Genomic DNA, 144,179 nt, shown 5'->3' on the forward strand with positions numbered 1-144,179 from the left:
AAAGTATGAGAAAATGTGTGATACAACAAGATGACCATGACACCACCACTAAACCAGCTGAACCAGTATAATCTGATTTGGTCATGGAGGCTTAACTGTCACTGCTGAAATAGGCAAAAACATAGTAGACATGCAACCATGAATAATAACCCAAGGTTTGTACAGAACACATTTAATTGATTTTCGTTAACAGAGAACAGCACATATTTTACATGTTACCTTCAAGGGAAACGTTCTAATATAATTTTAGAAGAATTTCCTCCTCTGCCACTCCTTGGTGGAACACTACCTCTGCCACTCCTTGCATTGTTTGATGTTTATTCATGATAATAAACCTAGTTATCAGCAACCAATTCAAAAGCTCCATAAACGAACAAAACTACACATAACTCTGGTAAAACATGGCCACTGTCCAAAATGGCTTCATTAGCACACACATTAGCACACTTCTAATAGAAAACATCAGACACAAAATGCAATGTAATTATGTTTAATAATAAAATGCAAAGTTTGTACACTGGAAAATTTGATACAATTCCTGTTCTTTTAGCTCTTGTACTCCAGCACATTGGATTTGAAATAAATAAATTAAAATGACTTTAAAATCCAGACTGTCACCTTTAATTTGAGGGTATTTACATCCATATTGGGTGATCCTGTTGGAATTACAGTCCCTCATTTTAGAGAACCAAACATTTTGGACAGTTGGCTTGGTCAGCTGTTTCTGATTAGCCAGGTGTATTCAATCACTTCCTTAGTACAGGTGTAAGAGCTTTCAGAATGTCATCCTGATTCTAGGCTTTTGATTGCCAATGGAGTCTATTATTGCCGTTTGTCAACATGAACATGAAGTCAAGGAAGCCATTATGAGAAATTAAAAAAATAGTCAGAGATATACACTCAATGAGCACTTTATTAGGTATTTATTAGACTAATTTTTTAGACTTCGACTGCTGTAGCCTATCCACTTTACATTTAGGCAGATGTGCATGCAAGTTAAATTGCTATCTTCATTTTGGTCGCAGCAAAAAGTCAAGCTGAATAGCTTTATTACTCCATAAGTTTCGATTTCCTGAGAGATACGCCCTAAAATCACGGAGCTGCGGTAGGTTTTGTTTTCTTTAGTGTGGATTTAGAGGTGGGATTCAAGCATAATTATTCTTTAGGCAGAGAAAGATAGAATGCTCAAGGTTCAAGGTTGTTTATTTGTTACATACACAGAGATCCAATGTGCTCGATTCACTGTGCGAGAAACAGCAAATAAAATAAGAAATATATCAATAAATTAAAAAAAAATAAAACAAATAAAATGTCTAGTGCAATACCAGTCTATATACATGCAAACAAATATACATACAAATCTAAATCCGGCCGGTAGCATAGTGGTTATGATATATGACTAGTACATGACACGATGTCATAAAATTTATTTTTACCGTGAGAAGTCCTGACCTGTTTACATTTAGGCAGATGTGCATGCAAGTTAAATTGCTATCTTCGTTTTGGTTGCAGCACATTTGACACGCAAGATCCTTGTATAAATTTTACGGTGAAGAGTACCTGACCGCAAGTGTGGTTTAAAAATGTGTTTACTCGGCTAAAGTGACTAAAGTCACCTCTTGAGATCAAACTTTAGATAAAACACTTTGAGGCTCATTAGCTAGCACACAAGCTATCGTCTACGAAATTTGTGGTAATCGTCTATTCCGAAACGGTTCTGAAAAAGCACGTCTTCATGGAGGAGGCCTATGGCTACAGTGCTCAGCTGCACATCACTCCATAAAAACCTCTTCAGTGACTAATGGATGAATGATGCATATAGAACCGGTTTGTCTTCTTGCTCAAGTGTATGAAAAGATGTTTGTTGAGGCTTGTTCACTTCATGATGACTCCAACTGAATCTGCCATCCTATTTACTCTGAGTTACCTGTGTTTTTTTGGCATGCATGATCAGGATCAGTGGTGTCTGGTGAGCTAAACATTTGTGGGGCACAAACCTTTCCTTTAAACGAATCGTTCATCTCAACCCGTTTTCATTCATTTTCACTGATTAACAAGCGTGTCAACGAACACACATCTTCACATTCTGTTACAGAGATTAGGCTAAATGATTAATACAATTTAGAAAATCTGTTTAAATCACGAAGCAGAGGCGGAGAGTACATTTCCCCTGATTCTTCCTTGAGTATCAATACGATTAATTCACAAAATACCAAGTACCATCACATATAGCCAGCTCTCCTTTAGTAGCTCAGACCTTATACATTTATTTATTTCATTATGAAATTGTGCATTTTATCGATATTATTTGCAGATACATGTAGACTTGTTTCTCCTCACACAGACTGGGGGAACAGACTAGAAAAGATCTACAATGTGTAGATCATGAACAATGTGAAGCGCAGGTTTTGTTTTTGGTGGTTAGATAGGGTAGATAAGAGTGGTGTATCTTTTTTGATAAGTGTAGGTTACATTGATTAAGATGTATTTTTAACAGATAACTTGAATTTATGATTTAATCCGCCTAACAGGATACAAAGAAGCTATGTGCTACTTAGTCCTACCATCGGCACGCTTGTTAATCCAGTGAAATGCATGAAAACCGGTTGGTTCAAATGGACCCACCTATTCTCAGCTCAGCAGATGCCACCGGGCAGTGGCAAGAGAACCTCACAATGAGATTGAGAGAGATGGGAGTTTTAAACGTGTGTTGAGTAAAGCCACATACAGAATGAGGCGAGTGGAAACAGAAGAATGATCAATGCCTTCCTGCAAACTAGTCACAAATTTTGGTAACATACTGCCTATCAAACTCCTCACTAATCAACAACATATGTCAAGAGGTACCTAGTGGATGCTGTTCATTAAATTCAATAATTTTCTGTGCAAACTGTATTTTTTAATCTGGGGATAATTTGTGAGTCACAGCAGAGTTCCGTAGAGGGGACTCCTCGCACATTTTGTTCAGGGTCATGTGACTGTCTGCAACAAAATGATGTTCTCGGACTAATTCTCTTGGCTTTCATTGCAACTTCCAATTCATATCTCAGGCTGTCTCAGGAGTACTGAAGACATTTCTGTGGGTATTTTATTCTCATTTTAAAGCATGCTCTGCAACAAAGGTCACTGGGAGTGATCCTTTTACAACTCGCAAAGGACCGGCTGCGCTACAGTGCTCCCAGCACTTCCTGGGTGGTGGTATATATTGGAGCTGTTGGAAGGTATTTGGTCCTTACTTCATCTGGGAGGGTCATTCAGAACTTAAAACATCCTAATGAGTGTCCCTTCGGACAAACTCACCAATAATTTTTTTTTTTTCTGCAAGCCAAAAATTCATCCAGCTTACTTTAGCTCCCCCGGAAAACTGCTAATCAACTTTTTCATCCTCAAAGACACCAGTGGAATCGTCACACTGATCACACCCACGATCTCTAAGGAAGGCATCCTTTCTTCTTCAGTGGTTTCAAGCAGACACACTGCATTACCGTGGGTGGGTAAATGCCTGGAATTCACAGTGTGAGGCTGAACATGTTGTACTGTGGCATTCACAGGGCTGTTTATCGTCTCGGGCCTAATAGCCTGTCCCATGTGCGGTGGTTTTCTTCCGATTCCAAAAACGCAAATTGTGCCTTAATGGTGGTACAATTTTACAAGCACAACAAATACCCCCATTCCCCAAATTATAATTAGAAGACGTTTGAAAACACATTGAATTAAATAAACAGTATGCTTATTTATTTGGATCTCAGCAGTTTGCATGTAATGTTTTGGGGAGCGTAAAAAATTAACAAAACTACAAGCCAATATTGGAGAAAAAAATATATAACTTAACACCACTAAAAACATTGGACACATTCTAATAGCATTTGAAAAGCAAATCCAAAAATTGAAATCCATTACAAAATCATTTGCAAAAAAAAAACTTGAAAGTGAAAATCTCTTCCTCTTTAATACAAAATATATATTGGATGCTATACCGTGATTTGTTAATGCCTGTTTTTTCTTTGTATTTCATTGAATAAAATCATTTTGTGGAAAACTGCTACTCATAGCAGACACCAAAAAGGAGTAAAATTCTTCCTGAAGTATCATGTTCAAGTATTACCCTTCTGGATGGCAGTGGGAATTCTGGGTGTGAAAAATGACACAATACATTTACACCTTCATCTTCACGGTGACCTGTAGACTGGGAATGAGACACACACATTGCACACCCTGGCCCCAGAGATACTGTACATTACAGTTTTGACATAAAACAAGGCAATTAATATACAGATTTAAGAAAAAAATGTTGGAAAGGACAAAAGCAGCCAAGTGATAATACAAGTTTGGCAAAATGCTTTAAAACCTCATCAGACAGGAGTTTTATGGGGGCAGAATCAAGCAAATGTATAAATCAGCATTTACTCTTGTGTTTCCATACTCTTATTTAAGCAGAGTACCCCTGCACATATATTTCACAGTGAGGTTATCCGTCTGCTACAAGCACAGCTCATAGCTACGATGATCATTATATACTTTTTAAATGTTGTAAATCCCTTTAAAAATAGTTTTAACCTACTATTTACCTACGGAGGCAAAGATCTGACGCTTCATGATTCTGTGCACTATGTACTTGCCTCAAAGCACAGTAGATATGTCCGTTTAAACACTATTAGCACTGAAAGCCAGCCATCAGTTTTCACAAATAAACTGATAAACTTTTACAAGGTGATCTCCTGAAGCCATATCATATGTACCACATAAAACCACACGGGAGGGCGATTTTTAAATCTGCCCAAAATCTAAAAAACGAAACAAAAAATCAAACAATAAACAAAAGAGTTACCCAATAATAAATTGGTCACCTTTGGAATTTAAACCTCACAACACTCCCTGTACCATAAAATGCCTCAGATTCCAGGCAGGTTAAAGGTATTGGCCACGCGGACGGTAAGCACTACCACTGGAGTCCCACAGGTGAACGCAGGGGTAGTGTTGAGAGGATAAGGAACTTTGGCCACAGCGCATCATCCTTTATCAGAATCAATGCGACACACCCATAACACTCGCTAAGAAACACTGAGAATCGCACACAACAGCTGTAGTCCCCAGCTTCACACAAGTTTGCTGAAGCAAAGTGTATGACGCCCCGCCCCATCAACAGTTTTGGGGGGCGGGGCGGTGGGGTTTACAGGGAGTTTGCCAAAAATATAGACGAAATGAAAGGTACGCCTGGACCCATGTGATACTCGTTGAAAGCACAGGGCTCGCGAGCTCTTCTAGGCAGTGCCGTTTCCCGGCTCCACAGTGACGCAGCGAAGGCACTTGGGAAGGGGAGGCGCCCCCCGGAGGCGAGGTCCGAGCGCTGCAGGCTCTTCACCCACCGGCGCGGGGGAAGGCGGCCAGCCCTGGAATGCGTTCACCTCTTAAGGCAAGAAAATGCGAAAAGCCGCGGCCACGGACCGACCCCATCACCCGCCTGTCTCTCACACGGAGTCCGTTCTCCGGGCCTCCTGGACGGGCCAGCGCTGGGCTGGGCTGGGGGGAGGCAGGGCTGGGCTGGGGGGAGGCAGGGCTGGGTTGGGGGGAGGCAGAGTTTGTACAGAGAGAGGTGGGGCTTGTGCAAGGGGAGGCAGGGTTTCTGTTAGAGCAGTCTGGGCTGGTCTGTGGGGAGGCGGGGCTTGTGCAAGGAGAGGCGGGTTTTGAACTGGAGGAGGCGGGTTTTGTAAGGGGAGAGGCTTGGTTTCTGTTGGGGCAGGCTGGGTTTGTGTGGGGGGAGGCACGGTTTCTGTTGGGGCAGGCTGGATTTCTGTTGGGACAGGTTGGGTTTGTGTGGTGGCAGGCATGGTTTGTGTGGGGGGATGCTGGGATTGTGTTGGGACAGGCTGGGTTTGTGTGGGGGCAGGCACGGTTTCTGTGGATGAAGGCTGGGATTGTGTTGGGACAGGCTGGGTTTGTGTGGGGGCAGGAACGGTTTCTGTAGATGAAGGCTGGGATTGTGTTGGGACAGGTTGGGTTAGTGTGGGGGCAGGTTGGGTTTGTGTGGGGGCAGGCTGGGTTAGTGTGAGGGCAGGCTGGGTTAGTGTGGGGGCAGGCTGGGTGAGTGTGGGGGCTGGCATGGCTTCTGTCGGGGTCCCTCTGCAGTGGTAGTAAGGCAGGAAGAGGCGCTCGTGTGCGCAGGTATGCATGGCCCTGTAGGTGTGCTGCAGCAGGTGGGGGAAGCGGGAGGTGAAGTAGGACACAAACTCATCGGGGATGGAGCCCAGCGTCTCCTGCACGTCTGCGGGCAGCTCCCGGTAGTGGTGCTTCTGTTGGGAGAAACAAGATGGAGGATGGGGAAGGTGTATCAGTGCACCGCTCAACACCGTCTTCTCAAAGAGCAGAACCAAGCACATGCATGGAGGTCGCGTGTAAACCCCAATGGGGAAGAAGTATGCAACTCACAGCCCATTCCACATCTCTTATAACACAGTCCACTACACACTACAGCCACACTACAGTCACACTACAGTCTCACTACACACTACAGCCACACTACACACTACAGTCTCACTACACACTACAGTCACACTACACACTACAGTCACACTACACACTACAGCCACACTACAGTCTCACTACACACTACACTCGCAGTGCAGTCACACTACACACTACAGTCTCACTACACACTACAGCCACACTACACACTACAGTCACACTACACACTACAGCCACACTACACACTACAGCCACACTACAGTCTCACTACACACTACAGTCACACTACAGTCTCACAACACACTACACTCGCAGTGCAGTCACACTACACACTACAGTCGCACTACAGTCATACGACACAGTACAGTCACACTACACACTACAGTCTCACTACACACTACAGTCACACTAGTCTCACTACAGTCTCACTACACACTACAGTCGCACTACAGTCACACTACACACTACAGTCACACTACAGTCTCACTACACACTACAGTCACACTACACACTACAGTCACACTACAGTCTCACTACACACTACACTCGCAGTACAGTCACACTACACACTAGTCGCACTACAGTCATACTACAGTCGCACTACAGTCACACTACACACTACAGTCACACTACACACTACAGCCACACTACTGTCACACTACACACTACAGTCACACTACACACTACAGTCACACTACACACTACAGCCACACTACAGTCACACTACACACTACAGTCACACTACACACTACAGTCACACTACAGTCGCACTGCAGTCGCACTGCAGTCACACTGCAGTCACACTACAGTCACACTGCAGTCACACTACAGTCACACTACACACTAGTCACACTACAGTCACACTACACACTACAGTCACACTACACACTACAGTCTCACCACACACTACAGTCACACTACACACTACAGTCACACTACACACTACAGTCTCACCACACACTACAGTCGCACTACAGTCTCACTACACACTACAGTCATCTCATGAAACCTGCCTTATTCCTCATGGCTCGGAGCAGATCCCGGACTGATCCGCCTTTATATGAACGAAACTTGCGCAGATCTACCGGGAACAAAACATCATTGAAAGTCATTAACAAACAGAAAATACTTCAAATTACACGTCTATCAAAAATGCAGAATCACCACAATCACATTGAAGAATTTTACCTAAAAACTGTTTTGCAGTAGTCTGTGGTGTTAGGACAGCATAGTACGCATTAACGACAGCAGCGCTTACCGGTCTGTAAGGGGACAGTGATGTGCTCCCTCCAGTCACCCTGCACCACTGCCCGCCCCCCTCGCTCTAGCTGCCGGATGATTGGTCCGTCCAGCGGCTCCTTCTCTATCCTGTCACTCACGTCCTGCAGGAAGCACACAAAAACACAAATGAGTCAGACATACACTCACTGAGCACAACACACAAATGAGGCATACACTCACTGAGCACAACACACAAATGAGACATACACTCACTGAGCACAACACACAAATGAGACATACACTCACTGCGCACAACACACAAATGAGACATACACTCACTGAGAACTTTATTAGGCATCTATTAGACTTATTTTTTAGACTTCAGCTGTTGTAGCCAATCTACTTAAGAGATTTGATGCATTCTGTGTTCAGAGATGCTCAGTGAGTGTACATGCAGCACTGTGTATCCACCAGAGAGAGAGAGAGATAAGATGGAGATAGACAGAGAAAGAGACAGACAGACAGAGAGAGAGAGACAGAGATAGAGACAGAGAGAGAGACAGACAGAGAGAGACTGGGAGAGAGATAAGAGATGGAGAGAGAGAGAGAGAGAGAGAGAGAGAGAGAGAGAGAGAGAGAGAGAGAGACAGAGACCTGGAAGAACTGCAGTTGCTTCTCCAGGCTCCAGAAGAAGGGATGTTTGAGCACGCTCTCAGCAGATGGTCTCTTCTGGGGCTCCATGCTCAGCATCTGCAGTATGAGATCAGTGGCCACGATGCCTTCTGCACAGACCAGAGCCAACGGACCAGCGTTAGTCACCACCAAGACGCCACTTCTCACTCCGTAATCCCAACCAAGTCAAATGGAAAGAACTCAGAACTGCAGTTTAGCCGACTAAATATGCTCGCTTTTACTATACATTCTCAAATGGCTGGGTGATAAACCGTATGGAAAGTTATCTAATGTTTTTTAAGCCAATAACAATTGGCGTATTGGTTTTTTTCTTTGGTCATACCTGATGCAGTAGTAAACCAATTCAGTGGCCACATTAAAATACCTCCGGGACAAAACATCACCTCAAATATCTAATGGGTGTTGATAAGGCAGCCAATCAGCCCTGAGGCCTTGCCAAAAATGGTTGGCATTTATATATAGTGCCTTTATCCAAAGCGCTGTACAATTGATGCTTCTCATTCACCCATTCATACACACACTCACACACCAACAGCGATTGGCTGCCATGCAAGGCACCGACCAGCTTATCAGGAGCATTTGGGGGTTAGGTGTCTTGCTCAGGGACACTTCGACACAGCCTGGGCGGGGGATCGAACCGGCAACCCTCCAACTGCCAGACGACTGCTCTTACTGCCTGAGCTAATGTCGCCCCACAAAAACACATCACATGATCAGATTGGCGGTTTTATCAACACCCAATGAAGTCTTTTTTTTTTCTTTTCTTTTTTTTAAAGCATTTCACATGGTCTCAGAAGTTTGGCATTTGTTACCACATCCGGAATGATTCAAGAAAAAAAAAAAAAAACCAGACCTGAAAACCTAATACAATGATTATTATTACAAAAAAACAACAATAACAACAAAAACCAAGAACATTCCATAGCTGTGTGTATGGTTTATGGCCCAGCATGCACCACATTCCCATCCAGGGTGTCACAGTCAGAACGCTGGGAAGTGTGATAAAGAGAGGGTCTGACCGTGTCGGTCTGTCTGAAGCCGCTCCAGGCTGCAGGCTCCCAGGAGGATGTTGGCTTGCCGCTGCAGGGCCTTGCCATAGGGGTGGCAGCCGTGTGAGACCACGTAGTAAAACACACAGCCCGCGGAGAAGATGTCCACTGTACAGGTCTGCACAAGCACAGCGGCCGTTCAGGTCAATGCACAGTATCTCACGGACCCTGCTCTGCTGAGCTCACAAACATGAGCTGAAGAACACAGTCTGGCAAACCAGAAGACATCCTATCCTAGGTGAACTGCGTTGTCAGAATAAACAAGATTTTGAGGAATTCCCAGAATGCAGAATTTTTTCGGACATGGGACTAATGGGTTCTTGAAGGAAAACAACATCATGATATTTCCTTGTAACCTATTGGTCAGCTGATAACAACACAGATATCTGTATCAAGGGAAAAATCATAATTAACTAATTGAAATGTTATTGAATAAAGCCACATTCATGGATATAATTTGTTTAATAACCTCACACAGATTGTGCTACTAACCCCATTTCACCGAGCTCACAGTCCCATGTGTTATGACTCGAAACAGGTTTTGCACGTTTCGCAAGAGACGCCTGGTCTGGCAGAGTGTGACTGCACTGCACACTTTAGGTGTGTACAACTTCCTCCCAACTGTAAACAGGAACTATCAATGCGAGGGAAATCTCTATCCTTTGTCAAAGGTAGAGAGAAAAATATTTTTCCACCGGGATTGGCAGGCCAGAACGGACATATATAGTTTTGTTAATCTCGTTACAGTCTCAGTCAGACATTTGAGAGACTTCATCATTTCTCAAAGATGAATGACACAGATCTTTCTGATTTCTTCCTCTATTACCTCAGTGTTATGTACATGAGTCAAACCCAAAACAATTATGTGAAACAAAAAAAAAAAAAAAAAAAAAAAAAGATTTTGGAATTCCATTGGAATTGGCTGTGTTCCCTCTGACGTAACAAAACAGAGGTGCAAAGTGTTGAGAAACACGTTTGTCAGTTGAAAATACGTCAATTTTGTGAAGCGATACTTGCTGAAGGCATAGTGCGGGGAAGGACCGACCGGTGAAACAGGCAACCGCACAATGGCAGCCGCAGCAGTGGTTCACTGACATTTCTACTCATGGGCTCACCTGGCCAATCACAGATTCAGAGCGTTTTCAGCCTAACACTGCTCATTTGCAGCTTGTTTGTCAGATTATTGTTGGTAGGCCATTGTTGGACCACCGCCCAATTCTCTTATTAATAGCCGACTGTAAATGCATTTCTAAGGAAACAGATACCAATCCTTACTATTTTTTATGTCTCCAGTCAGGGTGTGTGTGTTATGTGCTGTAAACATACTCACTAGGGTGTGGCCCTAGTGTCTGTGTGTATGGCGTGTGTGTGTGGCGTGTGTGTGTGTGTGTGTGTGTGTGTTCTGTGTGTGGGTTTGTGTGTGTGTGTGTTCTGTGTGTGGGTTTGTGTGTGTGTGTGTGTGTGTGTGTGTGTGTGTGTGTTATGTGTGTGGGGTGCGTGTGGGTGGGGTGTGTGTGTGTGTGTGTGTGTGTGTTGCGTGTGTGTGTTGCGTGTGTTGGGTGTGTGTGGTGTGTGTGTCGCGTGTGTGTGTGTATGTGGCATGAGTAACGCGCTGTGAACACACTCACCGGGTTGTCCTTGCAGTCTTCGCTCAGGACCTCGGGAGCGATCCAGCCCTCAGTGCCCGGCACGCCCGACCTCCTGCTGAAGCTGTGCCGGCCCACGGCCAGCTTCTTACACAGGCCGAAGTCTGAGATCATGGCCCGCACGCGGCCGTGTGCGCTGGGCATGGACACCAGGATGTTGTGTGGCTTCAGATCCCGGTGCACTGCAGGGGCCACACACAACACTTCACCACCAGAAAGAGGAACCGTGCGCTATTTCCGACCTTAACCTAGGAATTTGTATTTGTCTCACTACTGTAGTTCCTGAAATTGTAGATGCCTTGTCATGGTAGTTACAAACTAATCAGGCTTATCTACCTATCTACCTTGTGTACTCGGCCTTGCAACCAATCATATGTGAATTGTACCTTATCTGGCGCGTTCGGTTGTTTGTTCTAGGACCCTGATATGCACCATTTTGTACGTCGCTTTGGATAAAATCTAATGAACTGCACTCAATTAATCGTCATTCATTACCTGGCCATTTTTCTATCGCACATTAACACCTAACATTGAACCATGTTATGCAAGATAAATAAATACATAATTACTATGTGCTTGGGGTACATGCGAGTATTGTGAACTTGAAAGGCCTGTAGCGTAGTGGTTAAGGTACATGACCCGCAAGGTCGGTGGTTCGACCCCCTGGTGTAGCCACAATAAGATCCGCACAGCCGTTGGGCCCTTGAGCAAGGCCCTTAACCCTGCATTGCTCCAGGGGAGGATTGTCTCCTACTTAGTATAATCAACTGAACGTTGCCCTGGATAAGAGCGTCTGCCAAATGCCATTAATGTAATGTAATGAAAGGCAGTTGGAAAATGTTACAAAACTTGTAGAACTACAAACAGAGTTTGGGATCATTGGCACTGGTATAAATCTGATTGATGGATGGTAAAATGTATCTTTGGGGACTGTTTTACTGGAAGTGAGAGGCAGAGTGGAGGTTGGACTTCGGACCAGAAGAGGGCGACAGTTTACTTATACACTACAATACCCATTGTCAATATCCATTGTGTGCCTCCCAACAACCATTCCATACAAACATTGGGTTTCTACGTAACGGCGTGTTGTGACGCGCTGGTTGCTGCAGTCCCCTCCCGGCAGCGGTGCCCCCGTTGCTCACCGATGCTCAGCGAGTGCAGGTGTGCCAGCCCAGACATGGTCTGCTGCAGCAGCTCCACCGGTCCCAGGCCGTGACGCTGGAAGCCCGGCTGCTCCACGTACTGCCAGAGAAACACAGAGCGCACAGTCACCTCGCCTGTCAATCACAGCCGCTGGCGTCAGCCAAGCCCCGTCACGAGGAACCGCAGTCCCGCGACGCAGGAGAGTACGCAGTGTGCGCGTCTGTGTGCTTTGTGGTCGAAGACAAACATGTCAATCACACAGAAAACTAAAAGGGAAAAATCAAACTGTACAAATGTATGTGGCATAATCCACTGTAGGGTGTAAAAAGGCATTGTGATGCATCTTACGGTGACAATTCAACTGCATTTATTTTGAATGTTACAAGTGATTATAATTGCTTAAAATTATCATTTCAATAAGAAACTTACGCGGTATATTCCATTAATACTAAGTACATCAATTTCATGAGTCACACTTGCGTATTCAGCATATTTGTAAAATAATTTTGTAATGAAATGGATTGAATATCAACAAACTAATCGAATCACGGTGAAATGAGAGATTCCATGATGCACCGAATTCAAAATATTTCTAAAGAATCGCAATCGAATCTAATCACAGTGAGGTGGGGAGATTTACACCCCGACTCCACTGTAAATACAGAATCGCTTCAATCTGTGACCAGAGCAGGACGGGTACAGAGCAGGACTGGTACAGAGCAGGACTGGTACAGAGCAGGACTGGTACAGAGCAGGACTGGTACAGAGCAGGACGGGTACAGAGCAGGACTGGTACAGAGCAGGACTGGTACAGAGCAGGACTGGTACAGAGCAGGACTGGTACAGAGCAGGACTGGTACAGAGCAGGACGGGTACAGAGCAGGACGGGTCCAGAGCAGGACGGGTACAGAGCAGGACTGGTACAGAGCAGGACGGGTACAGAGCAGGACTGGTACAGAGCAGGACTGGTACAGAGCAGGACGGGTACAGAGCAGGACGGGTACAGAGCAGGACGGGTACAGAGCAGGACGGGTACAGAGCAGGACGTGTACAGAGCAGGACGTGTACAGAGCAGGACGGGTACAGAGCAGGACGGGTACAGAGCAGGACGGGTACAGAGCAGGACGGGTACAGAGCAGGACGGGTACAGACAGGTCCAGAGCAGGTCTGGTACAGAGCAGGACGGGTACAGAGCAGGACGGGTACAGAGCAGGATGGGTACAGAGCAGGACTGGTACAGCGGGGTACAGAGCAGGACGGGTACAGACAGGTCCAGAGCAGGACTCGTACAGAGCAGGACGGGTACAGACCGGTCCAGAGCAGGACTGGTACAGAGCAGGACGGGTACAGACAGGTCCAGAGCAGGACTGGTACAGAGGGGTACAGAGCAGGACGGGTACAGACGGGTCCAGGGCAGGACGGGTCCAGGGTTGGCCGTGCGGGGGGTCTCACAGACACGGCGTACACGGCGGGGGGTCTCACAGACACGGCGGGGGGTCTCACAGACACGGCGGGGGGTCTCACAGACACGGCGGGGGGTCTCACAGACACACCGTACACGGTGGGGGGTCTCACAGACACACCGTACACGGCGGGGGGTCTCACAGACACGGCGGGGGGTCTCACAGACACGCCGTACACGGTGGGGGGTCTCACAGACACGGCGGGGGGTCTCACAGACACACTGTACACGGTGGGGGGTCTCACAGACACGGCGTACACGGTGGGGGGTCTCACAGACACACCGTACACGGTGGGGGGTCTCACAGACACGGCGGGGGGTCTCACAGACACGGCGTACACGGCGGGGGGTCTCACAGACACGGGGGGGGTCTCACAGACACGGCGAGCCTCACCTCCCGCAGCGTGGCGGCGCACAGCTCGATGGCGATGTACTGGAACTGCCGGTCGCGCTCGGTGCAGAAGTAGCGGATGACGTTGGGGTGCTCGTCCGACTCGCGCAGCAGCTGAACCTCGCGGTCGGCGAAGCTGAAGCATTCCGGGAGGATCCTCTTCACCGCCACGGGGCGGCTGTCAAACTGACCCCTGCGTCACAGAGGGAAGACGGGTGATTGGCCGAAATCTAATCCGAGAGAGCTCACTGGCTCAGAGCAGGTCATCACACCACGTTGCAGAGGTAAATGGGAATTACTCCACTCTGACGTTTTTCTTGGTTCGCTCCACAGTGTGGAAACGTACCTGTACACAATGGTTCCCTCAGCACCATGTCCCAGCACGTTTTTCGGACTGAAGGAGATGTTTCCGACTCGGACAATACTGGACTCCTCATCTCCTGAACACAGAGAAAGCGGGATCAGACACGAGTGACGCATTTATTCACAACAAATGACCTGCTTTCAAATGAATTTGGTAAGAAACGCCCTGTGCTTGCAGCAGAACGGTCATTTCTGATATACTTTTCACTGCGAATGTGGCAGGCAAAGAATATTTGTAAATGCTACGTCTTAAGAGGTTTCATAAAAATCTGTACAAATAACAGTAACAAAAATCACAAACTCTGGGACAAAAGTCCATCTAGTGGAGAGATAGAGTGGTGCATGCCATAGTGTGGCTGACTCTCTCAACTCTTATATCAATCCCCCATGTCACCAGACCAACTGACAAACAGACAGAGACGCTTCTATATAGCTCTCCTCGCATACTCAAAAAGCACTTTACAGTGATGAGGGGGAACTTGCCTTAAACCCCAACCAATGTGTAGCACCCACCTCGGTGAAGCATGGCAGCCATTTTGTGCCAGAACGCTCACAAAAATACACAAGGAGGGCGGGTAAAAAAAAAAAAGGAGGAATCTCTCTCGCCCATGCAAAAGGTGCAGCCTGTAGCCTAGTGGCTAAGGTGCTTGACACATTGCACCAGGGGAATTGGCCCCTGTGTAGTCCAGCTAAGTAAGTGAACAAATAATGAAAAGGGAGTTCAGGGCAGGATACCTGCGTCGTCCTGCTCGGGGCCGGAGGGCCCCAGCTCGTGCACGGACAGGTCGGAGTGGTTGGAGGCCCGGGGGGTGAGGCTGGGGCTGCTGTTGTTGGAGCTCTCGGCTCGCGCCCGCACCACGTCCAGGAAGTCGGCCGGGTCCAGCGGGAGGTCGGAGGGAGGCTGGAACACCAGCTGCTGCCTCTGGAGCAGGTCCAGCTTTTCCTCCATCTGCCTCTGGAACTGCTGGTGCTGGAGCTGCTGCTGCTTGTGCACGCTCTGCAGGGGGCGCACCACACACCACACACAGCCATTTTACACAAGCACACACAGCCATTTTACACAAGCACACAGCCATTTTACACAAGCACACACAGCCATTTTACACAACCACACACAGCCATTTTACACAAGCACACACAGCCATTTTACACAACCACACACAGCCATTTTACACAAGCACAACACAGTCATTCAAATGAAGGGTTTAGTCATTCCATCCCAACATGGTGGACAAGGCTCAGAGCAGTATAGGGCGGGGATCATCCAAATCCAGCCCTGGTTTTCTTTTCTCCCGGATAATTGACTAAACAATTAGCACTGCTGATTGGCCAGACTGTCTTCACACCCGACTCCCAGGTAAAGGGAGACAGGAAAAGCAGCCGTTCTGAGTCTATAGAGCTCTTTCTGAAGTGGGCCGTGTACAATTCTGCCACCTGGTGGACGATCTTTGCACTGCAGCAGCAAGCCTGATACTTCGCTCGGTGTGAACCACAGTAGTACATTACATTACATTACATTACATTATTGGCATTCAGTTGATTAGACTAAGCAGGAGACAATCCTCCCCTGGAGCAATGCAGGGTTAAGGGCTTTGCTCAATGGCCCAATGGCTGTGGGGATCTTATTGTGGCTACACCGGGATTAGAACCACCGACCTTACGTGTCCCAGTCATTTACTGTAACCACTACGCTACAAGCCGCCCCAGCAGTAGAAACAGAGGAGGTGCTCACCTTGGGATACGTGATGACAAAAGCCACCCATCCAGCCAAGAGGAAGGTGCAGAAGATGATGGTGGCCATGTCCTTCAGCATGGAGTCCACGGGGTCCTCCACGCGCACCGGCCGGGCAGGCGTCTCTTGCACAGATGTGACCGGCGGCCGTGCGGGCTTGTCCTCCATATCACTGTCATTCAGCTTCTGCTGTACACAAGAGTGTGTGTGTGTGTGTGTGTGTGTGTGCACGGACAGATACAGATACACGGACACAGATGTTCACCAGTTTGTATTTCTTGATTTCTTGACAATGATGAGGAATGGGAGGACACATTCCTGCCATTGCAGGAAATGTAACAATGATTCACAGTCCAACCCAATGTCAGAAGTTCAATTTTATCATGAAAAAACATAGAAGGCAAGACGCAGCCAAAGCTGCACATTTTGATCGCTGGAATGGGACATACAAACACGCTGCTCACCTCTTCGAGGGTCTTCTCTGCGCTGGGGGGGATGACGTTGCCCTGCTGACGGGGTATGCGCTCTGGAAACCGCTCCAGGAATTTGTTGTGGGCGTTCGGGGGCGTCTCATGGTGCCCTGCAGGGGGGAACAAATGAAGGAGAGCATGTGACCATCGTCATGGAAATCGCTACAACACTACCAACCCTGTTTTACAGTTCCTGCATGCAACACCCCGTCAGAAAACGACGGTCTAACAGAAGACTGCAGCAGTCCACTGCCTTTCGTCAAGGGTAGCGGTAACCAACCCTGTTCCTGAAGATCTACCTTCCTGCATGTGTTCATTTCCATCCCATAATTGGCATACTGGAATCTACTAATTAGCAGCTCAGCAAGCTCTCTAGCTGTTGAATGTTGTGCGCTTTCTTAGGGTTGGAGTGAAGACTTACAGGATGGTAGAACTCCAGAAACAAGTATGGGCAGCCCTGCTCTAACTGTTGAATGTTGTGTGCTTTCTTAGGGTTGGAGCGAAGACCTACGGGACAGTAGATCTCCAGGAGCAGTTGGTTAGCACGGCTCAAGGGGAACAGGGCGAAGAAGAAAAGCAGAAGAAAAGCGTGGTGAGCACTTGTAGGTACCGATGAGGAGCAGGTAGTTCCTCATGAAGTTGATGCGGTTGCGCTCCTTCAGGGCACGGGAGAACTTGACGTCAGTGCTGGGGGTGATGACACACTCCTCGTCCTCCCCCCCGGTGAACTCTCGGCTGCTGGGGCCCTCCAGCAGGGGGAAGGCGCTGCCCCGGGGCTGCAGATCACAACGTCAGACCGAAAACCTGAAACAACCTGCCTGCTTTCTTCTGGACCGTAGAGAGGCTGGTGCGTGTGACTCAGACAGGGACATTACACATACTGGTTTATCCCCTATAAGAGCTTTAATCATGGGCTCAGTAAGTCGAGGAATCAGGAACTAATACCTTCAAAGATGCTAAAATCTTTATGAAACAAGCAGGCCACACCCACACACCCACACGCCCACACATAAACACACACACACACACACGAGAGCACACATGCACGCAGACACAGCATTCAGGGTTTGATACTAGAGTTGTGCTTGAAGCCAGAATTAGCATGACTGAGCATGATTCATTCTAACACACAAATCCGAGAAGACGGGCAATTTTAAACATCTCTCACCACAACCGTGACGCCATCGTGTACCAGGGACGGTGAGGCATACAGACTGGTGGAGTACTTTCCCACATACAGGGTAGACCTGAGGAAAAACAACGGAACAATCATTGTTTTATGGCCAAATGCAGAAGTGAGCCGCAGTATCATTCACAATCATATCAAAGCAGAAGACACCTAAAGAGATATCTAAAAACCTCCAATAAATTCAGGACAAGATGTATAAAGAAATTACTATACCATGACCCTCCCTAAGAGACAATGAGACAAGATCAATGGTCTCCATACCTGGTCCTGGAGAGCTACAGAGCCTGCTGGTTTTAACTCTGCACTTAATTAATCAATTCAAGCAGATGATTCACCTCCCCTGGTTAACCTGGGTCTCAACAGGTTGCTGATTTTATGGTGAAAACAAAAACCAGCAGAACCTGTAGCTCTCCAGGACCAGGGTTGGAGACCACTGTTGTAACCACTGCTACAAAATGTAGCTGAAAATGGCATACATGCAATTAATCTGCACAAATGAAGATTGCCATTCAGTGCAGACATTCAAAATGGCTCCCGCCTTAGCATTAATATTAGCACCTGCCTACGCGAAACAGTCTCAAAGAACTCGAGGACAACCCCTAGAGAGAACACACCGTTAAACAGCTTCGAGAAGAAGCTTCGCGAGAAGCCCAAACAGCGTTTTTGAAGGCGAAACGGACGGAGGACAGCGCGTTCCTTACATCAGCTTGTTCTTGGGCTTCTCCTTGGGGAAGGGGTACTTCCACTGGGTGATGCGGCCCACCTCCCCGGACATGAAGGTGAGGTAACGCAGCGTCTCCACGGCGATGTTGGTGTGCGGGACCTTGCGCAGGCCGTCCCTCTGCCAGATGTACATGGCCACCACGGGCGAGTCGTAGTTCTGCATCCACTGCACGTCCCCCGACTCCGTGTCCACCGTCACCACCAGCCCGTCCCCGTTGGACACAAAGTGGGCCATCTCTGCGGGACAGACAGGCAGGGAGACAACCGCGCGTGGTTCTTTAAGATGTGAACCGACGACCGTTAACGCTTACTTCTCTTAAAATAATGTTTTTGAATCATAAAATTTAATTTCTTCTAATCTAAGCGATGAAGTCTCAGGTATGAGGTATGTCGATGCATTTCTGTTTACTGCTGGATGTATTGCTCGTTTTGTGGTTTCTGTGATGTTTTTGATTAATTTTGTCTGTTGGCCTCGGTCTGGATTTTACGAATTTTAAAAAGTAAAAAAATATTAGAACCAACAAAAGATACCATGTATGGTACATAAGCAAGGCTAGACTAGAGCCAACCAAATATATACATTCATATGAAATGGTACAAAGAACAAAAGTGCCACTCATATGAAGCACCAAGAGTGCCAAGAGCTCCCCCTTGTGGACAAGCTTCAGCCTGCTCAGGGTGAGTGAGTGAGTTACAAGCCAGGTCCATGAGGATCTAGAAATAATTCTGTGTAGTCAGGAATGGCACAAAGAGTGACTGTTTTGAGAAGGTAACAGTAGAGTAACGCATTGTGGAAACGGTGTCTCAGCCTGTACCACTTAATGCTGGAGCTTAATGCAGTTCTGGGGGAAAACGAAGTAACCGGACACACCGGGGCGAACCCTGGGAAAGGTGCCCGGGCCTTGTAAGAGAATGTTGAAAGAACGGTCCCCAAACCCAGAATATTTAGGGAAGGGACCAGACCGGCTACGCCAGCGAGCGGGACCCGAGCGGTCCGTCGGCCTGCGAACGGGCGCAGTGAAACGGGCGCAGTGAATATTGGTGAGGCGCGTGACGTACTGTATTTGCTGTCGTCGTCATCGGGCAGGGTGGAGGCGTAGTCTGAGTAGGTGGCGTTCCAGCGCAGCTCCCTGTTCTTGATGTCGTACATGGTGATGGTGTACTCTGAACAACAACAACAACAACAACAACAACAACCTCGTCATTCCCGCAGGTCCTCAGACCCTCAACCCGTCAGCCAAAGCCCCGCATATTTAACCGGTTTCAAAAGGTGAATTCACAGCACTTTCTTGTGATTTATTTTTATTTAATACCGGTTCCCATTCTCTAATAAGATTGTATTTGACGAACATGAAATGCATTTCCGTGCGTTCTCCTTCATGTGGAAAAGGACACGGCTGAACAGACGGTTAAATGCGTCGCGCAACGTTAAAGCGACCCGTTAGGTTACACCCGCTCCCCTCTGGGGAGTAGGGAGCGTTGCGTTTCCCATTCTCCCCGCAGCGCCATTGAGAATGTGGGAAGCGGGCGCAACGTGAGCCGCGCGGCGGCCACGGGAAACCAGGACAGCGGTGCCGATAGCCCTTCTTTACACCGCGGCCACAATGGGGGAAGCTCGCGCGGTGGGAACTCTCTCTGCGGGACGAGAGCCAGCGCCTCTCGGGTTACCGAGCGTCCTGAATGTGCACAGCGCAGCCCCCGGGGGGTGGGGTGGGGGGTGTCTGTGGGGGGCGTACCTGTGCGGCCCAGGTACAGCAGGGAGGACGAGGGGCACAGCGTTTCGGCGAAGGACGACGTTAAGGTCTGCTGCTTCTCCCCGGTCATCAGGTCCACCACGTACCACAGGTCCTGCTTCTTACCTGAGTAAGGTCACACACAGCACACACTCACTCACTCACTCACCGTGGGACTGTGTCACCACCCAGCTCCGTGGCAAGACTAATGCGCCATTACATTACCGAATTAATCTCAAAGCCCTCCATTTCATCATTTCAATTCATTTCATCATTTTGAAGTTGCAATTATGGAGTATTATGTGGAGGGATAAAAGTATCAACTGTACTCAAATAAGGCAACACCAGAGACGTCCAAGTCATTCGCTGCATTTCAGGAATTAGTGTAATTAAGACTCGCAGGGTACCACAATAGTCGATGACAAACACAGTAGCATACATTGCAGGTTTCAAACGGGGGAAAAAAGGTCAAACAGACCCCACCCAGCAGACACTGATACTCATTATGCTACTCTCCGTTCTAAATGGCCTTGTTGTTACTGAGATTACGATGCAGGTCAATGTAACACACATTGCTTTGGAGAAAAGCATCGACTAATTTAATAAATAAACAAAATGTAATTAGACCGACAGATGCGTTTTATCAGTCGGACTGGGGATAAATCGAAGCAATACACTACAGGAATTTGGCAGATGCTCTTATCCAGGCCGACGTACAACAAAATGCATAACCATAACCAGGGAAGTACTGGCCTCCCAGTGGAAGTCCATCCCAACCTGGTTCACTAATGCGGAGTGGCATCTGTACTCACTGGCTTGGGAACGTTGTTCAGAGAAGACAATGCGATGTATAAAACTGATAAAAGGTTCCCTACTTATATGGAGAATAACGTGAGTGAACAGAGACAACAGGGCATCGGTCCCTCACCTGTACACAGGGTCGATCAAAACAAACGACATGTAGGATGAGGTGAACGCAGCTTGCGGCCGAACTTGAATGACACAAAGCCTTACTTTCAAGGCTCGGCTCACCATCACCCTTCCAGTTCAAGGATGCAATAAACATTCCGTAATGTCACATTGACACAAGGAGATTTTTAAGAAATTAATTACGAAGAACAGCCCTACCCGAACCCTACCCAAACCACACCCAAAGCCATTTTAAACCCATTGTAAGTATGAACCACTGAAACAACCGGATCTCCCTGCTTTCCTCATCAGAGCCTTTCCCCCACACCCCCATTTCTGCCTGCACCTGCAAAATTTATGACCATTTCCTCCCTGCACCCGCAAAGACACCGTTCCATTCCCACCTCAAACACACTGTTCCATTCCCACCTCAAACACACTGTTCCCACCTGTTCCTGCAAAGATACTGGGTGTTCTCAAACACTAGCAATGTCTCTTTTTGAGTGGCAGCCAAAGGGGCATGGGATCTCCCGTAACCCAGGCTTCGCCGTCATCATGGTTTCAGCTCGCGAGGCCTAGACAGCGTCGGGGAGGACAGGGGGGGCGGGGGGGGGGGGGGGGGGGACACGTGGGTCTCAGCAGGCCTTACCCATGTAGAGGATCCCGTCCGAACTGCGGCAGGGTGACGCCTGGACCAGCTCGGGGATGGTGAAGGGTAGTTTCTGTAGCGAGATGGAGACCACATGAGCAGCTCATTCTCCAACACACACTCCCTTCATGTGGCTTTCTGACTGGGGTCAAACCAAAGGCTGTTTCCATAGACAACCTGCAGCGCTGCGTTAAGACCGACACCACTCCCACTCACACTACTTCATATGCAGACTCCCGTATGCAGTCATCAGCATTTTTAGCTGCGTACTACGCAGCTCGATGTTTACAGAAGAAAATTACACTGCTCAATATATAACGGACATATGCAAACTTTCTGCTAAACAAGTACAGTCTGAATAGCATTTCATCCCAACCTTAGAAACAAGAGAGTGCTCAAGTCTGGACCTTATGTGCCACCACTCCATGTGGAGAAAACAAACATCCTTTTTCTGAAATTTCCTTCAAAATGACTTTTGAATTAATTTCCATCTACGCTCTCCTGACACTGATCGGCCACTTATACAGCCTCTGCTATAGGCCGCCTGCTTGTGTGTGTGTGCGTGTGTGTGTATGCGTGTGTGTGTATGCGTGTGTGTGTATGCGTGTGTGTGTATGCGTGTGTGTGTATGCGTGTGTGTGTATGCGTGTGTCTGTGTGTGTGAGGTTCAGGACTGAGGGAGAGGCCTCACCGTCAGCCCTTCGCTGTTCTTCCCTCCCAGGGAGTAGAGGCTGCCGTCGTTTGGGTCTGGCAGGAAGGCGGGCCTGCGAAACACAGCAGGACAGAGCAGAGTGAGCGAACGTGAGCGTCTCACTGCATTCCCCCAGCGTCCTCTAACCAGCTCCTCACAGAGAAAACACGTTTGAGGTGACGGGAGAGTCACGTGGAGGGGACAGAAGGGTTAAAGTAAGGCACGAGAAGCAGGGAAAGGGCCTGAGCACTGAGGCAGAGACTCTCTCAGAGAGGAGCGGGGCAAGGACACTCACTCTGCCATATGGGTGGGAACCTGGAGCACGGGATCTGAGGACAGAGAAGGAGAAGATCAATACTTAATTGGCCATTTCTTTTTGATTTAGGAAACCTTTTACACGCGCGCACGCGCGCACACACACGCACACACACGCACGCACACACACGCACACGCACGCACACGCACGCACACGCACGCACACACACACACGCACACACACGCACACACGCACACACGCACACACGCACACACGCACGCAAGCAAACGTGTACACACACACACACACACATACACACCATTATGCAATATGCTGGAAGGCGAGTGGTGCTGTATTGTTTGTAAACAGGCTACATCTTTGAGGAGACCTCATTAGAAGTGTGCGTACTCTGGGCCTTCACAGGATATCCTTTGGGTTGCGGATTGTGCGTGCACTGCAGATTTCTTTTATATCAGTGTGCAGGCACTCGCGATCTACAAAACGCAGTGCAGAAGCGCTGAGCTCGCAGAACAAGCACACTGCTAAGCCCAGCGAACCCAGAGCTCCAGGAACGTGAGCATTAGTATCAGCTGCCACGCCAGTAGGCCGATAACACACCTGTAGTACTACGCAAACACTCCCTCTCTTCAACAGTGTGTGTGTGTGGGCGCGCGTGTGGGAGACAGTGCGCACGTGCTCACTCAGCACACGGCTCTTGGGACGCACGCTCGGAACACCCCAAAAACGATTAACAGAATCAGAACGAGTCAAACTGGCAGCGGAAAACCTGCCGGGCTTGTGTGTCAGGAACCGAACAGAAGAGAGGGAGAAGCCAGCGCGTGGGTCGCTCGACAGGTGCGTGTGAAAGGAGACACGGGTTGCCCGAGGTTAATATTGAACACCGTTTCTGGAACACCCAGGGACAGAGGGATCCGGTTCGGCCATCTTTAGTCACATCCACCGTCGGGCGCAAAACTGCTGTCTGTGGCCCGCTCCTTTTCCCGGATGAGAGCGTGGGTGATGTCAGTGAACGCTCCAGCTGGCCTTGATTAAAGGCCGTTTCTGCTACCTGCGTCTGGTTAATGATTACCAGGAAGCATATGTTAGAGTGCCCTTCTATAAGAGCTCTGGGGCACAGCTAATGGCATGGAAACAGGCCATACCGGACAGGGACATGTGGTCAAAAACACTTGACGCTATACATGTTCACACCAAAATCAAAAGTTCACCTTAACAGCAAATGAATAAAAACATTCTCCCCAGCAACTATAATGTGCGATTCAATTTCCAGCAATGGGATTTCTAAATGTTTTGTCAAAATCCCACTGTGCCAGGTTTCTCAACACAAGCTTTAAAACAAGGGCTAGCCAATGAAAAATAAGGATTGAACAAAGATAAGATTTACAGCGGTGTACTTCTGGGGCAGGCTGGGGAGGGGGAATGACACAATGGAAAAGACGGAACAATGGAAAGGCGAAAACACCACGGAGAGACGAGTGTTTGTTTGATCTGGCAGCATATGGCTTGGAAACCGTAGCACCGAAAGGTAATGGATGGTAATGTATAATACATACATGCACACACACATGCACATAACCAAACCACACACAACGCTCTTTTTCCAAAGCTCACGTTAGAAGCTTTTTTAGAATTTTATAAACTCAAACGCATATAAAGGAAAACTGCTGACAGGTGCACACATTCCGCTGCCACGGCTTTAGGCTCGAGTAAACGGCCTTATTCAACCGTTGCTGTTGCTAAGAGAACGGTTTCTCCACGGCTACTTTTTATGAGCGACAGCGTTCAAAATCGAAGTCTGGTGATAATGGAACGTTGGCGACAACGTAGCGATATGCATCGGCCAATCATGCTGCACCTGTAAACTTCTGTTCACGCTTAATGAGCAGTCGCATTTTGGTGTGTCTCACGCACATTCGTACGTCTCTTCAAAATCGTAATTATAAAAAAGGCGCGCGGAAGTCGCTAAATTCTCCCCTCTCCATGACGGACAGCTTCTCGCCCCACCTTTTTGGAGTTTGGCCATTTCTAAGAAGTTATGAACAACACTGTCCGATGTAACCAAACCACGCGTCACACAAACCGGTGCATTTAAAGAGCATGGAAGCCTTAAGCTCTGCCTTGCCATCCAACCACAATGTACCACCAGTATCTGCCTGCTGACCCACACACTGTCCCACACACTGACCATACTGACACGCATACTGATACACACACTGACACACACTGTCCCACACTGGCCCACACACTGACACACACACTGACCCACACACTGACCCACACACTGACCCACACACTGACCCACACACTGTCCCACACACTGTCCCACACACTGTCCCACACACTGACACACACACTGACACACACACTGACACACACACTGACACACACACTGACACACACACTGACACACACACTGACACACACTGACACACACTGTCCCACACTGGCACACACACTGACCCACACACTGACACACACTGACACACACACTGACCCACACACTGTCCCACACTGACACACACACTGACCCACACTGGCACACACACTGACCCACACTGGCACACACACTGGCACACACACTGACCCACACTGACCCACACTGACCCACACTGACCCACACTGACCCACACTGACCCACACTTGTAATGAAATGTGGTGAAGAAAAAGAGTTGAAGCTAAAAGGGGAACACATGCATTTAGCCAGCTTCCTGCTGAAGAAGCTTCCTGGTTATCTGGAGTAATCTGAGCCCGAGACACCCTGAGGCCCAGCACAGAGGGCTCTGGTTACCTTCCTTCAGGGTCCACTTGATGGAGCCGGACCTCTTGCTGACGGCGTGCAGGTTTCCGTCCAGCGTGGACACGAACAGCAGGCTCTCGGGGAGGGACACTGTGCTGGCCGAGCAGGAGTCCTGAGAGACAGAGCGGACGCGGTGGTCAACATTGAAACGTTTCATTGGCCGTCTCAAGCGTCTCCGATAACTTCTACAACTCGGAAAGGAACGAGGAAGCAGGACGCCTTTGCAACAGGTGCATCTTGCACATGGCAGTACTGCAAGCATCAGCTTCCAAAATTACAATGGATATTCAAGTACATGGATACAAAAACCACATTTAGGACAGGTTTTCACAGATACACACTAGATCACATTACATTCTCCGGCCCTTAGCAGACGCTCTTCTCCAGAGCAACGAACAACGAAGAATACCGTTTACTATTCTTTTGAAGGGGGAGAATCCCAAACATGATGAAATATAGAGGCCACACCAAGTGGGATTCCATTATGAAAGGGGAGGAACCTATTATATTCCCTTGGTCCCTCGGTTTTCCCGCCTCTCGCCGAGGCTATAAACGCACACCTCCAGCAAGAAGAGGAATCTAATAATGCACTGTTCCATGCGTGAAGGTGGATCGGGAGATCCCAGAAGAATTCATGAGCACAAGCATGGAATGGAAGGGGGGGATTAAGACCTGACAATTGAAGTTGTACTTTAGCTTACATGGTTTTTTTTGTGAGGTTTAAGAGGAGTTTTATAAGACCGACTGGTGTTTGTTCCCTGAAGGGAAGACAGGGAAACGAAGGAAAGTGTTAAAGTGAAATTGAACCCAGCCGGAGACTCAATTACATTTTGAATGAAGATTCGCCATACAGAACTAATTTTAGTCTAGGGACCTATTCCATATTTGCGTTGCAATGTGCACTTTTATTAATGGTTGAAGGCTCCCTCACGACTAAATTGCCCTTCAAATATCTTCTAAATACTGTTCTGGCAATGATGGCTTGTTCTTCGACAAGAACCTTGCTCACAAAAGCTAATTTCTGCTGTATGACTCCATTATGTGGTGTATATAGGCTACGCACATGTTACCCTCCTAACTTAACCTTAAACCTGAGGCTGTGTGGGGCTGTGTACCAGCAACAGCCCCATCTAAATTGTGAAATCCATTTATGAAACCGAAAGTCCTGACTTTATCCCAATGACATATATGAAATAGGGCCCATGAAACTGGCCCATTAAGTGCCAAATTACCTACAGGAAACAAAAATAAATAAACTTTTATTCATTCTTAGATTCATCTGTTCAAGTGCTAATTGACCAGGTCAGGATGAACACTTGAGCATACACTTATTACCCAGTGAGTAGCACGTGTTGAACAAACCTATGAACCAAACCCTTTCCTCGAGTGTAAGCTTTTAGGGAAGTCAAGTATTCAAATGAGCATGCCGTAAGGATGAAGCAGAGCAGAAGGCCAAGCTTGAGCAGAAGCCTATGCTAACACAGAGAGAACAAGAGAATGGCAAAAAGACACACGTGTGACAAGGAGGTCCAGCGATGTATCATGTTCATAGCTCACAGCCAATGCCGTTCTCCCACAAAAACTATCAGAAATGGGAGAAAAGTCAAAAGCGGCAGCACGGCTCTTTTCGGTCTGACACTGCGGAGCAGCTTCGCGGGCCTGGTGGTGTGTGGGCTGAGCAGTGCCGCAGCCACATGGAGCGGTTCTGTTTGACAACGGCGCGACGGCCATTTTCTCTCCCACGCGCCGGACGACGGGGCGGCCAGAGAGAGGGCGGACGGCGACACACACGTGACCGAACGCACAGCGGCGGTACAGGTTCAGCTGCAGTCACACACAGACCCTGACCCTGACCCTGCCCCGTCCCCGCGCCAGCCCACCCAGGGTCACACACAGACCCTGCCCAGTCCCCGCACCAGCTCACCCAGGGTCACACACTGACCCTGCCCAGTCCGATCCTCACCCCAGCCCACCCAGGGTCACACACAGACCCTGACTGGTCCTCACCCCAGCCCACCCAGGGTCACACACAGACCCTGACTGGTCCTCACCCCAGCCCACCCAGGGTCACACACAGACCCTGACCCTGCCCGATCCTCACCCCAGCCCACCCAGGGTCACACACAGACCCTGACTGGTCCTCACCCCAGCCCACCCAGGGTCACACACAGACCCTGACCCTGCCCGATCCTCACCCCAGCCCACCCAGGGTCACACACAGACCCTGACTGGTCCTCACCCCAGCCCACCCAGGGTCACACACAGACCCTGACCCTGCCCGGTCCTGACACCAGCTCACCCAGGGTCACACACAGACCCTGACCCTGCCCGGTCCCTGCACCAGCTCACCCAGGGACACGGAGCTGGCCCGGGCACAATCGCAAGGTGTGTGCAGCCACTGTCACAGGAACGTAGCTGTGAGCAGGGCCGGGGCACGGTCCATTTGCACTTTAAGAAATCCACAGCCCAAATGCAATGAGACTTATTATTATTATTAGTACTATTATTATTAATTTGTTATTTAAATGGTAAATGGTTGGCATTTATATAGCGCCTTCACCCATTCACACACTCACACACTCACACGACAACGGCAATTGGCTGCCATGCAAGGCACCAACCAGCAGGATGCTGCTAGCTGATGCTTTTTTCCAAAGTGACTTGCATTAGACTGCCCCAGGGGGTACTGTCCCCTGCTTAGCATGGAGTTAAGGGCCTTGCACAAACGCCCAACAGCTGTGCGGATCTTATCATGACTACACCGAGGCTTGTACCAACAACCTACTGGGTCCTAGTAATGTATCTTACCCACAAGGCCACAGCTGGACTTGTCCAGAAGTTGATACTTCAGTCACAACTGAGCCGCACAGAGCGCCATTCTTTAAACAAGGGGAAATCCTCAACCAATGACTGGCTTAAGCGGAAAAAACAACAACTATACAACAGCCAATTAAAACGCATCTGCCCCTGAGATCAGAACGCATCAGCGGACTTTACTTAGCATGGGCTTCCCCCACCACTTAGGCACTTATACCCACATGAAAAGACAACTAAAAGGCCCCAAGGGGAGAAATGGAGAAGCTGCCACATTAGAATAAATCATTTTGGATTTCACTGAAACAAACAGTGACGAGTTGGGGTTATCCTTTTACTCCTCATGGGAATAGAACTCTCTGTTGTCTTACGTCCAGAAGTAACTGCTTTTAAAAAGGGTTAACAGACAATAAAAGTAACTGGATCTGTGAGAAACCTGCGTTTTAAAATCTAAGATTTTAGAGCAGTTGCCGCTGTCTGCAATTCACCGCAAAACTAATATTTGTGAAACACTGGTTCATAGTAGTTTGTAGGGGCAACTGAGCTAGTAGTTTATTCTGTTTGCCAGCTGTACACTACAAACAGGAATCAAGCCTTTTTTTTTTTTTTTTTTTTTTTACAGTTTAAACTAAATTAAAACACAGGACAGTGTATACATCAAATACATGAATATGACCAGGATATGAAACTGCAGGGTTGTTTCTGTGGCCTGTTTGGCTATGCTGCAGTATAAGCACGGGAGAGCACATGGTAAAGTATACACCTGCAATCTTTCCCACTGTAGCACACCCTCACGTGTACCTATCTGAGAGAGATATAGACTCCTCTCGTACCAGATGTAACTGGCTGCAGCCGTTCAGAACGACGGCATTCATATCAAATCATCTTCTACTGTTAAGCGGAGGAGCTCTTTTCACATTTTATTATTTTTTTTTTAAAGAATGTCTGCTGCAGTATAAGCCATTCGCTGAAGTACAAGCCGTCCGCATATGGAAAACATCTGCTGAAATATTCCTAACATTCAGACAATCTGTACAACAATCTGCCTGCTCTAGGTTAGGGATTTCCAGAGTATTCCTACACTGCGACGTACTTAACAGCGGCAGCCAGAAACATTGCACAACCCCCCCATTACATAACGCAGCACCCAAAAGGAAGCAACACCCTTCAGAGCACAAACTGTACAGTGGATAAGAGGGCTAACCGGGTCTCACAAAATGGGAAAGGCAGCCGTTATAAAATCCTGACCGCACAAATGCCCGGCGCTAAGCTCTGGGTACTCCGGGCACTTAAGCACGAGTGACAATCGCCCAGGCCGCAGCCCAAGAGGAGGTAAAGCCGACAACGCTTCACAAATCGTATCGTTTCTTCACGTGCGCCAAGGCAGGGACACAGAGGACGATAAAGGGAAAACCGTGCATCAGCCCTGGCAGAGGATAAGCAAACGTGACTAAAAGTTAAATTAGAAGACTACACGCGGTTTAAACAAAGACCGTTTGCACTGATCAACGATTTCTCAGCAGGGATCCCATTATTGCGAGTGGCACCTAGTTAAGCCGCTGCGTACAAAACAGGGGGCTCACAAGCCGGAGGAAATTGAGGCTTAATGCATATCTTGCGGTGCAAACACAAACTGTTAAAAATAATAAAATTTGGGAAAAAAGTTGGTCTTATTTCCATATTCACAAGAACATACAAAGTTATTTCCAGGCCGCGATAAAGAGAGCACTGTCACAAACCACACAGGAACAGAAACGCAGCTGAAGAAACTAGAAGCTGTTCAGAAATTCCTGTGAAACCAGCCTGCGCTCAGCCTGCTTAGTTTCACAGCTCCACTAGAAAGACTCGCTGACAACAACCTCTAATTGTCTGCCTACTTATTTCATGACATGACACTGCATTTAGACATTGCAATTCAGCTGCCGACCCATTTAAGCACGATAAAATTGCATAGTATCCTCCACACCACTTCAAGTGACACGTTTGAAAAGCATTTTCTTTTACAACCGATAAATTGTGTAACATTGTTGGTACAAAATGTAAATAAGAGATTTAAACTGAATTGGATCCCATTTCATGAAATATAAAAAGCAAGTTACTGTCTGAAAACAGGCCAATCATCTCACCACCACCATCCTTGAGATACCACAGTTGATAAGAAGCAGGATGCACCTCCAAAAGACAGTGCATCATCATTTTTCTGTGTGCTGGCTTGTATTTTCTTCAAGTTCTTAAAATGTTTTTTGGATGGCCCTCCAACAGAAAACTAGGTTTGCAGTGCATAAACATTCCAGGCAATAAGTGGAAACGGCAGCAATTGTGCTGAATGCCTGCATATCTGTGAGCAAAACCAGCCAATGACCATTCTTTTCTGAGCAGTGCGCTGCCGGCTTTACACGCGAGAGGTGAGACGCGGGACATTTCCCCGAGACGGGTTCCTAAATGGCGAGGAGTAAACTGGCGATCCCACATCACGCCCAGCCCCTTCAGGCCAGCACAGTCTGCCCTTCCTCCGTGATCTGGACCCTTTCCCCGCAATGCCACTTCGCTCTGGCGCCCTTGCTTATGTCAACACGTAATGGCGGCCTCCCATCGCCGCTGCAGACATCACGTGGCAGCAATGTTTTTGCCAGGCGCACCACGTTCACTACGACTGCCCTCCTGATAACATACAAGTTAGCGTCTGATCCTAGGCCACACGATTACACTGCTTAAATCTCTTCGTAAAGCGTCTGAAAAATCAACAGAGCCTTGTTTTTGCTATCTACTATTACCAGGAGCGACATGCCAAGTTACTGCCAATGTGCACATTTTCCCCAAGAACTTCTCCAATGTTCTGTGGGCTTCTTTCATCTCTGACCTATAAAACCTATAATTCCCCCAGAGTGGAAAAAGACAGGATATCAAATAAATGTGGTTGTATATGCAATGTAATACAGATACTCAAACAGTACCCCAGTCATACTCACTGCACAAAATGACACTTTTATAATGCATTCTAGGAAGGTAGTAGGCTATGTGAAACTGTACTGACCACTGTAATATTAGCTTATCTTCCAGGTCTGATTCTCTCATAGGCAAAGGGCACTTGTAGCACTTCACCCTCTGATAATGCTAGACTGCTTCTCAGCTCTCTCCAGATAAGGGGCTTCATGTTGTCAAGACAACTATCTGCACTGTGTTATCAGTAGTAGTAGTAGTAGTAGTAGTAGTAATAGTAGTAGTAAGTAGTAGTAGGCTTAGGCATACTCATTGATTCAGTGATACTAGCCTTTTAACTTTAAATCACTTTAAGGAAGGGTCACATTGCATGTATACACTTAAACGCGTGTCCTAGGAGACAACCGAATGTTATAGCAAACCAATTAGCTATAGTAATTGTCCAAGTCAATTTGGATCTGCATCACCCGATTCAGTGCATCTATACAGTGTACCTACCTACCTAAAGCACATACAAGATGTTTGTTTTACATTTGCATTAACAGACACAAACGGCTCTCACAAACGTGGGTTTCCCAATACACACAAGACAAGGACTTAGCTGCCGAACAGGGCAGCGATCTACTACTAGGAAGCAAGCCTGTGACATTAATTTACATCGTAACCAACTGCCAGTGCTATTTATAAAAAATAAAAAAATGGGTTTGCATCAGTAAGTTCGTGTTATAATATGCCAAGTCCACGATAAAGCATAATATGACGGTTATTCCGATAACTAGCAGACACTATAATCCACAGTTCCCACCTTAAAGCTAGCACAATAATGCAGCTAGTAGCAGCTGATGCAAAATTACCGGTGTCCATACATAAGTTACCAGTTTCCCTAATTACACATGTGCAGCGGGGTTCAGTCTCGACACAATATGTGCTTGCATTCACTAGCTAGTGTCATTAGCGAACGTACTAGTTGCCTACATCTCGGTATAATCTAGGCACAGTTTATAAGGTCGAAATGATATCAATATATCGATGCGACACACAAATAACATGCACGGGCCCTTACCATCTGGAACGGGTTAATGAAGAGCAACGTGAAAATGCTCCACACAACGGCCCGGCTACACACACTCCAGCTCATCTTCTCAGAACAAAACCGTAGGCAGCTCTTCTGGTTGATTTTCGTATAGATACAAAAGATGGGAATGTTTAGATGTACTTCGAAAGTTGAACTCTTGTCGATAAAAACACTTGGGCTCCAATGCCGTGTGCTCGTAGTTCCTCCATTACTCCTCTTCCTACAGTTCCTTCCTGAGCGTGTTTGGCGTGTTGAAACTCTGAAGTGACGTCACATGAAGCTGGAACGAATAGGACCATTCCTGATAGGGAGAGAACTGTCGTAAAGACTACAGTCAGGCAGAGAGTACAGTCCTCGGAATAGTTAGCCAACGCGCTACCGCTAAATAAGACGGAACTAATAGCTGGCATAAAGTAATCGGTGCTTTTCAACCTTTTACAGCGGTTCCTTCATTTGTCTTCGGTCTACCGTAGACTTGCTCATTTGAACTGTAATTAGAATTACAGAAATGTAGTATACAGTGTGTACACATTGCTGGATTCATGTGGGGTTGTAGGGCTAGCCCAATTATCCTTGTTTGACGCATTTATTCAATTAGGATAATACATTATGTGAGGTAATCAGCGTGCTCTACTTCTTTCTGTGTAGAAGCGAGGATGTAATTTCAGAAATGAAAGAAGCGTGAACACGAATAAAAAGTAAACTTACTTATATTTTATTTTCCAATTAGGCAACTTGGCTAGCTAACGTAAACTCACCATGTTCCGAACAGTGCAACTTCATGACGAATAACTAAAACTAAAAATACTTCCAAATCAGTTTTGGTTTGTGTGTGTGTAAAGAATAATTCCTTCCGTTTTCATAAACACTTGGTATGAGTCACATACGCGATCCATTTCAGCATACAGAGACAGGGTAATTGTGCTCCTCTGTGATGTTGTGGTGGGAAAGCTGTTGCTAACGAGAGACTACGAACCGGGCAGGCTATACGGCGGTATTCGGCCAATGGTGAGCGCAACACGGTCTTCCGAACACAGGGTCGCTGTGCAATTATTTGTCGTTTTCTCTATAATTATTGGTCCAATTCACATCAACCATGTGTTTTAGTGTCTGAAATAGTCAATAAGCAACCATAACCACATCCCTTATGATGAAAACTATGAGGTTAACTTGGTACACGCTTCCCCGTTTTCTATTCGGAACGTGGTGAGTTTACGTTACACAGCCTACACCTTTCAGCTGTCCTCAGCGGGTGACTTACCCAGAGGTGTAGAAGTTTTTTTTTTTTTTTTAATATTAAATTTTTTTATGATTAAAGTAAAACCTAACAATCAGCAATCAACATAAATTAACCTCAGTGTCAACAAATGCTATATATAACAAATGCCCCCCCAGAAGCCCCCCGAAGCTAAACAATGCGGGACCACAGTCTGTGACACACCTCTTCTTATTGATAATGTGTTTGTTTTTGGTTTAATGGTGCGTCAGTTGAATGAACCTTCATGAAATATGTAGCCCGACTAGTTAGAATGGCTCTTGAGGCACATAAACCTCATTAAAAAATAATTACCTTATCCACACGTTAGAATTCTGATAGAGTCAATACGTGTTAGCGATAAAGGGATTATTCACTTCCATGAACTAGACCGATAATTATTTTTAAGCAAAGCAAAAAATTTTTTAGAAGATTTTATACCGATATTAGTTTAAAACAAAATGGCTACCATTTTGTATCTCACACGCAGGACAAAACGAACAGTTTTCCGTATAGTCTACCGTGAATTATGCTCTACAATTACAAAAGATGAAGAAAAAACCCCAAAAACAAACAAAAAAAAATGTGCAAGCACGTACTGCATCACATTATCCAGAATTAATCAGGAGATAAAACTAAAAATAACACTGTCCCATTGGAAAGTCAGAGCTAAATGAGCTTGCTACATTAACATAAACCCTTTCACCTAGGCTTAAATTGTAATTGTAGCATTATAACTAGGCATATACAATGCTTATGTGGTTGGTCTTTTAAGAGTCTAATTTCTCTGTTAATGGAATGCAGGTATGTGATTGGATAAACTATACCAAAATATATCAATAAGGGAATATGGAGACACAATTAAAACAGCAAGCTTCTATTCTCAATCAATGAATACGTGAACTATGATGACCATGAAATCCATACATTAGAGAATATTGGTCTATTTTTATCCAGACTTTAATTTTAAAAGTTATTGCACACAGAAAAAATGGCATTCTTCAGATTGATTTGTAGGACATGCAACCTTCATAAAACGTTACATTGTTTCACCAAAAAAAGAACAGGAATGCTCTTCATTTTAATCACCAATAAATTAACAATGATATTGCAAATTGAAAAACATAAATGTTTTCATTACATCATAATTCCACCATAATTATACAAAGAGGACAAAAAAACAAAGGCCAACAACTTCTCACAGTGAAGCAAATCACAGACGACACACAAAGGCCAGTAAAATAAAGGTTTAGAGCGCTCAAAGGAAATGATTAAAAACAAGGCGTATATAATGAAGACATGATATGAAGAAAACTTATCCCAAAGATGGCTTGCTCACACAGGGAATGTACACACTGGGAGAGACATTTCCTTCCACAAAACAAAAAGGAAATCTCCCAAGAAATGTAAAAAAAAAAAAAAAATTATCTCAAGATTTGAACAGATTTGAAATGTGTTGTCATATGAATTTCCACCAGCATATGACAAAATACTTTGCTTTCATTACTGAAGGAGCAGCGAGGATCCTGCTGAACTTTGGAGCAAAAGGACGTTGAAGAAAATGATCTGACTGGATCTGTCCAATTCAGACAATGCCAGACCCTAAAATTTAGAACATGAACTCATCACCTGGTATCATTGTTCACTGCATAAACAGAAAATAATTTCCCATAAAAATATAGCAAGCAGTACATATTTAATTCCTTATAAAATTAACCTCCTTCCCCTTTGAACAGTGCTACCAATAAACTATAATTTTTTTAAAGGTAAAGATTGCTTTGTGTACCGCTTTGAGAGAAGAGTCTTCAATTCATAATGTACTAAAATGAAAAGATCATTATTTTTAAGGGCATACACATTTCAAGTATTCATTTTGTGATCACAGTTTCCCCATCCCAGAACACTGCTATTGTACTTGAACTACACGATGAATTATGGCAAGAAGAATCACATAGCACTTCTAACTGTAAACAATAAGAAAGTGTTAATCACATATTCAGCTTGGCAACATAAACAATCTCAAATAAGATGTTCAATTATAAAAAATAAATATATCTTAAATGATAGCATTCCAGGAGAGCTTTAGACACCAACTCTTAGTGTGGGTAATGCTGGATTAGGCAGTTTCTCTGCACAGTAATTAGGATTAAGTGTCATATTTTTAAGAGTATGGGAGGGGGGAGGGGGCATGGTCCAGGCAATCTCAGTAAAGAACATGGGTCCTCAACTAAAATGTTTTGTTTGAAATTGAATAAAAGCACATATTGTGTTGCCAGGATATACACTGAATGACTGTTTAGAAGTCGCTAGCTATCTTTGAAATGATGAAACATTCTTCTTGGTATACTCTGCGTGCCTGAGAGTGCAAGAAACCCTCAAGAAATGAAGTGTGCTGTGCAAAAGCCGGACAAGGAATGGTCAGAGGAGGCTTAAATGGATCTCAGATGAGTGTCAAAGCACAATTGTCAATCTGACTGCTCATGAACATTTATATAAAGTGTTGATAGAAAATAAAATAAAAAGTCAAAATAATCGTATTCTCATTCTTAGCAGTGCATTACCTGCACATCCCCAGTTGATAGCCTAGATAAACCATTTGTTTTTGAACTGCATTCATAAATCAAACTACTCAGAAATAGTCATACATTCATTAGAAAGTGTTAAGCCCCTATATACATATATTTGTCTTAACATACACAACCATGTGATTAGAGCACAGGATATATATCGCTTCATAGAACACCTCAACCGCACAGTGGCACTGATGGCGACACTCCTATAAGCTTGTTTCGAGAGTCCCCAGGCCGTCCCGCTGTCATTGGCCGGTCTCAGAAAGGGGGCCTTTGGGCTGTGGGATCCCGTCGGCTTGGTTCAAGGACACAGCAGTGTTGGCTCTACATACGCACACACTGACACGGGTGGGTGCGTGGCCACATAGAAGAGTCAGGCTGTATGGCAAGAAGAGGATGGCTGGGGGGGGGGGGGGGGGGGGCGCTGGCACAATACAGTTGCACATTCACCAGGGGCACTGTGAGGACCACATCCGCAGAGACCGACGAAGCATGTGCATTAGATGCTAAAGCTTATGGCGAATTATTAAACGGACACACACACATGCACATACGCTCGCACGCGTGTACACACACAGACGCGTGTACACACACACATTCACAAACACAAGCGCACGCGCACGCACACGCACACACACACACACACACACACAGACACTGTTGTCATCAGTAACTATAAACCTCCTGCACATCCGCTACCAGACTTGAATGTATGAGTGTGTATCCTTAGTTTTAAAGTATCGAGTGCTAAACGCTCAGGCACAAGAAATGCAGAGGAGATTCTGTTAGCGCACCCAGTGGTATTCATCTAAGACGTCTGGTGCGGCATCTGTACATCACAGTTCACGGTAGTCCCGGCTTGGCTGTGCAGCTGAACAGGTTATTTGACTTGAATACGAGTCCGCCCACACCAAAGACCTCATCATCCTCTCCTGTACAAGTTCACAGCTGACCCCATGTTATATTTTTCCGTCCATCTTCAAAGAATAAGCACTCTGAAAGAATAAGCACTCGCGTTCCTCTTCAACTTCGTAGAAGAGGTAAGGTGACAGGTGAATGCATAAATGAGGTGTTCGGCAGACACCCCCTCTGTCGCCTATCCCCCCACTTAGCCCCAAAACAACAACTTTTCAGCGCCGTTCCTACTCCAGTCAAAGCAAACCAAGCAGCAAGCAAGTTGTTTGTTTGTTAGTTTTTTTGTTTTTTTTACACTTCACAGTTCAGACACACTTGGTCTTGTTCCTCTGGAGGGGGTGCGAGAGGGGCCAGGGGAGAGGTCGGAGATGAGCGTTCTCCAGTCCCGCACAGAGACGCGCTTGCGGGAATGTGGCACTGGCGGTTTTTTGGGGGGGGGGAACAGGCCGGTCCCTCCCCCAGGAGGGGCCCTCCGCCCAGGGGTCTAACACTGTAAACAGCCAGTCCTCACATGCCACCTGCGGGCGGGTCGTCGGCCTCCGAGGGGTCCTTGGTGGCCTCCGCGGTCACAGGGGCCGAGCTGAGTCCGGAGCGGCCATCCATCGCTGAGTGCATGATGTGGAGCCACACGTCGTCCATGTTTGGCATGACGAAGATTTTCTGTGGATGAAGGGGAGGGGGGTTACTCTAACTCAGTAGAGAGGCGTTACTATGCCTACATACATAGACACACAACTGTATGGAACATTCACGGGGTCGTTCTGTGAAAAATACAATTTTGCTCGAACTTATTTTTTTATACTGTATATTCATAAAGAACACGCAAAACATTAGCCTCATTGAAATGACTGTGGAAAAAGTTTTGATACAGCAAGTGGAATATCTATCCAAGGAGGGCCTATCCAAAAGATGCTGTGAAGACTGGCTCTGAAGCTCTGACGTTTCAGACGAAGGGTTAGCCCTTCAATAAATGGTCCTACTAGAGGTATTTCGCACCAAAAAGGTCACTGGGGAGTGGAAACCGGGGTTTGTGTAGAATTTGGAGCGTCATATCTTTGGCAGCAGAAACCCTGAAAAAGTGTACTCTCAGACAATTTTCTGTCTACTTCCAGATTACGAATTTGCATAACACAGCTCAGGAAAAAGTTACGGTCATTCTAAACACCTACGCGATGAATTGCTACACAAAAACACCAGACATAAAAAGTTCTGACACGACCAGTAGAGTGATCCTTTTGGGCCTAACGGTGGCGTGTTTTACAGCTCAGCTTACGGGAGATACAACTGTTAGAGAGACTGTGGGGGTGCTGCAGGGCACTCTTCTAGATGCAAGTGGATAATTGTACAGTATAAGACAGAGCCACAGGCATGCTCCGCTGCTTTGAAGGCCCTGCTGGGTGTGCGGCCACAAATGAGTGCATGTTCCTGCAGTCTCCACCCAGGTCTCAGGCAAAAATACTCCAGGGCCTGCTTGCTGATCACAAAAAAACACAGGAAACTAACTCTCTCTCTCTTCCTCTCTCTCTCTTCCTCTCTCTCATTCTCCTCTCTCTCCCTTCTCTCTCATTCTCTCTCTCTCTCATTTTCTCGCTCTCATTCTCCTCTCTCCTCTCTCATTCTCTCCCTCTCCCTTCTCTCTGTCTCTCATTCTCTCTCTCGCGTGTGTATTCGGCTAAACACACACATACACCCTGTATTTTGCAGGAGCACACAGAGAAGCTATAATATCTCCAGTGGGAAAATTAAAGCATTGGCTATGTGAATATCCTGTGTTGTTGCCGGCCACACAAGGGGCTGACCATACCTCTCCACTGACTGACTGTGCTTATTTTAAGTAAGTCCCATGCAACCGCCATCTGCATAAGTGAGCTACTGCATCAAGAGATGCCTGAATTTAGACGGTATTCTTTATTGCTAATTGAGAGTGACAGAGTGTAGAAGAATACACTTTTACATGAGTACTGTACATCCTTACTTAATCTTTAGGTGCAAGCTTGGATTACTGGACCTCCATAGCCGCATGTCATTGATTTTTAGATATTCTACATTACATTACATTACATTACATGGCATTTAGCAGACGCTCTTATCCAGAGCGACGTACAACGAAGTGCAAATCAAACACAAGTATAGGTGCGAAGAGGACCTGAGAGGACAGTACAGTTCCGAGTCCTAGTGTAAACATACAGATAATCAGAACCCTTGAAGAATACAATCAACTTCCAAACTAGCATGCCACAGTTGGCAGCTAGAATACCCTGAGTACAACAATACAACAGCCAATTAAAAAACAACAATATCTATACAAGTAACAATATCTATACAATCTATACATAAGTGCCATTACAGTCTAAGGCTAATCATAGTGGTGAGATAGGGAGGGAAAGGTGTAGCCTGAAGAGATGTGCCTGAGCCTGAAGAGATGAGTCTGAGATGATATTGTCAAACAAGGATTAATTTTTCTCATTTCACAATCCTGACATGTCCGATTTGCAAACAATACAGCAATTCACCTGACATACAGACAGCCTATACCAACGTAGGCCAATTCTGAAAAACTCAAATCAAATCAAAGGTCAAACAAATTTGTCTAGTTTTTTTTATTACTTGATTTATTGTCCAATGTTCATGTTATGTAAATTATCTTACATTATCCATACTGTAAACAGCGCAATCAAACATTTTGGTCATAAATAAGACTTAGGTTCTAGAGGGAAAACCAGTTCATCGCGTTATCCGCGAAACCTTTTTACTTTTCCTTGAAACTTGAGAATGTGTAAACAGCTGCATCGCCCGCACAGCCTGGCCACGGGTAACACACACCTTCTCTTTCTAACCCCCCTGCAATTACAGCTCACAAGCTTAACAAGGCCTGCAGGGAGTCCAAGATGGCGGCTGCCCTGCGGCTATTGAAATGTCTGAGTGGGCAGAGACTGGGAGAAGGTGTGTAATAATGTTACAGGAAGGAGTAGCAAAGGAGATGTGACTATGTCCGGCAGACTCCTCCCCCAGGCCGAGCTCTTTAAGAACACTCGAGCCTCTGCTTTAACTAGGAATGCAGGCCTAGACGAAGAGGTAATTTGACATCTGTCTCTGGAGGTAAGAAAACAGTGTTTACTGCTACTCCTGGGGACTGGAGCAGTCTGGCCCCAAGCCCACCACACACAATGACAAACCTCTCCGCACCTGAAACTCTTGGTCCAGTTTCTTCTCGATCCAGTCCGTCACGTGCGCCAGGGTAACCTCCCTTTCGCCCAACTTGGGGCGGGCCTTGAGCTCCAGGTGTGGGGGGCTCCTGAAACCATACCTGTCGGAGGAAAGGTTTTAAAATCACACCAGAATCAGAGTCTAACCCCATCCTGGCACACAACCAGACACTGCCATATTCACCCACTTATAAACACTTTTTCTGTAAGATACACAAAGGCAGATATGATTCTGGGGACCCAGACAACAGCATAATCATAAACAACATGAATACAAAAAACTCATGTCAAGTTACCAAGCTAAATATTTTTAAAGACATGTATTTACACGTTGCAACCAGTAGATGACACATTTGAGCCTTCATGAACCCAGAGCCAAATCCCTGAAAGTAGTTTAAATGTAGTGAGGTCAACAGGTCCCAGCTTCATTAGTCTCTTGGCTTCATCTACAACCAAACTATGCCAGGCTTATTCTCTAGGGCACATCGACTGACTGGCTGCATCTGGCTGTTGGCTCGCTACAGACCTTTCAAACGCCTCTGTAAGGAACAACCTCACTGCGTAACTAACGGAGCATGAACACAAAACTCCAGTCTAACAAAATGAAATACACTGAACACCTTTTTTAAAAATGAAACCAATCATAACATAGAAAGGTCATGTACCGAATAATAATTCATTTACCACATTATTAGTGGAAAAATTAAATAATCATACCAGCATGCTCAGTCTGAACAGCTAGACTTATACTGATAGTGCACCCATATCTCCCATTGATAACATAGAATGATTGATAAATGCCACCTAGGAGAATGAAGACAGAAGAATAAGTATCATCATGACTAAAGGTTTAATTAGATCAGGGGTGTCCAATCTTACCTGAAAAGGGCCACTGGTTTTTGTTTTAAGCTCAACACTACAACACCTGGTTAAATTATTTACCTCATCAAGACTTTCCTGAATAGAATCAGGTCTTAGTGTTGGGATAGAACAAAAACCTGCACCCACAATGGCCCTTTCTGAATAAGACTGGACACCCCTGAATTTGATCTATGCTGATATAACCCAATGTTAATACCCTCAGAGCGGAACGTACCATATCCTGTCGGTTGGGGGAGGGGGGATGTTGACGGCCAGCGTCCCCTGGCACTCCTGCACCTCCACGGTCAGCAGCAGGGGGGTGTTGGACACCTCCTCCATCTTCTTCTTGATGAACTCTGTCTCCGTGGCCTTCTGGAAGTACTTGGACTTGGTGATCTTGTCCACAAAGCGCATGATCTTGCTGGGCTTGTGTCCCCCGACATAGCTGTGGCAGAAGAAGGGGCTCGTTACAGGCCATCGGAGGGGGGGAAATTAGGGGTGCAAACAGCAGGGGGGACAATTTTGGTGCTGCATTTTGATTTAGCCCAGCACTACGACACCTAGAATGAGGTGTTTTAAGCTGGGGTAGAACCAAAACCTGTACCCACATCGGCTAATTTTGGGATCAGATTGGACACCCGTGTATTAGAGGGATTACCTCAGGGCTGAGGGTGTGAGAGAGCTGTTCTGATGGAGCTGTGGTGTCATGGAGCTCCAGGCCCATCTACAGTGCATAGGTTGTGGTCGCAGTATGTAAGTGTCACAAACGGTGCACCTTGCTGCTTGTGCGTCTGGTGGTTCTGTTCCCTTTGTGTCTCTCGCTCTCTTTATCCACTGGGTTTATCTGATAGGCTATGTTCATCATACAGTTACTCTGCTTCAGTCACGCTTCATGAGTAAAGCATAACTTGCGTATGGAAATTCTGAAATACGAACTGACTTTGGTATTACGTTTGGTATCATACTTATATTATAAGCAGTATCAATTGTTTTATCACAAAAATGACCATATGCAGGACTACTACCAGCCCCCACCCAAGACGTATGGCATCAGAAAACAGACTGCTCAACAAAAAAACAAAACTTGTCAGTCTTTCATATTGCATGCCGTGAATAGGATACACCTATGCAGATTGACAGATTAAATGACCAATTCCTGGTTTGGGAACTAAAATTGCCCAGTGGGAATTCCCTTTGGTCTCTCATGGAGTGTTATCTGGGACTATATTCGTATCAAACACTTTTAAAAAAATCCGGCTCATCTGCTGCCATTACTGTGGGAATGCTTCACTGCAGATATAGTACGTGTGGCTTTGCTGCTGCTGCATTAAGTGAAGTCCAAGCAGTGAAAACGCGCTCGTGAAAGTGGACAGATTAAGGGTAAGACGGCGCGTCTCACCCCTCGGCCCCTGGCAGGATGTTCTTGTCCGGGGCCACATCTGGGGGGTCCTCCTCATCGGATGACCCGGCGCTGGATGACTCTTCGTCGCTGTCGGCCAGGCAGTACGTCCGTGGTCTGTACCTGTTCATACACACAGACACGCACAGACACAGACATTGAGTCACAGTGTGTCACTCGTGATTTCGCTCCATGAAGTAAAACAAAAGCAAGGCTGCTGAAGTCCTCAGTGACCTTACAGGACTTGACTTCATTTCTGAAAGCGAGGCGGTGATTTGTGCCGTGCACAGTGCAGCATGAGCACAGGGGAAGTAAGGGCATTGATCTCAGAGGATCTCATGGTACCCTATCAGAACAGAGCATTCACAGCACAGCAACCAATAACTGATAGTACAGAAAGGTTTAAAACTTACTTACTTTTTCTACATAAAGATATCCACTAGGCAGTGACAAGACTATTCTGTGTAATTGTGGTGATACACAATTTCAAAAGGGCTTTGCGGATTAACATAATTATTTCATATTCTAAAAAGTAGAATGGAAATCTATTTTACTGTGTAAGATACCAGATTAAAGTCCCCACGGTAAGGTTGGGCCCAAGAATAACTGAGAGAAGTTTGCACCCTCCACCCATACTCAACATACCATAACCCTTCACCAGAGCGGAAACACACAAAACAAGATGCACACAAGTAAGGATGTAAAAAGGCTGAGGCGTCACACGCTACTCTTTACAGTTTTAACAGGTTTGTTTTACACTTAAATGCGCATGGGGCCAGTCCAGCTTCTTACTGATGCATTCAGGCACTGTGCATACACTCTTATCCGGAGCAGTGTAAGTGAGGCGGTCAGCCATTTTACTTTAATGCAAGCGGCTGTAGCGCACAAGGTCTGTGGCATATCAGTCTATCCCAAAAAGCTTGCCAAGATTCTCTTGTAGCACCTCCTCCAGCTTAAAAACCCCTCCCGTTTACAGAGGGATTGGTTTTGACTCTAATTAAGCAGATGGCTTCATTGAAGTCCTGCCTAACTTCAATGAAAACAAAGCCACATAAAGATCACAGCAACAAACAAAACAAAACAAAACAAAAAAAAGTCTTCATGAAGTTACTGTGGCGATGAGGGGGTTTAAGCTCTGGAGCTAGGAGCCGGGTGGGTCTGCGGTGAAGTGGCATCAGCGGATTTTGCGATATGAAAGTGACAAAAATAGAAAGTGGAACAACATTTCCCCCCCCCCGCCCAACTGTTCCCACTCACCAGGTGCAGAAAACATCCACAGACGAGTGCGTCCACAGACAGAGTTAACAGGGAAGAGAAGCACAACGCACAGAGAAGTTAATGTGTAACTGCACATTACCAACCCCTGACCCCATCAGAAAAGCTAATCCTCTCATTAGCATGAGCTTGGCAAGGAAAGTCACCCATACGTGATGTTCACAAAATGTCAAGTGGAAAAAAACCCCCTCAGATCTCTACATTTAAGATTCAGCCACTCAACTTAGCTTTTTCTTTTTTTTTCTTTTTCTGCAAATGACAGTTAAAAAGTAGGAAATAAGAACCATACACAAAAAAAGACTCCAGTGACACTCAGCCAGTCAATCTAAAGGAAGTGACAGTATGAAAGAAGAAAACAAGTGTGTTGCTGTATCGGTAAGCTGCGGGATAGCGAAACTGTCACAGCATCTGTACAAGATGGCTACAAAATGACAGCTGCACAAACAACTAAAAACGTAGAAAGCAACATTAAGTAAGCCCCATTTTGTGACATTAAACACGATCATTTTGCTGACACCATAAACACACTGAAAAGGCCTACTGCTCATAACGTGCGTCTCAGGCCCTTACCCGTCCTTGCCTGGCTCACCAAACCGGAGCCCCTCCCCCTCCTTGCCAAGTCTTGCCAGGTTCATCTTCGTCTCGAGGGTCATGAGGAAAGATCCGGTATAGGAAATCTCCAGATCAAACCAGAGCCCTGCAGAACACATACACACGTACACACACACACACACACACACACACGCACACAGGCACACAGGCAAGCACACACGCACGCACGCACACGCACAGACACACACACACAAACACACGCACACGCACACAGGTAAGCACACACATACAGGCAAGCACACGCACGCACGCGCATGCACACACACCCACACATACAAACAAACACGCACACAGGCAAGCACACACACACACACACACACACACACACACAAACAAACACACACACAGGCAAGTGCACACACACACAAGCGCGCGCGCACACACACACACACACACACGCAAACAAACAGGCACACAGGCAAGCACACACACAAACACAGCATTCAGGGTTTGAGACCACACAAAAGCAAGCCAAAATTACCATGACTGCACTCGAATCTTTGTAATGCACAGATGCAAGTTTAGCTACACGTTGAACACTACATCGCCCTGCCAAATTTATCATGTGCTCCAGGAAGAGTGCTGCCCCTGCAGTCAATGTGCTGAGAAGGTAAGAGTCTGACAAACCATGCCGAGTATGATTAGATGAACATTACTCAGAGGTCGTGTGTGTTATCCTCTCCTCTGTCCTCTCCTACACGCCGTCTTTCCCTGGCCTACCCTGGCTCTCTCCTCTCTCTCTCTCTCTTTCTCCTTCTCTCTCTCCCTCCCTCGCTTCTTCCACAAGCCACCGTGTAACTAATGCAGGTCAAAGTTTGGTTTCTGTAGCAGATGCTCAGAATCTCTCCGTCTCTGTTTTTTTCCCTTCCACCCAGTGGGTGGGTTGGGGGGGGCTGAGAGCGGGAGAGAGCGAGAGATCACACAGCCCTTTGAAAAGAAGAGAAACAGTTGGACGTGGTGCGTTTCCCTCCTAGCATGGGAGAGGGCTGCTCTTTTGAAGACAGCGGGACTCCGCGCTGCATAAACATCCACGCTCAAACACGCGCACTAATCTGGGTTATATACACCCCGTGCCCTCGGGGATCCCACAGCCCTTTGCTCTTCGTGTTTTTGTTTTTGCGGACTGAGCCAGCAGTCTCGGGGGGGGGGGGGGGGGGGGGGAGGGCCTTCATCACACACAACTCTTCCTCCGTAGCACACATCACATGCCATAACAAAGCAACGTTCCTCCGCGGAATGATCGCCCCCAAATGAAGCCTTTCGATTCGCATTAAACATTCCGGTAAATGTATATGTCACCTAAATGGTAAATGGTAAATGGTTGGCATTTATATAGCGCCTTTATCCAAAGCGCTGTACAATTGATGCTTCTCATTCACCCATTCATACACACACTCACACACCGACGGCGATTGGCTGCCATGCAAGGCGCCGACCAGCTCGTCAGGAGCATTTGGGGGTTGGGTGTCTTGCTCAGGGACACTTCGACACAGCCCGGGCGGGGGATCGAACCGGCAACCCTCCGACTGCCAGACGACTGCTCTTACTGCCTGAGCCATGTCGCCTCCACCTTTTTTATCTATACTTCAAACCAAAATGCATATAGGGAAAATGTGTCTTTTAAGCTCTTGCTGTGCAGTAAAGATGAGCGGCCTCATTTGGACAGTACTTCTGCTGCCACTCACAGACCCCCTGTGATAAGGATCTAGCAGCTCTGTAGGAGTCTTTCCATACTACCCACCGCTCCCTGAGGTCTGAGATTGACATAATTAACTAATTAAAATTCTCCTCAGCAAAGCCTAGAGAAAATTGAAAGATAATTCTGTCATGATGGGTACAGGTTAGCGATATGTAAGAAACACGTTCTCTTTTAAAAAGTAGGTGAGCGAATTGCAACACTGCTATAGCACGTAGCCAGTACGGTTTGCAAAGAATATTGAAACTTGAAGATTTTACATTAACCACTAGAGGGCACTGTGGACCTAAAATTAAACCATGAGGCGGCAAAGACTACTCCCAAATGTGCAATGAGCTTCATGCATTGAGCAGTTCAATGAGTTTCTTTTCATATCATGAGTCTCACATAGAGACCTCTCACACACCGTGGGAGAGGGTCATCTCAAGAGTTCACAAGCTAATCAGTCACCACATAAAGGAAAAGAGTGCAGAAAAACCACACTACTACCATCATCCGTTTCATTTGTTCTGTGAACGGAGGGCTCCCCCGGCAAAAAGAATAAAGATTTGAGAGAAAGATAACCCCAGTGTTGCCTGGAAGAGAAGAATTGAGTTTAGATGCCTAATTAGGCGTTTAAGGGGATAACTCGGGTCTGGATATGGGGGGTTATTATGGGCTGTAATTCAGGGCGTCGTCTCCAGGGCGACAGCAGGCGCCTTCTTCGGTTTGCGCGAGCCACGCAGTCGCCGGCGGGGGAATCAATTTCCGTCCTCGTCGAGTCTTATCTACGCCCCGGCCGATAAAACGTCCGCGGTACCTGCGAGTTAGCCGCTATCGGCAGCGAGAGGAGGAGGAGGAGGAGGATGAGGAGCGGGAGGCCGGACACAGACACGCTCGTATCTCCACAGGGCATCTCCACAGCACAGCACGCAGCTCCACACTGAGAGACAGCGATGGGACAGAGGTGGAGGGGCCATTAGTAATCTAGGCGCTACCGCTTTTTTTTCCATAAACCGCGTCCCCGCGCCGCTTTGACATCAGGTAACCTCAGAAGGGCACACTGACTACTGAACCTGAGTCAGAGCACCACGAGTAAAATAAACTGTGCTGCTCGCCAGATTTCAGTGCAGCTACTGCAGCTGTGAATTCCAACTGAGGCACGGAAAAATGTGCTTAGCTTCACCGAGCACCTTGACTCTGATACACAGGTAAAATGACAGCACCTAGTCCAGGTCTATGTACTCTCGAGATTATCCTCTATGGCTGCATTCAATATAAATCTATATAACAGTATAGCTCTCAAATTCTGGGCGAGGAGTTGCACCATGTGATGACGTAGTGACATCACGGAGCAATAACACCAGGGAGCTGTAGAAAGCGGTGCTTTGGAGCACACATTAACTCCTCCATAAATCCCCTTTACTCAGGAATAAAGATTTAATTTCACATGACGTCATAAAGTCGAAATAAAACCCTCTGGCACATTGGGTTTGAAATAGAGCAATGACCATGAGGTTAAAGAGCAGACCGTTAGCTTTCATTCGAAGGCATGTGCATCCATATTGCGTGATTCTTGCAGGACCTTTACACATAGTCCCCTCACACTGACTGCTCAGCTGTTTCTGGCTAACAGTGTGTCTTAGCTTTCTTGCACATGAACTAACAATGCAAAGAAAACTCCCCGGAAGCAAACAGGAACTGAAGACGGGTGCAGTGCAGTGCAGGGTCACTTCTGGCAGTCAACAAATGAAAATGATTTGCAACCAAGTATTAAATACGATGACTTTATTTCAGATTGTGAAATATTAATTTGTAAATATTATTTGTCCAATGATTATTGCTCTCCGAAAATGGGGGAACCATGTATTAAAACCCAGATCACAGATGGATACAAATAGCCTAAATTATAATTATAGCTGACAGTCTGCACTTTCTCCTCATACACATCATTTCACTTCAAATCCAATGTGCTGCAATACAGAGTCAAACCTTGTGCCTGTCCCTTAACTTAACCAATATTTAACTGCAAACTGTTACTACGAAGGCATAGCTACATGGTCTTCTGCAACACTAAACGCACGTTAACATGCCAGGAAAGCTCACTCAGAGCAGCAGCCTCAAATCTTTTTCTGTAAAATAACAAGGCAACAACAGGAAGCCCTTGGTTCCAGAACGTTTCCTGTTTGAGATGGTCAATAAACATCACCTTTGGCTGCCTGTGCTTGGGCCCCAGGAAGACCCCTTTCTCCATGTCAACCAACTGAATAAAGCATTTTACACTTCAGTCTTATAAAATATACGTTAAAGAACTATACACACCAACCCGTCTCTGGTCAGAGAACACAGGGGCACCGGCTCAATGGGAAATGTGTGAACAATATCCTGGGTTTTTAAAACTGAGGATATTGTTTCTCTTTCTCAGGGTATTACAGACTCAGCCCTCTCGCACAGCGCTCCAATCTTCTTAGTCATGCGACTGGGTGGGGTGAGTGGGGGCAGTCACAAGACTCTCCTGCCCCCTCAGTCTGAGGACAGAGACAGTGCAGTCTCCCAACAACAGCGTGGCCCCTGTGTGTACACTGGCGACTGCTTTTCCCCCCGGTGCCAGTTTGGAGGCACTCTCCTCTTCGGATAAAAGGAGTTTATCCAGTTAGGTAACAGGGTTGCTCGATGAGCTCGCCCAACACGCTGCTTTTACTCTAGAAGAACAGACTTAAACCCGAACACCCATTCAAGACCGGACCCGGCGCAAGGAGCTGCGCTTACGCGAAACGCAGTGATGCGTCCGATGAGGAACTGGTGCAGACGCGGGCAACGGCAGCCGCGGGTCTTTAGCATGGGTCGTTTGTGGGTACAGTAAGTAACCCTCCAGGAGGATAGGAATTTTCTACGGCCTTTGAGCTGTATGGCTGGAGAAACGGTTGCTCCGGAGCTCTGCAGCATCTGTTCTGCATAAGGGGGGGGGGGGGGGGTTCAGCGCTAGCTGGTTAGCATCGTGCCCCGGTTTGGAAGCCGGTCGGTCGCCAGAGAGTGAGACCAGCGACGGTTAAGAAACCGACACACAAACACAGACAGAGGGAAGGTCTTAAGGAGATTACCTTCGCTGACATTTGAAGTACAAGATACCAGGGGCGGACTCTTGCGCTGCGTTAAGCGTTCGGCCGCTCGCCCTTGCCTCCGAGGCGTTACAGGAACTCGGCGCCGCGCGACACGGCCCACCGCTCCATGCTAATCCCAGCAAAGCTACACAAACACTCACAATGCCGAGGGAGAGCTCCTCACACACTCCCCTGCCCCACGTTCGAGGCCGAGGGGAAAGCGTACCCTGAACTGAACCGCCAATGTCTCAAGTCACATGGTGACTGAAAGTCCTGTGAGGGGAGACTGAAGAAACATCTGACCGTATTTCCTAAGACACAGGCTAGCTCATTTCCCATTATAGGCCATTCTGTTACTGACTGCCCTTTGGCCAGAGAAGACCTGCTTCCTGCTACTTAATGTGGTCTGAGGGAGCGAGCTTTGCACTGGCTGATGGATTGGACAATATGGCAGCCTGTACCAACTTCCACGGTCCACAGGAGCCGCTACAGGGAGGAAAGTGGGGCATCTGAGCCCCCTGACTAAATTAAACGACCAGCCCTCAGACACAGCACTGATTCAAAGCAGAGACTGGAGACAGGGAGGGTGGGTGGTGTTAATTTGCAGTGCTAATAGCATACTTCTCATGGGGAATAATTCTCTCAGACTGAGTGTGTGTCAGTGTGCGCGTGTGCCTGTGTTTGTCTGGTATGCGTGTCTGTGTGTCTTTGTAAGGCATTTTGTGTGTGTCTGGTAACCTTGACCACTGCTGATTCACAACACGATTATACCATTCTTCAGCACAGCTGAGGGTAATAAAGCGAAACCTTCTCATCACACTCCAGATAAAACACTGAATCCTCACCTGACACAGAGGGCAAGAGGCTGCTATGCAGCAAAGCGTTTTTTAATTATTACGTTTCTGCAGGTCTGGCCTCCCATTTCTGTGCTAATGTTGAGTGTTAAATGAAATTCTGCATTACACACAATGGCATACCCGTACCTGCGCTTACTAGCTGAATTTAAACAGCAGCCAGTGAAACTTCTCTGAAAGGGAATGGACCTTATGACTGGACCTGAACTGCAGGAACACCTGACTGCCTGCCCAAACCTGCTGCACGGGGTCTTACCTTGGTGGTCCACAGACGGCTTGGATGCGTGCAGGATCTTGGGAATGGCCACACCCATGTCCAGCTCAGTCAGGGTCAGCTCATTCATAAAGTATGGCAGCTGCAACACATGTGATATGGCTAGTGACACTCATATAACACATGTGATATGGCTAGTGACACTCCTATAACAGTATGGCTAGTGACACTCATATAACACATGTGATATGGCTAGTGACACTCATATAACACATGTGATATGGCTAGTGACACTCATAACACATGTGATATGGCTAGTGACACACATATAACACATGTGATATGGCTAGTGACACATATAACACATGTGATATGGCTAGTGACACACGTATAACACATGTGATATGGCTAGTGACACATATAACACATGTGATATGGCTAGAATGTCACATAGCGACATTCGTATAACAGAAACGAGTCTTTGTGTTCAGGCAGGCTAAACCTACAGAGCAACAGAGAGTCAGCGGGGAGGAAGGGGGGTCGTTTTGGCTGAACCTCTTGTGAGCACAAAAGGGAAAGATAAAGCAATGGACTATCAAACTGTTCACATCAAATGAAAGGAAAACCCAGAAAACAAGCCACAAGGCTCAGCTTGTTTCCACAGGTCCCACAGCGAGCAGCACGACAGCTGTGACATTTAAGCACTCTGTTACTCCACAGCAACACGGTCCAACAGCACAGTCCACTGCAACTGCTGACCACGTCAGCCTGGCCTTTTCTTACATTTTCCCCAAAGGACCAAAGAGCTGCTCATAGAGTCTGATTCTCTGAGGCTCATGAAAAAGTCCATGTTAACAGGGAAAGAACACTGGGGCTCTGCACAGCTTGAGGCCAATAGGAAAATTGAAGCGGTTTTGCAGGTAATAATTATTTAAATGTCAAATCAAAGCTCCCCAATATGACAGCACATACACCCGGCACAGCCAGGCACTTCCGACACCCACCCTGATCTTGCTGAGCTTCATCTGGATCTTCTTAGACACCATGTCGGCCCAGTACTTCTCCCCCAAGAAGTCCCAGAAGATCCGGCCCACTAAAGCGTTGACCCAGGCCACGGACTCCTCCTCCACTCCTGGCACGCTAGGCAACTGACACGGTCGTAGGGTTGCACACACGGGATCAGACATACGTGGGGGGAAAAAAGAAAAAAATACAATGAGATCATTTACCATCTGGCCCTATAGCCTGTGACTGCTGGGGCTTCTACATGCCAAAGGTTGAGTATTTCAATAGGATGTTAGCTACCTGTTCTGCGGCCTCAATCTTTTAGCCTCTTGTTGTACTTACTAGTTTAATCAAGGACTGTTGTAGTTGTATTTCTATTCATATTTTATTAGCATTTTTTCCCCCTTTATCTAGCTACTGTAGTGCTGACCTTATCACTTACGGACTTGGCCTATTCACCATGTGTACTAGGCTTAATGCTCATGGCTGTACAACTGATTCTATGCGATTAATCTGCAAAATAAAATGTAATGTAATGGAATGACATGTCAGAAGGCTGCCCTCTCTCTTTATTTGACTGCAGCGCCCCCATCCCTCCCCGGCGGGGGCAGGGGTGACCCCCGGTACCTTTTTCCCGGCTCCGGGGCTGCTGGCGGGGCTGTGGACGGGGCTGTGGGCGGGGCTGGCGGGGTGGGGAGGCACGTATTTGGCCATGTAGACGCTGTAGTCCAGCAGCATCTTCTGCTTCACGCTGCCAGTGAGCTCCTTCTGCCGCGGCTGAGACATGGGCAGGGCCTCGTCCAGACTGCCCCGGCTGCTGCTACGACTGTGCGCGGGCAGGACCGCTGCGGGAGGGGAGAGCGCGCCCGTCACTCGAACTCACACCCCCTCACAACCAACTCACGCCCCCCGTACCGCCTCCCGTGTCCAAACCAGGCATCTCCGGTCCTGTGTCGGCTGATTTCGCTGCACCTCACAGAGTTTTGTGTGCGGAGAAAGATGTTTTGAACGCCTACAATAGTTTCTCAAAACCTGCCGGCAACAAGATGGCTGACGTAGGGGGGTGTTGGGGGGCTTGTGGTTGAAACCATTGGTTTCTAAGGTCTAAGGCCAAAAATGGCTCGAAAGGTTTGAAAGGAAACCGCAAAAACCACCAGACCTGGAGTTTCAGGTCCCTCGTCTACAGCGTTTGCTGAGGACCGCCATTTCACAAACATAAATACAATGGTTGGCGAAGAATGCCAAAAACTGCACACTGCAAGCCGGCAACAGACGTCAATACATTAAAGAGCACCAAGCAAACACGGAACAGCAGGCAAGGCAAAAACAGTTTGAGCGCTTCAGAGAGATTTCTACACTCGAGGCGAGGCTGCCGATGGCTGCTGCAAATTAGCAGAGGAGATCAAATATCACCTTACCGAGCACAGAGCGTTAATTCAGCAAAGGGCACAATCCTTATGCATGCTATTTATATGACATGCGCCTCTGATGAGCCTCGAGGAACGGAAAAACAAAGACGCTAATTTTATGTATATTTAGAGATTAGTGGCGGCGCTGCGCGAACTTACACCGCGCTGTCAGCCACTTAAAACATGCCAGCGCTCAGGATTCGAGAGCATCGTAGAGACTTTACACAACTGAAATAATACTGCGGCAGCGTGATTGAGACACAATTAGGGGCCCGGCACAATGAACAGCGTTCAAATCAACGGCTCTGCTCGAGGGCCCTACAGATAGGCCCTGCCACTGAGCGCCCACCTGCCCCCACACAAGAGCAGACCAGACGTGACAAAGATGAGGCTCTCCTCCGCGAGACGCGTGGCTATCGTAACGTAGCTGGAGGCTTTAGCGTGGCCCATTCTCTCTCTCTCTCTCTCTCGCGCAATCAAAGAAAAACAACCGCGTCATCTTTCCCTGAACGAACATGTCTCACTTTGGCCTCTCATACTTCATTGGGTCCCTGGATCAAGGGCTAATTATAATGTAAGAAACTGGTTCTCTAAAAGCCACACATGCACACTGTGTTTGGTTGTGAATATCCATGTGGATATTCGCATTATATATTTATTTAGACATGCTTTAATCGAAAGCAACTTCTATGTCCATTAAGGCGAGCAACACCGAACATATAACTATACATTCAATAGTCAGTATAACTACACACAGACAGATTGCACCATGAAACAGCAGAGAACCTTAATTGCCCTCTGTAATAACCTGCCTGTGATGCAAGCGTCTGCCCCTAGGGCATGTGTACTTTAAACCAGAAATAGGAGATAGAGTCCATCAAGGCATCTGTGACCATCATTACCGGATACTGCATGGCACTCACGCTGTTATCTTGAGGTATATCAGGTATGCTTTGACTTGCTTTGAACCCCCAAACCCCCCCATATAACTTTGGATGGTTCATTCACCCGGGGGCCCCCACCACCAGACACTTCCTGTTAGCCTGAGGACAGATGTGGCCCTGTCACTGGTGCCATCTGTACTTTCATGTCAGTGAAAAGCTTTCGGGCCCCAGCAAGTTGCTGGGGGAATGGTGTCATTACCTTTACATCTGAGTGCATTTCCTGGTGACCTACTTTCCCCTGGTACTATCATGAAGCACTGATCGCATCAGATCAGTGAGAACAGGCCCTAGTCCTGATCTCAGACCAGGTCTGACAAACATTCATCAACACAACAAGGGTGGCGTCTGTCACTAAATGTTCTGCGTCTGCTTCCCTGGAATGCCTTAATTAAGTCGATTTTTTTTTGCTTGACTTAAGCGATATGAATCTCAGACTAGAGAAAGGCCTGGCTTTCTGTGACTTCAAACCCCATGGCAGCAGGATTTCCACCCCTCCCCTGGATTAGGCCGAGAGGGATTTGTTTTTTGGGTAAGGGGGGTGGGGGGGGGGGAGACGGGCACGCACTCACCACTCATACTCCCAGGAAGGCTGGAGGGCCTTTTGGTCTCGGATTTGAGCCGAGACGCCACAAGCATCCTGCGGAACCACTCCTCCTTCTCCCGGCCCGTCCTGCCAAACAGGAAGAGGGTGTGGTCCCGGGGGGCGGACGCGCGAGCCCCGTCCTGCGCCACGGGGGGCCTCTTGGCCTCCTCGCTGCCCCCGGCCGCCTCCGGCCTCTCCGCTCCTCCAGGCTTCTCCTCGGCCACCTCGGGCCTGTCCGCCGCCTGGGCCTTGGACATGAAGTCCTCCTGCTTGCCCAGCTCGATGCAGATTGGGTACTTTTTGTTCCACACTCGCTTCCTCGCCAAGCTCTCAGGCACCAGGTATATCTAAACAAACGCAGAAACATTACACTGCATTATTGGCATTTGGCAGACGCCCTTATACAGTGCGATGTACAGTTGATTAGACTAAGCAGGAGACAATCCTCCCCTGGAGCAATGCAGGGTTAAGGGCCTTGCTCATGGGCCCCAACGGCTGTGTGGATCTTATTGTGGCTACACTGGGATTAGAACCACCGACCTTGCGTATCCCAGTCATTCACCTTAACCACTTAACAGGCCGCCCTCAACGCAACATGTTCTCTAAAGAAGCTTACGCACCTCACCAGATTACCACTTACACTGTGTCCGCAATTTCCCCAGAAGGATCTCGCTATGAATCTACACGGCTTTCAAATCCTCCAGTATGACCGACGTGACATTAATGTCTCTTTGAATGTCATTATTTTTTGTCAAAACGTATGATCAACGCAAATAGCACTTACAAATCAATGGTTCACAATGCACCGGGACTTATAAGCGACTTGTCCCGCTTAATATTATGGCGAAAAAACACCAGTTGTGGCACCATAGTGTGAACTGGGCAGTCGCATCCATCAAGTTCTCACCATACTGTAGGCACATCCGCTGGCTCTTGAATTTGCTTAAACACATTCACCAGGACAGTAAAAGAGAGACGGTGAAAACAGTACGTGTCTTGGAAAAAAACTGAGACTGCAGAGCAATAAAGGACTACACAGCACCCAGCACTGCCAAAACTGGTAAATCAACAACCGAATGAATAGAAATTAGACGTTCATTTCTTTTCCTATTAAACCATGTACAAGACACTAGAAATCCACCTGCAAACTAGATTTCACTTTCTGAAAACCTGCTATTCATCATATTTTTTATAATTTACTTATTTAGCTGATGCTTTAATCCAAAGCGATTTACAGTTAATTCGACTAAGCAGGGGACAATCCCCCTGGAGCAATGTGGGGTTAAGGGCCGAGCTCAAGGGCCCAACGGCTGTGCTGATCTTACACCAGGGCTTGAACCACCAACCTTCCAGGTCCCAGCCATGTACCTTAGCCACTAAGCTACAGGCCCAACAGACACTCAGTGATCACTTTATTAGGTAGACCTGTACACCAGCTTGTGGATGTAAATAGTTAATCAGCCAATAATGTGGCAGCAACTAAATGCATAAAACAAGCAGACATGGTCAAGAGGTTCAACTGTTGTTCAGACCACATGTCAGAATTGGGAAGAAATTTAATCTAAGTGACTTTGACCGCAAAATGATTGTTGGTGCCAGACAGGGTGGTTTGAGTATCTCAGAAACTGGGATTTTCATGCACAACAGTCTCTTGAGTTTGCAGAGTATGGTGTGAAAAACAAAAAACATTCAGTGGGCAGCAGTTCTGCAGGCAAAAACGCATTGTTAATGAGGTCAGAGGAGAATGGCCAGACTGGTCGAAGCTGACAGGACGGTGGCAATAACGGAAATAACCAGGCATTAAAACAGTGGTAGGCAGAAGAGCATCTCTGAACACACAATGCATCAAACCTCAAAGTGGATAGGCTACAGAAGCAGAAGACTTAATAAGTCTAAAAAAATAAGTCTGATGAATACCTAATAAAGTGCTCACTGAGTGTACATCATAAACCAGACATGGTAAGAAAATGAAATATAATCAGGGTCTGATTCAGAGCGATGGCCTACACGCTCCAGGCCCACCTTGCTGTCGGTCAGGTCGTAGATCTTCTGGCTGATGTAGGTGACGTCCGGTTTGGGCTCGTTGAAGGTGGCCCGTCGGGCGATGTTGCGGCTGGGCTTGGACAGGCGCAGAGTGGACCCGTCCAGACGCACAAAGACCGAGTGAGTCAGCGTGGCGTGGTACGTTTCCGGGTCGTAGTTCAGGATCTCGTTCATCCAGCCCTGGTGAAGGCCACAGAGGGGCGACATTAAGTTCAGACTAACAGAAACACTGCATTTCGGCAACTGGGATCTGCGAGGAAGCCAAGATAATACAATAATGTGCAAACTATGTTGTCAGGCACAATAACTAATGTGATAGTTATAAAAATGTAAATCCATTTCAGAGTGGGATGTGTGACTGAGATGCTGTTTTGGGAAATTGTGGCTGTAACAAACTGATATGTGAGCCACTCGCATTCATATTCCTACGTCTGTCTACAGAGCTGTAGCAACAAATGTTCCTCATCAGTTAATCTTAACAGAAAAAACTGGGGTTTTCTGTAGCATTGGCCTGTACACATCTTGCCCTGCTTATGTTCTGGTCCATGGAGTCCCAGTGAAAGCTGGTACTGCCGCTGTTGAGACAAACCCTGGTGTTCTGCCAGCTACACGTCCCTCTGCTACATCAAAGCGCCTGTTCACGTGGCATTCTGTGTAGCTCCATCCCGAACGCCCAGCTGCCCTGTTGGATCCCTATCGGTCCAGCTGGATATGTTGATGTAGCGATTCTCAAAGTCATTCTCTTTTCTAACAAATGTCCCCATTACTTTCTATTCAAGACATTCGCGAACACCCTTTATTTGCGAAAACGGAGACAGGCCTATTTTATGTGCCATTTCCAGCCGTCGGTAAGTCTTAATGGTTTTCAGTGATGTATTATTCCCTCTGCAAAGTCCCACCTGGGTGTGATGGATGACTGAATGTAGATTGCACACAAACTGTATTAACACAAAGAATTACCCCAGTCTGGGGAGGAAATGTCAGGGTAATTCTCTGTCCAGTGCTCCTGTATACTAAATGACTACTGCAACTCAAAATGACCAATGAGCTGGGCAGGCACAAGAATAATGGCATTCGCAGCGAATTTCACTGCAACGGCCAGAACAAAGCTCCTTTCATATGTCATTCAAGCACGATCTACAGCTTCCGGGGCCGGGAAGGGGGGGGACCGGGGCGTGGCTATCGAAGGTCGCTGATCTCAACTTCGAGCCAAGAGCTCATCTCCAATCCAACCTACCCTCAGGGCAGTTAGTGGTCTGCCTCCCCCAGCAAGGGCTTTACCACATTCCAACGGATATCAGAATGAAAAATCCCTGCTTGAACAGTTAACCTGTGGTCACACACAGGACAGTTTCCTCTTCTGGATCTGCTTTACTGTAGGTCACTGATAAGTGTTTAGCAAAAAATCACCCAAATATCAAAAGTTGAATGTAATAGTTCTTATACTGTGTCTCTGGCTCATACAAAACGCTTTCCAGAGCACGAGACTCTGAACTGCCCCCAAGGACCACAAAGCTTCACCCGCAACAGCTGCAAATTCCTCCAAAGACAGCAGAAGGGTGAATGTTTTACTCCCTCCACAGGCCAGTGGGCTGGGCGGCCACACCTCAGAAAATCCACCCCTGACCTGTGACACCCTTACAAACTACCACTTACAAACCAATCCTTCAGTAACTCAGACAGTCACCACACTCCTGACTCCTGCTCTTAGAATTCTAGGGTGTACAGCACACTTGTACCTGCCTATGCACTTTGCTGTACGTCGCTCTGGATAAGAGTGTCGGCTAAATGCCTGTAAAGTCATGTATATATGTAACCGACTCCTTCTGGAGGTGCCGAGCATACAGCTTTGGGTCCAGGAGGCAGACCTACATATGGATAAGGGGGGAGCCAGGAGGAACAGCACAGGGGCAGGTCAGGCAATACGTGGGAGGCAGAATGTACAGTACAGAGTGCTACAGCTGTCTGGTGGGAACAGACTGTTCTTTAACTGGCAAATATTTGGGTGTCTCTCTAAAAAGCTTGTATTCTCCTCTGGTATTTACCCTTCCGGGCAGAATGCGGCGTAAATGACAGGTAAACCAACAGGGCCCAACAAGCACCTCACCTTCACACGTCCACCGGCTTTGAGTTTGGGCCGTAGATCCAAACACTGCCAATATGACGAGCGCAAAATTTACAAGCCCACTATCCTACGACATAAAATCAACACGGAGAGCAGTCGGGGCTTGTAATGGGAAAATGTGTGTACACTTTGTACAGCTGCAGCTACAGTCCCCGCTTTAAAAAGAGAGGGCCGTAAATCCAGCCCTGGCCGTCCAGACAAACTGCAGGCAACAGACCCAGCATCCCCGTCATGCCACTCAACTCCTCACAAGGGCAGCCACGGTGAGGGTGACTGTGTAACTGCAGGTAATTATGCCGAACCAGCGTTACGGTCGTGTGGTTACATAATATCGTGTGGTTACATAATATCCAAATATTCATTCCCTTCCTATTTTCTGCTCGGCACCAACAGACTGATAGACGCGTGCGCGTATCTGGTTTACCTCTGGGGGCTATAAGCGCTGACACGTATCGTGAATCGTAGAGGGCTCTGGCTGTGTACAGTACACTCCGAGAGAGACGGAGATTGATGCAAGTGTCTTTATTACTTGGTACGATAAGAGGCCTCTTTTCCCCGAAAACAGAATTCACTCCTCCCTCCAAGCCAAATGTAAAAAAATAAATAAATAAATAAAATCTATTACAACAAAGCCGTTTGTTGTCCGCAGCTTTCCAACGAAACAGGAACGAAAGGACAGTAAACGCCCCCCTGCTGCGGCATCTGCCAAGAACTGACATGAACGTCAGGAGGCCGGGTGAGGAGTACACTGTTCCCTCGCTGGGCTGAACCGCGGCTCGGTGAGCAGCCTGTTCCACTCTACAGACGGCTCCACGCCTGCCTCTTTCTATCCGTCTGTCTATCCGTCATCCTGGTCAGGGTCGCGGGAGGTTCTGGAGCCTTTTGCCACCACACGTTGGGCGAGAGAAACGAGTACACGCTGGACCGGGTGCCCGCTTTCTCAACATACACTACATCCAGGTTTCCATGTGTGTACATGAGCTGGCTATTTCCAGCATAATCACCAAGACAACAAAAACTAAAAAAAAAACAGATGCCACTTGCCCCAGTTCCCCTTCATCATGGCTGTGAGAGACCCGGGAAGCCATTCCATTGCACCCCCTCCCCCCACCCTTTTTTTTCAGCCCTCCGAGGAGGGGGAACGAGCAAATTAGTCCGTCACATAGACGACGGCGATCAGTAAGTCGCATAGGTGCCACTTGTCTGTGCAGCCTAAGAACAGATGAAACCTTCTAAAGCTACTCCCTGTGATGCAACACCTGGCATCAGTTTATTTACTCCATAAGGGAGTACGCTACTTGGGGACTTAGGGCTCTGGGCTGATATTTCCCCTTTCGCTTCCGTTCCGTGCTCTCTAAAGCGTCTTCTGTGAGAGGCGCTATACAAATAAGACTGAATTGAATTGAAAACGTGATTCTTTTAGTAGTGTTGCGAGCGCATCTCTGCCGGAGTGAGCAGCACAGAGAGCTCACAGTGGGGCTTTAAATAGCCGGCTCACTAATCATAGGGCTGTCAGACCGCATGATGATGGGAGCTTTGGTGCTTTTCTCCAAGGTGAATTAAATCTGGCCCTGAAACCAGAGACCGAGTCTAACTCCAATCCTAATTCTGACCCGGGCAGCCCTGCCTTTTAAGCTTCGGTTTTAGTTTTGAAGACGGCATCTGCCCCTTTTCGCATTCCAACGGGCACATGCTGTATATACATCAGACGAAATGGTTTCACCCTCAACGTGGGTCACATGGTAAAACCCTGATCTGATCTCATGCTTTGTTCGACACCACAGTCAATGTTTCAGTCCTGCCCTTGGTCTTGAAGCGCCTGATCTGGGTTTTTAGAATGCAACCACCAGCGCCTTGGTCTTGGGTTTCAGATAAAGAGGTTCAGACAGCGTCGGTAACTGAATATGGGGAAGTGAACACAGGCAGCAGGCCAAGGGCACTGCAGAGCCAAAGCCTGACAGACTTACAGGAATTTCAGTGCAGGAATATGGCTTTGTGATTATAACTGACATAACTCCACACAGCCTTCTGATTCGTATCATGACATCACCAACTACACACAGGCATACAGCCTTGTGATTATAACTGACATCAGCAACTACACACAGGTACACGGCCTTCTATAACTATGACATCACCAACGACAGGGAAGAGACATTAGGACGGCATTTGCTGACCGATGAAAGTTTCTCATGGCGATGACGAGTGGTTGCAAAAAGCAGGATATTTTGGTTGTGGGTGCGTGACAAATGATCCTTTAGTGCCCGCATCTCAAAAAGGCCCGTCAGAGAGCTTCCTCAATTTCCCACAGTCACGCTGGATATATGCACTCTTACTTCCTCGCAAAAAAGAAGAGGTTTTTCTGCAATAGGGCAGACTGGCATTGATCTGCTTAGGTAATGCTTATATTCAGTGACTGTTCCCTGTGGGTCAGCACTACTGGACTGAGAGGACCCCTAGGTCCAAATACACGTTGGAGTCTATACTGGATGGTTAAGCTGAATTAAAACCTCCATAAAAGGGGTAACACCGAATCTATACTTTGAAATACACAGGCACAAACCAGCAACATTTGAATCCTAGAAAGTGTGCATTATATGAATAAACTAGAGATGTACAATTTTATTCAATCAATAAATAAGAGATGTATGTATAATCTGCTGCACTCTCTTGGTCTCTGACTGAGACCTGTATTAGACTGCTCTTTGGTCTGGAAAGTGCAGGCAGATATTGTTTCCTGTACCCTGAGCAGATTTGAGCGAAAGGTAATGTGATAGTGATTTATCTACTCAGCATTAGAGACCTCATAGAGCTGGCTAGGGTTATCATCTGCTGATGAACAGGACCCCTCTCCCTCCCCCGCTTCAGGCCTAAAGGCAGAACTTAAGCAGAGCTTCCGAACCCCAGGCGTAAAGGAATATAACCCAAATTACATTACTGCCATTTGGTAGACGCTCTTATCCAGAGTGACGTACAGTTGATTAGACTAAGCAGGAGACAATCCCCCCTGGAGCAATGCAGGGTTAAGGGCCTTGCTCAAGGGCCCAACGGCTGTGCGGATCATATTGTGGGTACACCAGGGATCTAACCCCCCCACCCCTAGAGGCCTGTGTGGGACAGCAGGGCGAACGCACCCACCTTAAACATGCCCGGCTCCTTGATGTCCAAATGGGCCACGTTCCACAGCTCGTACCTGCGCCTGCTCAGCCTGGAGCGCCTGGGGGCGGCCAGCCACACCACCCCGATGGCCAGCATGAACCCCATGGCCACCCCCAGCAGCACCCCGCCCAGGTAGGTGGGCAGGGGCAGGACCAGGTACCCGTACACCAGCATGGTCAGGGCGAACAGGGTCTTGTGCGGGACGCTGGACTCCTCGTCCTCCTCCTCCTCGTCCTCCTCCGTCTCGTCCTCGCTCCCGGCCTCCGTGCTCCCGCTGGGGGGGAAGCTGGCCCCGCCGCCCCCCGCCGCGTCCTGCCCCCTGGTCCCCTCCGTCTCCGTGTCGGTGCAGATCTCGAAGTCCTCGCTGTACAGCTCGCAGAACTCCTCGTCCTCCTGCCGGGCCAGCGCCGACATGGAGCAGGTCTCCAGAGCCAAAGCGGGGTGCCAGGGGCTCCGGGGCTCGACCGGGGCCGGGGCGGGGACCGGGGCGGGGAGGGGGGACCACTCGGGGCCGTCGGGGGCGCTGCCCAGCAGGCTCTCCCCGTCCGAGTCGCACTCCTCCTCCTGGATGCTGTAGTTGTTGTTGCTCTCCAGGCCGTTGAGGGCGGCCAGGCTGGAGAGCTCCGAGGCGCTGGAGGACAGGGCCTTGGGCCGGTAGCCGCCCGCACCAAGGCCGCTCTCCTCCCCCATGATCTTGCTGAGCAGCTGCAGGGGCTCGTAGATGACCTCCGACAGCCGCCGCTTGGTGTCCTCGATCCGCGCCTCCACCTCCGACACCTTGAAGAAGGAGCGGTTGTCCGGGGAGGTGAGCGGGGAGGAGGGCGCGGTCTTGGAGTCCCCGGCCACAGTGACGCGGGGCTGGGTGAACTGCTTGAACAGCTGCAGGTTGAGGCGCGAGTCGGACAGCCGGGAGGGCGCGGGGTCCGGTGTGTCGGTGGACAGCGACTTCACCAGAGTCTTCATCAGGTGCCGGTGGCGCACGGAGGGGGGCACGGACACACCTTCCCGAGGCTCCACGTCCGTGGACAGGGACTTCACCAGGGTCAGGAAGGGCTTATCGCTGGAGGGCAGGGCCACGGACTTCGAGGGAGAGGAGCTGGAGGAGACGGAGGATGGGGCAGCGGGAGGGGCCTGGGCCTTCTGACCCGAAGGCCAGGATGAGCTGGCTGGGGCGGAGCTGCTGGCACTGTACAGAGAGGATGACAGGATGGACAGGGCAGGGCTGGGGGTGGTGTGACCCATATGCTGGGAGCCCGAAATGGCGGGTAGGGTGGTGGAGGACACCGGGAGCACCGCCACGTCAGACGAGGGCGCGGCCCCCGCGGGGTCCAGCCCGCCTCCCTCGAACAGGAGGTCCTCGCTGGCTTCCAGAGCCGTTACAATACTTTGGTCGTCGTAGTCCTGCGTGGCGGCAGAGGACGTGGAGATGGCCGCTCCGTACAGCTCCTCTTCCTCCTCCTCTTCCTCCTTCCCGAGGGCGGAGAAGTGGATGGTGATGGTCTCCCGGGACAGCGAGCGCTGGACCTGCAGCTTGGGCGCGGTGGGCGGCCGCGGGGGCGTGGGACCTGATCTCTCTGCATGGCCGCCGCGCTGACTGGTCATTGCAGTGCTCCAGGTAGCCTACAGCCTGCAGGAGGATACACAGAGACAGGGCGGTTAGTCTACCATCACCCCAAACACCACCATCACCCTCAAACACCACCATCACCCCAAACACCACCATAACCCTCAAACACCACCAGTCACTCTCAAAGACCACCATGACCCTCAAACACCACCATAACCCCAAACACCACCATAACCCCAAACACCACCATAACCCTCAAACACCACCATCACCCTCAAACACCACCATCACCCGCAAACACCAGCCACTCCCAAACACCACCATCACCCTCAAACACCACCATAACCCCAAACACCACCATCACCCTCAAACACCACCGTCACCCGCAAACACCACCATCACCCGCAAACACCAGTCACCCTCAAACATCACCATAACCCTCAAACACCAATCACTCTCAAACACCACCATCACCCTCAAACACCAGTCACTCTCAAACACCACCATAAGCCCAAACACCACCATGACCCTCAAACACCAGTCACTCTCAAACACCACCATGACCCTCAAAAACCACCATCACCCCCAAAAACCCCCTGTCAACACCCCAGGAAAAAAACACAATCTCTCCCTGGGCAATGAGGGATATTTTGCCTTTTCTTTCCGACATCAAAGCAATATATAAATTATTTGGTTGCAAAAGGCTTTCCCATTGGCGGCCTAACCTTAGAAAACAAACCGTCTTTCCTCAAATACAGCCATGTTAATCGCAGATAATGATCAACTGCCTAAGCCACCAAAACAAAAACCCATACCTGCCATTTGTGGTTCTTTGTTCCCAATTTTTATAGTCCCGAGATTCATACATCACGGAGGGCTCATTAAATGCAAGCTGAAGAGGCTGGCATGCTAAGCCTCCTTTCCTGGAGGTGAACAGGTTTTCTAGCAGGATACTGTGAATCACGACTGAGATTTCCCAGAAATTAGGCAATCTCTGGGCTGCCTGGTCTCCTTGGTAGACCCACAGAGACAGACAAACAGGGATAGCCACCCTCTCACATAGCCAAATACAGACACTGCTGCTGCACTGGCTCACAAGGACACACAGTCAGACAGAAAAAGAGAAGGACCACTTATTCAGAATTAACCACTTATTCAGGTGCTGGGCCTTAGCCTTTGGGGTGCTAAAGGACTCACACAAAACTGCTCTAGCTACCTTGCTGCCACAAGAGAACATCTACTTAGAACACTGTCGCCCATAATTGACCTCCACACAGACTTAACTTTTTTCATTGAGGTATTATAAAATTTAATCTCTTCAAAGAGTTCCCAAAAGCGGCTTGGACAACGGCACTGAACTGAAAACGAAAGGCAAGTAAGAGTTAATTAGCTGCCTGCATAATAAGGAGTTAACAGAACACGGGATCTGTGTGCAGTGCAGTGAAAGTCAGTTCTTGGAATTTTAACAGCTTATTAACATTCTGCTTCGGTCTAAACATGGAAAAAAAGAGAGGAAAATATGTGAAGAAAAACAAAAGCAGGCTGCTGAATATGCATCTGCGCCTCTCGACACCAAACCGCTGCCGTGGAGACAACAACAGCGCTCATAATACAGGTGTAATGAATGCCAACACATGCGCAAATACAGGGACCGGCCTCATTAACATGCGCCGTTAACACGCAGGGCCCAGAAAAACAAAGAGAGCGTGCACCGTTTTCACAAGGAGACCGTGAACCTCATCATACATGTTCTCTTACATGTTCTCACATCCAGGCTTATCACACATGTTCTCACATCCAGGCTTGATAATGTAATTTCATTGTATTCCTTTCTCACATTATGCACATTTTCATATAATATATGTGTGCGAAGCCGATTCTGGTTTCGTTTTGGCTCTATATCAAGCTAACCAATAAAAATCATCTCATTCTCCACTTCTGACAGGGAAGGTGATGCAACAACTCATCATTATTTTATCACTCCTGTAATATACCACAACATTTTTCCAAACCCCACAAGAAACCAATAGCTTCAGCTTCTATTGCATAGAACATAGTGTACAATATTTTGAACATTGCAGGCTAGTGCACCCAACAAACAAGAGCGCAATCATATTACAGTAGAGACTAGGCTTACAGTGAGTGAAACCGTTTAAAGTTATCACAGACACACTCAACCAGCTTTGAAAAAGGGACTCACACAAAGACTCATCACCACTGATTGTAATACGCATTTCTATTCTAGTGTTTGACTTGGCAGGTTTATTGGAGATTTAAAGTACAGAATAAAACTTGGGGCCATAAACAGCTGAAAGGAGCGGTTTCTTTCAAGTTGCATTATGATGCATTCCATTTGGCAGTTGTGCACTGTTAATGCAGGAGCCAGGATCGGTCCACCAAAATACCCTGCTGTTGCCAAGGTTTTCTGCTCAAGTCTTTTACTACTTTCACGGCTCTCATGTTACTTCAAACATGACGGAGTTGCGGGAAAATCGTTTTTGACTGGTCATTTTTCAATGGTTGTTGGATTTATTCCTTGTCAGCTCAGAGACTGATGTGAATCAACCAACATGCCTGACTGGCTAGAAACTGACAGATAATCTCATGGTTGCTTGTAACAGAAATGACTATTGTTCACATGTACCAGACACTCCACAATATGTAAAAACCTGAGCTGAAATACCGATGACTGCGTACATGAATCTCGACATTTCTGAATATCTGGGGCAAATCGGGAGTTAAAATTGCGCTGTTTATTTTAGCGTTTAGGGTCCAGGAGAATCCAAGCAGCTGCAGGCAACAATAAAGTGCTCTGAATCAGTCGCCCGTGAATTTAAACACAAAGCTCCGCTTCCTCGGTCCCCGCTTCCACAAAACTCATATGCCTGGAACAAAATTGCATTTCTCTCTAATATAATTTGTCTGTTTTATACAATCAGTATTATTCATTATTCATTACGTATAACAAATTAGGCTTCCCATAACAAATAACCGAAAGCCATATATCCCGCCTCACATCCCACAGTGGAATCGGTACTGCACACCAGGAGAGACGTACAGTATGTGTACAGAGTAGGGGCCTGACCGTGAGCAGTAGCCTGCTATAGCAGAAACACAGGCCCACCTTTAGCTATTGTACCTGAGGGAATGTTTGCGGTTTCGTATTAGTTGCATGTTTAATTTTGATACTGAAGACTGATACACTGGCAGTGAATCTCTTGGCACTGTGGGGAAAAACAATATAGTGTTAAACTGAAGCTGAAAAAATGCTCCCAAACCTTGGTCTATAAAAGAGCTCACAAAAAAAAAAAAAAAAAAAATGGTGATCCCATAGATTATGTTGAAAAAGACTGTGCACCATGCTTGAGATTGTGGGATCTGCAATAAGCACAAAGTATTTAAACTCAGCAGAACTAAATGCTTGTTTGCATAATTTCATTGTGATTAATTAATGGCAGTTGGTATATTGCTATGAGGTAAAAAAGAAAAAAAAAGAAAAAAAAAGTGCACCAATGAAAAGGAAACCATGCATTAAAATATACACATAAAGCTTACAGCATTAACTTCAGACACAGCCTGAAAAAAAATAACACTATGGTAAAATTATCACACTTGGATCGTCATTCAATTATAATGATGATGATTATCTCAGAAATACGTCTGAGTACTGTCTTTCAGAAAGGTTCACAATGAACAAACTATTAATAAATATTTACAGTGTAATATATAAATGATGAATAAGCGTTCATTACATTATTAAATAATGATTTCTCATTCATTTAAAACAAAGTAGGCTCAGCTGCTGCCAGCTGGTGCTCACCTGATTGATGGCACTAATAAGCCTTTAACAAACAGACCGGGAGGCAGCCCCAGGTACACTATATCACTCAATTACTTTTCTCCATGACTGGTAAATCCTTATACATCTTGTTAATAAATAAACCGTAATCTGGGATGTTTAAAACCTGCCTTTTCATTGTAATATTTTTTTGTCATTAGTTTTATGTCCTTATGTCCGTTTGCATCTCAAATGTGGCTCAGTATTTCCTTCCATTTGAGTGTTTGAGATGTGTGGAGTGGCTAAATAAACCCGGCAAACTTGCCACGCTACAATTTAAGTTACATTTCTGCCTCCATCTTGTGAATTGCATAATGGTAGCGGCCATTATTGTGGTTTACAGATTAATATTCCGTAATAAAAAGTGACTACACAGGGACTCAAAATTAATTCTTGCCTTTGTCTCTCATGAGCATTAAATGCGTGTATGCTCTGTTATTACGATGTGCGTGATATTTGACGAGACGGATATGTGAATTCCATCATGTTTCCATTTCTAATTACTCGACACTCCTTCTCTGTGGCAGATTGTTTTTAATTAATCACCAACTGTGTGATCGCTTAATTTCAGAGAAGTCGACGCGTTTGTTTCCCAGAAGATCGGCCCAAAACACTTGTTATTCACGGGTCACATGATGAATAAAAACGGGACCTTTGTGGCGTCTGAAACAGAATGCGAGAGGCTCAGCCGTACAATCGTTGCCTTGTTAGCCCTGACACACACACACGCGCGGGATAAATTGTGTTTTGACACTTCTGTTTGATGCTTTTGTTTTGACTGGTTGCTCACCACAACGGTCATGCCGTTTCACTCGCTTTAACCGAATCAGCTGGCAGGGTGCTTGGGTCCATGATGTCAGCTATAGCGAACAGAAAGCCTTCAGTTCTGCAGTCCATTCCCCGTCTACCTTATTCAGTGGTGACAGCATTCCATAAGTTAGCGGGGAACGCAGTAGCAAATGTACTGGACTAATGCATTACTTTATCTCCAATTAGAGGTTTATCACTGTACACTACATTGTCTTTATCCCATAGAGCAGCATGCCCAGGGGTATGGTGTTGGATAAGTGAATGTCTTTTGTGCATTTTGTGTAGAATAATTAGTAGAACAATATGGGTAAATAAAAGGAAGGTGCCTATAGGCAGTTACATTTTTTTGGGGGAAAAAAAAATAGCCATGAAAATATTTTTCTTTTTTTGATGAAAATTTGGGATAAATACACTGGTATGCAACTAGGAAAGGCAACACTTGTTGTTGAAGAGTAACTGAATAGTTGCATTCTAACATTTGAAGCAGGATAACTGAAAGCAGAACGAAGCATACTTTACACGTTTCACCGAATATGAGAAACGGCTATTATGTGTGGGCCAACATAAAGACTGAACAAACCGAAAACATTTTTACACGGCCAACACAGCACACAGGCTTCAGGAGAGCTCAGTGTATGTTGACGACAGCTCAGTGTATGTTGAACAGGGCTCAGTGTATGTTGAACAGGGCTCAGTGTATGTTGAACAGGGCTCAGTGTATGTTGAACAGGGCTCAGTGTATGTTGAACAGGGCTCAGTGTATGTTGAACAGGGCTCAGTGTATGTTGAACAGGGCTCAGTGTATGTTGAACAGGGCTCAGTGTATGTTGTACAGGGCTCAGTGTATGCTGAACAGGGCTCAGTGTATGCTGAACAGGGCTCAGTGTATGTTGAACAGGGCTCAGTGTATGTTGAACAGGGCTCAGTGTATGTTGAACAGGGCTCAGTGTATGTTGGAGAGCGCACAGTGTATGCTGAACAGGGCTCAGTGTATGTTGGAGAGCGCACAGTGTATCTGGAGGATGGCTCAGTGTATGTTGAGGAGAACTCAGTGTATGTTGACAGAAACCTTGCCCGTGACATACACAGGACGGAGACCTCCCGCATGAGAAAGGAGGGGCCCTGTCTGATTGATGGCCATCAAGCCACACTCCTACTGGTTGAAATCTGTGTGGGGTTGGAGCCAGAGCAGGGGATTAAAACAGGGAGAGAGCCAGACGGACATTCATCACAGGATGCCCCCACTTCAGATCAGGAAGGGCCACGGGGATTGGACTCGCACAGGAACCCTGTGTGCTCAACTAGATGTGACCTGGTTTCAGGACTGAGGTGTGTGGGAAGATCTGCCTGCAGGAAATGGCTTCCACAGGGGAGATGGGGACGTGGCTGAGACAGAGAGCGAGAGGGAGCGAGAGAGAGACCCTCAGGGGGCTGCTAAGACACATCCAACTGCCTCCAGGGAAGGACAGGCTTCCATGGTAATACCCAGGTAAACAGAGTGTACTTCCCCGTTGTGGTAATGCATAGATGAACAGTGCATGTGCAAGCTCCCTTATTCTCAACCACCAATGGGGACTGGTGAGAAACCAACTGTGAACATCTGCTTCAGGTGTATCAAAACACGGCCAGCAGACAGCACACAGCACTAGGCGCGGTCAGCTTCCGTCTCCTTGACCCAAGGGTACAGCACACAGAACAGCCTTCTGAAGAGCCAAAATGGCTGCCCTGGGCCGAGGGGACGGGGAGGATGAGACGCACCTCCGATGCATGGGAAATGGAGCGAAAGACTGGAAACAAACCAGCAAGCAAGGCCGACTCGGCTAGGGAAAGGTTCCGAAATCACAGGGATTTATTCATCAAAGACATCACAGCAGGGAGGCTTTCCTGTGTGCCCCCCTGCCCCCCCCCCACCCAACCTCCCACAATCAAAGAAAGAGAGAGCATACAAAAACATGGATAAGTGTTTTTGAGGAAAGGCATGTGCGGATTTCGCCCAGGGGCGGAGAGAGTAACCTGGCCGCGGTGGCTCAATCGCAGACGCCCCACACGTCCCTCAGACCCGCGCGACTCTGAAATGCTCCTCACAACACGCCACCCCTCCTCACCCGGGCTGGCCAATCAGCACGTTTTAATCAGAGAACCTTTCTTCGTTTGCCAAGCAATATAAAAAGAGCAAAGGCTTTTAAGGGTGAACTACATTTTCCAACTGCATTTCAGGGAAATGCGTTTGATTAAATGCCTCCCGTTCATTCAAATCAAAACGGCACTCAAGCGCATATGAAGATAAGCATTCATATTCGAAAATGCAAGATATGCCAGATCAAAATGGTCGCTCTCGCGTCCAAAAGGCACAAACAATAGTGAGTGTGTCTGGCTGTTTCAGAACACATCATCCAGTTTCCATGCCAACAGCAGCCTTCCCCCCCTCTTCCCAGTTTGCTCTCCCCGTCAAGAACTTGTTGTTAAGGCAACGCTGTGTTTGCTAACAACCGCATTAACGTGGTAAGTGTCTAATGAAGTTCACTTGCGGACTCCGCATTGACTCGTTAAGCAGAGGGGAGAGAGTGGGCTCGGCTCCAATAGTGTCACCTCAGTGCCGGGGCGACGGCACGGGTGACATCATTAGCCTCGACTCCGACATAAGCACAGCCTTAAACAGGGACTGCACAAACAGTCACAGACTGGGTAAGCCCATGTCTGCCAGCGCACCCCTTCTTATCCCAGGAGCCGTACTCCGATATCACCACTGTAATGCAGACAGAGACAGCACTGAAATGCAGATGGGGGATAAAAAAACATAACACATTTATAATACAGAACTATCATGGGAGTTTCATACCTAAGTCCATAAATTAATTATATGTGAATAGGAGAGCGCAGGTAGAGAAAAGCAGTAGAGCGGTGCAGTTGTACCTTCTGCATACGGTGAAAGCCTCAGTACTTCTGCCCTGTGTGGGATGGTGTCATTCCCCTGTTTCACAGGCCAGGATTAGCACCAGTACTGTACTGCTGTAGCTACCGCATATTAATGCAGCCCTGCAGCTCAAACAAAACCTAACACCTGCTACCACACTATAGGGGCGACATGGCTCAGGCAGTAAGAGCAGTCGTCTGGCAGTCGGAGGGTTGTCGAAGTGTCCCTGAGCAAGTGTCCCTGAGCAAGACACCTAACCCCCAAATGCTCCCGACGAGCTGGTCGGCGCCTCGCATGGCAGCCAATCGCCGTCAGTGTGCGAGTGTGTGTATGAATGGGTGAATGAGAAGCATCAATTGTACAGCGCTTTGGATAAAGGCGCTATATAAATGCCAACCATTTACCAACTGTGTTTTGTAATCAGGGGGTTAACTCACGCTAATGCTAGCTGGGGAAGCGAAACGGCATATTCGTCAAAGGGAAAAAAAAAAAAAGATACTTTTTAGTGTCTACACCGAGAGCGCAAATAAGAAAGCTCACACATCTTATCACAAACACTGCACCGCACAATGCGAATTCACATTATGCTGCGAACAACCAGCAGCAAATGTCAAATGTGGAGTAATAATCTCTCCAATTATATGCAGAAAGAGGCGCGGGCCCGCTGGGTATTAAAGTGTGTTTGTGGGGGGGGAGCACTGACACACATGCACACAGGCAGGGATCAGAAACGGGATTACTATGGACTGGAACAGAGAGAGAGTCTGAGGCTTTCACTAACACCTACTCGCTGCAGGACTTACAGACGGACTGGGCGCAAGGTGGAGGTGAGAGAGAAAGAGTGAGATGGAGAGAGGGATAAGGAAAGAGGGAGGGAGAGAGGGAAGAAACGTGTTCATCTCAGTTTCTGTATGAACTCCCATGATAGTTGTGCATACTTTCACAGTTGGTTAGTGAAGCACCCAGAGAGAGGGCAGGTAACCGCTACATAAACAGCATGCTTTAACATCACTGCAGGCTGAGCCTGAGGTCTGCCCCGCTGAGGTCCACGCCGCTGCCTGGAAGACAGCCTCCCGATGACAAACATACTCTCATTCTGTTTTCTCAATGAAACGCTGACATCCATTTTACAAGAGATGGGTCCAGCATATCTCACGCAGAGAAAATGTGCACCACGGCGCATGAGCGATGGAACACCAGCACAGAGGACAATGGGGGGGGAGACATTACATTAAATTACATTACATTATTGGCATTTGGCAGACGTACAGTTGATTAGACTAAGCAGGAGACAATCCTCCCCTGGAGCAATGCAGGGTTAAGGGCCTTGCTCAAGGGCCCAACGGCTGTGCGGATCTTATTGTGGCTACACTGAGATTAGAACCACCGACCTTGCGTGTCCCAGTCATTCACCTTAACCACTACGCTACAGGCCGCCCTCAACGCAACATGTTCTCTAAAGAAGCTTACGCACCTCACCAGATTACCACTTACACTGTGTCCGCCAATTCCCCAGAAGGATCTCGCTATGAATCTAGACAGCTCTCAAATCCTCCATTGTGGCTACACTGGTATTAGAACCACCGACCTTGCGTATCCCAGTCATTTACCTTAACCACTACGCTACAAGCCGAAAGCAACGGTCGAGGCTAAAGAGAGGAGTTATCACCCATAAAGCCAGGAGTTCTCATCCCGCCCTGGGGGGGTCAAAGTGTCCCTGAGAGAAGACACCTAACCCCTAAATGCTCCTGAAGAGCTGGTTGGTGCCTTGCATGGCAGCCAATCACTGTTGTTGTGTGTATGAATGGGTTAATGAGAAGCATCAATTGAACAGCGCTTTGGATAAAGGCGCTATATAAATACCAACCATTTACCATTTACCCAGGAGTCTCTCACTCCTGCACAAGGTCATCCCCGAAATGCAGGCCACAGGCTCTCCTCTCTTGGCACTGCTTGGGTCATGTGCTTCAGTAGTGTGCCAAAAGTCTGTCTCTCTGCAGACGGCACCAACAAACAGGCATAAACAGCCACTGAAACTTCTGCAGCAGAAGTATCTGAAATGAGCACTTGAACTAACAGCTTTCAGCTTTTGAAAGCACTCGTCAACCACAGCGTACCAAAAAGGCACACAAGTAAAACATGCCCAGCTCCAACTCTCCTCAGAAGGGGGGATCTAGTGTACAGGAACGCCTGCCGTTTGGCACAAACACAGACTCTGGCAACTCCAGAGACCAAAGAAAACAAGCATCTCGGTTTCTGGTGACAGACAGCGCGTTGTAAGGTCCCGTCTCGCCACCTGACCCATATCAGTGAGGACAGCTGGAATTACGGGCCAGAAGGGGGGGCCAGTTTCAGCAGGCCTGAGAAGCCCTGACAGGGGGTCAGAGCGGGTCAGTCTCTCAGTCGCCCCGGGTACAAAGCCCCCCTAATTGGCTCTGGGCCTTCTTTAACAGGAAGAAAAGCCACCGCCAAGCACACGTCAATCAGCCAGGTGAGAGCCCCCCCCCCCCTCCATGATAACACGATGGGAGGCATTACAGCAGACAGAGAAGAACTCAATCTTTCCCCCCTCTCTGCTAGACTGGAGCTATGGACAGCCTACACACTGATGATCTGCCCTGAAACCTGAACAAGAGGCTGACACACCTGATCTCTGCCATCCAATCGCAATAGGCGACACTATTAAAATGGCTGACAAAGACATCGCTACCTACAAATGAAGTACGACATTTTTAAAGAGACAGTGAGCAGTTGGGAATTAGTTAATAAATGTCCATTTCTTTAGGCCTAAATGTGGATTCACTGCAAACTTTAAAAAAGGATTTATCATACTGTTGCTCCCAACAAATTATGTTCTAACACAAATGTCTACAGTTAAAAGCAATTCAGCCAGGCTATTTTCTGGAAACATAAAATGCCAATAAGCAAACAGGAAATGTTATTCCCCGTTAACATTTTGGACCTGCTTGTAAACCATTTAAAATGAGTCATGATGAATGAGTAATAACACAACACCGTTCTGAACCACATATACTGACCCTTATAAGGAACTACGGCCATTTTACTTTGTAGAGGAACTGAATTCAAAAGGTCAAAAGGTACTGTGGCTACAGAGATTGAATCCAGACAGAAGTATAAATGAGAGATGCTTCTAAATGCATCTACAGACACCAATCTCATATCCTTCCAGCTAAAACAGGCCATGAACGAGACAGAGAGGCTCCGTTTAAAACAGTACGAAGGTTTACGCAATAAGCAGATGGATCAGAAGGGTAAAGAAGCAGCTGAATGTCAACTACACAATCAAACAATCAATCAGTTCATCAACGAATGAAACATACACGACTCTTCACAAAATATCAGTCAAAGAGAACGGCACAAATAAGAAATGCAGGGTATCAAACAGCATGGAGCATGACAGGGGTGGAAATGAGTTAGTGACAAAGAGACGAGATTTTAAAAAGAACAGGCTTTAAAAAAAATCACAGGAGTAAGAAATGCAGACAGCTTTTGAAAAGGTAAGGCAGAAGATAAACCTGATATGGTAATACACCGACCTGTAAAATCTCCTTAGAAAACCCAGAGGTGAGGAAAGATTTGTATGATCTACCCCGGTTCCCCGTGGCAATCAAAATTGAAGTATTATCCAGCGATGTCTTCTGGTAAAGGCAAACAAATCTGACTGGAGGGATTCGATGGGCCTCACAGGTCACATAGAGTGAGGACCAACCCACGGAAATGTCAGACAAGGGGAAACGGACATTTTCAAAAAGTGTCTCTCTGATATATTATTCCAATATTACACAACAACGTTCAGAAGGAGAACCGCGGTAGATTACCCAGAAAATAAACAACAGCGCAGGAAACCGCCGAAGATGAAGTGTGACCATTACGCCACCGCCTTCTGAACACAGCACTGAGCGAACCGTATCCAGTGGGGAAGTTTATTGCGCTTTCCACATTTTGTGCTTTTTACTTTATTTTCACAGAGCAATATCAATAGTGTTTATATTCATGCGGGGGCGGGGGCAGGACACATGAATGTTGCCTGGCATTCCCAAACAGGCCGGAAAACACCCAAAAAGCCCATTACCGTGGCGTTAAGAGGTCAGCAGCCAGTTTGGGTTGGGTGTGTCCCAACACTTAATTTCCTCTCCTCATACTTCCAGATAGGAGGAGATTAGTGGAGGAAAGGAGGATCATTTCTGGGATATATTTTTATCCCTGCCCACAGCACAACAGGCCACCAATCACAGCCTGCCTGGCCCCCAAGCGCTCTCCTGGAAATGGGCTGGATGACCTGGGCCACACTCCAGCAAAAGGGCGCGTTCTCCATCTCTCAAACAGTAGAACATTCCTGCCAAACATACTCACTGAATAAAGTGCAAAATTACTTTTTTTACCATGTACTGTTGCCGTATTCACTAACTATGGAGCAAGATAACAGCAGTGAGTGACTGTGTACACAGACATAAAGGAGAATATCTTGGCCCTATATCGCTGAGGGTATTGATCCGCTAACTTAGGAAAATTGACCTAAACAGACTCTATGAAGACAGTCTTCAAAGTGCACCAGTGAGCATCTGGAATCAGCTGGCATCAGCTGGAATCAGCTGGAATCTGCTGGAATCTGCTGGAATCTGCTGGAATCTGCTGGAATCTGCTGGAATCTGTTGGAATCTGCTGGAATCTTGGGGGGACAAAGATTTGGGGCCCTCACTGAACCCTGTAGAGTGGCACGTGCAGATTATTTTGGACCAGGACATCCTGTCTGGCACACCAACAGCACACGGCTGCTTTACTGAAACGGGAGACGCTGGCAGTTCCCAGGGCTTCACACATCACAGAACAGCCACTCGCTCTTCTACTTTCAACTGCAGCAACGCTGGACCGAGGACAACCATGAAACTCGTGAAAAAAATAAAATACTACAAGAGGCACACACACACAGAGAAGAACAAAGCCCCTTTAAGCCATCTCCCATAATAAAACACACTAGACTAGCGAATTGCTGTGCGGATGATTATCCTGAGTAACCTGGTCAGACGGGTCCCAGTCCAGACAAACATGGCTGCAGTACCAGACAGGACCCGTCAGCTCGCTCTAAACAGCCCCAGTGTTCACTCAATCACCAGAGTGCCAGGAAGACCCATTTCTCTGAAGCCCTCATTCAGTGGCTGTCTGGAGAGGTGATTTCCTGGAGGTGAGGCGAATTGGGCCTGCATTCTCTCATAACGGACGGTCCCTTCACTGAACGGGACTGAGAGAGGAGTGCGTGCCGCAGGTGTGTGTGTGTGTGTCCTGTGCCATCAGTCTCTCCCAGCAGCAGCAGTCAGTCCTCATCAGCTAATGGAGGGCACCCACTTAGTGGCACAGAGGCTCTCTCACACCAAGCAAACAGACAAACATCAGCCTGAAGGGTTAAACGGCCTGTCGACACTCCACATTAGGGAACACGTCATACCAGAGGGGAACCAAGTGACAGAATTAGAATTTTGGAAAGATCACTTTATATTTTACTGCCCTTTTGGACTTCCTTACAAAGGCTAACTTGTGTCAGGCGGAACAGCCAGCCGGAACTAAGCACTAAGCATGTGTGTGTATTGTGTATGTGTCATCGAGTGTGTGCATTGTGTGTGTGTGTGTGTGTGTGTGTATGTACGCACGTGTGTGTATTGTGTATGTGTGAACGAGCGTGTGTGTATGTGTGTGTGTTGCGTATGTGTGAGTGTGTGCACCTGTGTGTGTGTGTGCATATGTGTGTGTGTGGGTATTGTGTATGTGTAATTGAGTGTGTGTGTGTGTGTGTGTGTGTGTGTATAGGAGTGTAGGATATTGAGACTTAATTGCTGATACTGTTAGGAGCGGTCATGCCCCAGTGAATGTGTCTGAAGGGTACAATTACAGAGAAAGGTAATCAAGATTCACCTCCAGGAGACCAGTAGCTCATCTGTAATTCATCAAAGGGGACGTGTAACTAACTAAAGGATTACAGCCTTATAATGGTGATCCTTCAGTTTTCAGCTCGGTTGCTGAACCATTTATTGAAATGTGCTACTACTAGCGCTGGTATTTTTGCCTCGAAAATACATGATGCTCATATGAATACACAATCTCATTGATAATTATTATAAAGATATGGAAGCGACAGCATCAGGTGCAGAGTGAGTAGGCTGGAAGCAGCTGAGTCAGGAGGCACACAAGGCTGGTGCTCAGTCAGACTGGGAGGGGTCTGTCTGGAAGGATACAGCGCAGCTACTCCTGTCAATAAGAGGGTATACAGCCTTATCAATCACACACACGCATTTGGAGCGCACACACAAACACATCGTCCGTCAGCTCATGTGTATGCATACACACGCACACACACACACACACACACACACACACATACATAAAAACACACCACGCACCGAGACACACATACACACCATCCCTCAGCACACATGCGCACACGTACACCACCTACCCTCCCCCCATCCTGTGCACTTCCCGAGCAGCAAAACGAAAAGTTGAATTTGACACAGTGTCCGGCTGTTTCTCCTGGCCCCCGCTGCATGCCAGAGCACTGACTGGCTCGCTTATCCGCCTAGAGTAATCAGGCTTTCCGGCCCCTCGGCACGTTTGGGGGGGGGGGGGAAGGCACTGCTGAGGAAAGTGCTCCCAGTCCCAGTCCTGGCTGAAGCACATACCTCCAGAGTTGCGGGGCGCGGCTGCTGAGGAGACTCACCACAAACACTGCCCGCGGCAAAGCAGGTTCCAGCCCGGGCTGTGCCCTAACCCCGCCATGACTGAGTGACTGCACCTGTGTCAAAGCCTCACCGCGCCAGGGTACCGTAATGGCTGGGCTGGAACCAAAGTTCCTCTACAATCACAGACTGCATTTGTTGGAATGGACTGTAAAAGTTCCTTTACAATGACAGATTGTGGTTGATTCTGGAACGGACTGTAAAAGTTCCATTATAATCACTGATTGTGGTTGATTCCGGAACGGACTGTAAAAGTTCCATTATAATCACTGATTGTGGTTGATTCCAGAACGGACTGTAAAAGTTCCATTACAACTACCGATTACGGTCGATTCCACAAAATACCTAAAAATTTTACAATTCTGATTACTTATACATTCAGTCATCCCAGCAACACAAACTTGCGAAGTGTACATCTTGAAGTTGCGCTAGCCCATCTGTGGAACTTTATGATGTGCAGTGCTGAAAATAGTTTGTGGACGAGTGTGAGTGAGTCAGCTGCAAGGCTGTGTGTAGGTGTGAATCACTGAGCGATGACTTCAGGGGAGAAAATGAGAGAAAATTACAGAGGCTAACCATTCTGGAAATAGGCGATACCAACAGTGCTGGATTAGGCTGAAGCACAACAGCCAAAAATAACTGAAACCAACAGTTACGGATATGCAAGGAATCAATACGCTGATGTCACTGCAACCTGAAGTAGTGACTGAAACGATCTCCTGCAAGGCATGACAAAAACACAAACTCCCTGGCTAACAGCAGCTTGCAGCTTGCAGCTTCCCTACACAGCCCAACAATAGGGCCTGAAACCTGCCATTGTGGAACACAGTCCTGCATTAAAACACACAGTAAACATGTCAAACTCAATTTTCCTGGAATGCAGAACCGGAAATACCATCCACAAGGACACAAGGGATGCCGACACCTGCATTTTAAAAAGTGAATGCTGTTCATATAAATTATTTGAATTCAATCACCTCATTTCTGTTTACCACTTCATTTCTTTTTTATGTATTTATTTATGTTATTTTTAAGATTCGTTGGCAAGGAGCAAGACCGATGCGTGTGCGGCTAAACTGTCACATACAAACAGGCAGTGGTTATCAACCGCCTGGTATTTAATGTGTCAGAAACACCTTAACAGGGCAGAGGATGTGGCGTATGTATCGCTGCACAAGAAACCGTTGCTTTTAAAGATAAAAGAGGCCCTGGAAGGACTAAATGTCAACGCGCTGACGAATGCCCTTAATGGCGCGGTCATTTCATCATCGTTCCCTGACCTTCCCCGCAGGGGGCCTACAGGACATCCGAGCCGGCAGCCTCCGTGCTTCTGCAGGGTAACCCGCTGCCTGCCCGTGTGCCCGTGCACCTCCAGAACGGACACCATTTCCCGCTCTCCCTGGTCCTCAGCCAACATTCACAAATATGTGCAGTGCGACAGCAGTACATGATGACTACACAACTTTAACTTTAGCATCTTCTCTTTTTCCCCCTTTTTGGCTAAACTGGTTTAGTAGACTGCTGTAAATAGTCCAAAGTAACTCCTATGTTTGTCGCTGTAGAGTCACGGACAAGTCTACAGACCGATAAAAATGGCCATGCAAAAATTACCAAGCCTCTCCAGACATCACCAGCTCTGATGACACGCAAATTGCGGGCAAAGTGAACATGGGTGGGAGAGGATGTGGTGACCTTCTTCGGCACAGAGGGAGGACATTAAGAGCGGCTGTAGACCGTTCACCTCAGCTCTGAGCTGTGAGCTGCATGCAGGAGGAGGCCTGGGGGGGAAATCTGAAAAGGGAGCGTTGATATGAGATTAGCCAGAGTACCTCAAACAGGCCCGCAGTGCGACCATGCAAGTGGAGAGGGCGGAAAATGCATTTTGAACACAGGACATTCTGTTCTTGTTTAAGCCTTCGGGACCTTACACCTTTTCAACCAATCAAAATGACTGCTGTTATTATCGTTTTGAGCCGACAGAATTTTCGCAACCAAAGCCAAACCCCCTGGAGATGTGGGTGGAGCCACTTCATATTGGGCCCGGGGCTGAGAGGCTTAAGAAGGGTTAAGCCGCCAACAGTGCAGGCCGTGCAAATGAATGAACTCTAAAACTCATTCCAGGAAGGTGTGATTATGTACGTGTCTCACACAGTGGGTGTGCGATGCGCAAGCTGCTGCAGGTGTTGTGTCAGTGATGCTAACACCAACACAGCACACGCCAGCCACAGCACTGCTGCAGCACACACAGGACGACTGAAATGACTGTTCAATTAGCCACCGGCGTCACGTGCGGGGGCGACATGGCTCAGGCAGTAAGAGCGGTCGTCTGGCAGTCGGAGGGCTGTGTCGAAGTGTCCCTGAGCAAGACACCTAACCCCCAAATGCTCCTGACGAGCTGGTCGGCGCCTTGCATGGCAGCCAATCGCCGTCGGTGTGTGAGCGTGTGTATGAATGGGTGAATGAGAAGCATCAATTGTACAGCGCTTTGGATAAAGGCGCGACATAAATGCCAACCGTTTACCATTTACCAAGTGAGACGGGCAAGTGAGACGCGCAAGGGAGACGGGCAGATAGGCAGCTCAACGGCAGGCTTTGAGAAAGCCCCGAAGCGGTGGGAGATGGTGGTGAACAGGTGTCGGATGGGAATAAACGCTCCCCGTGATTGTACAAAGGGATCATCCCTCCCTGTGCCTCTCTAATCTCTCAACACTAGGCACTTCAGTAAGTGGGTGCAGGGGGTGTCAGTCTGTACACGGCAGGGCACTGAAGGCTCGTGCACATCTGTCAATAACACGGGTTAAGCGCCGTTTTTTTTACCCCCTCTCCGTCTGAGACGGAAAGGCGACGGACGTGCAGGAGGAAGAGGTGACGGTGTTTCTCGGAGGTAGTCTGTGGTAAATGCCGCTACACATGTAACGCTGGGCTTAGCTGTGATGATCTGATATCATGTACACGGAGTAAATACCAGCATGTACTCTAAATTGTGATATTCAGGACATGGTTTTGACCCTCAACGGTGACTAACTTAGCTTGCAACGGAGTGCGAAACAAATTCAGATGTATACAGGACTCAATTTTGTCATTTTCATTCAGATTAGCCTTACTTTAGACCTGAGTGTCCACTCTTATCCACATGGGCAGTGTGGACACATGTTTGTTTCAGTCCACCACTGCAACACTTGAAACAACCAATTAACTAATCATGGTCTTCAGTCAAGACTTTGAATTTGAGTAAAATCAAGCATCTTAGTGCTACAATAAAACAAAAACGTACACCTACACCAGCCCTGTTAGATAAGATTGGACACCCATGCTGAACCGAGGCTTTCCGAGTCTGCTCCTGGAGATCCACCCACCGTAGGTTCTAATTTCAACCATAATTTAGTACACCTGATTCTACCAATTAGCAGCTCAACAAGATCGAGATCACTAGCTGTTGAATGAGGTGTGCTTTGGTAGGGCTGGAATGAAAATATCTAGTTCTCCAGGGACAGGGTTGAGCAGCCCTCCTTTAGACACTGAAGTTACCCAAACCAGCAAATCGGAGAGTATGGAAAAACAAAACCCCACGCATTTTGTAGCTACAAAGGACGTTCTGTTCCTGTTTATTTGTATGCCCCAGCAGCATGTAAATGAAGACTGGAAAACTCATTCCAGGTAGGTTTGTGCGCCCACACTCTCCGATACGAAACGCACTCCGATACGAAACACACTCCGGTACGAAACACACTCCGATACGAAACACACTCCGGTACTACTGCAGCGCAGCGCAGTCACATTACACACAGGAGTACTTCAATGAATCCACGTTGTGGTTGAATAACCTGAATAAGTGAGACAGACGCATTCTACGGCTTTGAGACAGTCGTGGAGGCTGAGGTGGTTAATGGTCATTATGAACAGGTGTCAGGTGGGAATAATTGGGTTCATTATCATGGTGCTATTTTTGCCTGCAACATCAGCAGTCACCTGTAGCTTACTTTGCCATGTCTCTCTGATGACGCCACCATTTCCAATGTATGGGTTGTCAAGGCTTTGTCCTTTTTGTCAGTTACATCTGTAGTCCCACGCAAGAGTACAGACCCCTTGTGCTACGTTCAGACCCTGACTCGGCAGTATTGGGGAGCACTGGAACGGCTATAAAAACTTCCCTTTCTTTGCAAACCGTTCAGTTTGGATTCAGGTCCAGTTGTAAAGGTAACTGCAGAGGACTCACCAGGACACACTCCTATATTCACCTTTCAACAAACACACCCTGAAACTCAGATATAATTACTGTATGCGTTTTCTTTTAAATTCTATTTTTTCATTGGGTCAAAAACGTCAACCTTCGATGTAAATGCATGTTACCTACTAGCTTCCTTTCACCCCCCCCCCATTATGCTCAAAGGGTGTAAAAGGACCAAGAAATTATCATAATAAACAGTCATTAGAAGAACCAACATTGCATGAGAATTTGTTAAACACAGCAACCCTCATCTCAAATTCACTTTCCTTTTCAACCTTGACTGCACCGGATAGGCAAATTTAGACCCAAGGTCGCTGAATTGGTTTAAAAGTGAAGAGCTGACACTACAACACAGAGATGCCGCATTTCTTGCTTTTTAGACGGTATTGTAAAGTGACACAACAAAAGGAATCTCGTTACACAACCCACATCCCTCTAAGCGCAGTCGGGAAAGATTGCCGGAATACAGTTGCAGCAAGGCAAAAATGATACAACTGAAAAGTACGAAAATAGCGGCCATGTCTCCGGCAGAGTGGAGCGATGTACAACAACCTAGACTTGTAACCAAAAGGATTCGGTTGAATATCAATAAGACCTTCGTACAACGTCGCTTAATATATCCAGTCATATGAAAGGAATGATACAGATAGCATGGAAAAGACTATGCGAATAGCTGGGTAAAAACATCAGATCAAGTAAATACACACAACTAAGGACACAAAACAAAGAGAAGAACAGAACAACTCTGTTGTATTAACATGCATTCTTAATACAGGAAGGGAGAGAGAGAGAACTTGCTATCCTATGACTACCAAAGACAGCCCAGATAATTATTGCCCTACCAGCCTTGTGAACAGAAAGGGCTGGAAGCTGGAGGGTATCAGACAGGGAAACAATGCCAACATGCGGCGATTCTACATCAGCAGGAATACCAGAGGAGCAGCGCCCTGGAGGGATGCATCCCGAGCACTGAACCCCCATACCCCATCGTAGGCCGTAGCAAGACACGGAGGCCGCGTTTCCGTCGATCCGTCCTTCATTTTAGACCGGCTAAACCCGAGGCAAGTCGGAAGCGTTTCCACAGTTCCCACCAGTCTCAGCCCAAGCCTCTGGCGAGGTGTCGTAATGTTTGGCCGCACGTAGTTACAGTTTGTCACGCCCCACGAGTTATGACCGTCCCAGAACAGGCACGGCAAAATCAGAAGCATCGGGATTCCTTCCGTCATAATAAACCAACAAACATAATTTTATATGTTTCTGAGGGACCTTGCTCATTTGCAAGAGACAAACATGTTGCAAGCATTTCTCTGAAAAGATGATCCAGAGTGAGCAGCGACTGAGCAGTCAGACACTATCAGCTGAAACGGAGCAACAGATTAAGCAAACCAAGGGATGACATGAGATTGGTAGACTGGGAAGCAGCCCGTTCATTCAGATAGACCGCGCCTGTGACAATATGGGAAAAATGGGCTTGGTATTCCTGAAGACACTGGTATTCCTGCCTCGCCTGTGACAATATGGGGAAAAAACGGGCACGGTATTCCTGACTCGCCTGTGACGATATGGGTAAAAACGGGCACAGTATTCCTGAAGACATTCAAATTCCTTACTCGCCTGTGATAATATGGGGGAAAACGGGCTCGTTATTCATGAAGACACACAGCCTGTTTCCAAGTGGGTAAAGTACATGACTGGGACCCAGAAGGTTGGTGGTTCAAGCCCCGGTGTAGCCACAATAAGATCCAAGCACCTGCGGGGCCTTAACCCCACATTGTTCCAGGCGGGACTGTCCCCTGCTTTGTCCAATCAACTGCAAGTTGCTTTGGATAGAAAGCGTCAGCTAAATAACTAATGTAATGTAATGCATTTCACACTGGCACTTGCCCTCAACCCCGTATGTGTGCTGGCCTGGCAGACTTTCAGTAGACCACTCCGCATTGTTAAAACGCACACATTCAGGGGCAGAAATGGCAGCAGTAGACAGTGGTTTAAAACAATGCCCAGTCCTCCGCATTGTTAAAACACACACATTCAGAGGCAGAAACGGCAGCAGTAGACAGTGGTTTAAAACAATGCCCAGTCCTCCGCATTGTTAAAACACACACATTCAGAGGCAGAAACAGCAGCAGTAGACAGTGGTTTAAAACAATGCCCAGTCTCCTCCACACGGTCAGTCTGTTTAAAGAAAGTGGCCAGCGTGTCCAGACCACATGGCTTTTTGACTTCAGCCCCAACCTGAAAAAAGGCTGAGCACCAAGGTACTCTACACAATGCCTTTTTTTTTTTTTTTTGGCACTGAAAGCCCAGTATTGATAAAAAAGCACTGAGTGAGGTTTAAAAAAAAAAAAAAAAAAAAAAAAAAATGAAAGAAAAAAAAAACTGCAGCTGCACTTGGCTCCAGACACATTACCTCATGAGTCTTGGCACCTGCAGCCATTTTCTCTCGGCATCACAATAATATCTCTTATTCGTGAAAAAAGAATCCCAGCAAATGACAGTATTACATTGCATGTCATTCGGCAGACGCTTTTATCCAAAGTGACTTACAATTGATTAGACCAAGCAGAAGACAATCCTCCCCGGGAGCAATGTGGGGTTAAGGGCCTTGCTCAAGGGCCCAACGGCTGTGCTTATCTTATTGTGGCTACAAGGGGGATCGAACCACCGACCTTGCAGGTCCCAGTCATGTCCCTTAACCGCTACGCTACAGTAATCTGCCGGAGTGGCACGGAAGAGACAAGCGAAGGAGACAAACGTACACTAATTTCAGCGGTAGGGCCTAATAATGCATTTTTCTGTCACTGTTGTTCCTACACAGCTTCAAACTCTGCCACCTGACACCTTTGTCCCAGACGCCATCCTCTGCCTTCATATGGTCTCGGTGCTGCTGGCTCAACATTGCTCCAGTGGGGGAGTACAGGGGTTGGTGAGGGAGGATCAATTCCTTCTCTCCCACCTAGGTCAGCCATGTCACAGACGCACCGATCGATACCAGTTCAAATTCACTTCCAAAGCGCTTACCTCGAGTCTTCAGTGCCATTCAATCCCCCTCTGCCTCACTGTCTGCATTGGGCCACAATGACTCTTGTGTGTCAGAATCCTCAGCTGTCTGATGGAGGAGAGACATCAGCCATGTTGAGTCCAGAGGGCATACATACACACAAAAATACACACAGGCACGCACGCACAGAAACATGTTCCCAGTTCTTGACACTATGCATTCAAACATGACTGGCAAAAGGGACTCACGATGATTATGATGCTGAACTTAGTATATAACAGTTAGAATGAGATGAAGAAAATACATCAAATTCAATACGGTCACATTTTTCATAAAGAAAAGTAAAACTTTTTTTTTATTTTTTATTTTTTTTAAGGCAGCAGCATGCTAAATGTCATGAATGTCGCTCAGTCCTTGTTTCAGAGAAGTCCAGGACAATGAATGCAATGAATTAAACTGTACAGACTGGGTATGGCATTACTGTTGCATGCAAATGTGGGTTTGGTTTGCATGGCTAAAAGGACAAAGCTCTCTTGCTTTAGCTGCGCTGTTGGTGAATGGCTGTACTGTATATTCAGTAGTTTTCAGATTCAGTTTACACGGGAGAAATTTAGTCTGGTTTTAAATCCACGAAATAAGTACTTTTTAGAAATACAGTGAATAGCTATTTCCCCCAACTCCTGCTGGAGACAACTTCGTAGGAATCAACAATTTGTTTCATGGGCGTGAATACATTATTTTCTGTTTCCATTCACTCTGGAGAAGGATGTGCTCAATTTGGAACAAGATATGGTCAATCTGTATGTCAGTTTTTGAACCGTCATCGGTCAGTTGTGGTTAGACCCCCACAGTCAATGGCAATATAAAGGTAAATTAACTCATCAGTTATTTACGGACAATCAATGCATTTTCAATTGCCAGCCAACTTCACCATAATGCTTACCAGATTTGCTTTTTCAGCCACTGTGTACAATGATAGGAAGACGCACAGCTAGCCATACTAGCTATATATGCTATTTCTTATTTGCAGTTTGTGAATATAATTCACAAGCGTTCTAATTGATAGTTGTGAGTTTACAATGGCCTAGATGTAGGATGTGTAGCTAGTCCAAACAGTTCGATGACCCGTTCAAGTTGCAATGATGAAGTATAGCAGCTAGCAACACAGCTAGCTAACGATCTACCTTCCTGTGTGTACAAGGACAGAAAAAAACACCGCCCCAGCCAGACCTTGCGTTCTTACAAGCTAACCAGCAGTGACAACTCTTGGCACACCTTCACCGCACACAATTACAAATCCTGCGGTTAAACGCCTGATATAACTGTAGTATTACACAACAACCCAACGGACTGACAAAGCCTTTAGCAACAATCTCACATCGCTATAACAAGCTAGCTAGCTAATAAATGTGGGAGTTCGGTCTTACCGTGTCTCGATTCACCTGATCGAGGAGAATTTTAATTCTGCTGGACGTGGAAATTAGGTTTAGAGTTGAGGTGGAGATACGCTGTGATCAATCCAGTGTTCGTATCTAAATCTCGTATCTTGCTCCGCCTGTTCACAAAACGACTGCTTCTGAAACAGTTCCTGAATGAGAAAACTGGATTCAGTCTACCAAGGCTAAAGTAATCGAAGCAGATAGGTGGGAATAGCGCTGGGATTATTCATGTTTTCTGAGATCGATTACAGACAGAAGGGGGGCGTGTGATTGTTTTGGTGAATTGTCGGCCAAATATTATACTCCTGTTCTAATGCAGGTTCTACCAAATAGTTACGTAATAACGTATTTTAAAAAGACAGAAAAGTCAATACTTTAAGTGCATTTTACTGAGAGAAATGTCATTTACACGTTTTAAATTGTTTTATTTCACGTGTATCCTTGTTTGGTAGGGGGAATTGCCAAATGCTGTAAACACCAGCCATCTGCATAAGGACAACTCGCCACAACACATCACATGAAGTAAATAGAGGAAACGCAGCCTTATCCACTTAACCCTGGTCATATCCACAGTATCATTATTCTTTCATATCTACTAGCTTGAAATATGAAGGAATAATCAGAGATTAAAAATCACATTGATTTACTGTAGGTCACGCTGCTCTGCATTCGTCTCATGGCTCTAAATATGTGGTGCTGCTTGATGATGTCATCGTCAGTCATTACTCACCGGCACTGCTACGGTGCGACCGCACGGTCAGAACAGTGGCAGACTGGCAGTTGCTTGGGGGCTCAGAATGTGCTGCCTGAAATTCCCTATGATTTATGGTATGACTGAAATGTCTAGCATATGTACCAAATGACACGTTGAACCGACAGAGCTAGGTAATTTGAGGTCCTATATGTAATTAAACTGAAGCATATTTGTGGTTCACAATTCGTGGTCCTTTTTGATTGCATTTTCCTCTCACACATACACATAATTAGTTAGCTGTGGAGAGTGTAAGCTTTTCCTTAAAGGCCATAGCAAGACCTGAGTCCGAGGGATAGCAGATACCTCCTAAGGTCCTGTAACACACACTCTTGCACATGCTCACACACACACACACACACACACATGCAGAAGCACATGCACGCACACAAACACACACGTATGCACGCGCATGCACATACACATACACATGCACAATCAAATGCACATACATGTGCACGCACACACACAAAAACACACACATATGCACACACACACACACACAAGCACACATATACCCACAAACAAACACACATTTATGCATGTGCGCATGCACAAACGCACGCATACACACAAACACACATGTACGCACACACACATGCAGAAGGTCATGAACGCACACACACATGCGCATGCACACACAACCACATAGGTATGCACACACACATACACACACGTGTTCACACATGCACAATCACATGCACACACATGCGCACGCACACACACACACAAACACACACACAAGTACACATACGCCCACACACAAACACACACATATGGCCACGCATGCACACACACATCTACAATTACACGCACACACGCGCACGTACACACACACAAACACTAACATAAGCACACACACACATGCAGAAGGTCACATGCACACACATGCGCACACACACACACACACATACACACACGTACGCACACACGCACACACACATGTGCATGCTTGCATGCGCACACACACCCACAAATACACACACATTACATTACATTACATTATTGGCATTTGGCAGACGCTCTTATCCAGAGCGACGTACAACAAAGTGCATACCCATAACCAGGGATAAGTTCGCTGAAAGACCCTAGAGGTAAGTACAATTTCAACTGCTACCTGTACAACAAAGATAAGGACAAGGGCAATTTTTTTTTTTTTTTTTTTTTTTTTTTTTGAACAAACAAACAAACAGAGCAAAAGTCACCAAAGTTAACTATCCAAACACTGCTTACCTAGCCAACTAAAATACTGATACACAAGTCACAGAGACAACAATTAAGGTTCACAGGGAGGTAGGGAGGGATGGGGAGAGGTGCTGTTTGAAGAGGTGTGTCTTCAGCTTGCGCTTGAAGGTGGGGAGGGATTCTATAGTTCTGACCTCAACGGGGAGTTCGTTCCACCACCGTGGAGCCAGAACAGACAGTAGTCGTGAGCGTGCATGTACACACACACCCTGGCACACACATGCGCGCGCGCACACATATACATACTCATGCATACACACGCACAAAGCTACAAACATATTTAAAAAAACATTTATTTGCTTTTACATTACTATGGCTTCCTGAAATGTTTTCATAGAATGTAAAACTGATCAACCTGTAATAAAACAACCTGCAGTAACCAAAAACAGAGCAGTTCGTTGTTTTTGGACATAAACAAAACAGGCAAATCTTTTGTGTGATAAACGTGTGAGAAAACAGGTGTTTTGCAAAAGGGTGTTTTTATAAATTGCTTGGAAAGGTTTGTTGTCACACTTAACCTACATGACCACATAGTAGACCAGAACTGTTCACATTAAATACACGAAAGTCACATAGGCAGTTGTCCTAATTTCATTTTTACATTTTTATACGCAGACAGAATTTAAATGAACCCACAAGCATCTGTCTCCATCCAAATTTAATATTAGACTAAAATCGAAATCATCCAAGACAATCCTTCCTGAACAATCCGATGACTGTCGTTGGGTAAATTCTAAACAAATGTTTGTATCATTATTGCCTGCTCGTTTATACGGACCGGAATTATGGTCTATTATGGGAATTATGGATGAATAATCTGTTCGACAATGCACACCAAGGCTACTCGCTGCCTGCAGTGCACACAGTAACCGCACGGGGGTGTAGCTAATCGGGAATTTGGCATGATTGAGATTCCGCACACTACGGTATCGAATGAGAATATTGCTATCTGGTGGCCACTACTGGTAGTGCTTTTATGAAGAAAATACATTTGAAACAAAGAGTGAACTTCCCACAATCAGTTAAATCTTTTAGTATTATATTTAGCTATTAGCTGTTGTGGCAGATGATATATATAACCATTGGTGTCGCTCTTAAGTACTGCTCCTAAAGTCATTAAGTTTGGATGACAAAAGAAGTAGAGTTTATATGCCATCTTTAATTGTTTACAGTGAGTTTACACACTTTTTGGTTCAGCATCTATAGTTGATCTCACATATCTCACATCCTATCTACACATATTCCAATTGGCCACATACTGTATATGAGTCATTGCAAAGGAGGAGAGAAAATATTGCTCATGCTTCCTGTATGGAAAATCCAGTGCACCACAATGAAGGTGTACTGTTCTAATAGCCCTGATATGTTCCATCATACATGTTTGTCCCTCCAGTCCATAGAGGGCATTGTGGTCATAGAAGGGATAAAAAAACTAGGACAGTAATGGACAAATGAGAATGGCTAGTAACAAGGAAGCACATATATTCACTGACTAAAACATCTTAAAAGCGTATTCTCTGTCCAAGTCATCGTTCAAAAACTTTACAGGATGTACCACAGCACAATGCGTGGTAGTGTGCTTGCAACCCACAGGAAATGGGCAGACTACACAAGACATTCAAGTAAAGGGAGCACCAAGCCAATCCACTCTGTACTAAACGGCAGCCGTCAGTCAGACATGACATGACGTGACAACGTAGCATATGATAAACATGAAAAATAATAGTGAGATCAGGCCCCTCAGCCTGACAATGCTAGCTGAATTTCCTACCACTAAAGTGCACCTTGTGTGCACCACTTTCCTACAAACCAGATACGTAGCCTCTAACACCGTATTAAGCCTGGCCTTGAAAGCCCCCAGAGTTTCTACCTCCACTACATGACCTGGTAAGCTAGTCCACACTGTGTGAAATACTTCCTAATATCTTAGTGGAATATCTGTCCCATCAGTCTGTATCTCGCGCTGTATCTCATTCAACAACAATAAGAAAACCGTTTAATCCTGCCCTTCATCTCACACTCATTTTTACTGCAGCGTGTGCCTCCTTCCTCCTGGCACACCAAATCACTGCATTATATGGCTGTTATATGTAACTGTGTATTATACAAAATAACATCCCTGTGCTAGTTCACACTACCATGACAATTCTCATGAAAATCTTGTCAAATACATTTTGCGAATTTTATTTAAATACTATATTTAACATTATTTTGCCATGAACAAATCTTCTTAAATGTATAAAGTTCATGTGAACACAGTATACACGGTAAAAAAAAAAGAAGTAATACTTCAATGGGGCGACATGGCTCAGGCAGTAAGAGCGGTCGTCTGGCAGTTGGAGGGCTGCCGGTTCGATCCCCTGCCCGGGCTGTGTCGAAGTGTCCCTAAGCAAGACACCTAACCCCCAAATGCTCCTGACGACCTGGTCAGCACCTTGCATGGCAGGCAATCGCCGTCAGTGTGTGTGAGTGTGTGTATGAATGGGTGTATGAGAAGCATCAATTGTACAGCGCTTTGGCTAAAGGCACTATATAAATGCCAACTATTTAACATTAGCTTTACAGCATTAAAGTTATTTAAAGAAATATAATGACTAAATGATAGCATATGTATCAATTTACTACACTTTGAAAACTTCACTATCACTATGTTAAAAGAGGACTATCACAACAAAAAAGTATTTCTCAGACTGTAAATCTTGATCTTACATAGACAGGCATTTTTATATCACATGTAGGACAGCAGTAATAGCAACTAATGTGCAACAGAATAAAAAACACCTATTCAAACAGACACACACACAAACCAAGGCCATCAATGTACTTTCAAAGAGTCCTTTGACAAATACCCTAAACAATTAAACACTTATAATGATAGTGCTAAAGCCGCTGAGACCAATGTGCAACCTCGTAATTTATCACGCTTCTGTTTTTTTGCACCTCAGCAAAATTACTAGAATACTTGCAGTCAATTGTCATCTGTACCTCTATTAAGCTAAAACATAATGTCATTCACAGCGTTAAGAGTACGACACCTTATCTCCAGAAGGATCTTTAAGACCTGTCACACAAAAGTTTGATGGAAAAGGCCAGGTCCACGGTATAGGCTATCAGAGTGAGACAGGTGATGATGCTTCCGGTCACAACAAATGGCCAATGGTCGTGCTCGATGTGCAGGATATTGATGAAGCTGATCACCGTGACGACCATGTACAGAAGAACACCTAGATGGCTGAACACGAGCAGCAGACGGCCGAAGGGCAGGAGACAACGCCCAGCACAGTCGCCGATCATCACCAACACGGTGCCCAGGGACATGAGGAAGCAGAAGATGTATATTCCCACCGAGAGCCAGAACTGCCAGCCCTCTGGTTTCCCTTTACAGTTCTGGCAACTGACCAGGAGCAGCATCACGCAGCCCCCGAACACCTGGAACACCTTGAGCAGCCCTGCGGGGCTGGCCATGTAGCCCCTCTCCTCCCTGCGCTTCAGGCGGATCAGGTGGGTCTCCGAGGCGTAGGCCAGGAAGGTCAGGCTGCAGGAGACGACGGCCGTGATGGCCTTCGGGTCGTGGGCGTTGGAAATGAACAGCCAGGGGAACGCCACGGATGTGCTGAGGTACACCAGTGTCCCCAGTGTGGACACAGTGACGGGCAGGTTCTTCCAGGACACGGGCACCAGGGTCTGAAACTGGATGAACTCCACCAGGATGACGAACAGGGTGAAGATGAAGTGGAGGCACCAGGCCGCCATGCAGGACACCTTGAAGATGCGGAATTGCGAGAGTTCGTTTATGTAGGACCCCAGGCTGAAGGTGAGGCAGCCGGAAAGCAGGGCCCAGATCCGGACGAGCGAGATGGGGCTGGTGAGGATGCCCACCTCCCCCAGTCTCACCGGCATGGTGGTCCTCGGTTACACAGCCCTGACACACAGACCTGTCCCCTCGATCTCTAGACTAGCTTCAGCTATTCCAACCGACTTACAAAGACACACTGCCACGTTCGACCCAAAAAGACAAGGCACTATCTTCTTCCAAAACCAGGCAAGAATGACTCCATCGTCACCGACCCCTACGTAGCTTCAACAAACCAAATTTCAGAGGAAGGATCATAGCGTGATCGCAGTGCGAGAGAACATACAGGTGCCAAGGCAGCCAGTGTAGGGTTGTTTGCTTTCTTTTGTGGCCGTGGAAGCAGAGCTCTCGTCGAAACGTGTGACACCTCTGCAGTCACCTCCCACTTCCTGCATGGCTGCAGAACGATGCTTTCAGACAGAATGTAGGCAGCTGCAGAAACCACAATAAAAGATATTGAAAGGTTTCACTGTGATCTCTCCAGCTTGAGGCATTTTCCTTTTTCTGGGGCAAAATTTGATACAGCGCACTTTTCAACATTTCCACTGCCAACGCGTCAACGCCCAAGCATAGCATCGCCTCTGCTAGTGTTGTTTATGCATTAGGATATGCTTAATGTTTAATGTCACATTAAATTCAGACTATTGTTCTGTATGGACTCCCTGTTCCTTGTATTAGCCTAAATCATTGTTTAACCATATCCTTATAACTAGCTGCTCCCATGCTGTTTTGTTCAGTCTGAGCTTAAACCCATAGAGCTGATCCATGTATCAGAGGCCTCAATGAGTCATGAGCATGGATGGGCAGGATGGCGACTCAACAGCACCCTCCTGTGGGAGAAATGCGACACCACCACAGGTACTGCCTAAATGATTCACAAATCGTCTCTCCGTTGATTTTGACAGCAGCATGTGTGAGTTTGTGTGTTTGTGTGTTTGTGTGTGAGTGTGGGTTTGTGTATGCATGTGTGAGTTTGTGTTTGTGTATGCGTGTGTGAGTGTGGGTTTGTGTATGCATGTGTGAGTTTGTGTTTGTGTGTTTGTGTATGCGTGTGTGAGTGTGTGTTTGTGTATACATGTGTGAGTTTTTGTTTGTGTGTTTGTGTATGTGTGTGTGAGTATGTGTTTGTTTATGCATGTGTGAGTTTCTGTTTTTGTGTTTGTGTATGCATGTGTGAGTTTGTGTGGGCCTGAGTGCATGTGCTTGAGTGTGCATATGTGTGCTTGCATGCATGCCTGTATGCTGTATATTTACCTCACATGCATCTGCACATATACATATATTTATACGAAAAATAAATGAAGTTACTACGCTAATAATAATGATGCATAAGCAATGTTTACTGGTGACAACTGAGAGCACAGACAAGGACATTTATTTGCTTTACTGTAAAATACTTCTTCAGTTGGAATACTAGAATAATAATAATCTCTTTGTCATTTATCTTGCATCTTATTGTGGCTACACCAGGGCTTGAGCTACTAACCTTCCAAGTCCGAGTCATGTTCCTTAGCCACTAGGCCACAGGCTGCCCTATAGATAAATGGTCACTAATGCTTTTTGTGCCGTTTTATGGATTATAATGGATCATAACTTATCAGTGATATCACAGTTGAGGAGGCAAAAGGCATTCAGATTTTTTATTTCATGGTCAGAGCCTGGTACTCCTCATCTGAAGTTGTATTTGTTTCAGGGAGATACCATGCCTATGGTTTGAAACTAATGTGACTAATGATTTAGGCATGTTGAGGGAAACAGTGTCATCATGTGGTGGAAACAAGAATGACACTGTGTTTATTTGAAGACCTCAACATGTCCTGGCAGGAAGCTTTTCACACACAATTTAGAGTCATTCTCAGCATGGACATTCTGCTTCAATCTATTGCACAACGACCACATATTATGTATTGAATTATAAGCATTTTAATAATATTTAAATCTTCATTTAAAATCACTACTTCTGCAAAGCCCAATAGGCAATACCTATTGATTTATTGAATTTATGTGTTTATTTAAAAGGGTCAGTGCACAACAATCAACGTATCAGTGAATCCGTCAATGCACTGAGTAGCAGATTTGAAGACCACTTCACCCCGCCCCCTCGTCATGGCAATGCAACCTCACAACCTCCTTCATCAGCAACACACCAAGTTCTACGAGACGTGTCAATATTATTAATCAGTTTATAGTATGCATACTCAAGCTGCACCGAGATAACCCCTCTTACCATGCTCACAACATTTGTAGATGTGAACGCCACAGTTTTGCTTGCTCAAAAACAAAATAAAAAAAACATAGCTTACACTTGTGCTTCTAGGTGTGAGAACTACCTCCACTCTCTGACACCTCCTCCTCCCAACAAAAAAGAGAGAGAGAGTGAGAGAGACAGAGAGAGGAAGAGACACAGAGAGGAAGAGAGAGAGAGGGGAAGAGAAAGACACAGAGAGGGAGAGAGAGGGGGGCAGAGAGAGGAGAGAGACAGAGAGGGAGAGAGAGAGAGACAGAGACACAGAGAGGGAGAGAGAGAGATAGAAAGAGAAAGAGAGAGAGAAAGAGAGAGAGAGAGAAGGGAAGAGAGAGTGAGCGGAAAGGAAGTTAATAATTGACGTGGCCCTGGTCCCCGGTGCTGGTTTGGGCAGCTCCCACTATCTCACAAAGACATTTAGCAGTGATTCAGATCAAAGCTGCAGAAACTCCCGCTGCTAAGCTGAAAGGCCAAAACTGCCGATTGCCTTTCCCTGCTCTAATAATGTCGTCTTTATGTAGTTAATAAACTGCACTCTTCAGTCAAACTATATCATTACAGATGACTTAGGGAGCTAATAATTTAAAAGCAGAGAATCGCCTCTGTTCTTGGCTTTGAACTAAACAACATTCTGTTGAATTGGGGCTGGGGGGGGGGGAGAGGGGGGGGCACAACAACATCAAAGCGTTTTCGCAATGTGGTGAAATCATGAGGTCTGGGCATACTGTGTCTCCTTCAGCCCCTGTTGAAAAGCTCCATTAAAGACACGGCAGCTCGGAGACCACAGGGCAACACCAGGTGTTTTCATTATTTTCCCTCTCAAAGCCATCAGGTGGCTGGACAGTCAATAGATCTGCGCCGGTTAAGTTTACATAGACAAGTGAATTAAACCCCCCTTTTTGTTTTTGAACAAGAGTTTGTGTGTGTGTGTGTGTGTGTGTCCAAGTGTGTGTGCATACATCCGTGTGTTTGTGCGTGCACACCGCATGCATATGTGTTTGTGTGCGTGTCTGCACATGTATGAGTGTGTGCGTGTGCATGTGTGTGTCTGTGTGTATGTGTGCGTGTGTGTGTCTGTGTCTGTGTGTGTGTGTGTGTGTGTATATGTGTGTGTGTGTGCGTGTGTATGTGTGTGTGCGTGTGCTTGTGTGTGTGTGTGTGTGTGCATGTGTGTGTGTGTGTGTGCTTGTGTGCGTGTGTGTGTGTGTGTGTGTGTGTGTGTGAGGAGCGGGACTGGGGGGTCGGGTGTAGGGGGCTTTTAATTTGCCTCTCTGTGTGATGTCCCCCAGGTTCCCCAGGGCTTCATAATGACTGTCAGACGCGATAGCACAGCCCCATTTACATTTCATAATCCAAATCTCTCTCTCTGCTCACTGATCAGGTGCTCTTCCAAAGGCTTTCTCCACACATTTTTATTTCTGAAAGTCTTTTGAAGTGCACAGCTGGAATGAGAAAGAAAGAAACACATACATACCAAAGAAATCCACATTTATTTAACGGGGAGTGGGGCAGAGCGCTGAGCTGGAGATGGAAGCGGGATGTCTTAACCCGCTACGCTGCAGCCCAAAGCACTATTGTCAGTAAACAGACCACCTATTTCTCTAATCATCCCACGAGCAGCAGGACACCACAGGTTGGCAGAAGAAAGTGAAAGTATTTCTTTCTCTTTTTTGAGGCTGTCTTTTACGGAATAAAAATGCCGTGTCTGTGCAGGCTTTAGAGAAACCTCACCCCTGACACGACTATCATCCTATCACACAAAAGCAGGTAACCCCGAAAAACTATGAAAAAACATTCTTATCTAACATTAAATATTAGATATTAGACATTAGATATTAAAAGACCCATCCTCAAAACTATCATTTGCCTCCTTTACACTGTGGGCCAAACCTAGTGCCTGAACTTAATTCCAGGCTTCTTCGGCTGTTTCCATAGTGCTAGGCTAGACTTAAACTTAAACTTGGCTCATCCAGGAACCTATGCCCCACTACAAGTCCTCACCAACGGCTGCCATTACATGTCATTGCACAGCACCACTTCAGCAACCCTGTCTTTTTAGCCCTTCACGTAACAGAGCTATCACTAACTAATCAGCAAACTAGCTAGCTTTGTCGCAAAACACAAAACAGCTTTCAGAATCTCCACTGGCTCAGGAGAAGCAAAGTAAAATGCACAACCTATCAGCTCCATTGTTATTGTTCGGGCTTTGAGATGTGAAAACGTTGTTCTGCTTTATTGCCATGGGTACAGCCTGGCTCAGTCCCAGTGGAGATGTGACACAAGCCATAGCTCAATCACTTGTTCCTGGTTCCAGGCGTGGGTTCCTGGGCTTATGTTCCAAGGCTTCTGGCCTGCAGTGGAAAGCATGCATTCGATTTGCAGCCTGGGGCAGCCTGTAGCGTAGTGGTTAAGGTACATGACTGGGACACCCAAGGTCGGTGGTTTGATCCCTGGTGTGGCATTTCTCAGGGGAGGATTGTCTCCTCAACTGTACGACGCTCTGCCAAATGCCATTAATGTAATAATGTAATGGGTCATGCCATTTGGCCGGAGTTTCAACCAGTGCACCAATCCAGAAACAGCCTCTTTATTTTTGTCAGTGACATTTTTTTATCAAGCTCAAGTGACATACTTTGGGCTGAAAAGTCACCACACTCATTCATTTTTCCCATCTCTTGTAAGCAAACAGTCAGCAAGGAGGTGGTAAAGTGCAAAAGTGATGGTTGTTCCTTTTTCTATCTAATTTATTTCTGAACTAATACATTACTCTAGTTATTCTCACACAGGACATTTAAAAGGAGTTAAAACAATTTTACACGATGTCCCTTATTACTCTTTTGCCACACAGTACCTGACTACCATATACTATGGTATGGAACGCTCTGCAAATGTATGGAAACAGTACAGTGAAATGACTTATTTTTGCTAAGTACTTCAGGCATTTGGATTTGAGATCAAAAGATGAATGTCAGACAAAATTACAGGTCAGATTTTATTTCATGGTATTTCGTGTATATGTGCTTTTCCATTTCCAGAAACAACTCATTTTATTTTGATTCCCCCATTTCTGCTGTGAAAAAGGTTAAAATAAAGTAACCTTTAAAGGAAGAAAAGTAGAATATTTGGTAGCATAGCCCTGAAATGCTATGACTGCATCAGCTCTATGGCCCGTTGAACATCTCCAATCATTCGGTATCTTCTTTGAAAACGCCCGCAGTTGATCTTTGTTTGGGGGGTTTCTGTCTTCAGTCTCTCCTTCAGCAGGTGAACTGTATGCTCTGGTGGATTTAAATCAGGTGGGCGACTCGGCCAGTCCAACACGTTTTCCCACTAATGAATGCTTTGGTTGTGTAGGCAGCGTGTTTGGGGTTTGGGGATGGTATTGCTGCAGGATGAGGTGCTGGCCATCCTACTCCGTCCATCCTCCATCAGAAGATCAATAAAGACAAGTAAATGGTTGGCATTTATTTAGCGCCTTTATCCAAAGTGCTGTACAATTGATGCTTCTTATTCACCCATTCATACACACACTTACACACCAACGGCGATTGGCTGCCATGCAAGGTGCCGACCAGCTCATCAGGAGCATTTAGGGGTTAGGTGTCTTGCTCAGGGACACTCCGACACAGCCCAGGGCGGGGGATTGAACCGGCAACCCTCCGACTGCCAGACGACTGCTCTTACTGCCTGAGCCATGTCTCCCCTGCCATGAGTGAGCCTGTTCCAGAAGCAGCCATGCACACACAAGCTATGACACACACCACCTCCTCCGTACTTCATAGATGAAGGGGGTGCTTTGGACTGTGGGCTGTTCCTTCCTTTGCCCACACGTGTGGCTTTCTGTCATTAATGGTAATGGTTTATTTTGGTCTCATCTGTCCATGAAACGTCCAGACCCTCTGGCTTGTTTGACTTTTTTGGTGAATTCTAATCTGCCCTTTTGTTTCTTGCTGCTGATGAGAGGTTTGCACCCTGCAGGGTGGGACTGAAAAAGAGCCGTTTCTGTGAAATGGTAAAATACCATGCAGTTAAAGCTGATTGCCTATTGATCTCAAATACAAATAGTGTAAGCATCTAACAAAAATAACAAATATAGCAGTCACTGAATATGGAATGGAGTCTTTGGAGTTTATTTTGATACATTTACATCTGGGGTATTTTGTATCAAAATCATAGTTGTGTGAAAAAAGGGGCTGATGTGACTTAAATATGGCATTATTATGTATATATGCATCACAAACTACATTTAGCAATTATTTCTTATATTTAAAAATGTACTGTTGTATACAGAAAACATCATGTGTGTGAGAAAACATTATGTACAAGCGATCATGAGTGCCCTTTACTGCAAGATTGGCCTTTGCTGTTCCTGCAGTCTTTTGATGGGAGAGAGGCCCATTACACTGGAGGAATGCAGTCCTTTGTTCCTTGCTTGTCTTGGAGGAATAACACAGAACATCCAAGACAATGAGCAGTTTTATCAAGAGCCTGCAGCGCCAGCCGGCTGCACTGAGGCATGCTGGGAATAAGGGGCTGTCAGCCTCCTCTGAAGGCCTCCACTCTGTTCATACCGTGTACACGCGTGTGTGTTTCCTCTGTGTTAGCGTGTACATATGTGTGTGTTTCCTCTGTGCTTAGCATGTACATATGTGTGTGTTTCCTCTGTGTTAGCATGTACATATATGTGTGTTTCCTTTGTGCTTAGCATGTACATATGTGTGTGTTTCCTCTGTGCTTAGCATGTACATATGTGTGTGTGTCCTCTGTGCTTAGCGTGTACACGCATGTGTTTCTTCTGTGCTTACTGTGTACATGTGTGTTTCCTCTGTGCTTACTGTGTATACATGTGTTTCCTCTGTGCTTACCGTGTTCACGTGTGTGTTTACTCTGTGCTTACCGTGTTCACGTGTGTGTTTCCTCTGTGCTTACTGTGTACACGTGTGTTTCCTCTGTGCTTAGCGTGTACATGTGTGTGTTTCCTCTGTGCTTACCGTGTTCACGTGTGTGTTTCCTCTGTGCTTACCGTGTTCACGTGTGTATTTCCTATGTGCTTACTGTGTACAGGTGTGTGTTTCCTCTGTGCTTACCATGTTCACGTGTGGGTTTCCTCTGTGCTTAGGGTGTACATGTGTGAGGATGCAGCACTACAAAACCTACTCTCTGTTTTTAACAAAGAAATAAATAAATCTGCAGTAATATAATTATGAGTATATAAAAAAAGCCGGGATTAGCTTGAAAGCAAGTGATGGTGTTCCTTCATTTGTGTCAGGCCAAATCTCAGATCTGAATTTGGTCAGACAAGCAAAAGCAGAAATGTAAGAATTATCCTGATCATAACATTCCCATACACGCCCATGTCATAAAAAAAAAAACCATTCAGAATTCAGTGAACTAAACAGCAAATACATTCATCGTGCAATTATACCACATCATATCAGCCGAGAGCTGATCTATTTACATGATGCTAACACCTTTCATAGGTGCACCTATAACACAGAGGAACCAATGCTACAATATCAGAAGAAAGACTCAATCAATAGTCAATAGGCTCAGAGACAGGACAGTGACCAGAGCTCCCGGTGATGTTCTCCCTCTCCCCGGCCTTCCCGTGCTCAGCGCTTGGGCAGGTTCTCCTACGCCCTCCCTTCCATATTTCATTCCTCCAGCGGGCCAGGCGGAGTGCGGGGTAACCGCTGGTCCAGAGTGAGATGTGCCAGCCTGCATTCAGCCCAGGTGAGGCTCCACATATCGGGGAATCAAAGGCAGCCTTACAAGATGGTTTGACACCAGAGCAAAACTGCTCTCCCACGCATCAAAGCAGCAGCTGCCACGCGAGGAAACGGACTGTAAAGGGGGCAGAATCGAAAATGATCTGCCTGACACCGGCTGAAAGAGGGGAGGGGAGAGGGGGTAGGGAGAGGGAAGAGAAAGAGAGAGGGATAGAGAAAGAATAGAGAAAGAAACAGGATGCACATGACAGAGAGAGAGAGTGGGAGAGAGAGAAAGAGAGAAACATAATGCAAATGAAATAGAGCAAGAGTAGAGATGCAAAGGATTGAGGGGAAGAGAGGGAGAGTTTAGTTTTAACTCAGCTTTACTACAACAAAACATCACAAGGCACAAATAACCAACTCCCACAAAACAAAAAGGAAGGGAGTAGAGAAAGAGAGAAGCAGAGAGAGAGAGAGGAAGGAAGAGGGGGAAGAGAGAGTGAAAGAGAGAGAGGACAGAGAGGGAGGATGTGGGAAAGAAAGAGAGAGGGAAAGGGGGAAAGAGAGAGAGAGGAGGGGTTCAGGGGTCCTGGCTTGGGGAATAATGTAATGTAATGAGGTGGGTGTCTCTGTCTGGGTGCTGTGGGTATGGGGTGTTGGGGTGAGGGTGGTTGTTTGGGTGCTGTGAGTATGGGGTGCAGGAGTGAGGGTGGTTGTCTGGGTGCTGTGGGTATGGGGTGCAGGGGTGAGGGTGGTTGTCTGGGTGCTGTGGGTATGGGGGGCAGGAGTGAGGGTGGTTGTCTGGGTGCTGTGGGTATGGGGTGTTGGGGTGAGGGTGGTTGTCTGGGTGCTGTGGGTATGGGGGGCAGGAGTGAGCGTGGTTGTCTGGGTGCTGTGGGTATGGGGTGCAGGGGTGAGGGTGGTTGTCTGGGTGCTGTGGGTATGGGGTGTTGGGGTGAGGGTGGTTGTCTGGGTGCTGTGGGTATGGGGTGTTGGGGTGAGGGTGGTTGTCTGGGTGCTGTGGGTATGGGGTGTTGGGGTGAGCGTGGTTGTCTGGGTGCTGTGGGTATGGGGTGTTGGGGTGAAGGTGGTTGTCTGGGTGCTGTGGGTATGGGGTGTTGGGGTGAGGGTGGTTGTCTGGGTGCTGTGGGTATGGGGGGCAGGAGTGAGTGTGGTTGTCTGGGTGCAGTGGGTATGGGGTGTGGGAGTGAGGGTGGTTGTCTGGGTGCTGTAGGTATGGGGTGCAGGAGGAGGGTGGTTGTCTGGGTGCTGTGGGTATGGGGTGCGGGAGTGAGGGTGGTTGTCTGGGTGCTGTGGGTATGGGGTGCGGGAGTGAGGGTGGTTGTCTGGGTGCTGTGGGTATGGGGTGTGGGAGTGAGGGTGGTTGTCTGGGTGCTGTGGGTATGGGGTGTTGGAGTGAGGGTGGTTGTCTGGGTGCTGTGGGTATGGGGTGCGGGAGTGAGGGTGGTTGTCTGGGTGCTGTGGGTATGGGGTGCAGAAGTGAGGGTGGTTTCGGGGCTCGTATGGCCTGCCGGAGAGGCGGGCTATGTGCACATCTGGACGGGCAGGTGTGGAGCCCGCCTCCACACACGCTGCCCAAGCAAGAGGGACGTGACATTTACTGTCTCATCCAACCGCCCTCACGTTTCAAAGGCCTGCAGAGAGGCAGAGTGGATGTGTGTGAACGAGTCGCTGGATAACCAGTGCACAGGCTCTGCGATGTCACATAAAACACTGTATTTCACTGTATTTCAACATAACCCCGGTTATGGTAATGCACTTCGATGTACGTCGCTCTGGATAAGAACGAAACGCCTGTAATGTAAATTCAACATTTATATGGAACACCATTCCACTAAATGCTCAGGTATCCCATACATTTCAATATACAGGCTTACCGGTTTAAAGAGTGGTACAAAGATCCTGACATTAATTTAGTGGTGTAATGCTGCAGGGTCTTTCAAACTGAACCAAGACCAAAGATCTTGCACAAACCGAGTGGATGCGCTGTGTAATTCATAGTGTCCCACTATTAAAGAATCTTTACAAAACATTTATCATATATTCACAATGTTTGTTGTCAGCAGTCCGTTGGATGTTCTGGCTGAAGGATGAAGACCTTTTTCCCAGGTTGATGATTGGACTCCAGGGGGCCAAAGCCCCGCTGCTCTAGATGCCCATTGGCTAGTGTTATAAAGGCCGTAGTTTGGTGTGTTTGCCTGGGCCAGTTTCAAAGAGGCGCCTGCCTGCCAACTCCATTCTCCCAACTCCTTCACAAAACAGGTCAGATAGCTTCAGTCTGACAATCCCCTGCTGCTCTGCTTTATTCAGCTGCTATTCCTTTCTCTTCTCCGCCTTTCTAAAGGAAACAGATGGAGATAGGGGATTTACATCATGGGAGGCTTTCTCTTTATATGTGCTACATGAGAAATAAGACACACAAACACACACACACACACAGGCATGCACACACACGCAAACACATACATGCACACACACACACACACACACACAGTCATGCACACACACAAACACACACATGCACACACACACACACACACACATGCATGCACACACAAACACAAACATACACACATGCACACACACACACAGGCATGCACACAAACACACACATGCACACATACACACACACACACACACAGGCATGCACACAAACACACACATGCACACACACACACACACACACAGGCATGCACACACCCACAAACACACACAGACACAGGCATGCACACACACACACACACACACACACAGGCATGCACACACACACACACACAGGCATGCACACAGACAAACACACACATGCACACACACACACAGGCATGCACACACACAAACACACACATACACACACACACACAGGCATGCACACAGACAAACACACACATGCACACACACACAGGCATGCACACACACAAACACAAACACACATGTGCATGCGGAGCACACACACACCGACTCACAGAAACACAGAAACACACACACACACACACACACACAACCATATGCATACAGTGTGCACGTTCGCCAGAAACACACACCTACATTCTCACACAAACCCACACACACACTCACATGCACAAACACACACAAATGCACACAAACACACACATACACACACATGCATGTGCACACATACACACACCCACACACACACACCCAGTCATGCACACTCACAAACATACCCGACACATGCATACAAGCACACACACACACACACACACACACACACACAGTCATGCACACTCACACACACATACCCCACACATGCATACAAGCACACACACACACACACACACACACACACACCCAGTCATGCACACTCACACACATATACCCCACACATGCACACACACACACACACACCACACACACCCAGTCATGCACACACACACACACACCCTGGCCCTGGTGCAGCTGAGGCTAGCCAGGACCCTCTCCAGAAACAGCAGGTCTTAAAGCTAGCGGATTTGTTTAGAGAAGCCCACTCCAGCCAAAGCGGGATTACCTTGCTCAAGTTCCCATGAAATACACCTATTGGATGGGGTGTCTGGGTAACGCCCCCCTCCCTCGGGCTGTGGAGAGAGGAGGACTTTATTGGGGCTCTTTTCTCTCCCCCAAGTTCAATTTTGGGAGAAAGAGTGGCTCACAGCGTGGCAGCGCGGCATTAGAGGGACAGAAGCTGCGAGACGCTCCGCCCCCAGAGCAGACTAAGCCCTGGCACTGCCGGGGAGTTCAGCCCCGCTTCCTAATCCCGCTTAAATGTGCCAAAACGGGGCGCTTCTCACCCGCTCCCGGCCTACGCGCGAGCACAATCACCATCACCACGGTGACGAGGGATGGGCGGGTCACGCGTGGAAACGCCGGAACCTTCCTGCAGAGACCCTCACTCCGAGGACTACGGCCGCCACTCCTGATTCTGTCGTTCAGACTGAACGCTCGCTCACACGGGCCAGCGCACCTGCCGCCAGCAGCACGCCGTCATCATCTGTAACGTCTCACTGACCTTTAACCTTTTCAGGCCTTCGGGATTCTGTGGGTGCACTCTCAGAAATAAAATGACAGTGGAGGTACATTTTTGTTCATCGAAAATGTACATTACATTACCAAAAGTACAGTAATGTTATCTTGAGTATATTTTCCAAGCAAAACTTGCATAAAATTTATTACAAATGAATTACATATTGCTGGCTAGGGGGACAAGGGGTAAGATTCTATGTAGCTAAAGGGTATCTATAGGGTATCACCCTACCTTTTTTAGGCACTTTTTGTCCCTATATCGCTAAAGTGTAGTTGCAGAAGAACTCTTCAGCCTGAGTAAAGCTGACGCGGCTCTTTGATGTAACCGCATGCGTGTCTGTAGCCCCGCAGCAGAGAGGCAGAACCCGGACCCTGCAGTCCCGGGGTTCCATGCTGGGATCTCCGTGGGAACAGCTGCCGTCAGGAACCCCCCGCCCCCCCCCCTCCCCCACCTCCCTACAGCAGCTGTGACTTTGCCCAGCTGCCACGCCCCAATTCCAGCGGCCTACGCCTCACTCTGATCCTCCCAATAGCCACCTCCACCTGGACCAGCCGGCCAATGGCCACGCAGGGGCGGGACAGTGCTGTCTCTGGATCCATACGCCCGGCTCACAGCTCCGCTGACATCTCCCACAAAGAGCCAGCTCACCCACAGGACTGTCCACCAACCCCGTCAAGCGTCATGCTATTCACTATTCATTGATCTATAGCATCCATAGCATCCCAATAATTTAAAGTTGAGTAATAGGTGAATACAAGGCCAGGCTTGATACTGTGCTAGATACTACTTAGCTTTTAGGTAAACTAAGCATTAGGTACATGTCAGTGGTAGGAAAGGTGAGTATTGCTGGGCCGAATGGTTATTATTCGAAACGCTTCAGCTTGTAGTCGATGCACTTTGGGTCATTTGAATACTGGTGGGGTAACTGTGCCACCCACTTCTGATGCACGACCTTGAAGCCCCTTAGTGACCTCCACAGGGGCATTGTCTGGGACCGGTGCCTGTCTGACCTCTGACCTCCTGCCGTGGAGTGTCTGGAGAGGGTGGTGACTCAGCACACCCCCCTTAGCCCTGCTCAGCACTGCAGCAGCTGCAGTGAGCGCCTATCTCTCAGTACATCTGACTTCTCGGTCACTTACTCAGACATCTCACCCTTGCAAAAATTATTTCCGGGAGACCGGCCACTTTACGGTTCCTCAATTTCCAATTGTTCCTCAGTCTACGAAAGTGAACTTATAATCTTCACTTCCTTCGGTGGGGCAGATTGTAGATTTGGGGGAGATTTCTGCCCACTCGTTGGTATCAGGGAGCAGGTGACTCCCAGACCTTTCGGGAGAGGTAGGAAGCCTGTATACTATGAGTAGAGAGCCTGAATTTCATTGGTGTCGATAAGATAGTCTTCATCAAAACGTCCAATGAACTTGCATTACCGCATAACACATTTCACAACTTGACATTCAGGACCTGTAACAAGGCCCTGGAGTGACTATCGCTGCTTTATTGACCCTGAGTGGTTAAACCGGCAGTCTGGCCCGCATGTGAAAAACACATTCTCTGAGCCTCATCCGCGCTGAACGACAGAGAGAAAGCGGTCAGCACTCCAGAGACGGTGTTAACACCCCGGCTCAAGTTCACTCAGGTGTTTCACAACCCAACCGCCGCTCTGTTTTGTACACAGGACCTGGTGCTTCTGAGTCTGTGACTTTCTCCATCTTCATTGATCCCTTAAAACGTCTTATCTGGGCGGAAATGTCACCGTGTTCCGGCTTTGCGCCCAGTTATAGACGTTCTGCTCTTCACTAAACTGGACAACCAACACCGACAGCACCGCAGCAGACAGGATTTGGGCCCCTTTCGCCCCTCCCTGCGTGCCCCCACGCCGTACTCTGTGGTTGTTTTCAGTAAGGTGAACACCTCACGCAAACACACGCCTGGTATTTTCACTCCTGGTGTTGTGTTGTTACATCTCGCTGACATTTTGATCAGTTTGTGTTGTGACTGACTGACAAGCTATTTCCATCTCTGCCCCCTGGGGGTGAGGAGAAAACTCTACCCATACCGAACGCTTTACAGCATGTAAGGATTGTACTTTACACACTTTCACAACAAGGTTAAATAAATATGTATTTTAGATATCATTCAAGTTCCCTGAATTTAATATTCAGTACACACAGATTGGCTTTCTAACACTTGAGTGAACACATTGCATACACAAACATAAACAGACACGTGTACACATACACACGAATGCAGGCACACACACACACATATGAACACACACAGGCACAGAAGTATGCATACACATGCACACGTACACACACAGGCACACATACACCTATACACACACACACACACAGGCACACACAGACACACGTATACACACACACACATGTATGCACACACACACAGGCACACAAGCACACATACACACACGCACATGTACACACACACACAGGCACACACACACATGTATACACACACATATGCACACGCACACAGGCACACAAGCACACACACACACACACACACACACACACACACACACACACTCCATACCTCCACATCGTTTCACTTTCTCTCACATATCTGTTGTTCCCCAGTCACTCTGTCTTTATCTCTCTGCTCCTCTCTGTCCTCTCCCTCTGTCACTGTTTCATTTGAACTGGGGAAAGCAGAGATGATGTGCACTGTGCTTTCTGCTCTGGTGAGAACACGGCCATGGCTGGTGGCGGGCACACTCCCCGCTACACCGCGTACGTGCTGTCGGAAGGTTCCGGAAAAGAGAAGCATTTCCCCACTCGCTCCCTCACATCTCGTCCCGGAGCTCAGGGAAGGGAGACAAGAGCATTCCCAACCTGCATATCACTGACTGAGCTCTGCAGTGGGGTGCAAACATTTGGGCACCCCTGGTTTAAATGTCTGTTACAATGAATCTGTATGTGATTGAATGCAAACCTGAACTCTAAATGGTGCAGAGTTAAACATCGGACCTTTCTGCTAATTTTAAAGCAAGATTGCTTTTTATTTACATTTTTACTGTTTATAAATTATAAAAACGGAAAAGGTCCCTGTGCAAAAGTTTGGGAACCCTTTTGGATTATTCTTTGTTACTTTTAAGAAATATGACACTAAGGCCCAGACCCAGGTGATTTCCTCACTAGGGCTTCAATGAGTCAGGTGAGTATAATTCCAGGGCTGAACTTTTTATTCTAAAGTAACTTCAGGCCTTCTAAAGTTTCCAACTGCTGTGGCTGTTCTGTCTGGTGTTAACAACCACAGGTTCCTCAAAACAGTTGTCCAAGGGTTTCAGAATGAAGATGATTCATTTCCACTAAGCTGGAGAAGGCTACAGAAAAACTCTCTTAATGTTTCAAACAATGTATTTCTACTGTCAGAAACATTATTAGAAAATGGAAGATAAATGGAACAGTTGAAGACAAGGTCTGGAAGACCAAGACAGATTTCAGACAGAATGTCCTGAGGCCTGGTGAGAAATGCTCAGAAGAACTCACATCACAACAAAAGAGTTGCAAAAAAGAGTAGCAAACATAGGTGTTCACAGGACAACAATACACCGTACTTTAAACAACAAAGACCCACATGGCAGAGTTGCCAGAAAGAATGACCTCAATACAAAATTAATAGCATCTGTAGAAAAGATTGAGAAGCCTGAAGTCTTTTGGAACAATGTGCTTTGGACTGATAATACCAAAACAGAACTTTTTGACCACCACCAAAGAAGGTACGTTTGGAGAAAAGAGGGTGAAGCCTTTGTAGAAAAGAACACCTTGCAAACTGTTAAGCATGGAGGTGGATCCATTATGGGTTGTGCGGCAGTTGGAGGCATAGGAAATATTGTGTGAGTGGAAGGAAGAATGAATCCCATCAAATATCAAGAAATTCTAGAGGCTGTTCAAAGGTCAGTTCAGACATTGAAGTTGAAGGGAGGTTGGGTATTCCAGCAAGACAATGATCCAAGGCATACCTCGAAATCTACCATGAAGTACCTCCAGGAAAGACAAATGAAGGTTTTGAAATGGCCACTACAGTCCCCAGACTTGAATATTATTGAAAATCTGTGGAGAGATCTCAAACATGCTGTACATGGAAGAAGCGACAATGGAATTACTCTTAGCTGGCTACAAGCTGTTATAGTTGCCCAAGGAGGAACTACAAAGGTACTAACTGACAGGGCTCCCAAACGTTTGCACAGGACCTTTTTTATTATTTTGAAAGTGTAAAACATTTTTTATAAAAAGTAGTCTTGCTTTAAAATGTGAGGAAATGAGTCACGTTTAACAGGTTCACTTCTGTTCGCTTAGATATTGATTGTAAAAGGCTTTTTCACCAGGGGTGCCCAAATTTTTGCACATTATTATATATTCCATAAAATATTTAACAATATCCAACTTCACTTTCTGCTATGAATTATACACACTATAGTTTCTGGAAATTTCCAATCGGGCACCTTATTTCAATGTAGCAGAGTGAGATGAGTTTTGGGGTTGGTAATGAGCTTCAGCGTGCTGTTCTGCGTGTCGGAAGCTCTGTGTCTCTCGCTCAGCGAAGGCCCTGCTTCTGCACCTGCTGCTAGAGCGCTTTCAGCCAGGCTCACTGAAAGGTATGTCACCTGCGCCAGGGACCGGTGTGAGAGAACGAGGGAGGAGGAGGAGGAGGAGGAGGAGGGGGGAGCAACTGAGAGAGAGAGAGAGAGAGCGGGAAATGAGGGAGAGAGAGAGCGAGGAGAGAGGGAGAGAGAAATAGAGAAAACGTCAGATCCCCCTCTCGCCACAGCTGTGCCATGCAGAGGACTGGAGAGTGCTTTGTTGTTTGCACATGTCTGACTTCACAAGGAGACAGCAGCCATTTGTGTTCTCCAGATGAAAGGTAACATTCATTATCTCGCAGACCCATTTGTATAGATGTCTCAAAGTGAGGTAGCGCGGAGCGGGCCGGGTGGGGTGCGGGGGGCGGGGAGGGGTGCGAAAGGCATAAACAAATTTAATAATTCATGTTGATTCTAATTACAGCAAGGGTGTACATTAAAAAAAAAAACACCAACACACAGCAACTCCCTTTCAAACAAGTTTCTCTCCCTCTCCACCCTCTCCCGTCTCTCTCTCTCTCTCTCTCTTTCGCACTCCTCTTCCTCTCCCTCACTCTCCGCTTTCATGCAGCGGTGGAATTTCACTCGACAGGTGATCAAAGACGAGCGGCGGGTCGGCAGGTGTGGCGGAGGCGTCAGAGCCGACGGCGGCGCGGCCCAGCTTGGGGGAGCGCTGTTTATGTTTGTCTCAGGGAACAGAGGCCCTTCTTATTATTTCTGCGGGCTGCTTTTCCGAGGGACGGCTCGGCGGAGACGGAGCTCCCGGTTTCCGCCGGCGTGCTCCCGTCCCTCTCTTCCTCCCGAACGCGGCCCGCGCGTCCTGCTGGCTTTCTGATGGCAAATTAAGGCTCGCCGGAGAGACGCGCGCGCAGCGGGGGCGGGGGGAACAGAGCCGGGACGCGCCGCTGGGTTTAATATCTATTAAGACGCCGCGCAGACGGACGAGGAAAACAAACCGCCGGGCGACGACGCGAGACGCGTGATTAGTGACGGCGAGGCGTCGCTGCCGCGGGCGACGGGCGCGCGGCGTTGGGGCGCGGCGCACGCTAACCCTTCCCCCCGGCGTTAGCGCCCACTCAGGCGTCGGTTCCATGTACCAAAAGAACACCACGAGCACGAGATCAATGCGATTGTATGGCTTTTAGTGCAATTCTCCGAATTTATCGGCGTGAAAATCAGCCACTGGCTCGTTTCGAACCCCCGCACATTTATCTATGAACTTTAACTTTTACTTTTTGAAATTGATCTCTAATTGGCCACTGAAATCATGGGATTTCGTTTACTAAAGACATTACACTGAAACCAGAAGTACAGATCATTGACTTTGGTGTAAGAGTAGATTTTAGTGCCCCCTTGTGTTTTGATACAGAATTGCGATCTGCATGTGCTCTCTTGTCTTGAGGCATGAATATGACACACACTTTACTGCAAGCACGAATGCCTTTGTACGGTATGGTAATCAGGTGAGTAGAAGTCTAAAATGTTCTGGTATTTTTCATGATTCAATTTCATTAAAAAGTCTCTGGTGCCGTAATCTGATTATTATAATTCCGTGTTACACGTGCCTGATAATCCCATCCCTCAGCAGTTCAGTTACAGCCAAAATAAGACAGAAAAATGCACGAAAAAATGAAGAAATAGACCTATGAACTATTTAGCCCTTCAGATTGTGTATGATCATGGGGACCATGTCTTAACAGAGAAAATGAACAATATACAATCTGCAAGAGAGTAAATTAATAGGTATGAATGAAGATATCGGGACCCAGACAGGACAAGCAATCTTTGCCAGCAGTAAAACTCTTTTTCTTTACAGCTCAGTGAAAGATATCATATGAGAATGTCTTAAGCTTCACAATTCAGCGAACCGTCATCATCTACTGCAAAAAAGTGAGGCCGTTGTTTCATCTTTGCCGCAGAGATCTGTTGTGTTTTGGTTTTAAGAGTTCCCGGCAGTTGAGCCCATTTCAGATCTGTGGAGGAATTCAGTCTGGTTATTGTTCTTCCCAGCGTCAGTGCGTCTGCTCCGCCCATTTACCGCCTGAAGCAAAGAAATATAATAATAATGTGTCAGCCTCACCGTGAATCAAGAATGATGCTTAATGAAATGATTACCAAGAGGAAATTTCCTCTTAACTTAATCAGTGCCTTTTGTGTTCTCTCTCAAACTGCAGTTGGCCTTGACTGAGTTATTCGTGTTTAATATAATACTCCAGCTTCTGTCAGCTCTGACCTCGCCACACAAAATACATAAAAGTTTTCTCCACTCTACTATAGTCGATACTGAACAGCAAACATCCCTGCTGAAGCAAACAGTTCAAGCTAGCTCCCAGGTCAACATGGTTTGGCTGGCTCACCAGTTCAGCCCAGCTCCCAGCTTGACATGGTTTTACCAGCCCATGCTATGTTGTGAAACAGCTGATAGCAGGTTGACCAGCTACCAGCTCAGACAAGCTACCAGCACTAGCTTGTTGACCAGCTCATACCCAGCTAGGCTAGCTTCGTGACCAGCTTGACCATGCTGGGTGCCCAACTCATACCCACCTAGTTCATCTTATAACCAGCTTGACCAGCGCGGTTTTCAAGCTGGCATAGCTGGATGTTACAGCAGGGCTGGTCAGGACAGTGACAGTTAAGCCCAGCTAGTATTCACGTGTCTTTGAGCAGGTGCCTGGGTGAGCTCCATTGTCGGACTTTTGACAGCGGAGTGCGGGGGGGGGTCGGGTGGGGAGCGTGTGATTTTGGGGGGTGTCCTGTCACAGCGAGCACACTGGGACCCTCGGCGGGTGTCGCGGGGCTGCGTGTCCCAGCCGGTCAGCGTGGTGGGGGGGTGGGGGGGGGCTGACAGGTGGGCACCAGGTCCTGCAATGTGTGAGCCGGGGTCGTGCTCCAGCTGTCTCGCCCCCCACCCCCCCCCCCCCTCCAGCCCCAGCGCACTGAGCCCCGTCGGGCCGCATAAATACATAAATCAGGGAAAGAAATAAACACACATCCGCCCGGCGCATCTTTCATCTGCCGGAGGATCACAGAGCGCGGGGGTCGCGGTCAAAGTTTCCGAGTGCGCTGCCTCTCACGTGACGTCTGACACAAACCGACGCGGTTCTCATAAGCTCTCGCGCTCGCACCACTGCCACGGGGGCTTTGTGCTGACGTGACGTCGCTACAAGCTAATGCGTCGCTTTCGGGTGGCTGAATCTTTGTCCAGATGGTTTGGAGGAGCTGTTCTCACCTTTATTTCTCCACACACAAACCTACAGCTATTTCCCCCTGTCAGAATACTGGCATGAGAAATTTGACGCAACAAAAAAGAGTGGATTTCTGCACTACTGGAAGGTGATAAAAATCTGCATATAGTCTTAGAGCAGCCTAAATGGTAGTTAATGGCAAAGCCAAAATAGCACAAAACAATTATACTAATAGTATGTAATTCTATACACATTAGTTTAAACAGTTGATATCAGATCTACTGATAAATACTAGAAATCTTTTTGAAAGACTAAAGTGGGGGAAAAAAACACAGTATAGCGTTTAACAAAATGCCTTTTTCTGGCTGTTAAATTGGATGTGACAAGGCTGTCACAAAAAAGAGTAAAGTACATTTATATCCTAAATGTGCAGGCCAGGTTCCTTTCTGCAGACCTCTTCATAACTCTGTCAGGTGTCTAATGGCGGTCAAGTTCAAAGTGACGCAAGACGTCTACAGCTGCAGAACGGTGGAAGTGTACCACTGAAGTCTCTGTGTAACACTCAGATCACTCTACAAAACGTACAGTCACACACACACACACACACACACACACATACAGGCACATACACACACACACACACACACACAGGCACATACACAAACACACACACAGGCACATACATGCACACGCACACTCTCACACACACACAGGCACATACACACACACACACAAGCACCTACACAAACACACACACAGGCACATACATGCACACGCACACTCTCACACACATACACACACTCACACACACACACAAGCACCTACACAAACACACACACAGGCACATACATGCACACGCACACTCTCACACACACACAGGCACATACATGCATACGCACAATCTCACACACACACAGGCACATACATGCACACGCACACTCTCACACACATACAGGCACATACATGCACACGCACACTCTCACACACACACACACACACACACACACACACACACAAGCACACACTCACACAAGAGCACATTCCATATTTTCTTCCCTATCTCGGAGCGCTTGAAAAAGAGGGAATGCTGAAGAACAAGGCCCAGGGAAAGCTGGGAAGCGCTTGGTAGTTCTGAACAGAACCTCAGATCCAGAGTGAAGTCTTGCCCTGAAGAAATCTCCCGGCATCAAAGCGGTGGGGGGATATTTCCACTGTGGCACTTCCACAAGTTCTAAATGTTTAACTTCTGATATTGGCTCATTAAAGGGCCTTCAAAGAGTCTCATTGATTTAAAGGCGTCTGTGTACATTTTTAATCGCTGGTACGGGTGCTGCGCTCAGCAGTACTCCGTCTCAATATCTCACACGCACTTCTTCCCCTTCACAGCTATTTCAAACTCTTAAGTGGAAGTGCTCGCACAATTTTCCCCGTGCGCGTACAATAGATAGTTACACTTCGCGGGCGGGGGAAAGCGCGTTTGATCACCTCTGAGGTTTAAGCGGTCGGACTTCGGATGAGCCGTTCCGATCACAGGAAAAGCGACATTCCAACGGCATTAAACGAGGAAATGATTTCACAAGACGTGGCCGGGTGATATTCATCATAAGCAATAAATATATTTTGGTTATCAAAAGGTACCATATGTGTGTATTATATATAATACACTATATATAATTAATAGTCGCATACTCTGTGCACATGAGGCTTAAACTGAAGTAAGGCACAGAGTGAGACTGTGCCACTCAGGCAATAATAGAAAAAAAATTCTTCAGATCTCTCTGCAAGAAGTACACCTTTGAATCTGAATTTCCTTGCAGAAAAACCGCTTTGAAATCTAATGCATAAACATTATCTTCAATTTTTCCTCACCTAAAGCGTAGGCTTCTGAGCGACTTTGGAGAACTTCCCTTTTTAGACCCCCTCAGTAACTCAAATAAGAAGCGGTTTGGGATTTGGATATTGTTATGTCTCATCAAAGGGAAAGATCTTTAGCAAGCCTCCCCTGTCTGCTCACTGGGTGCCTGTCAACTCCGCGTCTTTAAGAAATGTCTCTCTGCGATTCATGTAATTTGCTGAAAAAAAAAAAAAAATCGAATTTTGAATTGTGTCCTCTTTGTGGAAGCTACCTGTTTTCCTGACGGAAAATAAAGCCAAGAGGCAAACATTTCATTTGCTCTTTTTGCAAAGGCCAGAATGTGGGCTCATCATACTGTACTGTATGTTATAAAGGTAGCATTTCAAGTCCAACAATGCAATTCATTTGAATCTCTCTTTTTTTATGTTGAATGTTGAATAAACAAGATATCAAAGATAATTATGATGTTTATACAGTGCCTTTCTTCCAAAAGACTTTATAGTAAAACAATGTCATGTTCCAAATGCTCCCCCTCACTAAATTGGCCCAATTTGTTACAACTGATTACACCTCCTCAGCAATTCTCACTGCGGTCTGATGCTCGAGTATACACAGTCAAAACAGAATTTATGTGTGATATATTACGCAGTGTAAAATAAAAGAGCTATGATAACCGATCGTGATGGATTTGATTAAGAAGTTATTAAGAAGTGAGGATTTAAGAAGCGGAGACAAAATCAGCACATAATTGTCTGCCTCCAGGATGCGAGTTTCTCATACTGCCGTCTGAAACAGTTCCCACACTCGGCATTAAGAGCGTCTCTTTCTGCCGCAGCTGCACTGCCGACACTGGGACCTAACCTCTAATTGTTCAGGGACTGCAGCCGTAGATGTGATTTATATACTGCTGGGGCACAGTGTAAACGCTTCTTATGCCTTTAACATTTTAATCACGCCAGCCGCGCTCATAATCCGGAGAGGAGCTTTTTTTCCCCTTTCGTTTACATTCCACGCTTTATAAACGCGGCGGAATCCCTCTGCTGGAACCCACCCAACGACGCACACACCGTTCTGTACAGAGTGCGTTCACAAACAGCAGAGTTATCAACATGTCTGAGAACCGCTTCACACAAGCACGCCGAGTCAGGCAGAAGAGTCTGACGTGGGTTATGCCCCGGACTACTGCATACCTCACTAATCAAAAAGGGAACAAAAACGCCCTTTTCGCAGCACGGCAATAAAATAACTCACTCAGCCACTGTTTCCAAAAAGTATTACTGGAGCAGTGTTTGTGTGTCAGCCTCCTGTTGCCCTCCCGCTCCCCCCGCCACGGCCCCCCCTCCCTCCTCTCTGTGCCTCTGCACCTGCTCCTGAGAGTAGCCCAGTCCTGACGTCTCTGCTCTCCACTCTGTTAACGTAACACTTCTGAGAGCCAGCCTCTCACCCAATGTTCCCGCTGTTTAAATATCTCTATTTATGACATCTAAATGAAAAATGAGGGCTATTCTGGGCCATTACGGTATTAATGAGGGTTCGCGCGCTACATGTATCCAAGGTTTGATGTGCCGTGTAATGAGATGTCGTCCATTTTAATTTGCTGGTGTGTGAATGCTTTGCTGAGTCGGTGGGAAATGGGAGCGGTAGTGTCACAGGGATGGTGTGTTCTTTCTTTATGAGTGGCCTCTTTAATGAAGTCCCTTTTCAGAACAACACACAGTAGTCAATATCTCATTCCTGCTGCTCTGAAGGCAGTCCTTTCCGCCCGTCTCTGAGTGGGATAGCGAGCTCTCTTGGCGGTTTTACCCTGTTGTGATGTACAAACCAGGAACAATCACAGGGAGTTACAGTACAGAAGAAAGACGCTCTTTCAAACGCATATCACGCCCATCACTGCAGAGAGAGGGCTACAGCAGTGGAAGGCTCTGGAGGATCCAGTAGGCCCCTCTGTGGATAAAGGGAGGGATTTAACACAGACCAGCAGCGGATTCCAGGCTCCCAGTGGTACAGGGTTTCACTCTCCGGGTTCACGAGGAGCAACCATTCTGGTTATTTTTTCGACATTCATAAATAATATGATCCCACTGTCACGTCCTAAAACTGCTGAGATGTGTTCTCTGCTCCCCTCTCGGGCCGGGTCTGACATGGTCCAGCGTGTTTTCGGGGTGGGTTCATGATGTGCTGCCCTGTATCCGGGGTGCTGGCGGTGGCTGATATATGACTGGGCCCATTGATGTCTGCCTAATCCCACCCCCACCCCCCCCGACAGCCCCTCTCCAGCCACAGATGGAGTCCCAGGCCCTTGATCTTTGTGTAAACCAAGCCCGCGCCCGTCTAAAAAGGTCACAGGGCCCCGCTCCCCTTTAAACAGATGTCTGTTAACCCCCCCCCCATCCCCCCCCCCGTACCCCACCATCACGCAAGCGCACACGCACACGCACACGCACACTATCCCTCACACTCCCACCAAACGGCGGCCGGCTCGCTCCCTGTACGTGTCTTTGTGTTGGCGAGGTCTCTGTAATAATGGGGGGGGGGGGGGGGGGCAATAGTTTAGGCTTAGGCCTATATCTGGATGTTAGGCCAATGACAGAAAGTTCTATTATGTTGTTGGATGGTGATTGAAATAAGCAACTTTAGCTAGCCTTTCTTTCTGATAAAAAAATATTTAGATCGGTGTGAAAAGAGGCAGTTGGTGACCGAAGTGTGTCATGGAGGACTGCAGACTTCTCTCTCCAGACCCCATAACATTACATTTACATTAATGCCATTTGGCAGACGCTCCTACCCAGCTGCACCGGGGATCGAACCACCACCCTTGAGGGTCCCAGTCATGCACCTTAACCACTACGCTCTAGGCCGCCCTGTGAGCAGGTTGTACATACATTACATTACATCACATCACATTATTGGCATTTGGCCGATGCTCTTATCCAGAGCGTCATACCGTTGATTAGGCTAAGCAGGAGACAATCCTCCCCTGGAGCAATGCAGGGTTAAGGGCCTTGCTCAAGGGCCCAACGGCTGAGCGGATGTTATTGTGGTCACACAGGGATTCGAACCACAAACCTTGCCGGTCCCAGTCATTTACCTTAGCCACTACACTACAGGCCGCTACACTACGCTACTACATACAGTAGTTTAGTTGGTGAATTGTACGTTCCAGATTTGGGTGGAACATTTAGCACAAGTTGCAACCACTTAATACAACCTCCCAGTTTGGCCCCTGTAGCCTTACATACAGTACATCCCACGGATGAGCTGACCATGTTCCAAATCCATCCATTTCATCTCCCTACTGCCCCAGCACTCCTCTCTAATGCCCCTGCCTCTATAACCAGCACCGCTGTTTAAGCATTGACGTCCCTATTCCCTCACCCTCCGACAGCCCTGTTTGTCTCCTCTCTCCTTCACCCTTCTCCGTCTGTCTTCTGACGGAAAGCTCTGACTGCTGAGCTTGCTGCGTCAGCCGCCATTTCCCCCGCGAAGGCCGAGAGAGGGAGAGGGAGAGGGAGGGCGACAGGACGAGGGCCGATCAGACGGTCCCGTGTTTACCCGTGTTTACTCATTAAAACAGAGGACCCAGATGCGATCGTAAGCGAGTGCACTACCAGAGGCCACTTGAAGAGCACGCGCTGGATGTGACCTCAGGCTGCCAGCGCCGCAAATGGCACCCTAATGGATGCGTCGAATGCACACAGGCGTCCTCTCCGGCGGCTAGCGGAAGCCCAAGCGCGTTTGGTAAAGGTGAGCGGGCTCAGCGCTAACCCACATTAGCGCTCAGGCGAGCTCTTCATTCTCGCGTGCGCAAATTAAACAACAGGAACCGCCGAGCGAAAGCCAGTCTCCTCTTTTATTTCATCTTGAAGGAGAACAATTTTGCCTATTATCCTCGCAGCAGGCTTCTACATTCCTGTTATAGCAATGTTTCATGTGAAAAATATTTTCTTCCAAATACCTTGTTTCCTGGAAATATTAAGCAGGTTGAAAGGAGGCATTTACATACACTTTGTGTTTCATGTGTGGAGAGTTAAGACAGAAACAGCCTTTTTAACATATGAAAGAAAACTGATTTGGCTTCAGGAACCATACAAAGATCAGGGGCTGAAAAAAGAGAGATAATGAATCAAATAGACGAGACCAATATTCGCTTTACAGCGCCGGAGACAATTTGCAGTGTATTGTAATATCCTCTCCTCATCTCGTTCCTGTCTTAAAGTGAATGATACTATCTGGAGAAAAAAAGGAAACAGATGATATCACAATTATATTGGCGTCACAAAGTTTTCACCCCCTGATGATAATTTTTGCCAATGTTACACACACCGTAATTTAAAAACTATTTTAAAAAAACTATTTCAAGTTTTAAGGTGTCACTGGACAAAATGTGGATGGTTCAGGAGTTACAGTATACACTATCTCCTGGAACTAGAACTTGTTTACATCACTGCAATGTCAAAAAAAGTCTTTGTTGGCAAGATCTTTAGACGTTTTCTTTAGATGGTCTCTCAAGCCTTCAAACATCACGCACTAATGTGGTGTCTGATTTAGTCTGGCATGTTCTCACCTCCGCGGTTTGGGAAAGGGCCGCGTTTGAGCCGCAGTAATAGCCCAATGTCCGTCCACTCTCGGCTGAGAGCTCTTTGAAGGTAGCCCCCAGACTCCCCCCGTGCTGTAAACTGCAGCCGTTCGCAGGTGTGATAGCACCGTTGGCACACGGGCCGTCTGTTTGCACTGCGGAGGGCTGCTGTGTCAGCTTGGTGCTGATGTGCACATCCCCCACATGCACAGGGGTCTGTGTACATCTTCTAATGGAGGTACTGTGTTTGCTCACTGACAAGCCGTCACGCAATCCCTCGGCCCCCTCTCCCCCCAATGGCTCCTCCTTCACTCTGATTTTACAAACCAGCATTTTTGTAGCCCCCCAACCCCCCTCCACCCAAAAAAACCCCCCCAAAATAAAAGAACTGGGTGCTTTTTGTTGCTGCCACACCCAAGTAAAGTCACGTGTATCAGACTGAGTTTGAAGCGGCGGACTTGAAGATGATTTATTTCGCTTTTGTCATGGGACCCCTTCGCAGTCAGGGTTTAGGTCTCAAGTAAAAACCATGTTTTGGAAGAAACTTTGCCGGACATATGGATGTAATCATTTGTGATGTCAGAGACATGTGACCTTGTCTTTGAGTGGTTGCCGGAGAGACACAGCTTCTTTGAAGTTGGGGCCACTCTGGAGATACAGTACAGCAATGAATTTTTCTTCTCTTTCACTGTTGTCCTTTTATCCCACACTAATAAAGATCTCCAGAGAGATCCCATGTAATCGTGCCATTGAAACAGACTGCACTGCTGTGTTCAAGTTGGGCTTTCTCTTGCGTCTGATGCTGTACAATCTTTTTATGGGGTTTTTTCCAAACTCAAATAATTTTAAGGCAGAAAAGAAACTCCATGTATGGAGTACGGAGCGTAAAACTTGAATGCCTGGAATGCATGAGCACAACCAAGGACAGGTGAAAAATCATACTGAACCACTGAACTGTGTCAGTACTGGAAGAAACATTGTACACTGGACCAAAGCATAGAAAGAAACAAAACACAGACAAGTGCAAAACATTGTATCTGAGTCTGTTTTTTCTCATCCTAAAACACACCCGATCACATATCCAATGTAATAAAGTATGACACAAGCTTGTGCAAACACTGGCCCGGTGAACTATTTGCGTGATTTTTTTTCCCTCACACGCCCCGCCTCCCACTTCTCCTTCTTTGCTCTCTAAGCGGAGATAAAGAGGTGATTTGAAGGCCCCTGTATTTAGTGTGAGTTACCCGAGCGGTAACAGGGCCTCGGCCAGGTATAACGGGCTCTTTGTTGAGCGCAGGTGTGTGCTTGTGCCGGTCGCCCTCGGTACAGGATGCGGGAACAATGGGTTCCTGTAAGGAGACACCTGAGTCAGCGCAGGGAGGTGAGAGACACAGATCGGGATGAGATTACACCAGTTTAAGGCTTCACACGACGGCTGGCAGAGGAGAAACGACCGAACACATCGCCTGGAACAGGCCAGGGGAGACGGTGGAGCCGCTGCGGCTCGGAGGTCGGCTGCCACCCCGAGTCCTCACTGAACACGCGTGTGTTAGCGTGCGTTTACTGTGTGTGTGTGTGTATGTGCATATGTGTGTGCATGCATGTCTAAAAGCTTCTGCTTGTGTGACTTTCTGTTAGGTGGCCGTGAGGCATGACCGGTCACAGCCCATTATGGTGGTCTCACACTGGTAGGACTGGTTTGCTCTGCATGCCAGTGGTGTGGGTGAATTACTGCAAAGGGTCCGCACGCTGACTGGAGCAACTCATTCCACCACCAGTTCACTGGACACCCAACAAGTTTCCTCAAGAATTGGGGAGGAGTAACTTTATTCCAGAGAAGCGCTGAAGGAAAGAAGTTTCACCATTTTCTTGTCCGCTCCTTCTTGTGGAGTGTTTTCTTTTTTTTTTGTGTTGTTGCTGAAATCCAGTAAATCTGGCCCTGGGGGAAGATGTGTGCCAGGCCCGGAGACGTGACACCCACGTCACCTGGATAAACAGGTCTGCAGACAGCAGTGTGTAATTAAAGTGTTGGGTGTCAGGCAGCGCGGCTCTCCCTGGCATGGATGCATTGTTTACCGCGCGCTCTCCACCAAACGCTATCACAAGCGCGGCGCGTCCCCGGGTGACGGCTCGGCTTCCCGGCAGCGCTCCTGCGGTCGGAGGAAGTGACGGCGTCTCAAACACTTCTGCGGCGAAACTCACTTTTAATTGTAAAAGTGACGCGTGGAATTCCTGGAGCCATACCTGTGGCTGAATGCTATCCTGAGGGTAGCTCGCCGTCCGTAGTGGTAAGTGAATGTGATTAATAGGGGTACTGTTTTAGACTCGGGCCTCATTTGGATTTTAATCATAAAAGTAAAACAGTCGAGCTATATGCATGTATAAATAATAACAACAACAACAACAACAGCAATAATGATGATGATATCATCATCATCATCATCATTGTCATTGTCATCACGATCAGCCTGAAGCATGTCTGGGACCCAGAAGATTGGTGATTCAAGCCCTGGTGTACAGCTGCCCTTGAGCAAGGCCATTCACCTTGCATTGCTCCCGGGAAAGACTGTACCCTACTTACTGCAATCAACTGTAAGTTGCTTTGGATAAAAATATCAGCTAAATAGCAACGTGTTATTATTACATCATCATGCAAGACATACAGAATTTTCTCCATAACAGGTGAAATGTTAACCAAATGTCCAAAGATTAGGCCAAACTACCTGCCATGACCAATCTTGGTATGATATAAATAATGCACATTAAGGACTGAGGGATCAATATCATGACCACAGTATTTTTTCCTTTGATACTCTAGACAACCTCCCTGATTCTGTTCTGGCTGAAAGCAGGCCTGAGGTGTTTCCAACCTCACCACAAAGTACCACAGTCCAGATGAATCATTAAACCACACAGGACTAAAGGACAACCGTCTGCCGGTGGTGCATGTTTGGTCAGGGAGCTCCTGGGGGTAAATAATGATTTCTTCTGGAGCTTGTCCATTCACATTGCAGCCCTTTTGAAGCCTACTTTTCTCAGAAGAAAAAACTGGACAGATGAAATAGCTTACAGGTTGTTTGAAGGCCCCCCCTTTCCCATCTCCAACTCCCCGATAAAAAAGCAACAATTAAAAAAAAAAAAATTCAGCTGCAACTACTACAAACCTCAAGTGGTTGGCACCGTCAGTACTAATTATGAATATTTATTTGTACACGGTGGGACTTGCAAAGGCGAATGCCACAAACTAACTTAAAATAATTGAAGCGGGTTACGTTCCAGGCTGGCAAGAATGCAGGAGACAGAGAGCGCTTTTGTAATTTCACACGTGTGACGGAGTGACGGCTGAAAATAGATCAATGCAGGAATACAGTGCTTCTGAGGAGGAGCCGCACAAAGCCTCCCAGCCCTCAGATTGTTTAAAGCCTTCCTGCGTTTTTTTCTTCTCCTCCGCTGACTTTTTTTTTTTTACAGGCGCGCTCCATGCAGCTCCGCGCAGGAGTGCAGAGGTGTGACTGCGGGGACTCTTTCAAGCCCAGCTCGCACCCAGATCAAAGGCCCCGCCGTGCTACGACAAGATAAACTGTGGTAAACCCAGGTAAACACGGTTAAAGTGCGTCCTGCGAACACCGCCATGACTCGTTTTCGCCTGGGCGTAAAAAGCTTGTGCGGTTGCCAGACCCGGAGAATTCATAACATTCACCGACTGGCCACGGACTGATTACATTACCAATTGAAACAAATGTTCCTGCCTTGAGCCTGTTGTTCGTCAGTGATTCACGTTTGTCAGACATCACTTATAGGTGATGGGCCAGTGGGGCTAATAGACACCATCTCCCCGTAAGTACCCCTGTTCTCCTGGTCCAACGTGTTCCTTTTCTCCGTAGGAGAGACACGTGCCACAATGAGCTGTAGGACACATATATATTCCACACGCAGTTTTCTCTCAACAAATAATCGAGTGCAAAAATGTTCAAAAGACAGCACGGCTTTCAACTTTTCTGACAGTCTGTAACTTACAAGGCCTTTTGAAATAGTTGATTTTAAATGTCTTGATTGAATTTCTGAAAGAGAAGAAACAAGTAAAAGAAAATGAATTCCAGATGTCTACTTTTTCTTTACTGCTGACTTCAACTTCAGTTTCGTAAAACTTGAGAATACTAATGTGTTTTCCAGTAACAACAAAATTATTTTCAGTTTAACATCTTTTTAGTGCGCAGTATGACTGGAAGTTGTAACTGGGGGAAGTTGGACCAGTAAGTTCTGGGGCGCATATTTAATGACTGTTATTCACCGTTGTTTTCACTCTTGTATTATCTTGATTGTGGGATGTATGAATCTCCTACAGCCTCAGCAAACAATATACCTCCCTGAAACCTCCAAGAGGGGATTAGCAGTGCTTTGAAAACACGATGTCAGTCTACTTCAAAATAACACCAGTCTCTTTCAAAACATTTTTCCATTGCCAGTGACCCGTAACAGAACAGAAAAAAGAACACAAACTCTGGAATCACAGCCAGTACATTTTCACTTTGCCTCGCTCCAAATAGGCAACAATAAAATGCATGCTCATAATTTTCTATATCCACCAATACTTCCACATTCAGTAACTAGTCTTTTTCTTCCACTGAAAGGAAACATGGGAGTGTGCACATGTCTGTGGGAGCATATGTGTGTGTGTGCTGCTGTGTGTTTTTGGAGCAGTTGTGCATGTGTCTGCTGGTGTGTGTTTTTGATGTATGCGCTTCATTGTGTGATCAGGGCTGTGGCCCTGTCTCTACTCTTGGGCTGGTAGGAGCAGTGGATGTGTACATCACTGGTAGGAGTGGGGGATGTGTACATCACTGGTAGGAGCAGTGGATGTGTACATCACTGGTAGGAGTGGGGGATGTGTACATCACTGGTAGGAGCAGTGGATGTGTACATCACTGGTAGGAGTGGGGGATGTGTACATCACTGGTAGGAGCGGGGGATGTGTACATCGCTGGTAGGAGCAGTGGATGTGTACATCACTGGTAGGAGTGGGGGATGTGTACATCGCTGGTAGGAGAGGGGGATGTGTACATCGCTGGTAGGAGCGGGGGATGTGTACATCACTGGTAGGAGTGGGGGATGTGTACATCGCTGGTAGGAGTGGAGGATGTGTACATCACTGGTAGGAGTGGGGGATGTGTACATCACTGGTTGGAGCGGGGGATGTGTACATGACTGGTAGGAGTGGGGGATGTGTACATCGCTGGTAGGAGAGGGGGATGTGTACATCGCTGGTAGGAGCAGTGGATGTGTACATCACAGGTTGGAGTGGGGGATGTGTACATCGCTGGTTTGAGTGGGGGATGTGTACATCACTGGTAGGAGAGGGGGATGTGTACGTCACTGGTTGGAGGGGGGGATGTGTACATCACTGGTAGGAGTGGGGGATGTGTACATCACTGGTAGGAGTGGGGGATGTGTACATCACTGGTAGGAGTGGGGGATGTGTACAGCACTGGTAGGAGAGGGGGATGTGTACATGACTGGTAGGAGAGGGGGATGTGTACATCGCTGGTAGGAGTGGGGGATGTGTACAGCACTGGTAGGAGAGGGGGATGTGTACATGACTGGTAGGAGAGGGGGATGTGTACATCGCTGGTAGGAGAGGGGGATGTGTACGTTGCTGGTAAGAGCAGTGGATGTGTACATCGCTGGTAGGAGAGGGGGATGTGTACATCGCTGGTTGGAGAGGGGGATGTGTACATCACTGGTAGGAGAGGGGGATGTGTACGTCACTGGTAGAAGCAGTGGATGTGTACATCGCTGGTTGGAGCGGGGGATGTGTACATCGCTGGTAGGAGTGGGGGATGTGTACATGACTGGTAGGAGAGGGGGATGTGTACGTCGCTGGTAGGAGAGGGGGATGTGTACGTCGCTGGTAGGAGAGGGGGATGTGTACATCACTGGTAAGAGCGGGGGATGTGTACATGGCTGGTAGGAGTGGGGGATGTGTACGTCGCTGGCGTAGAGAAGAGCTAATTAAAGCCCCGCGGCTCTGCGGGGGGCTGGCGGACCCAGGGAGCTCTCTGACATGATTGATTTGGACTGTCACGCCGCTCAGCTGGGCGTCACCGCGCGGCGACAAATAAAGGATTACATCGTCTCGCGGTAACCTTCCCCCGCCATTGTTTGGCAGACATCAAAGCACAATGGGACATTTAGCATTTTTAATCAGCTGCTGGGCCTTGGATGGGTGCAGGGTGCTGGCTTACTTTCATCTGCCGAGCCCCTTCACCTCATTAAACACCCCCCCCCCTCCCCCTCCCTCCCTCCCTCACCCCACCCCCCCAAAAAAAGAAGCATAAATTAAAAAATAGAGTTTGCAAAGTGACCCGTTTGCAGATATTAAGGAGACCCCCGCCACCGGATCGCACTGCTGTTTTCTCCTCATTCACCCGCCAAACCCTCTTTTCATCTTTTCACGGCGGTGTTATGCGCTGAAGGATGGAATATATAAATAGGGCTCACACTCTTTCACCTTCCATTCCAGCTCCGGCAGGACAAAGATGATGATAATTCCATTCAGAAAATTCAGATCTTGTGCTAATTAAATACAAAGTACTCCAAAAGGCCAGTCGCATCACAGGACACCCCTGGGTTAACAGATTCAGGTCGAGAGCCCGAAACAAGCCGTAATCAAACGGGATTAGCAGTGATTGTTGTCTCCTCAGCCATCTTGAAGGTCATTGGTGTAATGAAGCACCTGAATTTCTCTTTCTTTGAGAGAGAGAGAGGGTGAAACCGGCCTGGGCTTAACAATAGCTCGAATCAGTGAAGCCGTACGAGGTAACCTTCTCCTCACCGTCAGTGACGCTCCAGCGATGATTAAAAATTGTACCGCTGGCTTGGCAAACCTGAGCGAAACTACCACGTGAAGAGCCGCTCTCCAAAGACACCATGAAAGACGTCATTAATAACACAAAACAAACGGGAAGGATCCGCAGCTGAACGGAGCCGCGGTCCTGAAGAACAGGCTCAGTTCTGAGGGAGCGAGCACTCCCTGCTGAATCTCTAAAAGAGCTGACTGCGCGTTCCTGCGCCGCTGTGTGAGACGTCTTCTTCGCAGACGGCTGGAAAGACCTCAGAGCGTGTGAGAGTGAGACTGCAAGACGGATCAGCAGTGTGTGGAGGAGAGGATCAGCAGGTGAGCAGACGGAGCAGCAGCGTGTGGAGGAGTGGATCAGTAGGTGAGCAGATGGATCATTTGGCTTTCTGCTCCTCACCTTTCTGATCGCCGGTGGCAATGCCTGCCGCCCCCACCCCCCCTCCCCCTCCCCCTCGCCCATTCAAGTGGCATGTGTCGCTGTCTCAATCTTCTTTCATCTCAGGAAGACCCCAGGGCCCCCCCCCACCACTCACACACACACCCTCTGACTCCTGACCCCCAGGTTTCAGCCCAACCCCTGCACACACATACACACACACACGCACACGCACACACACACACATACACACACACACATACACACATACACACACACACACACACACACACATACACACACACACACACACGCACACGCACACGCACACACACACACACACACACACGCTTATGCAAACCACACGGTCAAACAAACAGAACTGCATCATGGGATAGATGCAAAATTTACACAGAATAGTAACGCAGTAGTAATAGTAACTCACTCCCAGACAGAACCACAATTCCATTAAAATGTCTTGGGAAGTTAACAGTGGATGTGGAAGGTTCACTATGTACTCTACGGCATAGCTCAAAACATTAGAAACACATTTTTTTATTAAATAATATGAAATTATCATTGCAATGACAACCGTCATCAGTGTGACTGTGTTTATTGCAATTGAGTGTTGTTAATGACAAAAAATATGACTGATTAATAATCAATACGTGAATGAGTATAAGAATAGAAAAATTCTGTGTGAGAGATTCTTAGAATTCAGCCTAGGCCTAAACCTTACACAGGGACATGGAGGACAGAAGGCTACAATCACACACTGGTTGGTGTTTGATTCATGTGGAATGCCCCCTCGGTCACACCAACCCTTGTTTCTCAGAGGGAAAGACCATCTCCGCGCCATCAGGTGGAGCTGCTAAGTGCCATAGAGGTGGGATAGCACTCGTCATAGCTGCGATTACCAACTGCCACGGGCCCCCGTTACAGGCTGAACACAGGAGCGCGAAGGTCTGTCACTCTGGCCCACGACACGAGGGCGGCGATGAAGAGGAAGTGACGGTGGGAACAATGGGTGCTGGATTAGCGGAAGGCAGTTGTTCTGAACGTCACTTGAATACAGCGTGGAAGTAAAAAAAAAGAAAAGACGTGGAAACCACTGGCATTTTTTTGCGCAGGAATGTCTCGTAATTGCAGCCATATGGCGGGGGTTCTCTTGTTAAACGTGCGATGGGGTGAGCTCCTCAGCTCACAGCAATGCTGTTGTTCTCCGCTCACGTTTCCCATGGGCGTGCCGGGTGGGGGGTGCTGGATGAAAGCCCCCTCCCTCACTATGCCACTGGGCTCCCAGCAGAGACCATACTTCCACCGCATCTCCATGGACTTCCCTCCAGCGGGGTCAGTGGTTGGTGTACACCATAGGGTTTAGGAATTTCCCCCATAATCAAAAATGTGTGAAACCCTTATGACCATAAATACATGTCTCAAGAAAAAGTACTGGGTTATTCCTCCACAAGATGTGGCGACAAAGGTAAAATAAGTCCGATTTCTATTAATTAAACTTTTTATTTTTTATTAATTTGTACATTCTGATTAGATTGGGCATCAAATTGTTTGCTTTTAACCTAATGGAACATATACGGGTTCAGAGAAAACAAGAGAAAACAGAAAGTGTGAACTCTATAAGTAACTAGACAGGTAACTACAGGGGATGTGTAGAAGTGCTTACGCTAGACTTTTACCACGGCCTTTCTTTATCGTTAGATATCCTTTTGTGATGAATCAAGGCATGGCAAATATTAAAAACAGACGGAGAAAAAACAAAGGCAGACATTGCTGCTATTTCAGTCAGCTCCCTGTGTACATCGCTCACCTGCATTATCATCAGTAAGGCGCAAAAACGATCAAATATGGAGGGCTAAATAATAGATCAGTATCATGCTGTTACTGACATTGTTTTGATGTGATGTCTACGAGGGGGATGTGCCTTGCAGCTTAAATAGCGTCTGCTATTAGTCTGTAGTGGAGCGGGTTCACATCCGCGCCCGCTATCTCCCACTGGCAACCGCCACATTTCCAGGACAAGGCAAAATAACAGGATGGAAAACAAGAGTCACACTTATTCACAGGGAAGACAACGCCGGTGGAAAGCCATAGCTCAAACACTGCCGCACTCCACCAAATTCTTAGTGAATGACAGTTTATTAATCACCAGGGACCAAATATGGAAGGAGAGGACGAGGAATGTGATGAACAAGAATACAAAGAAGAAGAATATGAAGATGAAGAAGAAGATGAAGAAGAAAAAAGTGAAGAAGACGAGGATGAAGAAGAAGAAGAAATGGAATGTGAAAAAGAAACTCAATTCATTATCACTAATCTGGTTATCTCACTTTCATGTGTCACTTCTGTACACAATATACTTCTATCATTTATGACTTTTAGCAAATACATGATATTAAAGGATTACGTTCACCGGAGGACGCCTTTGAAAGAGATATGCAAATTTACCAAAGGAGCAAGAACAACATCAAATATGTGCCAGTGAATAGCCAAGGGACTTTCAAGTCTTAATATCCCTCAGAAGTGCTTTATCTCTCTACCACAACCTGCATTCACGGCATAAACAGGAAACCAGGCAGCCGCTGCATCAAAGCCATGGCAGTCCACGGGAGTCATTTCAGATCAGGTTTAATAAAGGTTATCTGCTGCATGCTAATAAAACAATGGCGTCTGTGTGTGTGTGTGTGTGTGTATTTGAGCATATGTGTGTGTTCATGCATGCACGCCTGTGTGTGTATACTGTGTGAACACGTGTGTGTGTGTGCACGCACGCATGTGCGTGTGCGTGTACAGAGAAAGAGAGCAAGTGTGTGTGTGTGTGTGTGTGTGTGTGTGTGCGTAAGAATGTTGTTTTTCAACCTCTTCCTCTTCCTTTTCTGCAGTTTCTTCGTCTTTGCCTTCTTCCTGAAGAATCATTTGATAACGCGGCGTTTTAAGTTCCTCATCAAAGCGTGTGAAAACAGTATGCAAGCGGCTGACTCTGACTCCTGCTCTCCCGCTCTCCCGAAGCCTGAGCAGAGAATCAGAGCAGGGTGGCAGCCGTTTGATAGTTTGATCGTCATTTGTTCTGATCCGTCGGCCCTTTGTCTTCTGTTTGGGTCTGAAACAATGGAAGATTAGAATGAGAAAAGAAGGGGGGAGCAGAAAAAGAACTGCCTTTCTTTTCGGTTTTCATTTCCCAATCTTGCGTGCCTGCACCTCAAAGCACTCGCAGTGCTTTTAACAGAGTAAAAGTCTTTGTTTCTCAGACGAGAGCCTTTATTCCAGAGGCCAAGTCTCATGGATTAATAGCGCCACACTTTTTCAGAGCAAGGGAAGAGGACAGTGAATATATATCAGCACACACCCTTAAATAGGCCAAGGATTCGCAAAAAAAGAAAACTCAATTTATAGAAACTCTGGAATAGGAATGAATATGTTTCAGTGCCAGTACTGTAGATGTAGATGTGGAATATAATACATTCAGATTTTATCAAATTAAAATACAATGGTGTTTGGTGTGAAGACAAATAAAAATGTATGGACACTTCATGAACATACCCAACAAACAAACACAAACACACACACACACACATACACACACACACACACACAAAAGCACATATGCACACACACTCCTGAGCCCCCTGGAGGGTCCTCTACCATGACACGCTCATGCAGAAAAGCAAGCGGTACACAACATTCGCTAATATGAAGGAGACCGTTGCTTGTCACACCTTGTCAATTAGTCATTTTCAATAACCAAAAAAACAGTTTTATGCATGTCTGCCATAATGATCAAGCAATTTAAATCTTCCCTGTGGTACTTAAGTCAATCCTGTTACTATCATCAGAAGTGTGTATAACTCAACAAATACCAACATGAAGGAAAAGTCGGTCTCAATTAAAAATGACACACTGCCGGTTGTAGACATGCAATTTTAATGTATTTCTTTCACAATTAAAACTTATTTGATTGTAAACCAAATATTGAATCATATGCCACACATAATTATTACAAATATAAATGTGCATTTCAGTTGAAATGGGTCAGTCTGTGAAGGCAGAAGATACCACACTGAAATAAAATGATGACACAGCCAGCGTTTTCAAAAATAGTTTAAAGTTATATTGAAATGTTCAACTGTGAGACTTTTCTTGGGATTACCACACCTACCTTGTCACACGGTATCATTAAAGTGCACACGCATTTTAATAGTGTAAAGATAAACCTGTCTTTACCAGTGTGAATGCGTTGACCAATTCTGGAGCCAACTGCAGTGACTCTAGTGAGCACCATCTCTCAGCATGACCAGGAAATGAGCCCCCCCCTGGGGCAAACACACACCATCAACTTCCCATTCACCCCACCCACCAGTCCCTGTCAAGCACATCCATTACCTTATTGTGCCAACATCCCCCTGTGAAGATACTGATCTGGAATAGCTTTGGTTTCCAGTTATTACTGTTTTATTTGCACAACAAGCCACTTTCAAATTCGTCATGCCACACCCTTTTCAGGGTGAAGCCACTACAATATGGCTTGGCAAAATGCTGTTTTACTACACACTATGCTGTATATGCAATTCAACGAAACAAAAGTGTACCGTGTGCTGTTCGTGATATTGGTGTGTCTCACAAATACACAATCACTGGTGGACACAATTCAATATACTTGACCTGTCATCTGTACCTTAAACTGTTCAGAGTTTTGTTATGCCAACAACCTATCTTGACGATAATGATCTTAACTGTCACCTTTCAAATGCATTGGACTGTCCTCCATTCAAAAGTAACCTATATATGACTAAACCAGTATTTATTTCCCCAAAAATGTATATTTTGGTCAAGCTTGCCAAAACCAACCACATTTGGTTTCATAAAACCATGAAAAAATATTAATTCATTCATTCATTATTCTAACCCGCTTATCCTGAACAGGGTCGCAGGGGGGCTGGGGCCTATCCCAGCATACATTGGGCGAAAGGCAGGAATACACCCTGGACAGGTCGCCAGTCCATCTCAGGGCACACACACCATTCACTCACAAACTCATACCTACGGGCAATTTAGACTCTCCGATCAGCCTAACCTGCATGTCTTTGGACTGTGGGATGAAACCGGAGTACCCGGAGGAAACCCACGCAAACACGGGGAGAACATGCAAACTCCGCACAGAGAGGCCCTGGCCGACGGCGATTCGAACCCAGGATATATACAGTATTTTCTCTATCTCGCTCTCCCCATATTGATACATCTCCACATGCATATGCACACACAGCTGTGGGTTCACAGAGGCACACACAGACACACTCCAGTCCAGCGTCACGCACCAAACAGCGGTAATTTCACACTGAAGTCAGCGCTAGAAGAACTGAGAGCTGCCTCTCACAGTGCTCCAGCACTTTCCCCTCGGTGGAGGAGCGGGGGGATCGCTAACGCCCGCCACATCTGATCCTCTGTAGCATTCTGAAGGGTGCGTCATCGTTCCTCTGAGCGCTTTAATGTTCACGTGCACAGGCGTGGCCAAAGGGACTACCAGCCGTTTGGGGTTCTCTCTGTACTGTAACGGTAAGCGGTCGCGTTAAGGTGCCATTTCCGGCTCTCCCCCGTGGCGGGGGAAATCTCCCCCCGGCTGATTTAACTCTCACCGAAAACACAATGCGGAGAGGAAACGCGTAGGCCAGGGCTCCACACAGGGGCCAGCGCTCCCGCACAGCCGCCCGCCCGCCTGTCTGCGCAGGGCCGGAGACACACCGCGAAACAAAACGAGAGGAGAGGCAAAACGACAAGAGAGAGCCTCAGAAAGGGATGAGTGGAGGGGTGGAGGGGGGCGGGTCTGGGAATTTTCAATAAGCCGGGGCAGAATCAGATAAAGCAGTGACTGTATGTGTATAAAAAGCATAAAAAGCCCCCCCTCAGTTCAGAGGCTCAGGACAGTTTTTTTTTCTCCCCCGCCAACCGCCCCCCCCCCCCCCCCCCACCCCCCCCTTCTCTTGTTCGTTTTATCTCCCTGTAAAATAATGAAAGAGTAAGCTTGCAACCGCTTTTCCATTGATGTTAGAATACACAACCGGCAGATTCAAAAACGCTGTCTGGGATCAAAGGGAGCCGTTCTCATTCCAATGAAATTATAACAGGGACAGGAGCCGGGGTGCAGAGCTCATTTACTAAGACTGTGAGGCAAATAGTCGTTAAAGAAAGGCCAGTAAGTAAGCATTAAATGGAAATGCGTCTGATTCTTTTCGGATTAGGATAAGAACCTTTCTTGCGAGGGTAGCTAATAATATTCATTTAAAATACATAAATGGGAAATGAACCGGCTGGAGTGAGGGTGATTGCACATATTTATTTAAGGCTGTAGGAATTAAAGAATAAGATCTGTGAGAATGCTTAGAGGAGCATGGACTCTCCATTCTCCATTCTTTGAAGTACTTGAGACTGGAAAATTAAACTCTTAGCAAAATACTTACAGCCATAAAGTCAAGAATCAGACGTCTGCTAGAAATCGTAGTTCCTAAGATGGTGGAAGCTGGGCTTTGTGGGATAGAATGCGTAGTATCCATGGTGAATAATATGCATTAAGCAAACCACCATACTTCATTATACACGGCATAACATTTATGTAATTAAATGGATGAGTTAATTAGGTCATATTACATGTTTTCTGTTTATAGGTTAAAGGCATACAATACAGGAAATCACTCGTTTGTGTTGTAGGTACTGGCTAACTGTCAGCTGAGTCGGCTTGTTGAAAAAGCCCACTTTGAGTCAGTCATTAGCAGGTGAGTGGTGTTACAGGTCATGGGCTATTCCTGCAGTGGCCTCCATGATCTACAAAAAGACCACAAATGGCGAAGAAGTACTGTTACGGACCAGTTGGCTATGATGCTCTCTGTCTAACCCCTGATCAATTTCCATTTGGGAACAGTCAAAACAACACACACGATTCATATAGCATGGAGTTCATATGTTATGTATTTGCCAATCAGTCATTATCAAGCTGAACCAATTTCAGGCCTTTTAATGAAATTATTATTTAGAATTTTTAAACCATTTTTAAATAAATGGTAATAGACATGTGTTCCCTGTGTGTGTGTGTGTATGCATGCGTATGTGTGTGTCTGTTTGTGTGTGTGTGTGTGTACACATGCATGTGTGTGTGTCTGTTTGTGTGTGTGTGTGTGTGTACACATGCATGTGTGTGTGTCTGTTTGTGTGGGTGTGTGTATATGTGTGTGTGTACACATGCATGGGTGTGTGTCTATTTGTGTGGGTGTGTGTATATGTGTGTGTATGTTGTTGTAAAGAGAAAGAGTTGGTGAGTCCCTTTTTAATGACTGAAGTTTAGTGTGGCGGTTCAGCCAGACTCTGACAGATTTAGATTAAGTGACGAAACTCCAGTGGTTTCTATAGCTACTGTAGAGTTCAAAGGAGGCCATCTTTCTAGGCATGAGAGAAGAAAGAGCCAATCACAGAGGGTGAGAGCAAAGATGACCTCTGGGTCACGAGTCAGACACCCCCCCCCCCCTCTCCACACCCCCATTCCTTGCCCCCTACGGAGACCTCTGTTCATGGATCCACGGCTGGCCAGGTCCCAGACACCATGGCCACGGTCACAGAGACACGCCAATCTTTGTATCAGGGCTATATTAGCCCATTTTCTTAAAGAGAACCCTTTGAAGTGACACCAAAGTCAGGCACAAGAATCTCTCATCTAAGGTCTTTTTTTTAAGCTGCAGTGTCGACATTTCAGACTGCTTGGCTTTTTTTTAATGCCTTTGATTTTTTTTCAAACGCTAATTTTAACATCTTCAAGAAGAAGCAAAGCCTCAGCGTTTGGATTCTTTTGTCTAGAATCTTCTCTGGCTCCTTCACTTTTGCCATGCGCAGGGCTTTAAACCTGAGAAAAGACGCTTTGCTACAGAAGCCTGGCTGTGATGTTTCATGTCAGTCAAATTGTTATATCTGAAAGAATTTTGTTTTTTGTTTATTAGGTTTCATCTTTTATTTTTTTCTATAGCTATCTCGCTACATATTATTTGTTTCTCCGTGGAACAGAGTTGGATTGGACCCTTACAAGTAAAAAAGTAGGATTGTTTCACATGTAAGGCTCTCTGTGAGCCCTTGAGACAGGATGTGCCCCTGAGACTTTCATTTGAGTCTCACAGGCTTCTCTGGCTTCCCTGCATCCAGGGAGATGGAGCAGACTCCTGATTCCAAGCGAATGAAGGACAGATTACAATGTTAAGACAGGACGCAGTGTCACATCTTCCTGCTTCCTGGTCATTCGATTTTTTAAAGAGCTTTATCGATCATTCTTCATAAAACACAATACAAAACAAGCATAATGCGGAATGGAATACAGACGCAGGCAGAAAATGGCCAACACAACATTCTGAACAGAAGACTGATATTCGGGGCAGTGTCTCTATGTGTATGAAAATATCTCAAAAAGCAAAAGTCATTGGAAGGGTTTCTTTCCTGCTCCTCCAATGACATTGCCCGGAGTGCACTGACACTGTGGGCAATACAGAGGAACTGCATTACAAGTCATTGTTTAGAAACAAAAAGGAAATAGAATAGTTATTAAGAATAATAACCGTCTGAGTGCTTCCATTTAAAGCTGATGAAAATGTCCAAATTAGATGAGGGTTTGATTTTCAGTCACAGTGCATTTAAAGCTTTAGACTAGTGTATGTGAAAATCCCAGGAGATCAGCAGTACTCAAACCACCCTGTCTGCCACCAACAATCAAGAGCATTGTCATTTTCATGAGTGGTTTCAAGGACTAACCTACTGAAATAACTTGCACAAGGCATTGAGATTCATATTAAATTCATCAAAGGAATATAAGGTAAAAAAAACAACAAAAAAAAACCTAGTAATGGAGGACTATTATAGTAACTAAATTTGCCAGTGAAAAATAAGAAATACTGAACAACCCAGCTATATCTGTATTTATTTCTGTGATCACTGCAGAGAAAATGTCCTTTTGAATGGATGGCGCACATTCTACAATACACACCAGCTCAGGTTCATCTATGGCTTGGATGGTTCTGTTGTTGTTTTGACAATATAAAGTGTGTGTTGATATGAATATATGAAAAGAACATGCAGGTTGTATGAGAGGACACACTATGTGTATAATGTGACATAAAATCCAGTTATCTTTATGATACATAGCTGAATGTCACTTTCTTGGAATTAACAATATCATATTTTCCCAATGTTTTTTTAAATGTAACCATCACTATAACAACTAGAAAAAATAAACATGTCCCAGAAATGTAACAATATAGTATGCATACAGTCAAGCCAAAAGTACAAAAGGTTAGTAGAGAATAATGTTAATGTTAATGTAAGCGCATTTATTGAATAGTAGTCCAATGTAGAAACAACATTTCTACCCACAGATGAGTTATACATCAGACAGGACTTCCTCAAAAAAGCTTGCTTTGACTATCATTACAATTAAACCAATTATTGGGGGTCTATCCAATTATTTTGTGGAATAAGTGGGGGATGATTAAGTGGTAGGCAGAGGGGTAATTCGCTGAAATCTTGTCAACTTTAAGTTTTCTGTAAAGGTAGCCTTACTGGTTTTTGGTCGGTAATGTAAATTGCAGACAGTGGACTGGTTGGCAGTGTATAAGAGATGGCGGTATACTGCTCATGGTTGTATGGATATTTTGCAAGATAATTTCAAATTTAAAGAGAATTTAACTGTAACAGTACAGCACATGCATCAATGAGGCCAAGATGAGCATCAATGAACTGCTTCGTCCCAATTGTGTTTCACTTTGAGATATTTCATTTATATAGCATATTATATTTGTTGCTTTGATTGAAATTCAAGATTGGGTTATTCAGACAGGCATGAACACTACAACTTTAAATAGAACACATTTCAACAACATTCACGTAAAAGAAATGTGTGTACGCTGATATTACTATGACATCAAAGACATACTTGGAATATGCCAATACAATTGTCACAAAGGTCACCTGTCGTCTGCCTCTAACTGATGTCTATAGAGTCAAAGACACATTCAGGATGTTACGTTGAAAGACTTTTTGGCTTTTGTGGGAGCATGGCATTCCAGGGTAATCCGTCTTTTTCAAACTATTTCAAAGTTTTGCACAGCCACGGCAAACGTACCAAGCAAGTAAAACACAAAGAGGTCTCAAACAGGAAGCTCACTCCATGGTTATTAACAGGAATGCTCCCACAAACAGTCCCACAAAGATAAAACAGAGAATGTTGGACACTGAGACGCATGGCTACTTGAAAGAACAGTAAATCTGTGTAGCACACAGCATGAAAATAGATCACAGCTTCAACATTTTGAACAACAGTTTGCTCTGGCACTAATCAAACAACAAACATCAGGTTCAAGAAGTTGACTCACACCAGTTGTTTTATAACATTATTATCGTCTCTATTATAAAGTTAAGATCATAATTAGAATGGAATATTTCAATTGGCTTAGCAGTGACCTACAGTGCTCACATCTAAAAGAGCTTACATGGCAAACTGGAGCTGCAACCTACAAACCCACCTTTTCCATTGCATTCAATGAAGCCCCAGTGTGAGCGCTGTTCACCAGGGGAAGCAGCTGCACTCTGTGCCACACAGGTCTGTAGGAAGGCAGAGGAACAATCCATGCATTATTCATGTCAAAAAAATAACAAAAACGTTTTTTTTTCCTGTTTGGATTGGATTGGATATTAAAGCACTTGTTTTCAGTGTGGTACTCCATGGAGGACAAACAAGAGGACAATAATACAAAAAAGATACAAAATTAACAGTACGGATAGTTACTTCTATTTTCCATGCAAAATTATATTACATTAAATTTGGTTCATCCACGTAGAACATTCCTTCAATATTATTGCATTACAGACACATCTCTGTAACAAAAAGGTTCATTCGTTCATTCATTCATTCATTCATTATGCTAAAACATGAACTCACTGAGCACTTTATTAGGAACACCTGTACACCTGCTTATTCATGTGATTATCTAATCAGCCAATTGTGTGGCAGCAGTGCAATGCATTAAATTATGCAGATATGGATCAGGAGCTTCAGTTAATGTTCACGTCAACCATCAGAATGGAGAAAAAAATGTGATTTCCGTGATTTTGACCGTGGCATGATTGTTGGTGCCAGACAGAGTAGATTTTCATGCACAACAATCTCTAGAGTTTACACAGAATGGGGTGAAAATCAAAAAACATCCAGTGAGCAGCAGTTCTGCAGGCAAAAACGTGTTATTAATGAGAGAGATCAGAGGAGAATGGCATGACAAGTCAAAGGTGACTGAAAGGTGATAGTAATTCAAATAACCACACATTACAACAGTGGTATGCAGAAGAGCATCTCTGAACACACAACATGTCAAACCTGTCAGTGGTTAGGCTACAGCAGCAGAAGACTTAATAAGTCTAAAATATAAGTCTAATAAAGTTGTAATAAAGTGCACCACAGGTTTAGTGCAAGGCTGTTACAATGTGTTACAGTGTGTTTGGCAGGTTTTGGCCGCAGTGCCATTTGCAATGATTGTTGTCAAGTGTGTAAATGCCTCCTCATTTCTCCAATAGACCCCCCCCCCCCCCACTCTTTCTTTCTCCCTCACTTTCCACCATCCCCCCTCTCTTTCTCTTCATTGCTCGGTTTTTGCCCCCACTACCAGTTTGTATCAATGAATCAAACCATCAAACAAAAGAGTGCTCCACATCGTACCAGGTATAGAGAGCTCAGCGAAGCCACCCATCTCCAGGACGTCTCACAGGACGTCTGACTCGCATTGATGTTCAAATGGATGGCTCATGGGTAAAAGCTTAGCAGGGGGGGTGTGCTTCTCAACTCTGAACCACATCCTACAGGGAAGCAGGAGGAGGTGAGAAGTAAGAGTGCAGGTTGCAGGTTAAAAAAAAATCTTACTTTCTTCTTTTTCTCCACCCTCTCACCTTCTTAGGAATGTCAACTAATTTAAGAAAAAACTTGGAGATTATTTCTCAGATGAAACTCTGCTTTATCGGTACGAAAATGCCCATGACAAAAGCTTCATTTCTAATGAACTGAGAAGATATTGGGTAGTGGTTCCCATATTCAGTGCATCAACAGCTACATTTTTCTAGCACATTAAATGGCTGCAGTGGGACCAGAAAGATGTTCACCCAGTTACATGCTTCATTTTGGATGTGTCAACTGCTCACTTTCACCTAAATTGCTCTCCTTTAACAAAGAACAATGTGATTTAGCACCAACACGGTTGGCTTTGATAAGGTTTTGATGCGTGTAGCGCATCGTGAACCAGTGGGAGCGGCATGCCTTTCCAGCTTTCATCCTTTCCAGAGCCAAAGCCCATCTATTTTAAAAAAAGAACCACACAACTGCAAAGACTTAGATCACAAATGTGCTATCTGCACCAGGGACAGAATGGAAGTCTAAAAACAAAACAACAGTTCAAACATAGCACCAATGCTCAGATGCATTAGTAAACAGGTATGAATAACCATTGTCAGATTATTTAAAAAGACTGAATTAGATTAATGGCATCCAAATCTCTCTCCAGCTAAATATTTCAGTCCTACTATCTTTTGTCACTCGTATCCTTCCCCTCTCTCACATGCAAGCCAAATTTTCCTGTTTTTGTGGGGAAGACTTCACGGTTCACAAGATCAAAGGCTCACATAAGCTCTTGGTATGTTAACATCAGCCTGCCTCCAAGTTAAAGCTGCACTGATCATTCATCCTTTCACTTTTTCAGTTCCCACCCTCTTTTCCTCTATCTCTGCCACCCACAACTTACTGCACTGCATCAGCATCTTACATAAACAAAGCCACAGAGGCACTGTCCACTCCAAGAAAGTGTCTCAGTCCCAATTTAGGATACAAAAACTATTCAGGGAAATGAGGATAGCATTCCGAGCCATGTTGCTCAACCTCTTCTACCACTGAGATCTCATCTGAGAGAGGAACAGGGTCCCCATCACTTGGATTTCTTTGCCCAGAGGAACAACAGGCCATTAATGTGAGTACTCCCTCCTCAAACCACCCATTCCCTACAGACCCTCCTCAAAACCTTCCTCCCCTACAGACAGTTCTCAACACCCTCCTTCCCTACAGACAGTCCTCAAATCCCTCCTCCCCTACAGACCATCCTCAACACCCTCCTTCCCTACAGACAGTCCTCAAATCCCTCCTCCCCTACAGACCATCCTCAATACCCTCCTTCCCTACAGACCATCCTCAAATCCCTCTTTCCCTACAGACCATCCTCAAATCCCTCTTTCCCTACAGACCATCCTCAAAGCCCTCCTTCCCTACAGACCCTCCTCAAATCCCTCCTTCCCTACAGACCATCCTCAAATCCCTCCTTCCCTACAGACCATCTTCAAAGCCCTCCTGTCTACAGACCATCCTCAAAACCCACCTTCCCTACAGACCCTCCTCAAAACCCTCCTGTCTACAGACCATCCTCAAAACCCACCTTCCCTACAGACCCTCCTCAAAACCCTCTTTCCCTACAGACCATCTTCAAAACCCTCCTGTCTACAGACCATCCTCAAAACCCTCCTTCCCTACAGACTGTCATCAAAACGCTCCTGTTAAAAGACCCACCTCAACACCCCTACAGACCCTCCTCCCTACAGACCGTCCTCAACACTCTCCTTCCCTACAGACCCTCCTGAAATACATTTCTTTCTAAAGACTCTCCTACCAGCCTACAGACCAAGGGCTGAACAACCCTAATCTAATCAAAATAGTGAAAACAGAAAACAAATTATTTGTTGTATGTGTTCAGTGTCCCATCGTACAGTTGGTATCGCAGTCCAACTGGAAAGCAAGAAAGAACTCTGGATAAATGTAGCCCACTTTTAAGCCACTGTAATACTGTAATACTGCATATACACCATTGTTAATGTGTACAGATGTATCAGTTAATAAAAGAGGTGAATTACTTGACTAAGGTTTTATTTTTGTGAATAAATTGAATTGATTGGAATCACAAGATGTCAATGTCTTTTGTTCATTAATGAAAAGTCAACTCAGTGTCAGCCTGATATAGTTTATGTATAGTTAATAATTTTTTTTTTCTATGGGCTTGAAGCCCTTCACAAAACCAATGAATGATAAGAAGAAATTGCTTTACGATTGAAAGCAAACAAATACACCTTCAGTAAAGTGCAATCATTTCAACGAATTAGAAGTTAAATGAGTAGCAATGAATGAACCAATAAAGGTTAATGGCCCAGGTACCTGCAGCAAACGGAAGGCCCACCAGAGAGTGCAGTAGCTTCCCTTTGCCTGTTATTAGCCCCCCTTAAAGTCCCTTAAATTCACACAGAAGAGATTATTACAGGCCAGGTGTGCGCAGAGGAATGGAATGTCCCCCGCTGCACCCAGAGGGCATTCCTCTCGGTCTATCTGTGCAGAGGTGCAGGGCCAGCACTCTCACTGGTGTTGATTTCCATGTGCGGTTTATAATTGCAAGCTGTGCTTAATGCTGAACTGCACTGCCCAGGGCATGCACAATCCAGCGTGTATCGGTTACACTGAGGAAGAGCCCCCCCCCCCCTTCAGAAGAGTGAGGCTAGGATTTAATTCTCTTAGAGCTGATAAACCATTTTATTCTAATCATTCATAAAACTCCCCGCCACCCAAACAATCGCCAAACTCAATCACACCCGAGTTTCAGCAATTTAAGAAATCAGTGAAGTATCTGAAGCCCCCCCCCCCCCTGTTAAAAATCTGTGATTATTTTAACAGCAGAGTCATATTTTATGATAATTATGAGAACGTATTCCCATTGCACACTGGAGAGAACAAACACAACAGCAGCTCCGCCATAACCCTCCAAACAAGAACCATATGTTTGCACTTCTCCCCCCCCCCCCCTCCCCCTTTTCCATGGGAAACATGTAAATACAAAGATCCAGAAACACATGTGGTCAGTCATGAAGCTGTAAATGCACTTTTTTCTCTTTTCCTTACCCTGGGCCCCGACCCCTCACCCAAAAAACATACCGAAGAGAACAAGAAGGAAGGTACCAACAGAAAGGAAAAACAATGATCGGGGGAATCATAGCGTTGGGCAACCAACGTAATTGCTTGTGTGAGAAAACAAAGGAGGGGGCTGGAGACGCTGAGACAGAGCCGACTGCTGCAGCCTGCAATTGGGGAGAGGTTTCCTCACAATGGCCGCTCTATTGCGCCGAGCGCCCAGCCTCTCGTAAGTGGCGTGTAGGACGCATGAGACAAACACGGCAGACAATGATCCTCAGTCTTTAAAGAATGGATGTGCTCGGCTGTGGTCGGCTGCTCTCCTGCGCAGAAATCCCCGCTGAGGTCGACCTTCGTGCCTGTGGCCCCGGTGTCCCTGTGTGCCCTCCTGCGCATCAGGGCCACATGCAGTCACTTGTGCATTCACCCCAGTGTCTGTTCACCTCAGTGTCTGTTCACCCCACTGTCTGTTCACCTCAGTGTCTGTTCACCCCAGTGTCTGTTCACCCCAGCGTCTGTTCACCCCAGTGTCTATTCACCCCAGTGTCTATTCACCCCAGTGTCTGTTCACCTCAGTGTCTGTTCACCCCACTGTCTGTTCACCTCAGTGTCTATTCACCCCAGTGTCTGTTCACCCCAGTGTCTATTCACCCCAGTGTCTGTTCACCCCAGTGTCTGTTCACCCCAGTGTCTGTTCACACACATATCTCTTCACCCCAGTGTCTGTTTACCCCAGTGTCTGTTTACCCCAGTGTCTGTGTGCCCTCCGGTGCATCAGGGCCACATACAGTCACTTGTGCATTCACCCCAGTGTCTGTTCACATACAATGATTAAGCTTCTTAATCATTAACGGGCTTTGTGAGATACACTCAGTGACCACTTCATTAGGTGGAACAGTGCACCAGCTTATTTCATCAGCCTGATAAAAGCATGCAGACGTGGTCAAGAGGTTCAGCTGTTTTTCAGACCAAATGTGCTCTAAGTGACTTTGAACATGGAATAATTGGTTGGTGCCAGACAGGGTGGATTGAGTATCTCAGAAACTCCTGATCTCCTGGGATTTTCACACATAACAGTCTCTAGAGTTTGCAGAGAATGGTGCAAAAAACAAAAAAAACATCCAGTGAGCAGCAGTTCTGTGGGCAGAAATGGATTGTTAATGAGAGGCGCCAGAGGTCAAAGATGACAGGAGGTGACAGTAATGCAAATAAACATGCATTACAACAGTGGTATGCAAAAGAGCATCTCTGAACAATCAACACATCAAACCTCTAAGTGCATAGGCTGCAGCAGCAGAAGCCTTAAGTCTAAAATACAAGTCTAAAAAAGACCTAATAAAGTGCTCACTGAGGGCAAATTATTCATTCCTTTACATATGTTTTTCTCCCTTAGAGGCAATGAGAGGTGACATCTTCTTTGGTGCTAGCCAGTTTGCAGCTGGACCATGTACTGTAGGTATATCAGTGTCTTATATGCTTTGGGTTTCTATTAAGAAGCATGTAAGCATCTACAGTGGACACCTATATGATGAGAAGACTCACCGATGATCACATTTGTAGTTCTCATTCCAATTCAAACCATTATTTTTATTCCTTTATGTTTACAATCTGCCCGAGACCAGCCCAGTTTGGCTGGTTGTCAGTGCTAAATGCAAGGTTCCAGAGATCGAGTGATCTTTTACACTGTTGGCAGGAGCACGCTCTCTGAAGGGATGACTGTCTGCCTTAGTCAGGAGTTTTCAAACTCAATCCTGGGGACCCGCTGTGTACGTTGCCTTTTGTTCCTATCATGTTTGTAACTTAAAATAGTAATGAGATGTTAATTGTTCTCAGTTTAGTTAGACACTTCAGTGTCTTCTGAAGGATGGTTTACCCTCTTAAGGTCGCGCTGTGAGTGTGTAAGTCATGAATAATAAGTGGGCCTATTCTGCCATCAGAAATTCTTACCCCAGTCGAATCAACTGGTGGTTTCATTTCCTGTAATGTCAAAGCTTACCTTTTTAGGTGACATTTTGATTGATCTAATTACAGACTGACAAGTAATATTGTAGACAAGATGACTCATAGGTTGTAACTGGCCAAAGTGTGGTCATCTGGATATTGACTGCAAAAAAACCCCCCAGCATACACTAGGACAGAGTTTGAAAACCACTGGTCTACGAAACAGTCCTTTGTGAGCATAACAATTGAGTTTCAGACTACAGACCAAATTATTGACAGTGCACCACAACATTAGGGATCCCAGTATCTCCTGCAAAACTACACAGAATGCATACAGACCCTTTCCCGTCCATAAATAGTAGCGTGTATTGATTTGTAACCACCATGAGATACATGTGATACATCGTGAGGTTGGTTGGTGCCGTCTTCAGCTTCAGGAAGGAGTACAGGAAAGACAGGTCATGTGACTGCTCTTATAGCATTGGGATTTTTATTTTGCTGGCGCCTGGACGGCCTCCAAACCAGGAGCGGCCCGACCGCAGCTCCGCAACCGTCTGGGGAATCAGCCTCGCGGGACGGAGGTATGCAGGTCGCTATATCAGCTCTTCAGATGGAAATTCTGCGGGTTTCTTGTGTCAAAATATAGGCCCTCGCTTGATCTCTCCAGTCGCAGAAAAAAGTCTGAGGCTGAAAGATGGCGAGCGGGGTGGTTCCCATGGCCACGCCCGTCTGCTCCCTTTCTGCTCCGAAGTCAAAGACCGGTCGCAGCCGACCGCACTGACCTGATTCGCCACATCAGTAGCGTGAAAGTCCCTGCCGTTTCTGCGTTCCTCCCTGTATGCCGTCATGATCGGTCCGCAGAGTCCTTGTTCGTTGTCATCTCTGATGTTCTTGGATCCCAACCAGATGTGCCGCTTAAACCCCTGAGCCTCCAGTGTACTACAATGTTCTAAGATCATTTCAGCTCCACCGCAACATCCTGGAGGTTTTAGCCACTCACAAGAACTGGGCTTGCTTTGGGGATGTTGGAGCTATTATTTGCATCATAATTATGTATTTGCTAAGAAGGTGCCCTAGCCAATGGTGACTTACTTAAACCTTAGGAGCTCATACAGTACCCTGATGTTTTGAAATGAATGTGCAGGTCAAATATTGTGTCACATCCTGATTGGCGATATCTACTTGAACTCATTAACCTTTGTTTTGAAGCAGAGCTCTAACAATGTGTCTTGACTTTAAGAACCTCCCTGTAATTGTATTGGTTTCAAACAAAATACAGCTCTGAATGGAGGCCTTGAACCATATTTATTTTGTATCAACACCCTCCCAATTCACCACAAATACTTTAAAAAAGAATAAAAAGCTATACAAACAGCTCTGTACATAGAAAGTTCAGGTGAGCATCTCACCGAACAGTCACGTCCAAATAAAGCTAGCTAGCCTTTTAGAGTGCTAAAAATGGCATTCAAGTATATGCATTCAGTGACCTTTTGTGATAAAAGTTCTGAAAATGATATTTTTAACAATATCATGACCTTTCAATATTCAAAGAGGCATAAAAATCCCTTGCCGGCAAAGCCCAGGAAGAGGTAAGGATGTGTCTGGGAACCTGTATTGTGGAACTGTGCGTCCAAAACTGGCCTTTTTTTTTTCCTTCTGAGCCCCCGTCACTCCAGGCAAGAGACAAAACGGATATAGTGACAAGAGTGTTCCGTTTGGCAGGGGTGGTATGCAGCCTTTTGTGCGC

The 144,179-nt window shown here is 46.6% G+C and overlaps 3 protein-coding genes across 6 annotated transcripts; all 3 read right to left on the reverse strand.

Moving 5' to 3' along the window:
- Window positions 1-5,261: 5,261 nt before the first annotated feature.
- LOC133121311 (serine/threonine-protein kinase/endoribonuclease IRE1-like) lies at window positions 5,262-34,342 on the reverse strand. Its single transcript, XM_061230513.1, has 24 exons — window positions 34,284-34,342; window positions 32,418-32,745; window positions 25,592-25,712; window positions 22,822-22,855; window positions 22,527-22,599; window positions 21,836-21,908; window positions 20,281-20,403; window positions 19,604-19,708; window positions 18,523-18,781; window positions 17,801-17,879; window positions 17,243-17,408; window positions 16,627-16,742; window positions 16,163-16,351; window positions 15,166-15,427; window positions 14,414-14,507; window positions 14,071-14,260; window positions 12,214-12,313; window positions 11,054-11,253; window positions 9,396-9,543; window positions 8,338-8,465; window positions 7,721-7,844; window positions 7,476-7,543; window positions 5,955-6,290; window positions 5,262-5,405 (listed from the first exon to the last, which is right to left on the reverse strand). Exons 2-24 carry the CDS (start codon window positions 32,490-32,492, stop codon window positions 5,262-5,264), a joined length of 3,207 nt encoding a protein of 1,068 aa, XP_061086497.1. The 5' UTR covers window positions 32,493-32,745; window positions 34,284-34,342.
- Window positions 34,343-36,879: 2,537 nt separating this feature from the next.
- On the reverse strand, window positions 36,880-86,318 carry LOC133121530 (testis-expressed protein 2-like). 4 transcript variants are annotated; one of them, XM_061230761.1, is made up of 13 exons: window positions 86,169-86,318; window positions 84,762-84,849; window positions 61,614-63,261; window positions 56,330-56,530; window positions 54,294-54,654; window positions 51,999-52,216; window positions 51,371-51,514; window positions 50,409-50,508; window positions 44,481-44,607; window positions 42,636-42,752; window positions 41,472-41,681; window positions 40,356-40,476; window positions 36,880-37,829 (listed from the first exon to the last, which is right to left on the reverse strand). In XM_061230761.1, exons 3-13 carry the CDS (start codon window positions 63,234-63,236, stop codon window positions 37,677-37,679), a joined length of 3,375 nt encoding a protein of 1,124 aa, XP_061086745.1. In that variant the 5' UTR covers window positions 63,237-63,261; window positions 84,762-84,849; window positions 86,169-86,318; the 3' UTR covers window positions 36,880-37,676. The 4 variants fall into 4 exon arrangements, 3 of the variants coding, with proteins under 3 accessions (XP_061086745.1, XP_061086743.1, XP_061086744.1); XM_061230759.1 differs by having other exon boundaries at window positions 42,636-42,758; XM_061230760.1 differs by lacking the exons at window positions 84,762-84,849; window positions 86,169-86,318 and adding an exon at window positions 74,321-74,429 and having other exon boundaries at window positions 42,636-42,758.
- A 2,997-nt stretch (window positions 86,319-89,315) lies between these two features.
- LOC133122323 (myeloid-associated differentiation marker homolog) lies at window positions 89,316-92,343 on the reverse strand. The gene has a single exon (XM_061232253.1). It carries the CDS (start codon window positions 92,074-92,076, stop codon window positions 91,231-91,233), a length of 846 nt encoding a protein of 281 aa, XP_061088237.1. The 5' UTR covers window positions 92,077-92,343; the 3' UTR covers window positions 89,316-91,230.
- Between the last annotated feature and the right edge of the window lie 51,836 nt (window positions 92,344-144,179).

This window comes from Conger conger, chromosome 2, assembly GCF_963514075.1.
Source record: "Conger conger chromosome 2, fConCon1.1, whole genome shotgun sequence".
Lineage (NCBI taxonomy): Eukaryota > Metazoa > Chordata > Actinopteri > Anguilliformes > Congridae > Conger > Conger conger.

What these genes read in the sequence shown, in the direction of transcription:
- LOC133121530 (XM_061230759.1), bottom strand. Translation starts at nt 63,236, where the DNA reads ATGACCAGTCAGCGCGGCGGCCATGCAGAGAGATCAGGTCCCACGCCC. An exon ending in GCCCCGGAGCCGGGAAAAAG is followed by an intron (nt 51,515 to 51,998) that starts GTACCGGGGGTC and finishes CGACCGTGTCAG; the next exon opens with TTGCCTAGCGTGCCAGGAGT. An exon ending in TGAAGCTCAGCAAGATCAGG is followed by an intron (nt 50,509 to 51,370) that starts GTGGGTGTCGGA and finishes CATGTGTTGCAG; the next exon opens with CTGCCATACTTTATGAATGA.
- LOC133122323 (XM_061232253.1), bottom strand. Translation starts at nt 92,076, where the DNA reads ATGCCGGTGAGACTGGGGGAGGTGGGCATCCTCACCAGCCCCATCTCG.
- LOC133121311 (XM_061230513.1), bottom strand. Translation starts at nt 32,492, where the DNA reads ATGAGCTGGAGTGTGTGTAGCCGGGCCGTTGTGTGGAGCATTTTCACG. An exon ending in GAACTACCTGCTCCTCATCG is followed by an intron (nt 16,743 to 17,242) that starts GTACCTACAAGT and finishes TCCCCCCTGCAG; the next exon opens with GGCACCATGAGACGCCCCCG. An exon ending in CAGAGAAGACCCTCGAAGAG is followed by an intron (nt 16,352 to 16,626) that starts GTGAGCAGCGTG and finishes TCTTGTGTACAG; the next exon opens with CAGAAGCTGAATGACAGTGA.